Source organism: Cajanus cajan, chromosome 7 (genome assembly GCF_000230855.2).
Source record: "Cajanus cajan strain Asha chromosome 7, NIPB_CcT2T_4, whole genome shotgun sequence".
NCBI lineage: Eukaryota > Viridiplantae > Streptophyta > Magnoliopsida > Fabales > Fabaceae > Cajanus > Cajanus cajan.
The window spans coordinates 4323798-4466133 of record NC_138523.1 but is presented as its reverse complement, the minus strand read 5'-3'; the positions used below and the strand labels follow the sequence as shown (position 1 = coordinate 4466133).

Sequence of the window (142336 nt, the reverse complement as noted above, 5' to 3'; positions counted from 1 at the left end):
CCAATTACTAGCTATACCTACACACCTTACTATTTATCACCCTCTTCTACTACTAAAATTATGAAAATCAATGACCCTTAATACAACATCAAACGGAGACAAAGTCTCCAAGTAACATAACTTAAAATCCTTATAAGAAAAGAAAGAAAGTGTCTCACAAACACAATGGCAAAATACACCTATACAAGTATCTACTATATACAAGGTACAAGAATTCAAACTATACAAGGTATGTACAATAGAGACTATGAGACTAAAAAAAGAAATCATACTCAATGTTCATATTGAGCATAGGTCTAAGAAGCACCTCTTATGTAGAAGTTTCCTCTAACCTCCTAACCATGTGATGGCATCCTTACTAGCTAGCATTGGTGGAGAGATGATGACCAATGTGAAGGAAGCCTTGGCTCCTTTGATCAAGTTCTTAAAGATTGACATCTTTGATAGAGGAAACTGACGAAAATGGAGAATGGAGGTTAAGTGTTTGATAAAAGGTTTGAGAGGACACTGTAGGGTTTGGCTCACTCCATGGATGATGAAGGCCACTTCTAGGGTTTTCTCTCAAGGTGAAGATAGGTAGGGTTTGGTTGAATATTAGCCAAGAGTGACTAAGGAAAATATGCTCAAAGGCTCTCTCTATATTAATTTTCAAAGTATTTACAAGGAAGCTAGCCTAGGGTATTTATAGAAGGGAGGATGCATTTATGGTTACATTTGAGAGTGCATGGCCAAGTAATGCAAGCCAAATGCACTTCAGATGAAACCTAAATTAACCCTAGATGCTACTTGGTGACTAAGAATGGAATCTTTGGATTTGATTAAGCTACATCTAGGTGCATGATAAGACCATGCAACCTAGGTGCCCTCCACTTGGGCCTAAGTTTTGCCAAGTCCAAAAATAAATCTAATGCCACCAAAAAACATGTAAGGCCTAGTTTCCAACCTTAATAAAACACCTAGCTATAAAATAAAATCCTATAATCTAAGACACCCCATAATACAAGGGTAAAATGGGAAATACAAATAAAAATAAATCCCATGATTAAGACACCCCAAAATACAAGGGTAAAATAGGAATTACAAGTAAAATAAATCTTAAGTCTAAGGTACCCAAAATATAATGGTAAAAGAGGAAATTAAAGACAAGGGTAAAATAGGAATAATAAATTTAATGCTAACAAGGCTTATGAGAATGATTAATATCCATAAGAAGCATGTCTCTAAGGTGTTAGCTCCCCTATCCTCTTTCAATCTCCTAACCATGGACCTAGTAATGGGTCCCACATAAAGCTCCAAGGATGGTCCTCTATCACTACGGACCTAGTTAAAGGTCAAATGGTCTTCAAGTGTGAGCTCTCCTATGGATCATCCTTCACCCTTCTTGGTCTTACCTCTTCCAAAGGGATCCTTGGAGATTAGATTTCCATCAGTAGGGGTGTAACAAGCAATGATGTAGATGTGGAGTCTCAAACTCTCAATGTTAGGGACTTAAGTTTAGGGAGCGTGATTGAAGACTCAACAAGATGCGCAACATCTAAAAAAAATTTCTTCTAATTTTGATTTTTTTAAAACTCAAAACGACTTTGTTTTGAATTATTATTCTTTTAAAAAAAAAGTGATGACCTGACCTAGGTCATGAAACCCGACGAGTTGATGGTTCAACTAGCAATTTGACCGGGTCTCACCAAGTCACACCAAGTCAGGTGCATATCTAATTTGATTAAAGGTTTAGATCGGCCAAATCATCGATTCATGGTTCAATTGGTCTAATTGATCAGTTCCAGCTAATTTTTAAAACTATGGGAAAAAGTGCCCCACATTCTCACACCTGGCATGGCAACATCCACGTCTGACCTCGATCAAGTAGAGAGATCACTGCCTGACTCATGTTTGACGCCACACACTTCAGCGCCTACCGTGAACTCAAGCAAAGACGAGTCTTTCTCCTCACACCCAACGTCATTCAACCCACGCTCAACGAGGTTCCAACTTGAGATGAGTCTCTCTCCTCACACCTGGCACCACCAATCATGTGCCCAACATGAAAGAGATAAATACCTCTCCTCTAGAACTACATTCGACGGCTTGAAGGCACGCCTCACACAATATCAGATTCTGCAGCTGTGTAGAACCCGATTTCACCTAATTTCTTCAAAACCAAAAAATTCCAACAACATGGAACACAATAATTTGCATATATACAACATATACAACATGATTTTCAATAAAAAACAACATCCAATTGAATACTTGAAGCACATCTTCCAACAACTAGTACAACTTACAACATGTATATAAATCTCTATATAACAACTTCAATCATAATGTAAAAACTTCAAACATCCTCATAACATCATCATCCATATCAACAATTCATCCCATAATAACTTAGGATATCATATATTACCATATGCTATAATAGAATTAACACATCATTCTCAACATGTGATCATCAATTAGCATACAATATCAACTTCCACATAACACAACACAATTAGAGTTACACTATTGTGATCAAACTCATCTTTATCTCATATGAAATATAAGAAGATTTTTTACAACTTTCATGAAGAACTCATGTTCTAATTCCATCATCTACCATATTAAAAATTGAAAAAATCATAATAGTTTGTCTAATTGATGATAGTTTGACCTTTGTTCACTAAAAAGGTCATAACTGGAGTTTTAGATCTCAATTTTAGGCTATTTAAAAGTCATTAGAAAGATAATATCCAAGGCTACAACTTTTATGAAGACCTCAAGACCAAATTCGGTCATTTACCGCCACTGCTATAGTGCTCAATTCATCGCTTCAATGCTGAATTTTTGCCAACCTAGTTTTTTTCTCATAGCTACTGCATTGGATCTCTACCATCCTAGTTTTTCCCATGGCTGCAGCACTCAACTACAACTACAACACTCAACTGAAATTCTAGTGCTAGATCTCAACCATCCAATTTTCCCCTATGGCTGCAATGCTCAACTGTGGCTACAACATTAGGTGCAATATATTTTTGCATATTAATGGTTTTCCCTTTTATATCTTACTTACACTTCATAGTTTTTCTTCCTAAACATCACCTACAACACCATTTTCATTGATTTACCCACACCAAATTGAAATACACTCAAATTTACACATCTAGTTCATGACTTTTGCATCCAAACCCCAACTTCAACATGCAACAAATTCAAAAGCAGCCACTATAATGAAAACCATCACCTCTTTTTGTGCCCATACTGAAACCCTTAGAGTTAAGGATAAATAAAGGAGGTCATAGGGGAAAACATGGATTAATGGCAGAAGCTATCAGAGGAGCATTATTTCTCGAGAATCATCATTCCAAGTAGGGGAAAAGGAATTATCAAGTCCTAAGCATGTATGAGAGATAAGGGTAGAGAGGTGAACCTTAAACCTCTTAGGTTATCTATTTGAGGGGGTATCTAGAGTATGAAATTGATTGAAATTATATTAGTATAGTATGCTATGATTTGTATTGGTTTGGATAGATTAATCTGATATTGAGTTGTGCATTCTAAGGGTTAGGGTTGTTATGTATGAGTTTTGGGGGTTTTGGGGGTTTTGAGTGTATAATTTAAAGATTTTGTGTGATTTGTTTGATTCTAAAAATTTTGGTACAGACACATCTCGATATTTTGATGAATGCTCTTTGTGAGATTACTAAATGAGGTTTTGTTTGTTAGGTTGAAAAGTAGACATTTGGAACTACAATTTAGACATAATAATTATAACAACTCGCCTGCCAGGCCATCACAGTAGTGAAACAATAAACATTCATGCATATCACAAAAATCACATACAACCAACTTCATTAAAATCATATACATCAACTCCTGGATATTTAGGTAACATTGTGTATATAATAAGTACAGGAAAACTTAAAACCAAAAACCTATTCATAAGTGTAAAATATTTATATAATCAAAAAGGCCTTTAAGGTAATGGTTATCCTAAAGATGTATATACAATAATTACTAAATAACTATCCAAAAACTAAAAGCATAAATCCTAGGTGTTGGTCAAGCTCTATACACTAGTTGTATCAAAATAATTACACCACAAAAAATCCTCCACTAGAGGCACATCATCCACCTAATCTTAATCTGTTGTCAAGCAAAGTATGATCATCACAGTCCACATCATGAAAAGTAAATGGTAAGCTCATGTAAAAAGAAAATCAATAACAAAATAACATAAAAAACAAAAGCTAACTATATTAATATCATTCAAATTAAACACAAGTACCACTACGCGCGCGCGCACGCACACACACACACACATATATATATATATAACTGTATGCATATGTTTACATAATGGTTTATACATCTCTTTACACTATTGTGTATATATAATATGTATATCATGTGTGTATATAACTATGTATATCTCTTTATATATGGGTGTACACAAACTTAAAATATGTTGTCACGTATTTTAGTGATATTGGTCACTTCAAGCAACAATATGACTCAATTTGTCCCCATACTGTATAAACTAAACTAAGAATCTAGAGGAGTCATCTTACAAAACTCTTCACTTCAGGGACCACTTGTCTACCCGAAGGGTTTTTCATCCATGATCTCTTAAAGAACCATATCTTAGATCCTTAAGAATAATGTTATCACATGTCTTAGGTTATTTTTAATTTTGATTGTATAATTTTCATATAAGAAAATGGACTCTTGTTCGTGATAGATCATGAAGATAGACAACAATTATTGCATAACACCCGAATTTTTGAATTACATGTTCCAATCATTCAAATTTTGATTTAATCGGTAAAGATGTTCAAAAAGGCATATTAAGCATTAAGAAGGCACTAATATCACATTTTGATTACATACTCATACTAACTATTCACAAAATAACCATTAAAGTCCCTTAGGATTCCCACGGGAACTTATAGGCAATTTAAAAGTCATAATTACAAGCTCAATCATGAAATTGAGGCATAAACAAATATACAATATCAAATAGAACAATGAAAAACCATAGAGAAGAATGAAAACAATTTTAATACAATTAATTGGGAAAATCTCATTCATACAATACAAGTAACAGAGAAGGAGTTAAGGATCAATCTCACTATCTAACATATATTTCACGCCTTGAACGAGATTACTTATTTCTCCTTAACAAAGGACGTATATCTCTAAGGTGATCTCCTACAAACTCATATTCTCTTTCTAATTCTTTAGAGTGTACGAGTAAAAGGTAAAAGTGAGAAGTGTGAAAATAAAAAACTGAGATAGTCCCTCTTATAAAATTTAACCTTTATTTAACCTTTTAATAAAAAGTTTAACCGTAATTCTCTAATAATTACTATACAAAATTATTTCACAAATATATATTATTTAATTAAAAACATTTATAATTATTTAAATTCTCCAAAATATTATAAAATTCATTTAATTAATAAAACATTATTTTAATAATTTTAAAACATTTGGTATGTTATTCTTCTTGCTGGGTTTCGCAAAATTGTCCATCTCCGATATAATTAATTCTAGCATCAATAGGGAACACCCCAGGGTCTAAGATTCAAAGGTCCAAAAGCGTATAATTTTTATTTTTATTTTTTTTAATTGAGAATTAGGTTTAAGAGGCTTTTTAAGTTTTGGAATTTTTATGGAACAATAGATTCCCAATCAAGCCGCAAATGAATATAACACCAAAAATACATTCAAAGGCACACACGAGCCCATTTTCTAGCAACCAAAACGTCTAGAAGCAGCTAAATAATGAAAAGCATTATGTGACATCATAGGTATAAAATAATGAAAAATAATTATGAAAAAAAGAAAAAAAAATGAAAATTGATTGTGAAAATAATACTAAGAGTATAAAGAAATAATATATTTATAAATATATATATAATAAAAAAGATGGCAAAGAATAATAATAAAAAATGGCAAGTTTTCTTTATGTGTTGCACTAAAAAATACAACTAGAAATTGGTCCGTTGTTAAATCTGTCACAAAAAAAAGATGTGTTTTTGGTTCGTCCCTGGAGTATCCACCGCTGATAGTAGTGATTAATCTCCTCGCTACGTTGGAGACACCTTAAAGGATGGGATAACTGGCCTCAAAATTTAACGTGGCTGCATACACAAAAAAGATGTGTTTATTAAATAAATAATAAAAATAATTTTTTAAAACGGGGCTGATGCGTATCCAGCATTCTGGGCACAAGTTACAACATTGTATTAATATATAGGCTTAAATATGTTTTTAGTCCCTCAAATTTAAGATAAATTTGTTTTTGGTCCCTCAAATTTAAAACTGTTGTTTTTAGTCCTGTAATTCTCAAAAATCTTGTTTTAGTCCCTTAGGTCACCAATAACATATTTGAAAGTGACTAATTAAGACAGTTATGCAATATCAACCGGATTTAATGTGATACTTTCACTAATAGAAACACCAATAGGTAGATTTTATGCAATAATGTTTGATAAATTTCTTAACATAACTTGAATATAAGGACTAAATTAAGATTTTTTAAAATTACAGAGACTAAAAACAACAATTTTAAATTTGAGGGATTAAAAATAGATTTATCCTAAATTTGAGGGACTAAAAACATATTTAAGCCTAATATATATACTAGTATATTTAAGTCAAAAAATTGGAGCTGTGTTATGAAAAAAAATGTCTTTCTAGGCATGTGGAAAAAGCTCAATCTCTGTACACGATTCATTGGCAGCATCTTACATTTATTACCTCATTTTTTCTTATATTAATATATAATTTTAATATTCGCTTATGTATTATCTGTTTGATGCTATTGCTCCTGATTTATTACTTTTAATGCTTTAAACATTTTATTATTATTATTATTAGGGAGGTACTTAGTATCTTTATTATATTTTATTTTTTATTTTTTATGTTCAGCATTCAGTTTCCGGGAACCAAATTTTGAATAGTGTTTAATTTAATTTTTTTTTCTGTTTTGGACTCAGAAATGTGTTAATTTTGCAACTAGAACGGGTTATTTTCCAAGGAGAACAACTCGTTTTGCTTGCATTCCTTGGAGAACGTTCTGTTCTAATTCATTCGTCATGTGTATATTTTTTATCTAGAACGGGCCGTTCTGATTGCAGAACGGCCCGTTCTGAATCCAGTTTTCCTCTTCCTTAGAAACTAAAACGCAAAAATAAAAATAAAAATAACACTGCTCAGAATTCGATTCCTCGGAATGTGAACAGTAAAAATGTCTATTTAGGTAAATAATGTATAATAAATGTTTTTTTGGTATTTTTTTTTAAATATTATTTCAGAAAAAAAATTTCCATTTATCACCTCTAATTTAGAGTAATTTTCAATTGTCAATTTTAAAAATTATAATAACTTTTTAGTTTTCACTTTAATTTTTTTCAATAGTTTCAACAATAAATATTTTTCAAAAGTTTCAAAATAAATTATAATCACTTATAGTTTTCAAAATTTCTTTGATTTTCTAAATTTGCAATAATTATTTATTTATGCTTATTATTTATTTATTTATTTTATTCATTTTATTCTTATCCTATATGGATTTTTAGTAATATAAAATATTAAATGAAAATCATGCTTCAAATATTTAAAAATTAAAGAAAAAAAATTAAATGATTACTATAAAAATTAAATTAATAAATGATTTTGTAACGGAAGAAACTAAAAATTTAATGTAAAAATATATATCTTGTATTATATTTTATCTTTAAAAATTTTGTCGGCTTCACAATTTCTCTAGAGAGCATGAGAACATGCCATCATGAAACCAAACTCAAATATTAATGAAAACAGAACACAACAAATTAAAGAGGGAAAACAAAATTGAAACATGAAATTATCATAGGTTGTTGGTATGGGAAATCCTAGCTTCAAATTTCTATCAGCAAGGAACTTATTCTTTTGGGTAAACTGTAACAATAACTGCATTTATAATCCAGCAAAGAAATTTCTTTTTTTTTATAAGCAAAATAGAAATAATAAGAGTACAAAGGGTACTCTAACCTATATACATATAGTATTTTATAGAAATAAATTAAGAAAGTTAATCCAATCCACGTCAACCCAAAAGCTCACAAAAAGAACGACTTAATTACTAATATCCAACAAACTTCTCGTATCTCAGAGAGCTAACAACCAATGTGCAATATTAAGAAAGGCAGGCACTAGGAGAATTGGACCAAGAAAAGAACTTATACTTGAAAGAAGGGAATCTAGCCCTTAACCATTTCCATGAGCGTAATTGTACCAGATTTAGCATTTCAGAAACATGAATTACTTTAGAGCTAAATATGAGATCATTTCTTGCCAGCCAGATGGTCCAAATAACAGATAACCAGATAAGAATCCAACAATTTTGATACTTCACAGAACAATAACGAAGCCCATAAAATTGTTCCAAGTTTTGCACACAACAATTATGCATAACAGAATTTAATCCTAACCAATTGAAGCACGCCATCCAGAGCTGAAAAGAGACCTCACACTCAAAAAACAAGTGAGAAGTAGTTTCTTCCTTATTCCTACACAAACAACATTCCAATTGTGTTGCTTGCAGAACACCTCTTCTAAACAAATTAACTTTAGTTAGGATTCTATTCAAAATCACCCTCCAAGCGAAAGCTGAACCTTTTGTTGGACCAATGCTAGTCCATATCCACCGAAATATGACATTAGATGCAAATATTATGTCATTCCTCGAGACCTTATAAGCCGAGCTAACTGTATACACCCTTTCTGGTGCAGCTATCCAGGACCATTTATCTTCATCAGAAACAATGAATTTCGTACCAATGATAAAATTAACAAGAGTATTCAGGAGTTGCTGCTCCCAGACCAATAATCTTCTTCTCCAACTCCACTTCCATTTAGCCACACCCCCCTCCCATTCAGACATTTCAGCAATAGAAGCATTTTTATTAATTGTTATTTGATATAATCGATTAAACCTATGAGCTAGAATTCCATGACCCACCCATTTATCCAACCAAAATTTAGTGTCTACCCCGTTTCCAATGACTTTACAACAATTACTGGACATCCACTCATTACTCACCAAATCCCCTTCTTCAATTCTATTTAAATCTACGCACCACCTTGAACCCTTTGCACCACTCCCATTTGGCAAATGTGAAGCGATGCCGTATAATGATCTAATAACTCTCACCCAAAGACTATTTTTCTCCACTAACATTCTCCAATGCCATTTTCCCAAAAGTGCTAAATTAAAGGCCAACAAATCTTTAATCCCCAACCCACCATGGATTTTGTCTCTACACACAACATCCCAAGCTACCCAATTTATTTTTCTGTTATCTTGATCCGCACCCCATAAAAAAGATTTAAACAAAGACTCAATGGAAGAGATGATACCTTTGGGATCCTTGAAGAAGGAAAGAAAATATATCGGGATGGAGTGTAAGACGGGCTTTAGGAGAGCAATTCTACCACCAAAGGATAGAGTTGTACACTTCCATCGAGAGTGACTTTTTTTAACCTTTTCAATGACTGGATGCCAAGTAGAAATCATCCTATGATTTTCCCCCAATAGGTAACCCAAGGTAGGAGAAAGGAGTGGAACCTACCCGACAATGTAAAATAGAAGCCATTATTTGCAACCATTGTGACTCTACGTTATACCCCATGAGCGTGATTTTGGAAAAGTTAACCTTCAGCCCTGATGCAAGTTCAAATAACCTTAAAATTGATTTGATGGTCCATATATTTGAATAAGAAGCATGCCCCATAATGAAAGTATCATCAGCATATTGCAAAATATCAACCACTACTTTGTCCTTACCCACTAAACACCCTTTGAACCTTTCTAATTGGCTGGCTTTATTGAACAACATGAATAGGCCTTCTGCTACAATAAAAAAACAAGAAAGGAGCCAATGGATCTCCTTGACGCAACCCCTTCGATACACCGAATTCTTCTATTGGGCTACCATTTACTAATACAAACATTCTAGATGTTTTTAGGCATTCCGCAATCCAGGTACACCATATAGTAGGAAATCCCATCTTACATATCACAAATTGTAGACAGAACCAACTCACAAAGTCGTAGGCCTTTTCGAAATTGTGACACCCTTACTTCCCCAACACATATACTGTAACTTTACAAATAAATGTTTAAAAAAAGGTAAAGGGGTTCACATGAGAAACTTCAAAAATCGTTCTTCAATAACCACAATAATAAAGATTTAGAAAATGAAACACAAGAGTTTACAAATTGTTTTCAAAATGATATTTACAATTCCAAATCCATATAAAAATTCTGTTCTAAAAGTCCTCTGCCCCGATGTCACAATATCAGAGCATACCCCTAATTTAACTATTGGCATTCTAGATGCTACTCGCAGCCGGATCTTCCTCACCTAAAACATCCACAAAATTGTACGGTGAGAAAAGAAAACATCTATATGTAAAGTACATACAAACACAAAACATATCATCTCATTATAACTCGATACTCAACAAAATATTCATAAACATTTCAATGTATCCTAACTTTATCAATCGTGCATCATCATCACGTCACAATTCGCAATCACCACAATCATCACAAATCTTGCAATCAACCCTATGCCAAGGTCACGCCTATAGCATCTCTTGCCCAAGGTCGTGTCAGCCCCGACATAAGTATTAATTACCTCACACATCCCACACCATGCCAGGGGTACGCTCGTCCTTGTAGCATCACTTACCCAAGATTCATATCATCCCTAGTCTTTAGTGCGAGGAACCACAATCACATCACAATCACATCACAATCAATTCATCACAATCAACATAAATCTTACAATTAACATTATGCCAAGGCCATGCCACAACTGACATAAGTGATACGGGTTAATTGCCTCACTCATCCCACACCATGCTAGGGTCACGCCCTCCCTGTAGCATCACTTACCCAGCGGCCGTGCCATCCCTAGTCATTGATGTGAGGAACCACAATCACATCACAATCCACAAAATCTCTTGCAATTAACCCTATGCCGGGGCTTCCATATTTGACATAAGTGATACGTGTTAATCGTCTTACTCATCCCACATCATGCCAAGGTCACATCCATACAACATCTCATTTCATAGCTCAATTTCATATCACATACACAATTCCATATACACAACAGATAAGTCTAACAAAATAAGGGTTTACACACCCCTCAAGCAATTCACATCTAGATTATCAATTTTTAACAAGTAATATAACAATAACATTCATAAATTAATATAATAATCAACAGAATTACCAATTTAATATAATTTCAACATAACGGTAAAACCCCCAATTGTTCCAAAACCTAGCTCACAGGCACTTTTCTACAGTTTCGTTCTCCCTCTCAGATCATCATTCTTACAAATTAAATATATATTTCTAATCCTCAACACATACAGAATCTAATGGGATCATCAATTCCTCAAACAGAAATAATCCAATTTTTCCAAAACCTAACCTACAGGCACTTTTCTATAATTTCGTTCACTCTCCCAGAGCATCATTTTTACAAATTAATCATATATTCATAGTCCTAAATACATACAGAATCACATAAGACTAATAATTCTCCAAACATAAATAATTATAAAATTATTCATAATCCTCTTCTATCCAATTCCCTCATGTAACTTTGCATACAAATAATCTCTTTTTCCCCGTACCTGGATAAACAGCAGTTGAACTAAAACAGGGATCTCTTGGTCTCCTCCTCTAAGTGCCCCTTGGTCTTCAGAGAGAAGAAGAGGAAAAGAAGAGAGAACAGAAGATAATAGGAAGAGAGAATGAGAGATGTGTGAAAATGACAGGTGGGGGGCGCTATTTATAGGATTTCAGGCTCACCTACCAGAACGGCCCGTTCCAAAAGTGGAACGGACGTTCTGGACCCCTCCCCTCGAAACTACGCAAAATTCTCAACTGGAACGGCCCGTTCCAAAACGAGAACGACCCGTTCTCAATCTCAGTAGAATGGCCCGTTCTCCCACCAGAACGGCCCGTTCTGCTTCTCCAATTTTGGGCATTTTTCTCCTTCCGAAACGGCCCGTTTCACTTTTGAAACGGCCCATTTCGGGAAATCAATTGGGCCTCTGGCCCAGCGATTTTGGGCTGTTACAGAAATCAACCTTGAACATGATACATTTACTCTTCTTCTTCTTGACTTCCTCCACCACCTCTTTAGCCACCAGAACGCTATCCAAAATCTGTCTTCCTTTAATAAATGTGGATTGACAATCAGATATAAAACTGGAAATTACCATCCGCAATCTATTAGCAAGAATTTTGGACAAAACTTTATAAAGGCAACCAATAAGAGAGATTGGTCTAAACTCCTCAATACGTTCAGGACACTTTTTCTTCAGAACCAGGATAATGAATGAACTGTTTAATCCTCTTACTAACCTGCCATTGGAATGGAAATCATTAATAAACAACATAAAATCATCCTGTAGCATATCCAGCATTGAAATTTCTCTTCAACCTTATTTTATTATTTTTTTTTTATTTAGTTAATAGTGTGTCCCTCTACATACTCATCGTGTCTCACTATTTTTTTTACTTGATACATACTCATCGTGTCTCACTACTTTTTTTTTACTTGATAGATACACTACTAGAATTTTTTTTATTACATGTAACTTTTCATACGAATTTTGTATAAAAATTTGCGAGAACATGATTCCTATTAAGTTTTTTGCAAAATTTTGTTTCTAGGTAATACTTTCATAAATAATATATTTTTGTCAATTTTAAAATTCACAAAAAATTTTCTTACGAAATTTCTTGAAAAAAAAATTCTGTGAAATTTTGTATAAAAAAAATTCTGTTAAATTATTATTGCAAGACCTTGGGAGGTCTCTGCCTTCCCCGCGCTGGGCGCGGGTTTGGGAACCCCGGGCGCGTGAGACTCCTTAGAGTCTCTGCCTGGGTGCGCTGGGCACAATTGGAATTGCGCTAGGCGCGTGTGAGCTTTGGGCTCTCTGGCTGGGTCATGCCAGGCGCGGGCACGCTTGCGCTGGGTGCACTGTCCCCCTGGTGCTCTCTGGTTGTACCGCGCTGGGCGCAACCATGAGTGCGCCGGGCGCGGAGATGAAATTTCACTATATGCTGTTCGATGTTGTTGTATGGTGAGTATGAGCTGAAATTGATGAATATGTCGTGCTGTTAGATGTTATTGCTGAATAAGGATGTTTAAGCTGTGTTGTGAGCTATGTTTAGATATTAAGCTGAGCCATGCTGTATGTTGATTTAAGCTGTATTTGATGATATTGTTGTGTTGTGCTGAACTATATGCTGTTATAGCCACTATTGTGGTGCTGTTATAGCCGCTATGTCGGTGCTGTTATAGACACTATTGTGGTGCTGTTATAGCCGCTATGTCGGTGCTGTTATAGCCACTACTGTGGTGCTGTTATAGCCGCTATGTCGGTGCTGTTATAGCCACTATTGTGGTGCTGTTATAGCCGCTATGTCGGTGCTGTTATTAGCCACTAATGTGGTGCTGTTATAGCCGCTATGTCAGGTGCTGTTATTGCTGAATGCTGTGATATTTTAAGCTGATGTTGTTTAGCTGACAGATGTGCTGATAGCTGTAGTTGCTTACCATTCATGTTTTTCATATGTATGCTGATTCTTTTCACTAGCTTACCCTTTGTTGTTTCCATGTGGTTTGGACTGCAATGATCATACTATGTATGGGAGCAGGGCAGGGTTAGGTTGGTGTTTCGCTGAGGAGGGTCTGCAGCTGGCAGATGAAGTTTTATTCTTTTGATGTAGTTAGATACTTAGTTAGCATTTGCTGGATGTATTTTTGCTTTGTACACTCTAACTCTAGTCGGATTGGGACCTTGTATATATATATATATATATATATATATATATATATATTCTAGATCCTATATTTATATAATTGTTCTTTTCTGTCTGGTGTTTCCGGTGTGCTGTGCCATGTGTAGTGACTAGCCGGGTCGTTACAAGTTGTGTGTCCCTCTACATACTCATCGTGTCTCACTATTTATTTTTACTTGATGGATACGTATTTGAATTTTTTTTATTGCATGTAACTTTTTATACGAATTTTGTATAAATATTTGCAAGAAATACGATTTCTACTAATTTTTTTGCAAAATTTTGTCTCTAGGTAATAATTTTATAGATAATATATTTTTATCAATTTTAAAATTCGCAAGAAATTTTCTTACGAAATTTCTTAAAAAAAAATATTTATGTGAAATTATTATTACAAGAAAATTCAAAAAACAAATTCTACGAATATTTTTTAAAAAAAATTTCATAAAAAAATAACACTTTTTAATAATAATATAATTTATATAATATTTTAAAATTGATAATTAAAAATTACTCTATTTTCATAAAATGTGATTTCAGCATAATGAATAAATTTTAAAGAGGAAAAATATGTAAAACAAATAAAAAAATAATTTTTCTCTTAAATAATAACGTCAACGAAAGTTTGTACCAACGATATATATTTTCCTTCTCTAAACAGTAACAAGACTCATTTTCTTGGTCCATTTTACTTCCTATCAATGATAAGTCTTTTGACTCAACAACCTAATTCATATCATCATTCATAAATAAATAAATAAAATATATCGTGGGTATTTAGGAAAATATTTGTTTTTGTTTTTCTCACATGCAGAAGATGAAATATATAAATAATATTGGGCAGAAATGACTATCTTTATCACCAAATGCACCTCGTGCAGCAACTTCAACGAATTTCCTCTCATTTCAGCCGTCAGAGTGGAAAATCGAGCATTATTTTTAAATTAACTGATCAATGTTTTTTTTAAGCATCATTCACTTAATTAATAAATTAAGAGACATGATAAAATAGTGTCAAAAAGAGACCACTTAAGTGGCACGCCATAGATATTGTGCCTAAGAGAGGTGTCATGGCAAGCTTCTCGCACGTGTACGTTATGGCACATAGCACCGAATGGCTTGCTGCATGTTTATCAATATAGGCCGTGTAGACCCTTCTTCCACATGCACGTTCCATAGAAAACCATTTACTTAATAAATAAATTAAGACACATGATAAATTAGTGTCAAAAAGAGACCAACAAAAGCAACCTGGTTTAAGAGTATAAATATGTAGCTACATGTTTGGGTGTTTCATCAGTAAGCTACGCACTCTTTTCCATAGAAATTAAAGACCACTTTGTTTAAAGCAAAGATGTCCATTGCAGCTTCAGCACTTGTTTCAACCCAAAATGCAGTATCTGATGTCAACCGACCTTGTGTTAATTTTGCTCCTAGCATTTGGGGAAATACCTTCCTTCAATATGCTTCTCAATCTATGGTACATTATTATATATATTCATATTTATACATCCAGTCTACTAGTATTTTTATTTTCACAGTACTTTCATGCTGTAAAAATTGCAGCATTTCCTTGTTATTAGTCTAATTCCAAGCAAGAAACTCATCGTGTATATTATATATATAGAGAGAGAAAAAAAAAACTTTTTTCAAGTTTAGATTTAGTCTATTAAAAAAAATTGTCCTATTTTAGTTTTTTTTTTTAATTTAAAGATATATATCACTTTTGTTTCTTAAAATTGTTTAAATACATGTTTAATAAGTAATAGAATAGAAGAAAATTGAATTGAATGTATTTCATTGTTTTGAGATTTATTAATATAATGCTTTTCTTTTAATTTAATAAAGCATATCTTTATTAATGTTATGCTTTTCTTTTAATTCAATAAAGCATGTTCTTTTTAATTGAACAATGTATCTATTTTTATGTTATAAATGTTTATATATTTGCAGGATCAAGAAGTGAGTCACTATATGAAGCATGAAGCGCAAATCTTAAAAGAGGAGGTTAAAATGATGTTTGAATCATCAAATCAAAATATCATGCAAAAATTAAACTTCATTGACTCCGTCCAACGTTTTGGTATATCCTATCATTTTCAAGAAGAAATTAATCAAGCATTGGAACATATTCACAGTATTTTTACAAAAAATAACAATATCATAAGTGAAGATGACAATCATCACTTTCTTGCTCTACTCTTTCGATTGCTTAGACAACAAGGATATCAAATTTCATCAAGTAAGTATAGAACTTTGTCAATGCTATTTATACAAGAAAAGTACTACACACCAATAAAGTTATTTATCAAAACAAAATCTATTACATACTTATTATTTTGTATATATGTTTAATTAATTGAGCAGGTGTGTTTAACAAATTCAAAAATGAGCAAGGAAACTTCAATGAAACACTTGCCAATGATATTCAAGGGTTGTGTAGTTTGTATGAAGCTGCACATCTAAGAACTCATGAAGATGATGTATTGGAAGAAGCATATGACTTCTCAAATACTCAACTTATGTCATTGGCCAACCAATTGAGTCCATCTCTTGCTGCACAAATCAATCACTACTTAAGGCAACCTCTTAACAAGAGTGTACTCAGGTTTGAGGCAAGATATCACATGACTATCTATGAAAAAGATTCTTCCCATAACGAAACTCTACTGTCCTTTGCAAAAATAGACTTCAATATTCTTCAAAAAATGCATCAAAAAGAAATTGGCATTATCACCAAGTAAGTCCCTTACCTTTAAATATTTTTCTTTAGTGACAACATATTCATATTTAATATACTATCTTACCAAAATAAGAGATAATAAAGATTAAAGTATATTTAAATTGTTATGTTGTATTTTTTATAGGTGGTGGAAACAATCAAATGTTATGAAAAAGGTCCCTCATGCTAGAGATAGGTTGGTTGAGTGCTATCTTTGGATCTTGGCCATGTCCTACAAGCCTGAATATAGAAATGGAAGAATGTTTGCAGGAAAATTGAACACTGTTATCACTCTTTTAGATGATGCTTATGATGCTTATGGCACTGTTGAAGAACTTGAACTCTTGACTGAAGCATTTAAGAGGTTGATGTCCTTTATAAATTATGACTTATATAACTTGTTGAAAGGGGAATTTAAGAACTTAAAAATAATCATGATTGATTATTAGCTTAGGATTTCTCACTTAAATGTTTTTTATCAATAATTCTTTATTTATTTTTTAAAATTTCAGATGGGATATTAGTCTCGTTGAATCTCTTCCACTAAGCATGAAAGTAATATTTGATACAATTGTAGAACTCTCTAAAGAAATAGAGGTTCTAACTGCTCAGAGTGGAAAATCAAGCCTCGCAGTGTCACATTTTAAACGAGCTGTATAATATCTCTATTTCTATAACTTTTACCTTAATACTTATTTACTGAATTCAGTTTATATTATTCATATGTTGGTTATTATACTTGTAGATTTGTAACTTAGCAAAAGCTTATATGGTTGAAGCAAAATGGTGCCATGAGGGTTACATTCCAACATATGATGAATATAAAGTTAATGGAATCTTAACTTCTTGTTGTCCTCTATTGTTTACATCAATGATATGTCTTGGAGAATTTGCAACAGAGGATGTGTTGGATTGGATTTTCAGTGATCCAAAAATCATTCAAGCTGCATCAATTATTGGTAGAGTCATGGATGATATGGCCTCACATAAGGTATACGAATTTACTTACAATTCACATGTATAATTATTTATTCATCAAAATAGCATAATTATATTAACGTTATGATGTTCCTAACTCGACTTTTGATCGATTTGCTTTGATTGATAAATAGTTTGAACAACAAAGAGTACATGTTGCATCATCTGTTGAATGTTGCATGAAGCAATATGGAATCTCAGAAATAGAGGCCTATAAGCTCATTCGCAAGGACATTGAAGATTACTGGAAGGTTATAAATGAAGAGTACCTCAATTCCAATGATATCCCAAAGTCAGTGCTCGATTGTGCAATTAATTTTGCACGTATGTCTGAGTTTTCATATGAAAATCGTCAGGATAAATTCACAAATGGAGAATTACTAAAAAATGATGTCTCTTCCCTACTTTTGGATCCTGTTTGCCTCAATCAACACAAGTAGAAAAGAACTATTTCACATATGAGAGCAATACATCTTGTTATAAGTTTAAGATATACTAGCATATATAGTGCTATATGCACTAACAAGCATAAATAAGAGTGTGTTGTGGGTATGAAAGTAGATTAATTCATCCCACTAAAATACTCAATGTGTTGGAGTTGTGACACAATATTGTTTGCCAGTGTTTGTGTGTTGTCATTTACTTAATTGTGAACGAAATAAAGTTTGTATTTATTTAATTTTTTTTTTGTTCAGTTCTTACTTTTTAATATTTCATTATCCTCAATGCAAGCCACTAAACTACTATATCTAAGTTGTCACTTGTGACACCCTCTACCCCATCATCAATTCACAATTAAATAATAAGAAAGATTTCTTTTTTTTTTCTTTTTTTTTTTGGGTAAATAAAATCTTTCATAGTTTAATAACATCTTTCATGTATAAAACAATTGTTTCAAATATTATAAGGTAGAAGATTCACATTCGTAACTCATCAATCATAAAAAGTCAACATATAAGTATTAAAATTCAAGAAATCATATAAAGGAAAATATAGATTAATTCCAGCAAAGGTGGCAGAGCCTCCTAGTTAGGAATTAATTTATAACTTTGAAATCATATAATAAAATAGTATAATAAAGATGTACATTTTGGTCTTTTCTCAGGAACGTTCAAAATTACATAGGAAGAGAAAATTAAAGCTTTTTAATATAATAACATCCAAAATAAACCTAGCTATGCCCGACGTCACATCCTATCAGAGCATGCCCCACTGAAGCCTTTAAGCCTCATCACCAACATCCCCATGATGTTGATCATCTGCAACATAATTTAAAACATATACAAAAACGACAAGGGAGTGAGAAACATCTCCCTCAGTTTCAGGTGAAGAATAAAGGTTAGATAGCACCCACACACACACAACAAATATAAGTCACATGTAAACAATACACATACATCATCAATATTACAAATACATTCATTTATCATGCAATGATGTCATGGACTCATCTCATAAATGCATGCATGTGGCGCCATACGGAAGTTTCACATATCATCACTGGTGACCCAAAGGTACACCTGGTTACATCACTGGTGACCCTAAGGTACACCTGGTTACAAGTTACATCACTGGTGACCCTAAGGTACACCTTGTTAGCATGTTTCATCACTGGTGACCCTATGGTACACCTTGTTAGCATGTTACATCACTGGTGACCCCAAGGTACACCTCGTTAGCAAGTTACATCACTGGTATGCGGCCTCAGCGGCACACCTGGAATAATATATGCGTATGATGCATGCCATACCATCATAATCTCATTGACTCAATATTTAACTTGTTACATAATTTCATTTAGTACATCATGTCCTCATTTGTCATAGTCTCATAATCATAGTTTGTCTCAATAGTCAATTCTTAGGTCTCATGTCATTTGTCCATATTTCACAAGGTCATGTCATCAATACTCCTCATAAGGTCCGCATAGGTATTCACAGAGATTCAGAGAGCATTCTTGTTCATATTAAAACTCATGTATTATTAACATTAATTTCATATTCATTTATTACTTCAACAAAGAAAAAGGTAGAATAAATAGAAAATCAGACAGAACAACGGCACTTTCAACAAAAACAAAGTAGAATAAATAGAAAATCGGACAGAACAACGGCACCTTTAACAAAAAGCAAAGTAGAGTAAATAGAAATTAAACAGAATAACGACAAAGGATTGGGGGCCAATCCGACAAACAACTATCCAACAATTATCCCCACACCCCTGAGCGAGGTTCTCACTCCCCCCCTTACCTGGATAAGCGGAGCTGAAACTTAGGCAGAGCCTCCTCCTCTGGATTCCCTCTTCCTTTCTCTCTCTCTTTCTTTCTCTTTCTTTCTCTCTCTCTCTCTCTCTCTCTCTCTCTCTCTCTCTCTCTCTCTTCTCTTTCTCTCTCTAAAATTTCACTTTCTTCCTCTGTATAAAAATTTTCACCCCCCTGCCCCTATTTATAGGCCTCCTGGCGCAACCGGAACGGCCGTACTGATTTCGGAACGGCCCGTTCCGGATCCTTCAAACGTGGGCAAATTTCTCAACTGGAACGGCCCGTTCCAAAATCGGAACGGCCCGTTCTCAAAAAGCAGAACGTCCCGTTCTGAAACCAGAACGGCCCATTCTCAAACTCAGCAGAACGGCCCGTTCTCCCTCTGGAACGGCCCGTTCTCCTTGTTGGAACGGCCCGTTCTGAGCCCGTTCCCAACCTAAAATTTTAGCTTATTTTAAATGCTCAGAACGGCCCGTTCCACTTTCGGAACAGCCCGTTCTGAGTTACTCAAATGCCCCTAATACCTTTATAAAATTACGAAAATGCCATCAATAATTACGAAAATGCCATTATTAATAAAAATATCCTTTTAAGGAAATTGGGGTGTTACATCACTCACTTCTAGGTAGTCTTTACTTTACTGATTATATGGTTACTTTGGATGTTGCCACATGGTATACTAGAGAATAGAAATAGCATAAGGATAAGAAATATCTAAGAAATTATAGAAAACATATAGTAAAATTAAAATATATATAATAAAGTAAAGGAAATAATAAAAGAAAAATCATTGATTTTTCATGTGATGGTGTCTTTTTTTTTCATGTATCTTAATTATTTTTCATGTCTTTTCATTCACATCACTTTTTAGTTAATTATATGTCATAAATGCATGCGTGTATCTGCATAAATGGAATATTACTTATTAAAAATGGTAAACCCTTTAAATCGAATAAATATTATTTATTAAAAAAGGTCAATCTTTTAAATCGATATAAAACTAATAATTAAAAAAGAAATAGTCATTGACCATCAACAGGAGAATATCATCAATTAAATTTTTTTTTTAAATGATTACAAAACCAAACTTTTTCTTATTGTTCCAAGTCTCTTTTATATTAAACAAATAATTTTATTATTTTCATCACTCGTATTCTTTATCATCACCTTTCTTGTATTTATTAGTGGTAGAATGAGGTTATTGGTTCGTTTGATCAATATATTTGACCCATTTTTTTACGCGAGTCTGGACAACATTATCAACTTGTCAACCCGTTTAAGTCGACCCTATTTCAGCTTGATAAATACAGGTTTTTAGTTGGCCCCAACATGCCATCTTGTTATGTTTTATTTTGGTTAAAACAAGGTTCTAAAATAATTTTATTTAATCATCCAATTACAAATAATAATTTATGGTGAATTTGTTGACTTGTAAAAATTATACAAATAGTATTTTTTATTAGTTGATAATGTAAAAACTTTTATACTGATAATGCATAACTATTAAAAAAATAGCATAAAATGTTAAATATTTGTTTCATTTTGGTATGAAAGTGATGCTATGTATAGAAATGAGTATTTCATTTTAAGAAAATAATTCTTCAATTATTTTTTTAATTTTACTTATTTTAAAATTTATAATATTCTTATAACAGTTTTTAACCGCTAACTAATCTTTAATTCCTTAAATGATGTAGGCTTCATTTTTTAGCTCACATTTTAAAAAATGGTTCAATTCATCTCAATCCATTTTTGACAAGTTAATGAAAAGGTGGGATAAAATAACATGAACCAATCATTATCATTTCTCCAAACATTCACTAAGAAGATTCAAAATAGTTTGTATTAAGTTGGGTCGAATTTATATAATTTTTTTTATCAAATTCGAACTAAATTAGCCCAATTAATATCATGTTGGTTTGGGTTGGGTCATTGTATACAAAAAATTAAAAAATATTTTAGTAAAAAATTAATACTAAAAATTATATATCACTAATTATAAATAAGTGTGTAAATAAAAAAGAAGAACCAGTGAATCAATAATCTTTTAATCATCTTGTCTATGTTGAAAAATTAAAATAAAATATCAACAATAATATTAAAATAAGATTCTTTGGTTGAAACTCCTCATCATATGAAATAAACCTACTAACTATTAAGTGCATGATTTTATTATACTTATGTTTCACAAAGGTCAATTGAACAACTTCTACCAAAATAAATATGCTAACATTATTTATACATTAAAGACAAATATAAAACTCACATGAGATAGTGAGGTAATGAAATTGTTTACTAAAGTGTTGAAATTCAAATAACAAACATGGAAAGAACATGTAAGTATGTGCATGATAATATCTCACTTGTCATTTTTTATTTTTGAAATTATCTAAATTTTTATAATATACACATATTTATATCCTTTTTGTGGGCTTCTATTAGCTCTCAGTTTGACAAGTAAAATTTTAAGTCAAATTAGATATTGTTGAACCTATTAAGTATGTAGTTGTGATTGGTCTGAAAATTTTCAATATGTTATTGACTCTCTGTTTAGTAGTCATAGAAATATCATCTTCTATCTATCATTTTCAAAAATAATATATATATATATATATATATATATATATATATATATTAAAATTTAAAATTTGTTTAATGAATTGGATTGAGTTGAATTTCAATAAAAAAACTTAATACCTAACTAAAAAAATGAGTTTGATTGCATTTAGTCTAAAAATTCGAACCAAATTGTTTGAAGTGTATTAATAAGTTTGAGTTAATTTTGGCTTATACAAAAAACTAATTTTACCCCGTAACTCATTTTATTTTATTTATTTTGTTATAAACAATTATTATTTTGTGGTATGAAAGTCATTTTGAGGATTCTGTTCCTTTCTCGATTATGTATCACTACATCATTTTGTTCACCATTTTCATTTTATATATAATAATCAAACCGAAATTAAAACCTATGACCTCCTGATAGCACTGCCTTCAACTCTCTAGCACTACACTTCTCTATCAACACTTGCATCATATGTTTAATAAATGTATCCATGTTAAGCCATCACTTCAGGTGTTTGGATGGTGTCAATCCAATTGACAATCAATCAATTTCTGATAAAATATAAAATATGAACATATTCATGCACTATCTTAAAAGTAATAATTAAAAATTAATCTTAATAAATATCTTCTTTTGATATATTCTTATAATTACAAAAATCTATTTTAATTGGACAAACAAAATAACTGCATACACCTAAATCCAATTCACAAATAATCAATTTCCTGTAAAATATGGACATAGTCCACGAAATATATAAAACTGACAATCAATGACTAATTTGGACAGATATCTCTCTTTAATATATTCTCATAATTACAAAAATCCATTTAAAGTGGACACAAACAAAATAACTGAAGAGATAAAAAGGCCCAGCTAAATCCCCATGCAAACACTTTGCACTATGTATAAAATCTTGAACCTTTAAAGAGAAGAGGAGGGATGAGTGGATATAAGGAACACCAAAAACAAAAAAATCTCAATGCTGAGAACGAACACTACAATTTTAATGCCTCCCTGAACTTAATGCTGAAGCTATTTTCTAGGCCCTTCTTGCCAATCGCTGGAAGATTTCCTTTCTGCATCATTGCCACAAACTCATTGTAATCTATGCGTCCATCCTGCATACGATTAAACAGCTGACATTAATCATAACTGCATTGATTCTATAGAAGCATCATATTCTTGCTAAAGGGTCTTCAATTTTTGAGCAAAACATTGACCATAGATAGCAGAATGCACAATACTATATTATTGTGATGGGTTTCAAAGTACACACTATCATAAACTTGTGTATCATGATGCCACATTAATGATGTCCAAAATAAGTGGAAACAATTATGGGTTCATTGAATTGAGGCGTAAATAACTTTTTAGTTCCTGTAATTTCTTTTTTGGTTCTTTTAATTTTTCTCCCTATTTGCGTTGTTAATTCTTTTTAATTTTAGTTACTGATCTATTAAGTGATGACATTGTTAAAAGAAATTAGAAAACAATCCTAACGTTCCCTAAATAACAAGAACTAATATAAAAGGGTCATATATATAAAAATCTTACAACTTTATAGGGATTGAAACAATGTGCTAAGGGGACTAAAAGAATTTTTTTTTTAATTGAGACCATATTTACAAAAAGAGAAAAAGAAAAAAACACAAAAACGAAAAAGATGCATTTCAAAGGGATTAAAAAGCTAAGCCTTAAATTAATGTCCCCCTTGATTTTTATCTCTCTTTCAAACTCAAACAAATTCTGAAAAGGAAAATAATAATCATCCAATGAATCTACTATACATGTAGGCCTTTGGTTTGGTGTGTGGAGGAAAAGTTTGTACAAAGATATGTCAACTGGATTCCAACAAAAGTTATCGGTGATTCTTTTAATCAATGGAAGTCTTTAGCTGAAGATATTTAGGAAGGATTAGGGCCTATATGGATAAAATTTCCAGAAGCACTAATATGAGAAGAAAATAGGGGAAAAAATGAAATTAACTTCTCTATAAGTTAAAATTAGCTTATATATAAGTTAAAAACAGCTTTTAGAGAAGCTAATATGAGAAAGATTATACATAAATTAATTTGAACTCATGAAAAAACTATTATTTTCCTTAGTGTTTCTGAAAAAATTTATCCAAACTGCTCTTAACTAGAAAAGATAAGACAGCTAAGGGTATGTTTGTTTGAGGGCCATCCTGATTTCCAAAGCTATCTCATAGAGCTTTCTTGTTCAACGGAGGAAAACGTAGTTCACTTGTAAACCACATAGAATTGTAATTTGTAAACCACTTACATTATCTTCATCAATTTCCTTGATTATCTCTTCCAACCGGACATCTTTTATGCCAAACTCATCACAAGCCTGTTGAAGCTCTTCCTGAGTAATATAGCCACTTCCATCTTTATCGAAGTAAGAAAAGGCTGCAAATAGATTATCTTCTCTTTCAATTTTGTTACGATGCAATGTTGCAGCAAGGAACTCGCCATAATCAATTGTCCCATTGTTATCAACATCAGCCTACAATTTCAAGGTATGATAATATGTTAGAGATTTGAGTTAGCCTATTCAACAAATACATTATCACTACGAATCTGTGATTAAGTATAAGCTCAAAGAGACATCATAACCCTTCATCCAATTTTGATTTAATTTTTTTCGTTGTTTTTATATTAGCTACCTGGTATATTTTATTGAATATGGTAAATTTATTTTCTAATATCAAAGTTCATGACTTTGGTGACATCAAATATATGAGAAATGATAGCAACACATTTTGACACAATTTTTGAGCACACTCTCTTGGTCTCTTATTGGTTGAAATTTTGTTGGAAATGACAAAATTGAGTCCCACATCTTATTAAATGATTTTCTCTATTGATGGTCCCGCAATTTTTTAACCAATTGGGGAGTGTCTTGCTAGTACTACTCTCTGACACACATGAACAAAAAACAAATGATAAAACAAGTTAGACAAATAGGCACCATCTATAATTATATTTAATAATAGCATCTAATACTAAAATTGAAAACCAACTAGCACTTGTTGTCAAACTCCCCTGTTGCTTGTCAACAAAATGACTACTAAATGCAGCCTCATTTAATATAATCAATTAGAACTTGAAAAGAATTATTAATGAAGAATCACTGATTAGTATATTATGAATTATGATTAACCCTTTCCTCTAACAGTAAATTCATGACAGAAACAGAAGTGTACTGTAACAATTCATGTGCAATTTAATTACAGAAAGCTTAACTATGGCAAAAGATATACATTTCTCATTTATTTTGTGGACCATTATCCAACTAATACCACTTGTTTCTATTTGTTTTATAACACATGCTTAAAAAAACACTTACTGCTTGCATTAAATCATAAATTTCAGACTCCTTAAGATTAGCACCCACTCTTTTCAAACCAGCTTTAAGTTCCTCAAAAGTGATTTGACCACTCTTGTCTGCATCTATCATATTGAACATTTCTTTTAAGCCAGCTATTTCTTCTTCAGATAAGCTCTCTGCGATAATCTAAAAATATAAAAGAATGATTAAATGAATAGGTGCAAATAATAACATCCCATTTTCACCTTGCAGTCACAAATTCATAATGAAAGACTTCCAATCTATTAACACATCATGTAAGTATCTCCATGCTCAAATTTATATATCAATAAAGTCAATTATATAACAAATAAATTTCAAGCTTCCACGTCCAGACTTACTATAAGAGCCATTTTCTTGAGTTTGTTCATAGCAGAAAATTGCTTCAAGCGACTTAATACAGCAGAATCAAGTGGCTTGTCAGGAGCTACACCATCAACTTGAATCCAAGGATGACCTACAGGGAATTAAACATATATAAGCAAGAAAAAAATAAAGGTTCCTGGAATGATATTATTTCAAATTTGGCAATGATAATTGTAAAATTTATGTCCAATGTAACCAGCTCTAGCTTTACTATAAAGCATAGAAATGGTTAATCCATGAAAGCACAGAAGAACAATTTTACTTCCTCAATAATTAAGAAGTCCTGTCAATCTTGTGGTACAAAATGAGCATACAAACCACAGACAAGCATTGCATGTTGCAGAGACACTATTATAGTGCTTAAATAATACTAGTAAATGTTTCTATTGGCATATACATATTAAAATGTTCTAATGTACAAAAATGTGTTAAAATGAGCACTTGATCTAGTTATCTACTTCAAACATGTTATACTTTTTTCACACAAAAAACACTATAAACAAGTAGCATACACTGTTCACACCCTAAACAAAATCTAGTCTTTTTTGTTTCTTCCAACTTTCAGTAAATGATTAAATCATGTTTAATGGTTTAGAAAAGACACAGTGGCAAAATATGTTATAATATTACATACAAGAACATGGTTTGGGAAGTATTCAGGCTCAAAGCACAAATAAATATTTTTCATAGTCAGCACTTCTGGGTTACAAAGACTTTTCAATGTCAAAGAATATAAGATTTATATGCTATGAGCCATATGAGGTAAATGTTTGTTAATATAGCCATTTTTTTCCAGTAAGATGCCTGGTAGCTTTGTGGCTATTTTACATAGCTAGATAATGATCTTTGCCGGGAATATGGAAGTTAGAGACAAACATGGAATATGAAACCTTTTCTTCACATGTTAATGTGACTAACACTAACTGTCACAAGAAGTTCTACCCAACCCACAAAATTTAACATCAGTATTGTATAACTAGCTCCCACATCCTTGAAAAGATCAAGGTAATGCCAAGCTCGTGACTGAATAATCAATTAGTAAAACTATACTTACATAATACTTGATGTGCAGTCAGCCGCCTTCTAGGGTCACGAGCAAGCATTTTCCTAACTAAATCTTTTGCACTTTCAGAAATTGTAGGCCAGGGATCAGAAGAAAAGTCAAGATCACCACGCAGAACCTGTTCAAATATTCCTTGTTCATTTTCTACATAACCAAATGAGCCACACAAAGTGGAGGCAAATTAATAATCAGGAAAAAAAAAAGGTATAAAATTATAAGAACAGCGGTCAAAATTACACTTTGAAAATAAATCCAAAAGAACTCACCAGCCCAAAATGGAGGAACTCCACTCAAAAGAATGTAAAGGATAACACCAGCACTCCAAACATCTGCTTCAGGACCGTAACGCTTGCGCAAAACTTCAGGGGCAACATAATATGGGCTGCCCACCACATCAGTAAATATATCACCTGGAAGTGAAATATCATCGGTTTTTCTCCATGGAATTAAATTACTTCTTCAACTTGTACAAAGCTTAAGTTAAAATAAAAGGCTCATGACTCATGATACTAGAAACTTGATAAATTGTAAATCTATATCTATCTATTCACAGTTTCACACACATGGAGTTACTTAGGTGGGAACACTGAAAAATGAAAACAATGAATATAGACCATTAAATCTTATTTGAATGGTCTTGAATATAAGATAAACGCAAATGACTTTTTTAAGTGTTCATATGCCAACTAACTTTTAATTTTAACCATCCATGTATGGTTATATGATCAACAATTACTCCTCTCATTAGATATGTCTCTTATATTATTTACATATAAGGAGTGTATCAAATGAGAATTGTTCTTACTGTGAAAAATGCTGTCTATAAATACAAATTGTTAGATCATATTTAAATGGTTAACTTAAAAGAAAAATGCACATGATTTTTAAAACTAACTTTTAAGCTTGATCATCCATGTATGATTATATGGTCTAGATTTATAATTTTCATTTCTAACAAGAGTTCTCACCTTATACATCTCCAACGTAGATATATGATTTGCAGTTCAACCGATTATATAATCATGTATTATAAAAACTAAAAACAAATGAAGAAAGAATTGGAAAATTAACAGCCTATCAGATCTAACACTAACTGCAGTACACAAAATTGCAAGATCGACAGTAAATGTCAGAGAAACACACATCCCAAATATAAACTAGATGGTACATACATCGACTATTATGATGTTTTTCTCATAAAAATTCATAGCAAGTAATCCTTACAGAAATTCTCAAAATCTAAGAAGGACAATCCTTTGCTAGGAACCTACCTAAAATAAAGAAGATGAATAAGTCTTCTAAACTTCAAATGTTTCAAAATGTCAATGAAAAATATCAAGCCCCTTGAAAACTAAAATGTCTGTTGGACCAATGCAGTTAACAAGTTCATACGCAAGCAATAGAAACACATTGCATATCCTCAAATGCCAAGCACCTTAAAATATTAATCCAATTCTATGAAAAATATTGCATACAAAAGATTCAGCAAATCACGAAACTCAAGATAATCAAAGTCTGCAGATCAAATACAGCATCCAATGATATTTATCTCCATCCCCACCCATGGTCTAGTCCTGTCTGAGTGTATGTGTTCATATAAAAATTTATGGTATGCTTTTTCTCAACTTGGCCCCTCAACTTTTAATTTTTTCAGTGAATTCCATGAATGTTTCAAATCATTACAACCTAGTAATATCAATGGAGTCATAATGTTTCAATTCATCTCAACCTGGCCATGTTAGTAAAACTGAAATGCTTTTATTGTGAAATAAAACATTTATTACACTCTTGTAGTTCTGATTTAATAAATGTTTTCTTTCCCAGAAAAACCCCTTTACTCTTAGTTGCTTAAAAGTTAAAACCAACCTTAAAGACTAATGTAAACAAAACTATTTATTAAACCACAATAATATATAGTAAGACCATCTGAAAATACCTGGCTTAAAGAAGACAGATAATCCAAAGTCAATGGTTTTGAGAAGTGAATCCTCTTTCTGATTGACAAAGAGAAAATTTTCAGGTTTAAGGTCTCTGTGCATCACACCAAGAGAATGACAAGTTTCTACAACCCCAACAATAGTCCTAGTAAGCTCAGCTGCCTGTCTCTCGGTATAATGTCCACGCTGAATAATCCTATCGAAAAGCTCTCCACCTGCACATAATTCCATCACAACATGAACGGCCACGGCATCCTCATAAGCACCTTTGATGGATATAACATTAGGATGCCCAGACAAGTGGTGCATTATCTGAATTTCTCTTCTCACATCCTCAACATCATCATCAGTGACCAGCTTCCTCTTTGCAATAGATTTACAGGCATACTCGAGTCCCGTTGCCTTTTCCATGCACAAGAACGTTGTCCCAAACTGACCCTGTCCAAGTTTTCTCCCAAGAGTGAAGAACTCCTTGAAGTTCTCAGTCTCTCTTTGCAACACAGAATCAACACGAAGTCCTGCGCTAGAAACTCTCTTCACCGAACCAGGTTTCCTGCGTTTCTTCTTCTCTTGTTCCTGTTCTGGTTCTATTTCTGATTTTGCCTCTTGTTTCGCTTCCGGCTTCGGCATAGTTATCTGCTCAGGAGGTTTGTTTTGGACAGGCAAGGGCGATTCAGGCACGCTAGTTGCTTCCTCTTTTACAGATTCTCTATTAGACACTGATTCATCTGGCAAATGGGACCGCCAAATTGCTGCAGAAACTGATTGAACAAAACCATTTTTTGAAATGCTAGGACCAACACATGTGTTCCCCATATTGCTTCACACTGAATAAATTTGTGTTACTGCTAACAAATACCCAGCATTCATCACTCGGATCTAAGAGCCTACATCATCTGTTAACACAAGATACAAGATCTGAGTAAGAACTTCAAGTCCTTACTAGTGACCATCTAAGTCAAACCCCATATATTGAACCAAAATTTTGCCATAGTAAACAACAAATCCAAAGATTCAAAACCATCCAACAAAAAAAAAAGTGATAAGTTCAAATGGAAAGCAGAAAAAATAAAAATAAAAAAAACCTTCTTTTGGACAAAACTTAATAGCTAATGATTGAATTGACAAAAAAAAAGTAACAAAAAAAGGGGGAGAGTGCTAAAAATTAAAAATTTAGCAGAAAGCAGTGAACACCCACAATAGTTATAAGTACAAAGAATCGAAATTTATAGAAGCTCAAGATCATCCCTTTTGAAGAACGAAAAAAAAAAAATCAAAAGAGTACAAATCAGAAACTAGAAAGAGCAGAAATAAAGGTAAATAAATTAGAGAATGAAGGGTTGCTAGTAGAGAGAGAAGCTAAAGAATGAAGCATAAAGAAAGGGTAAGAGATTGGACCAACCTTGAGTTTACCTAGTCATTTGAGGTTGATGAATGGCATAGATTGATAGATAGGTTTGGTTGTTTTGTGTTTGTATCTGATGGACCAAGTTCAAGTACTTTGGTTTCTTTTATTTCTAAGTTAGCTAGCCATTTTATGCAATTTTTTCTTTAAAGGGAATTAAAATAAAGGAAAGAAATTAAATTGGAAATGAATATCCCTTTTTTCTTTTTCTAAAAATGGAGATGGATATCCTGCAGATTGACCTTTTTATTTATTATTACAAAAAGAGATGCGAAGAAAATGGAGAGGGAAAAAAGTGTTCATTTCTATGTAATAACGAAGAAATAATACACATATTTTCAAAAATAATTTATGTTTATTTTAAATCTACTTTTGACTTTTGTCAAAAAGTTCTCTTTCTATACTAGTAAAAGTTTCTTATCGAGAGTTTTGAAAGAAGATTATAGCAGCAAAATAAATATTAAGATTTAAAAATAAGTATCTGTATTAGGCAGTTTCTTTTTTAATTGTGGAGAATGAGTAGTTTTAAAAATTACAAAGTGTATAATATAAGGATAAGAGTGTATAATAAAAATTGATTTTAGGCATTCAATTTTGTAAAGTGGTTGTTTTAATGATTTTTAAAAATAAATAAAATTTTATCAATTTAATTATTAAGTTTTGAATTTTTTACAAAATAAATCAACGTTATAAAATTTAAATTATTTTTTCAATACTTATTTTAAAGTATAATGTGCTATTCAAAATATAAGTAATTAATTGCTATTGAAATATACATTTATAAATATTAAAATTATAAAACTACAATTATTAATATAATACAGATATATAACAACGAAATAAAATTCATTTTTAATAAAAATTATTTGAAATATTTCCTTCAATCTTTAATAAAAGACATAATTTAGAAGAAATATTTTGTCTTTTTTATAAGGTATCTTATAATTTTAAGAATATATTGAATTATTTTTTTCTTGATTTATCCTTATCAAAGATTTTGAGAATGTATTTTTCCCTCTTTTCAATTGACTTTATCATTTTTATTAGTATTGATACATAAGTCTTAATATTAAGTAATATTTTTATCTCTCATAAAAATTTAATAATAAATAAAAATAGTAAAATTTGATAAATTATAATTTTATTTTATAAAATTAATAAAAATCATTTATATTAGTTTGTGTAATTGGATAAAAAATGCCTTATAATAAAAGTAGAAGGAGTATCATTCTACAAAATTTAAAATTTATCCGTATAAAATATGCGTGAGAAGCTAGTGGCATGTCCATTTGCGATGTAATATGAATATAATATTTAAGACGCAACGTGTTTGTACAATTGAGTGGGAAAGCGAGGCAAACGCGCTTCGGTCCGAACGAGTGCGCTAATTCCGGGTTTAGCATTTTGACTGAATTAGCCCTCTTTTTATTTTAGTTTTTTTTTTTCCCACAAAAGATATCCTTAAATATGGTGTAAAAAAAATTAATTTATTGGGTTAGCAGAAAAAACCTAATTTATTTTCATGACAGAAATCAGTCATGCATGTTTTATCTTTCCTAACAAAGTTAAACTTATGACAACATGTATCAATTATCTTAAACTTTGTTGATGTGTTTTGAATTAGATATCATCATCATGCCTTTTTTTTTTTTTTTGCTTTTATAACGTCAGCAGTGAAATTTAAATTTAAAATTTTTATACAAATTACTTAGATTAAAGTTGAGAAAGTGCTATTACAAAATTATATGTATAATTGTGAATTTCAACTATAAAATAAAGAAAGAAAAATTTACTACTTTAAAATGAATAATATAAGAAAAAGGGTAGGAGGAATGATCTTAGTTGTTTGTTTTGCCTTCTAATGCTCAAGAGAATTTGTAGAGGAGACCACAGAGAAGAAGTTTGGGAAACGACATTCAAAGGAGTGAGACTACATCATTTACATCAAAGATTAACAATTGAGATAAAAGAGAGAGATTGTCTCCATATGTGACATATATGAGAATTATGGATAGTAAGACGATCATTGAGCCTGTTTAGGTTCTCTTATGTATGACTAGTTGAGTTATGAACATCTCAAAGCGAGTATCGATAACATGTGGTGCATGTTTGTGATTGCTTATGAATGAATTGTTGATTCATTGGAATGGATTGTATTATTTACCTTTATATATGAGATACGATTCTTGAATGCTCAAATTGGGGGTTTTCTATGATTTTGCTTTAATATTGTGGAATTTGTGTGGAATTTTGTGTTATAATTTTATTGGAGTGTAAATAAATGAGCATAGTAGCAAGTTGAGGTAAGAGCAAAGAGTTTTGTGTTGAGATCTTGTGCTTGAGATATTTGGGCTTATGAGTTAAGTATAAACAAGTGCTTAGCAATGAGAAAATTCAAGTTATTTTTGGTCAACTGAGAAGTCTAGATATTGATCTAGTAGAGTGAAAGTTTAGGCTTTGCCTAGTAACAAGCTATTTATTTTTATGTGTTGTGTTTTGTGATTAAGTCCATGCGTTCATGTGTACTTTACTTGGAGGTGGATGCAAGTCTATGTAGGAGAATCTCCATGGCCTTCTACCTTAGCCATTGGGTGTTATGGTGAGAAACTTTTCATCTATGATTGGGATGAGGGGCAACCATGACCAACTATAATACCCTAACTGGCTCCTAAAAGATATTTATTCTAATGAGATTGAATTGTGAGTTATTTACCCGTTGTGTGATAATCATTTTTCCATGTACTCCTATACTACCTCACATTCGAGAGCTTTATGCAAATTGAGAATGGTATCGCATGCATATAGAGATAAGAGCATTAGAGTCCATGAAACTAATGTCTTGAGTTGTGCGTGCATTTGTGTTTGAGATGTGACTTGTGATGTGTTGTAGTAATACTTGGCTTTGTTATATATGCCTTAAAAAGTGTGAGATATATTTTCACTCCTCTATTTATGTTATTTGTTTTGTTTTTTGAGTTGATTGCCATACAAGTAAGCATAATCATGTTAAGCAAAATGAGGTTGCAAGAGATGAAGTTTAGCATTATAAGATTTCTTTATAGGTCACTTTGATAGATTGTGACATCAAAATTAAGTTTTAGTCATGTTGGATTTTTTTTATGAACATGTTTTTATTTATAGTTTTATTATGGTTTTTCTTTTCAAAACTTGTAAATGTCGTTTTAGTGCCTAAGTATCTTTTTATTTTAGAACTTGTATTTCTTATGTTGATGAGTTTTATTCGGTGAAAAACAAGTGATGTGAATCATTTTACTTGAGAGTTAAGGGTTATTTATATTTAGTTGTCATATTTTATTATTATTTCAAGTTAAAACAATTTGGGTAGAAGGGTGTCACAATATTGGCACAAGGACACCAACTCCTTCCACCTTCTATTTAGAGAGATGATTATCACTTCAGATGACATGTTTTCTTTTTGTGTTTGGAGAGTTGTGTTTGTGTCCATCATTACATGAAAAATGTTCTTATTTGTTTATAGTGGAGTTGCTTAAGACTAACATAGAGGAGACATTCTTAGAGATGATGGCAACCTAAGGAATGAGCATGGAATTCACTTGATTGTGGGATTTGTATAAGACACACATTTGAGACTTTCTCATTAACTATGCAATAATTGCTTTTCTACTACATTTGGTGGGTCGCATTATCTTAACTAATAAGAATGTCACATATGTTAGTGTATCTTTTAGCAACTATAAGACATGCAAAATGTATGCATTAGATGTTTTTACCTTTAACATGTTCAATCAACTCGATGATAAAACATATGAAGCAATTGATAAAATATATAACCTCCTTTACAAGTACCAAAATTTTTATTTGATTATAATTTAATTTTAATTTATAAATGTCTTTCTCATGCTTAGATCATAATTACTACACTGGTATTCCAAGTAAAATTAGACCTCAAAGTTTCAAAATTCTCCTCCATTTTAATCATAATGTTATTATCCTTGATGTGTGTATATAGATACATACGTGTGTATATACATACATACAAAGAGAGAAAAGGTAGACAAAAATAAGTATGTTATAAGGGTCATGGAAGTAATATTGTGATCATAATAGAGGTATTAAGTCTTACATGTGTTAGCAATTGAGAGAAATGGTGAATCAAGGGATGTGTGTGTAGAGAGAGAAGGAATTACAAAAATAATATTTAAGGGTACAATTGAGGTGGTTGTGAGTTTTCATTTTTGATTTTCAAATGCAATTTTCAAAATAAAACTCACTTGGCTAAAATAAAGTTGAAATAAATTTTAATTTAATTTTAAAACACTTTTACACATGTAACATCTTGATTTTCATAATAAAATAATAATAAATTTGTTTAGTTGATATTTATTTAGAGAAATGAAATAAAAAGTGGGTTGAATGTGTTAGTCTAGTGTGTTAAGTGAAAGATTTGGACTTTAAAAGTCCAACTCATTAGTTTGCCTATTAGAAGTGAAAGTGAGGGGTTAGTCACTTTTACGCTTCTTAATTGGTTTTGTACACCCTAACACTTGAGAGAAAATAACATAAGAGCTCTTGGTAGAAAAGTAAGGAGAACGAAAAATAGATTAGTGAATCACGTTTTAGGAGGCTTTGTGATCATCATTTGAGGTAAGAGGGAGAATGAGTTTATTTTTACATTGCATATGTGAGAATTGTGGGTAATAAGATTATCCTTCAATCGCTTAGGTTTTGAATTATATGTATTTGGAAGGGTTATGAATACCCTGAGATAAGTGTTGATAATATGTTTTGTGTTCGTGGTATGTATTCATGGTTACTTTCTTTGATTTGTGTTATATCATGAGTTTGTTTATTTGGAGGTTAGGGTTCTTAAGCATAGATTGGGAATTTTGTGTGATTTATATGATTTAGGAGTTGATGTACATGAATTTTATGTTTATAATTATAATTTTTTTAATATGCCTTTAGGGTTGAATGAGTGGTACTTGAGAAATTGGGGGCCTTAAAAGCCATGGGAAGCCTTCAATTCATGAAAATTGTGTTTCTACACAAGTGTAGACTTCATAATCACACCAAGTGCAAAATCATGGTGTTAGGCACAAAAATTCTCAAGAGTTTTCTAACTTCTTGGGGTTGAGCATAAGAAATGCCTCATCAGGTATGATAATGACAAAATTAGGCTTTTTGGTACTAATAAGATTTGTAGCCCTATATGTTAGCTAAGTAATGGCTTTAAAATCACTCTAAAAGGATATCATGAACTCAAGATAAGATCAAATTTGTAAGTAAAGGTCAAATTGTCAAATTTAAACAAAAAATGTTACGGATTTGTAATTTTTTAAATATAGTAGATAGTAAAACTAACACTTGAGGTCAACATTACATTTGTAGATAATTTTCTTGGCTTTACAATAATATAGAGACCAACATGATAAAATAGGTATAAATCTAGATATAGTATTTACATTTCACATAGTTCATAGAAATATTATATGAGATTAAAGTATAAATAATGACTAATGAGTAAGAGTTGAAAGTGTGAATATCTAACTGTTGCATGAGAAATGATTGACAGTGTTGAGGACTATATGAACCATTTATGTTGTGCTTGAGTTTCTATGTTATGGTTATTTGTGCAATAGAGCTATATAGGCGTAAGAATTGTATGATTGATGTGTTGTGTGATGCATAATTGTGCTATGAGTTATTATGTGCAATTGAAATATGTGTACCTATGAGCATTGTATGTTTCAAGGTAAGTTTAAGCAATGGCTTTGCTAGGAGAAATATAAGTTATGCTTGGTCAATTGAGAAGTCCATACATAAGTCTAGTAGGGTGAAAGTCTAAGCATGGCCTAGCAGTGTGCTATGCATTTGTGAATTATGATGTTGTGATTGAACCCATGAATATATGCATATAAAATTAAGAGCATAAGAGTCTATGTGCCAATCATCCTGAACTATGTGTATTCAAGTGTGTTGTGTTGTGTTTGTGATGTGTTCTTAGTATGCTACTTCGCATTTTTTATTATGTCTTAACATGTGTGAAATATATTTTCACTCCTCTTTTGTGTTGTTTGCTTTATTGCTTAGGTTGATTGCCTTACAAGCGAGCATGATCATGTTGAGCAAAATAAGATTGTGAGAGACGAAGCTTAGGCTTCTTAGTTTTCTTTATGGGTCACTCTAGTTAGCTAATAACATAAGGGTTGAGTTTTAGTCATGTTAGGATTATTGAGAACATGTTTTATTTTAATTTTTATGTTGGTTTTCTTTTGTTTACAAAGGTTTTTTGTAACACCAAGATTTTCTTAATCATGTATATTTAATATGTATGTAATTAAGATTGTTATTTTATGTTGTTTTAACTTGTTTATGTTGTTTTGCTTGTGTTGGTGTGAGGGTTAGAGTAAAGACGTCTCTAGACTTAAGTTATAGAAGATATAAGTTAAGTGTTTGAGAGTGGACTCGAGAACAAATAAGGTGTATAAGGTGGATTTTGATAAGTGAACTTCATAAGTTCATAACTTAAGATTTCTATAGAGAAGTTAGAGATGGTATTTGGGAACTCTAAGTTATTGTTCAAGCTTTTAATCGTTTCTTAGGTTGTGGATCTTCCTTATGGCTAACGATTGGCGGATCTTCAAGCCAAATAGAGATTATAAGTTAGGATTCTTGAGAACCGAAGTTGAGGAAGCTCTAGTGATAGCTATAAATAGTTTTTTCTACCTCAATTTTATTCTATTTAGGGAGCTCAATTAAGGTTATAGAAACTTGATTATAGTTTATCTATATTGCATAAATGTTGTTGATGTTAATTCATGCGGATTAGATAGTTGAGTTGTTGAGATTGGTTTTAATTGTGACTTGACCAACCTAAACCTCTACCACAGAACAATTAATGTCACTTGACAAACAAAAACTACCTTCAAATAGACCAAAAATATTTTAAATTATTCTAATATAAAAGTGATATAAAAGAGTCAATTTTTAATAACTCTCATTGATCCATGTTGTTGTGTAGTATTTTTATGTATACTTTGGAAAAAGGCACTTAGTACATCTCTATTTTTAAATAAATAAATAAATAAAATAAAAATATAATAAGTGAATACTCAAAGTGTGAGAGGTTTAAAAATTAAATATCGATGAAATAAAATAATAATAATAAAAGAAAAAGTTGTTTATAAGTAATTATATGGGTAAATTAATTCAACATTTATATATATGTTAAAAAATATGTCCTTTATTGATAGATTAATAGATAATAGATTATGTTCCAATGTGCCTAAAAAAGTCTCACATCGTTTAAGAATCAAGACTAAGAGTAGTTTATAAACATTTTTCCTCCTTAACCCACCGACGCACCTTTGTTCCAAAACGGACAATATCTCGGATGCGATGACCCTAACAATGACAACAAACTTATGGTAGGAACATTAGTATGACTAAAAAGTTCACATCGCTTAGGAATTGAGACTAAAGGTAGTTTATAAATACCCTCCCTCTTTAATCCACTGAGACGCCTTTTAAAGGACAAAATCGTGAAGACCCAACGAACGCTAAAACAGACAATATCTCGGATGCACAGATTGGCGCTAGAAAGAGGTTGGATGTGGTGATCCTAACGATGACAACAGACTTCCAGTAATAATAGAGTAATACAATGTAATAGATAATCAATTATTAAAATAATTTAATTTTTGTGGTTATTCCAAATTTATTAGTAAGAAAAATTTTAAAGCTCCGATAGATGAAAATGCTAGTAAATTAAATTTCATTTAATATTTTTTATTTAAATATTTAGAGAACTTAATTATTTTCTTGTTGACAAAAGTTAGTAATTAAAGAGTTATGTTAGTTAAGGAGGATTAGAAACCCTTTTCCCTTTATTACTCAAGTCTTACGTCTCTCCTTTCCCACCATCAATATCACCTTATAATGCTTAGAGGGTGTAATTATTGAAGTGTTACAATAGTTGAGTTTTTTGAAAATATTTTTTTTATTAATAAAAATTACAATTATTACAATATAATTTAAAGTTTTAGGGTCTATACTGAATATATTATTTCAACTTTCAATATTACATCGATTTTAATGATTAATTTTTTTGAGTTTTGTAGTTTTTCTTATCCTTTTTTAAGCATTTTATATACAAATTAAAATAGTTATAATGAAAAAGGTGATACATAGGTTTATGTTAATGGAAAAAGTGGCAGTTTCGGTAATACATGAGTTTGGGCTGCTGGAAGGTTCGTTTAATTGAATAAAGCCGCTGCCGGCCGGTCTATTTAATTTTTATTTCTTTTCAAATATTAATTATTATTTTTAATTAAGTATTTGAATAATAATTATTTTCTACTTGATTTTTTTTTATATATAATGATAATATTGAGAACTTAAAACGATATGTAAATTATCTAAATTTTTTACTAATGGGTTTAGGGCTTGATTATATATTATATCCTCTTTGTTAATTATTATTTGAATATTATAATTTCTTGACTTAAAATTTAAAAGGCTAGAAATATTAAGTTTTTTTTTTATTGTTTATTCCATGCTTCATTTTTTAGTGATATAGATGAGGTTTTCTTTTAGGTGTTATTATTTTATTAATTCATGCAAGTTTTCATTTTTTAATTTTTGTTTGACAGTTTTCACTTTTTATCCTATAATTTTTAAATAATTATTCATGTTTTCAATTATTTTAAAAAAAAAATTTATAGAAATTTTCAGTTTTATTATTCACCTCATGGACTGATCCATTAGGCCATGGGCCAATTGAAGTAGATGCCAACCAAACAAAACTGAAGTTCATTTAATTAGCATGTCACTCTAGTTTGTTCTATTTAATTGTGGGAGGATATTATTAACAAACCAAATTAGATCGGGTAATTACGTCTAGCTAGCAATGGTAGTAGTAATGGTTATGAAATGGTAACAATGATAATAATTACGGTAATAATCGTAATAATAATAATTATTATTTTAGTATTACGATTTATAACAATTAATTGTGATATTTTTAAAAATAGTTATGATGAAGGTGATATTAGTTATATATTTGCAAGTGATGATTACGATTTTAAATGATAATTTATCAATGATAGTAATATTATTATTATTATTATTTATTTTAGTTTTTTGAGGTATGAGAAAGTTTAATAAATTGTTTGTGTAACCAAAAACAAAAATAAAACTTTTTAATTTTAAAAATTGATGTAAAAATGTTTTTATACCAAGTTAAAAACATATTTACTCTCATTTTACTCAAATATGTTTTATTTTGGAATTTACATTTGAAACGAAAAAAACAAAAATCTACAACAATCTCAAATAAGCTTCGAGCTTATTTTTTAAAATTGAGCTAATTTAAAAATATTTTTGAAATAGTTCTATTTGAATATGATAAATTTGTCATTTGAGCATCAAATTAAGACTAAAAACTCAACAAATCTCTAAAATTGTAAGCATCAGTTACTCTAAGTTTTATAATTCTTATTTTCTAGTTTTTAACTTTGTTAAAGATTTTTTTTTTAGTTGTTTCCCATCATTTTTAGTAGTCATTTTATACCAAAATAAAAATATTTTTAAGTCAAAAAATAAAGTAAAACTTTGGTAATTTTGAAACACTAAAATGACGAAATAATTAATAAAGATTTATTCTAAAAAGAATAAAATGTCATAGTGATTCTAAATCATAAAAAATAAAGCATTGGCATTCATGACTAATTTGGACTAGGGGAAGATTAGCTAGTTAGGATATTTATTAAGTGAGATTATACTGTTATGTGGCTTATGTACCTATCTGAAGGGCACACTAGTAATCTTCTTGTATCTTGAGGGCCGAACGAGTGCTTCGATTGAATATTCTGATGAGGGGGAGGTACCTACAAAAGGCACTCCGACGCTCAAGTCAGGACAAAGCACATATATCGATAGTAATTAATGAACAGTGACGTTACCTCGTGACATAAGCCATTTATATTGACATTTATGGGCCCTGAACCCCATGGGCCCTGCAACATGCTTACCGTATTAGGTGATACGCCCTAATCGATTTATCGGTGTAATTAACCCCTGATTATTGATTAAGGGTAATAATTGAGTGTAGGCCGATCCTGGTGGTCGATTGGGTGTCGGCCACCAGATTCCGCCATTCGGTGGCCGACAGGATTTCGGTTATGTGGTGGCCGAACGCCCTTACCTGTACACTTGCCCCCCAGCCTTGGAGAAGGACGAGTCCTTCTTCAAGGGTAGAATGGAGGTTGTTGTTAAGGGTAAGGCGAGCGATTTCAGAATTCCTACCGTTGGATCTTAAAGATCAAACGGTTACATTTTTCAAAATTTGAATTTTCCCGCCCTTTTCTGGGGCTATATATAGTTGGGTGGTAGGGCCATTCACGCGTATTGCTCTCAGCTGAAGCTCTGCGAAATCGACTCAAGTGTGCCGAACGATTGTGGTTGTACTTTGAAGAATTTGGTAAGTTTTCATTGTCATGGCTAACGCTTCTGCAAGTTCTTCGGCCAGCAGCTCTCGGTCATCATCGTCCGAGGGTCGTCGTCCAGTGATTCAAGTCGTCCTAGTCTGGTTCGGTCCCCAGTTCATGCCGAAAGGCCGGATGGAAGTGCCTCATCTTCGGGGGAGACTTCTACTAGCGGGAGTCTCAAGGTCCAGGAGGAAACGAAGCGTGTGTCGAATCGGCAACGGTATGGTTCGTCCGAGGTACCTGGCTACGAGTGGGTGAATCGGGAGGTGACCTCCTACTACTCGCGCTACCGAGACACGACCCTGATCACAAACCTCCTGGAATATACAAGTTGCTTAACTTTTGATGCCAAGGAGGATCCATATTCGATCGGGGTTCGGTCGTGCCGAAACGATGCCTTTCCGAACCTCGATATAGTTTGTCTTGATCAACATGGCGCGAAGATGGAGTCATTCTACATATATGACTGCCTCGTTCGGGATCTCAAAGTGAAGCTGCCCTTTGATGAGTTTACGATAGGAGTGTTAAGGGTTCTAAATGTTGCCCCGACCCAATTACACCCGAACAGCTGGGCTCAATTGCAGGGTTTCAAACATTTGTGCCGATGTATTCATATTAAGCCATCACCACTCCTCTTTCTCTATTTTTACTTGTCCAGGCCTTCCGTATTGGCCAAGTGGTTGTCATTGAGCCGAGTGGGGGATCGGCAATTATTGGATAGCTTTACTTCTTCATACAAGAATTTTAAGGTTGGATTTTTCCGAGTGACCATCCGTCCGAACGGGAGACATTTCTTCTTTGGCGAGAATGATAGAAGATTGTTTCCTCTGTACTGGACACGTGCCCCTCGGCCTTACGATGTAGTACCGAAGAAAATGCTTTCGGCTGAAGAGCGGAAGGATTTGAAGTTATTACTCCGCCTTCCTCGGCGTTTGCCGACCAGATCTTTAATTAACTTAGTTGAGTCTCCCCAATGGGAGAACGACCTGATAGGTATGTTATCTATCCTGTTTCGGCCCTTGGCTAAATTCCTATTGATGTTTACTTAATCTTTTTCGTAGGAATTATGGTTTCCAGTGGTGCTGACGAGCTTAACATCTGCAACTTGCTAGCCGAGAGGGTAAAGCAAGTCAAACGGTCTGGGGGTGTTGGCACTTCAACTATTGCACGCACCCCCCGACTCGATCAAGATACCCGAGTGCCTTCGTCCCTGGAACGCAAGAAGCGAAAGGAAAAGAAGGCGAAGGAGGCCGACAAGGAGAGTCAAAAAAGGAAGGGTCACGAAGAGCGTCAGGAGAAACCAAAGAAGGCAAAGCATGCTGCCGAGCCATCGCCCAATCGGACAGTGATTGTGGTGCCTCCTCCCTTGATGTCTTGGGCCTTTCTGGGTGATGATGTATCGGCCGATACACTGATTCGTCCCGATGCGGGTGTCAGCCTTTGGGCAGGAATTCTTGGCCAGTCACGATACCATCACCAAATGGAAGTACTTCTGCGAGGTGCAGGCACGTTCGTTGGCTTTTGCTCACCATCTGGCAATGGAGCCTATCAGCGAATTGATGCACTTAAGGCATAAAGTTGAAGAGGCCGATATGGCTACGGCCGAAGCTCGTTCGGTGGCGCAAGAGGCTACAGCTAAGAATCATAACCTTGCTGTCGAGCTAGACACGTTGAGGCGAGAAAACGATACACTCCGTCTGGACCTTCAGAAGGCAACCAATGAAGAGCGTCAACGATTGGAAGAAGCTCAGGCCGAGTACAATCGCCTAAAAGAGCAGGCAAAGGATAAGATCGTTGCTCAGCACGAGGCTGGGTTCAAGCACGTCGTTCAGCAGGCCAAGCATTTCGGCCAATTTGAAGAAGGCTTCGAGTTTGACATGACCCAGGATTTTTACCAAGGGTAGTTTATGTCATTTGCTGAGATGCCCGAGGGGGCGAACCCCAATGACAAGGAGCCGAATGCTGCCCCCCAGCCGGAAGAGGATGCTGATGCTTCGTCCGATGAAGAAGTCGAAAATGACCAAGAGAACCCAATTCCCGAGCCAGAGGGGAACCTCGAAGCTAACATTCAAGATGACCCAATCGGCAATCCGAAGGAGTAGTTTAGTTTTTGGGAGGCATATGGGAATGCCTTAGTTTTTTGTTCTCGCAAATGTAGAAGGGGGGCCAATAGAGCCTCCAATTCTGTAATAAAATGGTATTTTCTTTTTTGAATCGTGTTGTCTTGGTAATGAGTCTTGATTCGAATTATCTATCAAACCTTCATTTAAGAATTAATTAAAAGCCGAAAGAATGAACGTGTTTACTTTTTGAAATGGAAACCGAGTGGATTTCACTGGGAACAAACTTGCTTTCTTGAGCATGACCGAGTGGATTCACTCGGAAATGTTTGCTTTTTGAGCATGACCGAGTGGATTTACTTTGGAAATGCTATCCTTCTTGAGCAATACCAAGTGGATTTCACTCGGAGATGCTTTTTTCTTGAGCATGACCAAGTGGATTTACTCGGAAATGTTTGTTTTTTGAGCATGACCGAGTGGATTTCACTCGGAGATGCTTGTTTTCTTGAGCATGACCGAGTGGATTTCACTCGGAGATGCTTGTTTTCTTGAGCATGACCGAGTGAATTTACTTCGGAAATGCTTGCTTTTTGATCAAGACCGAGTGGACTTCACTCGGAGATGCTTGTTGTCTTGAGCATGACCAAGAGGATTTACTTCGGAAATGCTTGCCTTCTTGAGCAAGACCGAGTGGATTCACTTCGGAAATGCTTGCTTTTTGATCAAGATCGAGTGGATTTCACTCGAGATGCTTGTTTTCTTGAGCATGACCGAGTGGATTTCACTCGGAGATGCTTGGTTTCTTGAGCATGATCGAGTGGATTCACTTCGGAAATGTTTGCTTTTTGATCAAGACCGAGTGGATTTCACTCTGGAACCTTGAACGAATCTTTGCCGAGATGAATAACTCGAGAGGGAAGCCTGTTTGTACGACTTTCCGAAGGCACATCCTTGGCCGAGTTGATTAACTCGGGAGGGAAGCCTGTTTGTATGATTTTCCGAAGGCACATCCTTGGCTGAGTTGATTAACTCAGGAGGGAAGCCTGTTTGTATGATTTTCCGAAGGCACATCCTTGGCCGAGTTGATTAACTCGGGAGGGAAGCCTGTTTGCACGATAATATAAAGTAGAAACGAGCGAAAGGATTTGAACTGCTTTTCATTAATGGGTGCCTCGTTAAAAACCTTGTCGGCCAAAACCCCTTTTCACTTTTTTATAAGGGGAAAAAAGACCGATCAAGGAAAAGAGTGTACCATGCATGTACATTGATTGTTTTGGATTTAAAAATTTGTTAACTAAAATACATCTTCAAGTGCGTTGAGTTCCAAGTCCGAGGAATAATCTTTCCTGACAGTTCTTCCAGCTTGTAGGCACAATTTTGAAGGTTGTTCCGAATCTAAAATGGACCATCCCAGTTAGCTGTTAGCTTCCCTTCGCGGGGGTTGCGTCTCGCTGATCCTTGTGCTCTCCATACCAAGTCTACTTCCTTGAAGTCCTGTCTTATGATGTTGGAATTATACCTCCGAGTCATTCTTTGTTTGCACGCCTCGGCTATTAGATGAGCCCGATCACGCGTCTCATCTATCATATCAACTTCCGCCCGAAGCGATGTGTCATTGGACGCTTCATCAAAATGTATTCGGCGAAATGACGGTTCTCCAACCTCAACCGGAATCATTGCTTCGGTGCCATACGTCAACCTGAACGTTGTTTCTTGTGTTGTGGACTGGGGGGTGCAACGATAAGCCCATAGCACTTCCAAAAGTTCTTTGGCCCAGACCCCTTTAGCATCTCCTAAGCGCTTTTTTAATTCCGAAAGAATCACTTTATTTGCAGCCTCGGCTTGACCATTTGCTTGCGAGTGCTCGACAGATGTGAATCGGTGTTTGATTCCCAAGTCTTGCAGAAATTTATTGAGTTTTTGATCAGTGAACTGAAGTCCATTGTCAGTCACTATAGCATAGGGGATCCCGAAGCGTGTGATGACGCTTTTCCATAGGAACTTTTGGACATTATTGGCTGTGATAGTGGCAAGTGGCTCAGCTTCGATCCACTTGGTAAAATAATCAATTGCGACCAGCAAGAATTTGCATTGTCCCTTAGCGATAGCAAAAAGCCCCAGTATATCCATTCCCCATAGGGCGAACGGCCAAGGCGAACTGATGCTATGCAGTTGCTCGGCCGATGCGTGTATTGAGTTGCCATGTTTTTGACATTGAATGCACCTTTTGACATATTCCATACAATCGGTCTTGAGGGTTGGCCAATAATAACCGGCCCGAAGTACCTTTGCTGCTAACATTCTGCCTCCCGAGTGAGACCCACAGATCCCCTCATGAATTTCCCTCAGTACGTAATTGGCTTGTTCGGAGTCGAGACATTTGAGTAGTGGAGATGAAAAGCCTCTTTGAAAGAGTTCTCCACCCACCACTGAAAATCTTGCAGCTTGAGTTCTAAGCTTTTTGGCTGCCAAAGGACATGTTGGTAAAGTGCCTTCGGTGATAAAGCGTATGATGTCGGTCATCCATGTTGTTGAGGGTTCAGAAATTGCCAAACAATCAATGGTATCCACACTTGGTGAGGAGAGCTCCAGATGAAGGGTGGTTCAGAGTTGTCCCTGTTTACAGTGGCTAGTTGCCAACCGAGCTAATTGATCGGCTCTTTCATTGTTTTCAGGGGGGTGTGCTTCACGAGTACCTCGTCAAAATACTGGCACATATTTCGGAAAGTATGATAATATTTTAACAAGTGGGGGTCTTTAACCTGAAAGTTCTCATTTACTTGCTCCGAGACGACTTTCGAATTGGTCCAACAGATAAGCTTCCGAACTCCCACTTCTCGGGCTAGTCTTAACCTTGCCAACAGTGCTTCGTACTCGACCTGGTTATTGGAGGCTTTGAATGCAAAACGGAGTGACTACTCAAGTGCCAAGCCTGTCGGCCCTTCAAGAATTATTCTCGCTCCACTGCCTTGATTGTTAGACGAACCATCAACACGGATCGTCCACTGGTCATTCTCGAAATGTCCGGTCGGCTGTAATTCATTGACGAAATCAACCAAACATTGTGACTTGATCGGGCCTCGTGGTTCGAACGATATGTCAAATTCTGACAATTCGATAGACCATGCCGTCATACGCCCTGCCAATTCAGGTTTCCTGAGAACCTTAGCAATTGGGCAATTAGTGCGTACAACAATCTTATGCCCCTGGAAGTATTGCCGAAGCCTGCAAGCCGTGTGAACGAGTCCGAGTGCCACCTTCTCGAGTAGCTGATACCTTCCTTCCGATTCTTGCAACATTCGGCTGATAAAGTAGATAGGCATCTGAGTTTCCTTCTCTTGTATCAGTACCGCACTGATAGCCTCATGTGAAACGCACAAATAGACAATGAGGTCTACATGCGGATCGGGTTTTGACAGGATTAGAGGTGTTCCGAGACACTGTTTTAGCACTTGGAAGGCCGCTTCACATTCTTATGGCCATGTGAATTGGTTTACTTTTCTCAAGAGTCTGATGATGGGCTTTGCGGTCTCGGCTAGACAAGGGAGGAACCGAGAGAGTGACGTTAGCCGACCGGATAATTGTTGAACTTCTTTGATGTTACGCAGACTCCTCATTCCGATTACCACCTGACATTTATCTGGATTTGCCTCAATGCCTCTGGTTGACAACATGAAGCCGAGCAATTTACCCCCAGCGATGCCAAAAATGCACTTTTCCAGATTTAACCTCATGTCATGTTTCCAAAGTTGTTGAAAAACTTCTGTCAGGTCGTCTTTATGAGTGTCAAGATCATTTGACTTAACCACCATGTCATCAACATATACCTCAAGATTTTTGCCAATCTAATATTTGAACACCTTGTCCATTAACCTTTGATAGGTTGCCCCTGCATTTTTCAAGCCGAACGGCATCACCCGATAATAGTAGTTGGTCGATTCAGTGATGAAGTCAATAGCTTATGTCCTGATGCCCCATCGACGAGCCGATCGATATTAGGCAATGGGTAGGCATCTTTGGGGCAAGCCTTATTAAGGTTGGTGTAATTCGTGCACATGCGCCATTTTCCATTAGGTTTCTTGACCATCACTATGTTTGCTAACCAAGTAGTATACTGCACCTCCCGAATGAATCAAGCTTGTAATAACAGCGACTTCCGATTCAATAACAATTTTCCTTTCTGTTCCCATCTTCCTTTTTAGTTGAGCAACCGGTTTGGCTGCTGGGAAAATCGACAATCTATGACACATGAATTCTGGGTTTATGCCTGGCGAGGGTGTCCAGGCGAACAAGTCTTTGTTTGAGACGATTACCTTGCTCAATGCGAGTCTCTCGGTCTCCGACAAGCCAATCCCAATGTAAGTAACTTGGGATGGTTGTAACCCGATCTGCAGGGGAACTTTTTCTTCTATCAGTTCTGCTCGTTCGTCATTTAATCTTGGGTCAAGATCCCATGTTGGAGTGGATTCCGAGGACTGAGGGGTTATCGCATGCACACGTCTTGACTTTACTTGCTTCTCCTCCACTGGGGGTAGCCGCAGACTGGCAAAGTAACATTCTCGAGCTGCTTTTTGGTCGGCATGTATGGTGAGGATGTTCCCTCTGTCCGAGGGGAATTTCATGGCAAGGTGAGGTGTGGAGACGATATCCCCCAAGACATTCAACGAAGGTCGACCGAGCAGAATGTTATACAATGTGTTGGCTTAAACAACAATGTATTTCACCTGGATGTCTCGATACTCCTTCTCATCAAAGCAAAACCGAGTGGAAAGTTTGATGGATCCTCTGGTGTTGACCCTTTCACCTGCAAAACCTACAAGCGGTTCGTTATAGGGAGTCAGCTCTTCCTCGGGGATGCCGAGTTGTTTGAAGGTATTCCAGTATAGAATATCGGGCGAGCTGCCTTGATCTATCAGTGTTTTCTTCACGATGCAATTACGGATCTCCACACTGATGACCAGAGGGTCATCTTGAACGAGGTCAATACCTTGAAAGTCCTTGTCAGCAAATGTGATGGTGGGCATCCGCCGGTTTGGACGTTGTTCGACAGCATTGACCGATCTAACTACTCGCAGATGTCTCTTTTGAGCCGATGAAGTTGACCCTCCCCTGGCAAAGCCCCCCGCAATGGTATTGATAACACGCCTGTGCGACGTTTGAGGCTCATCTTTCCTATCTCTCGATCTGCTGCGCTCGCGCCAATGTCTGTCTAAGCGCTCACGTCGATCTCGTTGTTGAGACTGGAACGAGGGGCGATGCCGAGATGCATTTGGCCGATCAATGAAATTTTGGAGTTGTCCTTGTTTGATAAGGTCTTCAATCCGATCTTTCAAGGCGGCACATTCTTCAGTGGAATGTCCGCAATTTCAATGATACTTACAAGCTTTGTTGGTATCAGCTCGGGGGGGAGTTGAAGCTCTCTTCGGAACTGCCAACACTTCCAATGTCAGAGCTTGTTCGAGTACCGCTGCTCGACTTGCATTGAGGGGAGTATAATTAGAGTATTTCGGACCCCACGTGGGTCGGTCCCGAATAGTTAACTCCATGCCTCGCCCCCTGTATGATTATTTTGTTGGCTTTTCGGGTTTGCCTACTGGTTCGGCTCAAGCTTGATTGCGATACTCAGTCAGTTCTTCCATTTGCATATACTTATCAGCTCTCCTTCGTAGGTCGTTCATGTCCGAAGGCGGCTTCTTGCAAATGCTATTGACAAACGGTCCAGGCTTTAAGGCCGTTGTGAGATGATGGAGTGCTACGGCTGGATTGAGGTCTCGAATTTCTAAGGTTGCCTTGTTGAACCGATCCATGAAAGCCCGAAATGTCTCCTTTTTGTCTTGCCGAAGGCTGACCAGTGAAAGAGACGTCAAGCTGTGGGGACGACTCGTTGCGAACTGGACGGTGAACTGAGACGATAAAGTGTTGAACGAGTCGATAGAGTTGGGAGGGAGCCGAGTGAACCAACTCAAGGCCCTGCCTTTGAGAGATGTTGGAAAAATTCGGCACAAGGCAGCATCATCTGTGGTGCTCAATGTTACCTGTGTCAGAAAAACATCAAGATGTTCATCAGGATACGTTGTACCATCGTATTTATCAATAGGCAAAGATTTCCAGTTGTCCATCAGTGGGAGTTGCATAATGGAAGGGGTAAAGGGGTGTCGGTGTGATCCGACGGTTGCCAAGTCTGTAGGACGACCAACTGTGGGTAGGGCCGAGGGGAACTTTTCGGGTGCTACCGTCGAGGCATGAGGGGCCGAGGTGTGGATCCCATGGGATTGGTAGGATCCTTGGGTTTGGGTGCCGTTCGGCTGAGTGGGTTTCCATGAAGGATCTTCATTTTTCAGCGCAGCGTTTTCGGCTCTTAAAGCCGATAGTTCTTTCGGTCTTTCTCCCGTTGTTGCTTCATAGCCTCCATTTCTTGTTTTAACAGCCGAACGGCTTCAGAAAGATCCGTTTCGTCAACGACCTCAACATGTTCTTCCTCTTCGGTTCAGTGGTCCTCTATGTTTGTTCTCCTGGTTATCGCCATTGCTCTGTTCAGTTAATCTTCACAACTATCTTCGTTTGGCCCCACGGTGGGCGCCAAAATGTACCTGTCTGAAGGGCACACTAGTAATCTTCTTGTATCCTGAGGGCCGAACGAGTGTTCCGATCGAATATTCTGATGAGGGGGAGGTACCTGCAAAAGGCACTCCGACGCTCAAGTCAGGACAAAGCACAGATATCGATAGTAATTAATGAACAGTGACGTTACCTCGTGACATGAGCCATTTATACTGACATTTATGGGCCCTGAACCCCATGGGCCCTGCAACATGCTTACCGTATTAGGTAATACGCCCTAATCGATTTATCGGTGTAATTAACCCCTGATTATTGATTAAGGGTAATAATTGAGTGTAGGCCGATCCTAGTGGTCGATTGGGTGTCGGTCACCAGATTCCGCCATTCGATGGTCGACAGGGTTTCGATTATGTGGTGGCCGAACGCCCTTACCTGTACAGCTTATAAGGTCATTTTCTAAGGTTTTATAATAATTTTGTTTAAGATGAAGAATGGTATTTTATTTATTTATTTATATTCATGAACACGTTTTAACTACAGGACATAATTATATCTCAAAATACAATGATTTTAATTTACTTAATATACAAGTAATATGAGCAGATTACACTTGGCAGGTCGTGGTCACCAATATAATGCTGTAAGTAAATTTAGGCAACTGAAAAGGTCTGATTAATTCACTGATATTGATTCATTTGAATGCAATAAGAAAACATTATAATTTCTTTTAAACTTAACTATTCGTGGCGATTCACATTTTTCCCTTTTTGTTTGTTTTTTCACTAAATTCACAGGTGTGAAAAATTCACAAAACTAGTCTAGCAGCCAATTAGAGCATATAGAACAGATTCCTAAAATTATATAATTGGATCCACAATCTGTGATCTATTGTTTGTTCAAGTTTAGTTATGAAGTTGTTCTTATAAATGAGATGTGACGCATTAAACAGAAGCAACATTTCATGGTTCCATTATGATGTGAATATTAATATTAATTAGTTAAGGAATCATGAGCAGAATTTTTATGAAATAATATCATTGATGTAGTTCTATTATAATTTTTAATACACACTTAGTTTCATTTTAATAAAAAAAAATCAATTTGATAATTCTTTAATCACTGCACCAGTGAACAAGGCCCGTAAGTATATAGTTTAAATAAATTTATTCGCGTGATTTGGTGCTTCCTTCAACTAATTGATTGAGAGAGAGAATTTGGAAGTAGGTTATGTATCTAATTGTGTTAAAGTTGGATAAATTTGGTTTAGATAAAAACTGATTTCAAGCTGTCAAATGAAATTGGGATATGTGCCTAAACTAATTGAACCATATATTAAAACGCGTTATGGCAGAAAAATTAAAGAAAGAAAGACAAACAAGAAATTGGAACCAAGTAAGTAGAGTTAATAAAAGCATCAACATCCAAATTGGATACTACATGAGTAGTTGTAGAGAAATTTACAGCAAATAGATTTGAATAAAACAATGTGTTTTGTTCAGTTCTGTAGAGAGATATTTATGGAAGCCACGTGCAAGCATTCTCTAGCATTAATATTGGTTGAGCCTAAACCATTGCTGATTCATTTGGCTTCTCTTATGCATAGTTAGTTTTCATGGCAACTTTCCTTTGGGTCCAAGTACTTGTAGCAGGCGTTCTTTTCAAAGCTTTTACCCCAAATGGGTTGTCTCGGCTCTGTTGCATGGAGGAAAATTAGCAGCAAAAAGTTAAACACACATAGGAAATGAACTTCAAACCTAAACACCAAAAGTCACAAGTCTAGAAGAAAACCTACTAACATGCTTGTTCTAACTCACATTTTCTCACCTATTGGGTAACCCATCAAATAAGGACAAAACTTGTGTTATTCTTTAGAGTTTTTTAGTTCTCTTTAATCAATACCGATTGAAAAACAACACTAGAAATATTTAATATGTGAGAATATTTTTTAGACAAGTGGTGTTTTACCATGTATTTGAGTAAAAGATATCGAAGCATCTGAGTTTTGTTCACCAAAATCTTCCCTTTTAATTTAATGAATCTCATTTATTCTTTAGTGAAATTGACAACAAATAGTAGTATGTTGAGATAGAGAAAATATTAAATGATCTTAAATCACATAATTTCTAATCCGTCTTTATATAAGAAGGGAATTCTTGTACAACAATATGTTTCCAACCCAACTAATAACTAACCACTAATCACTATATGACATTTAGAAGAAAAGATTGATAGCAAAAGCAATGAAAGATTTAGAAGAAAAGATTGATAGCAAAAGCAATGAAAGAGGGTAAATGAATTACCAATAGGCAAGATCCAGAAGTAGAATCACAGACAGGGAATTCAGGAGGGCAACAAGTGGACTTGTCATCACAGCATGTTGCAGACTCAATGGGGCAGCATCCCCAACCAAAGCAGAACCCTCCATAGTCAAAGAGGCAGCAGCATGTGGTTCCAGGGGAGCAAGAGTAGTACTCATCACAAACAGTTGAAGGGGTTGGAGGAGATGGGGGAGTTGGACCAGGGTTTGGTGGGTTAGCACCATTCTTTATGGGGTATGATGCCTCCATTGCAATTCCACACTTCCCTGTCTCACTTTTCAACAGATTCCTCTCTAGCTTTATGTAACCACTCTCTCCCCATGATGAACCCCAAGAATTCCTCACTAGCCAGTAATCAGTACCATTCTCTGTTCCATACCCAACCACTACAACACCATGGTCTAGCTCTGTCCCACATCGCCCAGTGAAAACACCCTGCATCAACAAATATCATAATCACAAAATTACAAAAACAAACAATACTAGGATGTTCTTATCATTAATTTAACCATTTGAATATTTATACAAGAGATAAAAGTCTCATCTAAGTAACTTTGTTGACAAATAATAATGTTAAGAATCACCTTAAAATTATTTTTTAATTAAAATCTTTTAAACTAAAACTGTTATGAAAAAAAGGCTAAAACTGGTAAACAAGACAGATATATTACCGATTCATAGAGTTGAAATTCCCTGCCACCAGCTTCAATGGCAACACTAATTGGTTGGTTTGCAACAGCCTTCATCATAGATTTCTCATCATTTTGTGGGACATCTTCATATCCATCAATGGTGACAACCCGAGCATTTTTCTGATATAACAAAGACAGGTAAATAAACTAAGAATTACACATTTAAGGTATCATTTGAATTGAATTGAATAACATAATTAAAATATACCCTCGTATTCAATTCCAAATTATCATATCATTAAAATTCTCTTTAAACATTACTCATAGAATGCTTTCTAATTAGCTAATGGTACAAAAGTCTTTAGACTAAACTCTACTAACTGTTGCATATCTCAAAGAAGAGAAATGCTAGTTCATAACCCACTAATTTTAATTTGTTAAAATTTAAGTTAATGAATCTCACACCTTATTTAATTTAATGACTCACTCTTTATTTTTTTATTTTTAATAAATTCTAATTAATAAAAAAGTGTACTAAGAAGAGTGAGATAGAGGGTATATTGCTGATGCTTTTCATTTGAAAAATGTTGAAAGGACAGGAGAAGGGAGACATACTCTGTTTGGATCACATGTATTATCTCGTGCAAGATAAGGGTAATCCTCTTCGGTATCAATGCCTCCATTTTGTATTATGAACTCAAAAGCATAGTCCATGAGACCTCCGTTGCACCCCATGTTATAGCCTCTGTCACAATCCACCAATTCTTGCTCTGACAGAGTGGTGAGGTTGCCAGTTACAATCTGGTTTATTCCTTCCACTGCAGCAACCGTGGAGAATGCCCAACAACTCCCTTCATGGAAACCAGAGTCAATTTATTTCAAAGCAATCATCATCACACACACTTCATGTCATAAATTACATTTTGTGCATATGATGAATGTCACAAATAAAATGATAGCTACCAACATGAACAAAACAAACCCTGTTCTTGATTCATAACAATTTTTGGCAACAACATGATCCATTCACATAAGTTGCCCTAAAATCTATTGTTTTTTTAAAATACTTATTGAAATATGGTAACATATTTCAAAAGTAATACTGAGAAAAAATTATTTCAAAAAATATGTAAGTATAAATTAACAATCACTAGATTAACTCAAAGGAAAAATCAAAATAAAATCGCTTAATTCTTTTGGACATACTTCAAAAACATCATCCTCAACTTTTTTCTACCGCAATTCTTTTAAAATTGATTTTTTAACAACAAATCATTAAAAACCAATTCTATCAAAATGTGAAAGAAAAAAAACAAAAACCCTATTCAAACGACAACGAATTTTCAGCAACTCACCAAATCGACAAAATAAAAAATGTTCCATCCCCTCTACACCTCTACCAAGATTCTAAAAACAATGCAATTGTAGCGATACATTAAAAATAATTGTTTTATTGACAAATCTTTCGAAACATGGAACAAATTTTAAAAAACGTGAAAATTTTGTAATTAAAAATGAAGATACAAAATAAAAAGGCAAATAAATGTTAGTTTATTATTATAATGAAAAATTTTAAATGAGTGGAGTTCGAAGGTTCATTAGGATTAGAACAAACCTCTAAAATCTTATGAACACTTATAGATGTACTTAATTTATGGATTATCCATCAATAAGGTTCTCACATTGGGAGGAATCAAACTTACATCTTTTTACCTTATTTTCAAATATTTATGCATGAAACACCAAAAGTAAGTCTTTTTATTTTCTTTGTTTCCTCCACGAATCTTTCAAAACATGGAACAAATTTAAAAAAATAAAAATTTTGTAATTAAAAATGGAAATACAAAATAAAAACACAAATAAATCCTGACATTTTTTTATAATGAAAAGTTTATATGAGTTAAGTTCGAAGACTTGATGAGGTGAAGACAAATCTTAAAGCTCAACATACACTTATAAAAGGTAATTAATTTTAAATTATCCCCCAACAAGATTCTTATGGAATCAAATTCATGTCGATATGAGTTTATTTTTTTATCGAGCATAGCAACCTTTATATTGAGATAAACCCTAGTTTTCATAACCGATAGATTAATTTAACCTATACATGCACATGCACAACAAAGGAAAAACAAAGAAGGCTCACCACATTGGCCTTGATCTTTAACGGGTGCAACCGCACCTTTCTCCCTCCAATCCACCGTAGCCGGCAACTCCTCCCCACCACGAAAAGCATAGCGTCCACTCCTCTTGGCCCCAACCCTCTTCTTCTTCTCTCCCCTCCTTCCCAAAACCATGGCCCTATACTCTTCATTGGTGAGATCCGCGAAGCTGTTCAGCCCCAGCTTGAAACTCTTATCTCCTGCCCCATTACTCTCCTCCACGAACCTCATGTTGTCCTTGAAGATCTCGAACCTCTTCTCCCTCTCCCCGAGGGCGTTGTACACCTTCCCGTGCTTCACCAGCCACGCCTCGTACGCGTGCCTCTCGTCGTAGTCCATGATGGACATGTCCAGCGCCGAGGCCCCCAGGGCCAGGAGGGAGAAAAGGAGTGCATGGGAAAGCGTCATGGTGGTGGTGGCGTGGTGGTGGAGGAAGAAAAGATGATGAGGTGAGAGATGAGGTTGTGAAGGGGTTGTTTATATAGGCGTTGGAATCGGATTGCATGTGTGTGCGTGTATGTATCTCAATCCATGAATATAAATAAATATATGAACTGGATAACAACAACGTTGTTGTTGTTTTTGTTGTTGATGATGTTGGTTGTTCGCTCTATGTTTAGCATTTGAATCAATTCAATTTCAACGTCACTTCACAACACCTAAATACATCTCTTTTTTAATGGAGTCTTGCTGATTTCGTTTTTAGTTTCCAAGATAAAACGTGTTGGATAACATAATTTCTAATGTATTTCCTAGATTATTTTAAACCACGTTAAATTATAAAAATCAATTTTTTTTTTTATATTAAACACGAATGCAGTTTTAGAAGTTTAAGAGAATCTTTAATCTTATTTATCCTAACTGTTTAGAAATTAAATTTTAATATTTTTAAAATAAATTATCAATAAATAAAAGTAATATTGTCATACAATATAAATTTTTTTTATCATAAATCTTATAATTTGTATGATTAAAAATATCTATTTATACAAATTTTAAATATAATTTATATATTTAAATATATTATTTATTTGTATATATAATTTATTGTAAATTTTAACTATACATAATAAATATTTTTTTTATATTATACATGTTAAAATGCTAGTTGACTTCTTGTTTTGATATATAAAAAAAAAACAAATTTTTATTAATGAATTCTTTTTTATTTATACTAATAACACTATCTATATCGATAACAAAATAGTATTAAGCTAATTTGTTATTTGTATAGATAATTTATCTTTTTTTTATATGCTAAATTTGATATTTATAATTATTTTTTACCTCATTTATTGATGAAGTGTATACTGTAGTGTAATATTTTAAAGAAAAATAAATTTTTATCATAATTTTGTAATTTTTAATATATTTTAACTGAGAATAAAATGAATATAGCCAAAATTATGTTAAAGAGTGTGCTTCTACAAAATCAATGTGTATGGAAAAAATATTTATTGTGAGAGGTGAACCCCCTAAATGTTTATCAGTACCTCGAGAAACTAGTCCTTAATTCTCAATTAGGAGATAAAAAAAAATGCATTGTTTTATAGTTACTAATGTGTAGACAATAAAGTAAATGTTTTACAAATAGTAAGATTAATTTTGGTCCTATCACAGGTATCTTTAATCCACTATATTAGAAATTAATCCCACTTGGTGTTTTATAACTATAGATGTTTGAAGGATTTTCACATCCATTAGGTTAAATAGTAAAAGATTCAAAATAACAAATTCTTTACTAAATTTCTAAGAAAATTATAAAATCCTTTTCATAATTAATTTTGATTCCCCCGATAGTTAGTGCATTTCTACAAACATCATAGACTCCAAAAACAATATTCGAAGTGTCCCATGGATGGATAGATAACAATGAGCACAAGATAAAGAAGTGTACTAGAGAGTGAATGTTGATTAGTTTGCATTTGGAGACCTGAATGAACAAACAAGACATGAGACATAAGGACATGTATTTGTGTATGAGGATGTTGATTTGAAAAAGAATAAATGATATATGATTGGAAATGAGACCTTGGTAATTGGTGCCAACATACGCTACGTAAATAATGACCTTTTTCTTATGGGAAGGTTGCCACAAATGGAAAACGAAGAACAACAACAATGGAATTAAAACCGTGACCTCCTCATTTTCCCAAAGTGGGTGTGAATGCAAAGACAAATTTTTCTGAGCATAGAAAATAATAGTACTCGTAAACACAAACTAGCCATTTTCGTGCTTTAAATCTTTGACTAGATTATAAATAACAATACAAACTATATTATTTTATTTCAACCGACCGAATTAAATTGGGTAGGATCAATTTCTCCGATTGGAATCTTCAATCAATCCAACTATATTTACGTTGAATTAGAATTTAAAGTTCAAGATTTAGGTAATTAATAAGTTTAATATTAAAATAATACAAAGTTGAAAAATAAAAGTTTGAAGAAAAATAATGATATTGATATTATTTTTGTCTTAACATTGACAAGTGTTGTGTACATTTTCAATACAAGAAACACATTAAATTACTAATCATCATCAAAAGTATTATATATGATATTGTTGTGATTATATATAAGTCTATTCCATAAAATAATATAGGAGGATAATTATTGCTAAAACTTCAACAAGAGTGTGCCATATCCAATATCCAAATACATCAGACTCTAAGAGCACGTAAACAAAGCATTTTTTTTCTCCTTTTATTGCTTTCTAATCTCAAACTTTATAATGTATAGCGAAATAGTCTTTCAAATGAAACATGCATAAAGCTTGATAATAACAAAACATATGTTATTCAGGATATAAGGATAACAATCAATTGTTGTTTCTCCAAACCAATGACTTCATTGAAAACAAAAAGAAATGGTTGTCAAATAAATTGAAGAAAAAAAATAAAGAAAAAGAATACAAATGGTTATCTAATAAATTATTAACAAATACAAATGGTTATCTAATAAACTAATATCGATTATTATGCCTAAAAAAGAAATATGAATGAAAAGGGATTAAAAATTTAGAATTACATGCATGAAAACTTGCATGTTATTCTAATATTATACTTTTGGGGAATACAAAATAACTACCTCAGTGACGCATTAGTCACATTTTTTTTTTATTCGTCCCTAAAGTATTTACCGTCAACTGATTTTTTCGCTATATTGAAGACACTTTAAAGAGTGGGATAACTGGCCCCAAGATAAAAAATTAAAACTATTTTATCTTTTTTTTTGTCACTCTGCTCATGTTGTAACGCATTAGTCACATACATATATAAAAAGTAACCAAATTATTATTATTATTATTTTGTTGGAATCATGATAAGAAAAAATGCTGATAAAGTCTCTGAGATAATTTAATTTGATCATAATAAACAAGTTTTGTGCCAATCATTATAAACAAGATTATAATAACACAGGCCCAAATAGGAATGTTAGGTTCGTATGGCTGGGCTTATTGCCGAAAACGGACAGAAATCGTGACAAGGTTGATTTTCTAACAACCTTAGATGACACTTTGGGCCCAATCATATATATATATAAATAAAGGAGATCGAAGTATATAACTACTTTTGATCTCAACTTTTTAGTGGACCATTATATCTTTTAAATTAATTTTTTTTATTTTTTATATCCTATCTAAATAAGTATCTATAATTTTCTAATAACTTGTCTATGTATAACTATTAGTGATATGAAATGTCTTGACCTCTCTAAAATATATAAAGATAATCAAACATTATGATACCACATATGATATAATAAAGTTAAAATATTAAATTAATTTTCTAAGGTTCAACATTGCAATTTCAAAAAAAAAAATCTGGAATCTCCAAATTAAATTTAAAATCCCCAATAAACCTATATTTTAATGACAAAGTTCAATTATTATATATTTAAATTTTTCTCTCCCGCGCACGTGCACACACACATACACACATATATATATATATATATATATATATATATATATATATATATATATATATAAACAATATAACAAAACCCCAAATCTCATAAAATTCTTGATCCTCAGCATGATTTTGTTTTTGTTAGATACTACATCAACAAATTTAATCATTTTATAAAAACTTAAATATAAATGTTGGTAATGTTTTTTTTTATTTATTATTATTAAAATTATATTTTTTTTAGTAACATAATATTGGCAGGAGTTTTCTTCTGCTTTGCTGAGACTAAAATTAGATTTTTATCTTAACATTTCATGTTAATATTTAATTAAATTCTTTATTAAATTTTATTGAGATGAAGCTTCAATTTTATTATAAAATAACACTAATCACATTTATAATTATGCGTATAAGTTTTATCCTTATTTAACTATGTTAAAATAAATTGAAGTTAAATAGGATCATAAATCATGATGACTTAAAAGACAATGAAAAATCCTATTAAAGTAAAATGGTGTTTTTTTAGTATATCACTTAATTATATTTGATTACAAGTAGAACCAACAACTTCTATTCAAATTCAATAAATTTATATACACGTATAAATCGAATAACACAACCATAGTTTAGTAGGTTTAATATATACCTGCTAAATTAAGAAGTATTCCACCTTTCAAGTTCAAACATGAATGTATATATCATCTTCATTTTGAATTCATATGTATGATAACCTAGGTCTAAAACAATAGCTCGACCTTAATTTTCCAGCAGTCTTGGCACAAACATCTATGTATTTTAATATAAAAGATAGTGAAATAAGAGTTGGTACATGATATAATTATATTGGAATATTGTTCAAAACAATTTTTAATTAATATTATCATCAATTATGGAGATAAAGGTATTCTAGTTTTTCTCCCCCTTTTCCAACGAAATTAAAAAAAAATGAAAATGAATTCTTTTCTCCTGAAAGAAACGAAAATGAGTTAGAAGAACACACATCACCATCTTAAAGCAAGTTAATTTGTCATGTTGCTATTTGAATCGAATGCATAAGCAAATAATAATGTGTATTAAGTTTTCAAAATCTGAAAGGAACTTGTATAACGAAGTGATAGCAATATAGTTATTCTATTTTACAAAGTACCATAAATGTAATTCTCACAAATAAAATAAAATATTAATTAAAAATAATTGCTTATATAATATAGTTATTCAACATCTTGTTTTTTCATAAATAAAATAAAATAAAAAATAAAATAATCCACCTCTATTATTATTTGCATTCTGTATAATTCTCAATTTCAATGTCTGCAATTTTAAAATATTGATTTTCTATTTTTCTCTCTCCAAGACAATAATGTAAAGAAATATAATATCTTTTTGCTATATAATAAAAATATATTGTCTATACCAATAGACAAATTAGTTCAATAGAAATGTTACTTTTTATTTATACCTATTTATATAGAAAATGATATATTTAAGTGTACTTATTATTGTTGAAAATTCTAATCTTTAAAAAGTTTATAATAATAATTAATAGAAGTTAAAAAAGTTTCTTTTGATATATTTGTTTAATATTTTAATAATCACTAACAACTTCCACTAACGTATGTGTATTTTAAAAAAACAGAAAACGTCTTTAATTCAGTAACTTAAATAATTTAAATAAAAATATAAAATATAAAATATATATAGAGATATAAAGTATTTCAATTTTACTATCATATAATAATAAATATTTAACTTTGTGCATTATGCAAATTAAATCACTAGTTATTAATAATAAAAAATAATTTTATGTCAAAATATAAATTATTTTTTTAAAATTAAAAATATAATTTATATGTTTAAAATATTTATTTATATAAATTTTAAATATAATTTATATCTTTAAATATAATATTTATATATATACATAATTTATTATAAAATTTAATTATATAAAAAACATTTAGCCCATAAAATATATACATTAAAATAGTAGTATATAATAAACATTTAACCTCTGTATTACACAAACTAAATTATTAGTACTAAATATAAACTAATTTAAAATCATAAGAAAAAATTACAGATCTTTTAAATAAATTTTTCTTGCACCTATTATTAATTTTTTTTATTGATAATCTACAAATTTAAATATTCAAATAATTTTTTTATAACTTATATTAGTCATTTTATTTTTTCATAATGAAAACATAAATTTTAAAGAAAAATAATAACTATAAAATATAATATAAGATAACTCAGTTAATATTTATTAAAATTGTGCAAACAAAAATACACGCATGCATATTGGTATAATCTACAACTTAGATAACAAGTTAAAAAAATTCTTATAAACTCATTTCTTAAAAAAAAACTTTCCTATAATTATAATTTATATATTTAAACATAATATTTATTTATATATAATTATTATAAATTTTATTATATATAATAAACATGTTTGTACATTGTACAAGTTAAAATATTAGTAAAAATAAATTTTTACTAAAAAAATGACAAATCAATCCTATATATTAAATACAAATCTCTATCTCATATGAGAGTTCATAATTTATATATTTAAATATAATATATATTTATATATAATTTATTATAAAATTTAATTACATATAATAAACATGTTAAAATATTAGTAGAAACAAAATTTAACTAAAAAAAATGATAAATCAACTCTTATATATTAAATACAACCTATATTTCACGTGAGAATGCTTTAGGAATTTTTCTTTAACTAGAGAGTTTGCAAAAAAAATTTAACTTCTTATTTAATTTAATTTTTATTTATCATAATTATTTATGAGTTAAATATTAATATTTTAAAATAAATTATCAATAACTAAAAATCTTTTTTTTACAATACAAATTATTTATCATAAATGTAAAATATAATTTGTATTTAAAAATATTTATGTATACTATTTTTAAATATAATATATATATATATAAAATATTTATTATAAATTTTAATTACACTGATATTTCGTGTCTCTAATAGTTATATATAGATAGAATATTAGAAGGTTGTATGTAATTTAGAGATGATATCATTTTTTTTTATATTTGAGGAGTATAATGATCCACTAAAAAATAGAGACCAAAAGTAGTTACATATTTATCCCATTTATAATAGATATAAATTATTTATAATCTAGAATATATATAAATTGATAGCTTTTTTTGGTTTTACATCAATACTCTAATATTTTGTTAAAGCCTTAGACTAATCTAATTTGATTAGGAGGTAAATAAAGTCTGTTTAAGAATTATTTTCATGATCAAACTTGGATATTGCCCGTAAGATTTGATCTTGATTTCAACACATTAACTTACTTATGTTCAACTAGTTAAAAAGTTATAGTTTAATTTAGTGGACACATTTTTTTTTATAGATAATTTTACCCTTACATTTTTATAATAAAAAATAATATTGAAAGTTAAGTATTTTTACAAATCTAAGATTCAAATCAACAATCTTGAGTTTTAAACATCAAGTATAACATCAGTTGATTCAATAAATATTGATAATTTTTAAATATTTTTATTAAATATAATATAGAGTTATTTCGATCCCATCAATAATATATATATATATATATATATATATATATAATAGTAGGCATTTTATAAATAAAAAAAAGTATCCTATTTGTAAAAACAACTTATAAATGATAGGAGGAAGTGATTTCTAACTTTTGATTAAAAAAATAGAGTATTTGGCTCTTTAAACTCCATACAAGGTTAAAGGAGTTTTAATTTTACGAAATTCCGGAAACGTCCTCTGGAGTGCTCTTTATATTGGAAAGTCACGCTTTGCTTCTTCACAGCGCTCACTTCACTCACCCTTTCCTCTCTCTATATACTACAATTCTGCCTTCTCTTATGAATTTCTGTGTCTCTTCGTTTCAAATTCAATTCAATGACTCTCATGACTCCTCCGCCATTGAATGTAATCGGTTCTTCCATTCGCTTCTGCTTCAATTCAATTCGACTACAATCATCATATAACCTTTCTTGCATTTCATAATTTTTCTCAGCGATTTTTCTGTTGGATGGTTGCTAGGGTTTTTGATGTTTGATATTGTTGTGTGCAGCAGCAACAGGAACAGGAAGAGATGTTGGTTCCTCACTCTGACTTGCCCCAAGGTCCTCAACCTATGGAAGGTAATTGTAGAATTTCAGTAATGTTTGCTTTAGAAGACTCAGTGAATGAGAGCGTGAATTTAGTTTTTTTATTTTTATTTTTATTTTTTTATTATAATTTAGCACTTGTCGGTTGAATTTATTTGTTTAATTATTCGTGAATTTAGTTTATTTTTATATTTTAGCAACGAAAAATATTTACATTTTTTGGAGCCAAATAGGTCCTTAGAGAGTGGTGTTGCTATTGAAGTACAAGCTTGATGTATATTTGTTTATGTCTATCTCACCTAAGGTGAGTGCCAGTGTACAAGGTTGGTTGAATGAATGAATGCAATATAAATGATCGGAAACAGGAATTGGAGTGAAAATAAACTGGTATTTCTGTAATTATCAGTGAAAATGAAAAATATTGATTTGAACAAAGTAGGCCATTCTAGAGAGTAACACTGGTGCAAACAGGAGTTGGCAGGTGCAATCCTTTACTGATGTTTAGAAACAGGAATTTGAGTTTAAAATGAACAATGGTGGATGGTGATATTCTTGTCTTTTGTTTATTTCATTGGTATTAATGTTATGTGTTGTCAAGAAGCACTGAAGTTGCTATGGTTATTGGGGCTTGGGTTGAAGTCTTGTTTTAAGTGGTGCTTCAATTTGATTAGGATAAATGAGTAATTTGGATTCTTTCTTCCATATGGTGGTGTGAAAGTGACAATCATTTAACTATGTGTGAATTGTTTTTTCTAATATTTGGCATAACTGAGTGAAGATTTGGTTTGTTTTTGTTGTTTTGCTTCTTTTTTACCTTTCAATTTCAGCAGCAGCCCAAGCAGAAAACACAACTACTGCAGATGCTCCAACAGTGGATGATACACCATCTGCGAGATTCACTTGGACCATTGACAATTTTTCGAGGATGCCCAAAAAAGTCTATTCTGACATATTCTGTGTAGGGGGCTACAAGTGGTATGTCCGTTTCTACCCCTATACATCTTTGTCTAATGATGATTATGTGTACAGTTGCAAAGTTATCATTTTGTTATAAATGTTGGTTCTGACTGACATTAATTGAAATGAGCAGGCGGATATTAATATTTCCAAGGGGGAACAGTGTTGACCATCTGTCGATGTATGTCGATGTTGCTGATTCAGCTACACTACCTTATGGTTGGAGTAGATATGCCCAGTTCAACTTGACTGTTGTTAATCAAATTCATAGTAAATATTCATACAGAAAAGGTAATTTCTTTGTGGCTGGTATACATTGTAAGATTTCTCTTAACAGAGGATATATATTTCCCTCTCTTATACGGGGTGTTATATGTTTGAGAGAACCTATACCAAGGTTCTGTTTGTGCACAATAAATAATTTAAGCTAGGGAGTTTTGTTGTAGACCTAAAAGTTAAAGGGGATTAGATCATGTCAATTTGATGCCATATAAGAATTATTCATTTAATTATTATTAATTAGTTGATGTGAATAAGTTCCTGATTTACAATTTTATTGTAGAAGCAAATTGATGGACCACATTGAAGTCGAGAGAAAAAGAGAAGGAAATCTAAATTTTATTGACTAATAATGAGATGTTTTACAATCATAAATATAGATAGGTATTTATACTGAAGAGTTCTAATTCACTCTATGGCTTACATGATAAGTTACCAACTGTCTAGGTTACACAAGAAGCTACATCCAACTTTCATTAGAAGCTACAACCAGCTTATATGAAAAGTTACTTAATTGATTAGCTTCCAAATGAAGCTAGTTAGTTACACTAATATACTCATACACCTCCCACAAGCTCAAGGGGGTCGAGTGTCAAAAGAGGGACCAAGCAGATTGAGCTTGGTTCTCAGATGTAGAAATTGAGTGGGAGATAAAGGCTTGGTAAGAGAATCTGCCCACTGATCTTGAGCAGGAATATGTAGTACAACAAGTTTCTTTGCTAGAACCTTCTCTCGGACAAAAAATAGATCAATCTCTGTATGTTTTTCTGTGGCCATGAACAACTGGATTGTGTGCCAAAAACAAAACTTTGATTGTCACGAAACACTGTTGGTGAGATATGACTAGGCGTGAGAATATGTCAAGTCAGGTCAGATTTTGAATATATAGACCAGGCTTGTTCTATAAAATTAAAGTTAAACTTGACTTATTATCTATTGTAGACTTTTTTTTTTAAGTCTTGTCTGACTTTTTTAAAGTTTGATATGACTTATTAGTCTATTTAAAAAATTATTTTTTAATTAGTCTATTTAAAAGCCTATTTTACATTAATAACGTTAAATAGGCCAATAAATTTAATTTTAAATAAATCAATAATTATATTTTTAAATACATGTGCAAGTCTTTGTTTAATTTACACAATAAATCTTTTTTAATTTACATTTATTAAAATTTAGTTTAAAATTAAAAAAAATTAAAAACTAATTGAGGGACAACTCATGTATACTCATGTACACTCATGCACAGGCTATAATAAAGAAGATAATCTTATTATAGAAAACTTTCTAAATATTTCTTATATCACATTTGAAGTATTCTAAATAATCAACCATGGAGATGAAGAAAAAAAATAGGCAAAGATGTAGCTACTAAAGTTTTTATTTTCCATATCTTGATTTCATACAAATAAGGAATATAAAATGTTTAAGTGTAGTAGAAATGTAAAAAATATTGATAATTTGAATTTTTGTATTACAAATTTATTTATTTAATCATATTGTTAATAATGTTATATATTTATATATATATATATATTATTTTTTATTATATCATAGATAAATATATTGACTTATCAGACCTAACAGGTTTTTCATAAGCCTTAAGTCCAGTCTTTTTAAATAAATAGGTTTTTTTAAAAGTTTAAGTCCGACCTTTTTATTAAATCGATCAAGTCATGTCAGTCTGACTAGGCCAGACTTTAAAGAGGTCAAGGCATAAGCTTCTGTTTAAGGCATGACCTATTTCGATTCCTAACTATGATTGATACTCAATTCTTTTAGTTTAGTTTGTATCTAAAATAAGTCATGAGTAACTTGAGCAAGACTTCAATATTCAGCTTCAGTGCTGGATCGAGCAGGTTTCTGGATCACCAAGATATGATATTAGGTTCAAGATAATTGGAAGCTCTTCAGGCAGACTGTTGATCATCTGGATTTTCTGCCCATCCCAGTCAGCAGCACAAAAGGCTTTGAGAGACAGTGGTCACTTTGGAGAGGCTGAATAAATCTGCAAACCACAGTGAAAAGTGTTTCAAATATCTAAGAGTACATTTAACTGCAGTTCAATGTGATTCCAAGGGCCGTGCCATGATTTTCCAAACTTTATTTACAACAAAACTAAATTCTGGGTGAATAATAGTAAGATATTGCAGAGCCCCAATAACTGATCTGTACACGGAAGGATTACTGAGTAGATCAGAACCTGTTTTTGATAGTTTAGACCCAGAGAACATAGGTGATTATGTGTTTTGCATTCAACATATTTGTTTATTTAATAGATCATGAATGTACTTTGTTTGTGTACAAAGAATAGAGCCATTTGGAAGATGCTTCAAGTGTCTGAAATTTTGTCAATATTTCATGCTATTTTCCCGAATAAGAATAGTCATTTTCCTTTTCAAAATTTGAGATACTGGAAAATATTCACAAAATTGTCACGCTTTAAATTTGTTTGTTTTTTTTTTTCTTTCAAAGATTTGTATAGGAAGTCGTGAAAACATGTGAATGTATGCATATAGAAAATAAATAGAAAAAAGTTTTCCCAGAGCAAATAACCCCTTAAACTGTGTTGGCATCTTTGTAATTTTAATAAAAACTACATAAAATAAATGTGTTTTCTGAAGTTTGAAAATCTGAAAATGAAAATCATTTTCAGGAAATATTAATAGAAAACGAAAGCAACAAGTGTTTCCTAATTCCTCTACTGAAACAGCTTTAGTTTTTCGGATATGTTTCTTTTGGTACATGGACTTTTGGGATATTCTTTTATCAGCCTTTGGGAGGATATTCTGTTTGGGATATTCTTTCTTACAGGATTTTCCATGCTGCTATTGTCTAATCTTCTTTATACAGCATGAACAACAAAGCCTTATTCCTAAAAATAACGTATCTTCTTTATATTTGATCTATATCAATTGGTTTTGGAGCTTTCACTTTTAGTGATCTTATTACTACTCAAGAAACCAATGAATTAAAATCTTTTCGTTTCACCTTTCCCCTGTATTTATGTTCTGTCTTTGGTTCTCATGTTAGAGCATAGTTGGATGGATTTATTTTTCAAAATTATATTCTGATTGATTTGAAAAAGCTGTTAGTGTTAATTTAGATTATTATCCAAATCTTAAAAAAAAAGATTTTTTTGTGATAAACCAAATTTGAGATTATGATTAAAAGCTAACAAATTACTTTTCAGTTTATTGTTGTTTTTCATTTTTGTCTCCAACAATTGATTAATTTAAATACATAACCAACTACTACAATTAATCCCATATATTTTTTTGTGTGATAATTTTCCAGTAAAAGAATAATTTTTTTAAAACAATTCAAGTGAAATAAATAGATTATCTTATAACATCCTTTTACATTACATATGAAACATAAAACTTCACATATTCAGTTGTGAAATTAACTGATTATATGTATGATCGATGGTAGTGTACATATTGTTTATGGTTTTCTGTTCTCTGTATAATACTTTGGCATTGTATTAGCTGTTAGTTAAAAGCCAGCTCAGCAGAATTAGTTTTACTAGCTGTTGCTTTCTGTTTGTCAGCTGGTAACTGCATTACCTCTTGTACACTATAAATACTGATCTGTGTTGTAGAGAATTAGAAATTAATAACAAAATTTTCAAATCTTGTTTTGGTTCTCAAATCTTCTGAATCTAATAGTTCTTTAATCGATTATTAAAATGATCTGTGAAAAAATCTTGTATGAAAATATGTTGTTTCTTTACTAGATATCTCTCTATTATATTCAGGGAGGTAGATATTTATGTTGGATTTTGTCTCTGTCTCTATTTTTCACTCAAGTTTTGGATAATATCTTGTTATCTTCTTTGGGTGCATTTCCCTTGCTCCCTCTGCCTCTCTTTTCTCATTCAGAAAAATTCTCTTTTCTCATTCAGAAAAATAAATTTGATTGCATTTTTATATTTCAGAATCACAACACCAGTTCAATGCACGGGAGAGTGATTGGGGTTTCGTTAATTTCATGCCACTTGCTGAATTGTACGATCCTGCTAGAGGTTATCTTGTAAATGATACATGCATAGTTGAGGCCGACATTGCTGTGCGTAAAGATATTAATTACTGGTCACATGACTCAAAAAAGGAAACTGGTTATGTTGGACTGAAAAACCAAGGAGCTACTTGTTACATGAATTCTCTGCTTCAAACATTGTACCACATTTCTTATTTCAGAAAGGTTAGGCAGTAGCATATAACTTTGTTAGGTCTATATTTTTTAAAGGGAAACAACTAATGTATAAATTTTTTTGTTTAGGCTGTGTACCATATGCCCACAACTGAAAATGATATGCCATCAGGGAGCATCCCTCTGGCATTACAAAGTTTGTTTTACAAATTGCAGTATAGTGACACTAGTGTAGCTACGAAAGAGTTAACCAAGTCTTTTGGATGGGATACATATGATTCATTCATGCAGCATGATGTCCAAGAACTTAATAGGGTTCTTTGTGAAAAGCTAGAAGACAAAATGAAGGTACTGAATTTTTCATGGTAGCTACTTTGTTTTTGTCTTGTTAATTAGATTTTACTCTATATACTTCTGTATATTTTATGATGCCTTGAAGATTATTTATTGAGGTTTCTTCTTGGCTAGGGAACTGTTGTTGAAGGCGCTATACAAAAATTGTTTGAAGGCCACCATATGAACTATATTGAATGCATCAATGTGGACTATAAATCAACAAGAAAAGAATCATTTTATGGTATTCATTTTTGCCTTTAGGATGCTGTTGTTTGCTACTTCACATATATTCTTGAGTCCTATGGAATTTTGAATATTTGATATTAGATCTTCAGCTGGATGTCAAAGGCTGTAAGGATGTGTATGCTTCTTTTGATAAGTATGTAGAAGTGGAACGACTTGAGGGTGATAACAAGTATCATGCTGAGCACTATGGTTTACAGGTATAACCGTGCTTTTTTGTTGTCAGACTGGACTTCATTATGTGGATTATTTATCTACATATACCTTTTTACTTTGATCTCCCTCTATTTTGTTAACTGTTTTTTTATGGTTACTTTTTTGCTCGAATGGTTACTGACTACTCTTTGATTAGTTGCTTACATTTTCCTTTTGTTGGTAGGATTTTCATATTTTAGGATGGTTATTTTCCTATAAAATGATTATGATTACACTTTCAGGATGCTAGGAAGGGTGTGTTGTTCATTGATTTCCCACCTGTTCTTCAGCTTCAATTAAAACGGTTTGAGTATGATTTTGCACGAGACACTATGGTAAAGGTTAGTATCAGGAACCAATAAAATATCCTTTGCCTTTTGACTTTCTCATAAATTTCAGTTTTTTTTTCCATAATATTGGCATTATACTTTTTATTCGGATCACAAAGGAAGCCTTTATTTCTTACCATTTATGCTTTGCTAGTTGCTGTTATCCCTTTTTCTTGTAAATTATGCAGCTAAAGACATTTGGCTTATTATTAAACGTACGATGCACTGCATTTAATGCCCTCTTTAAATTTCTGAGAGTATTGTTCTTTTTGGTGTTGTGTTTGACCCTCTTTAAATTTCTAAAGATTATTGTCCTTTTTGGGATTGTGTTTGACCTTTATCCAGTGATGTTTGTTTCTTATAATATTTCTATTCTTATCTTGGGGTTTGTCTCTTGCTTTGACCAGAATTTTTGTCCAGTATCATGTTGTATATTTGTTTTTAGAACTTAAAGCAAAGTGATTTTAACTTGCAATTAATTGAAAGTTGAAACATACAATATAGTTGTTTTCTGTCTTAGATGCAAATTTATTTTCTGTGTTTTGTTTTGATTTTATTTTTCCATTGGGCATAAATATATGGATGATAATCTTTTTCTTTGTTTATTATTCCATTTGTAAATTTTTCTTTTACTTTTTGCCACCTCTATCTGTCATGACCATTAACTTGATTGGCAACAGATCAATGACCGATATGAGTTCCCCTTGCAACTAGATCTTGATAGGGATAATGGCAAGTATCTATCTCCTGAAGCAGACAGAAGTATTCGCAATCTTTACACACTTCACAGGTATCTTAAATAATGTATCTACTGTGTTAGCAACCTTTTACTATGCAATGCCTCCTTTTGCAACTGCATGCTATGCTGCATCATGAAACCACAGTTATGCTTCTGTTTGAATTGGTGAAAATGGGATGGTAGAAGATTTGGAAAGAAGAACCACTTCATACTCAGTACCATAAAAATTAGATGGTAAAAGGTGGAGTACAGCTCACTTGCACTCTACCCACAAGTCTTACCAATCCTTAACAGGAATGTGTAACAAAGACTGAAAGTTAAAACCTTTTTATCCTATTTTTTGTCACTCTGCTCATGTTCTATCAATTTAAACAAGTTAGCCTAAATCAAATAATTCACTAGTGACAGTTCTGTTTTAGGCTTAAAAAGACAACAATTAGACTTCAACATTCTGCATGTACTTGCCTTCTCCAAGTCTTTGTTTTTCTGTTAAGAAAATTGGTGGAGAGATGTTAAGTTCTCACAATTGCTAGGAATATGGCTGAAGTAGTTCTTATAAGACTTGGCATTCCTTCCCTCTTGAGCTAGCTTTTTGAATTGAATTAAGCTTAATTTTTTTTCTAATAAAAGAAGTATTAAGGGAAACTAAATTTCAACCTTTTGGTCGAGGAGAAGAAAAGGAAGAGGAAATAAACACTGATGTGGGATACCCCATCTGTCCTATGGGAAATAGGAGAGAGAAAGGCAAAGTATTAAAAGTTGGGGTAGCCATGAGCAGTGCAGCAGTTTGCTGTTACTAATAGTTTTGCCTCAAATTGCTAATATCCATGTGGACCTTGTCTTCACTATTTGTTTGCAGTGTTTTGGTTCACAGTAGTGGGGTGCATGGTGGACACTACTATGCTTATATCAGGCCAACACTATCAAATCAGTGGTATGCTCTTTTGAATCATTCAGTATTTATAAATGTATTATGTATTAAGAGGTTCATCTCACTGTATTCATTGTTTTTTATTTGTCCTTAAACCAGTAAAGAAACAAAATTGGTTATTGATTATTTAGGTCGATATTGGCTTCTATGAAACATGAAAAAATAAGAGACATATTTATTGATGTGCTACAGTGCTAATGATTCTAGAACTTTAAACATGACTAATTAATCACTTCGACTCACTCATTCTATTTCATTGCTATCAAATTTATTCTATTGTAATTTTATCATGTTTGGAGGTATGGAGGATAATGCTTGGAAATTGATGAAACTTTCTTAATGTTTTGTAAAATTAATTTAATGATTTGGAGGGCATTATTTTTTATTTTCCCTTGTACTTAGTTCATTGTTTGTTTCTGTTTTAATTAATCTCTAGCTAATAATGGAATTGTCAGTCACAGTTGTAGATTCAGTCACATTTAAATATTCTCTTTTAAAACTTTCTTTGTACCTTGATTAGTTGGTAAAAGTTTAACCATGTTTGATTGTCTGCTGCTGATTTAATATTTGAAAGTTTCATCATCTGTTTGGTGCTGATTTAACTGGCTGCAGGTTTAAATTTGAGGATGAACGAGTAACAAAAGAAGATACAAAGAGGGCTTTAGAAGAACAGTACGGTGGTGAAGAAGAGGTAATATTCTATAAGCATTTGTTGGGGAGTCATGCTATTTGTTATTTGTTACAAAAAAAAACACATGAATTGTACAATAATTAAATCAACTGTGGTAATTTTTTTAAAATAAATGTTGATTAAAAAAATTAAAAACATTTAACATATAATTTGATTGAAATCAACCTATATGTGTTTTTGACAAAAATGGCATCTGTAATTGTAATTTTAGAGAAGAAAAAGCTTGAAACGAAGGGGATAAGTTTTGATATGGAACAAAATTTGAGTTAGAATGCTTTGTACATGATCTAAGACCCTTTCTAATAGCAATAGGAAAGTTAGAATCATCAAGGACAGATTCAACAGTTTGAACAGGTTGGAAAAAATTAGAAAAATTGTTACTAGATGGTTCCTTGGATTCATGGGAGTCTTGGGGATCATTTTTGGCTCTATTCTTTGAGGTCTTTTATTTCTGAATAGACAAGATCAAAGGGTTCTACACCTTTATTACCCATTGCAGCTGTCTCATGTTATTTAGTTTCAATCATTTTAGGACTTGGCATAGTTTGTAAATCTGAAATTTCAGTTTCTGAAACAGTTTCTAAAATGTTTATTATGGTGACTTGGTTCACCCTTGTTTTGAGCCTCTAAACTTCCTTCTTTATGTATGGAATCAAAAGTTAATAAATTTGAATTTTGTAAAGTTTGTAAGATAGGCAAATCAGAAGTTTGAAAATATTGGACAACATTTGCATCTTTTCTCCCCTTGAAGATGATTTTGGGAAAAAAAGTCCTTTTGAAAAAAAAAAAAAAGTAACATCCATAGAAACAAGGGTTTTCTTGGAAACAAGATCAAAGGTATCCTTTTTGGTTGGTAGCATAGCCAATAAACACACTTTTTGCTCTAGGTTCAAGTTTACTTTGATTTGAGCAACTTTAAGTATGTGCTTATTTTTCCTTTCAGCCACTCCTTTTTGTTGAGGAGTGTCAATAGACTCAATACATGAACTTTGTTGCATAATGCCATTTTCAAGAAAAAAAATCATGTAGGAATTTAGTAAAAGATCAACCACTAGTTATGTACCGGAGGTTTCCACACACACTTGTCTCCACATTGGTTTGTTAACCTCATGGTTTTGCTTTCGACCATCACCTAGAATGTCTCTTTCTAATGGAGACTTTGTGTGTGCTTATAAACCCATGTCCATCTTCATGTTTTAACAATGTAAGTCTTTGATTGTATCTCAACAATCCTTCCTTCAAGCAAAGGACCATGGTTTAAAACCCCTTGCAGTAGAAGTTAGTCCACGAGTATAACCAAATATTGGCCCATAGATATTAGTCATGCTCTAGGTACTTGCATTGCCACTCCATTGTTAACTTGCGATAGAGAGACATGTCTCCTAACCTTTTATTTTACCAGGAAGACTCTGCTTCATATGTGGATCCACCATCAAGAAAACTTTCAATACAGGGATCATATGTTCGAATCCACCTTCAATTTCCATCATACCAGTTTGAGTCAGTCACCTAGTCGACCATTGGCTGTGATACCATGAAATTTTAGAGAAGAAAAAAATCATTATTTTGTACATTGACCAAACTTACATAAGGGGATTATAGAGATGATTAGAAGAAATCATAATCACCCTAATTGCAAAATAAATGTAAAGATAAGATAAGGAGAAAATAAAGGAGGATCAAATCAAATTTGAATAATATGATGTTGATTCCATTTTGCTTCTGCACTGGATTGAGCCACAACATTTTGTTTCTTGCTCTTCCAAGATATGAGATTCCCACCAATAAACACACAATATCTTGTAGTAGAGTGTTTGTGTATAGGAAAACATGCCCAATCAACATCATAGTAACCAAAAACTTGGTTGTTTCCCTTGTCTTCATATAACAATTCTTGTCTAAGAGTCTTTTTGATATATCTAAGCATGCGTAAAATAGCATTCTAGTGATCAATATGAGGGGCCTGCATGAATTGGTTGAGAACCCCAATAACAAAAGAAAGATGAGGTCTTGTGATTGTAAGATAGATGAGCTTCCCCACTAGTCTTCTTTATCTCGTTGGATTGGTGAATGGTTCACCTTGATCAACCATTAACTTTTCATTAGGATCCATAGGACTATCAAAGGCATGCAATTAGTTAGTCATGCCTATTTCTTTCAACATATATAGAGCGTACTTTCTTTGTGAGATCACAATACCTTCCTTTGATTGGGCCCATCTCAATACCAAGAAAATATTTTAGGTAGCCAAGGTCCTTGGCTTGAAAGTGACTAAATAAATGCCTTTTCAATTTGGGAGATTTTGGCAACATCATTTCCTGTAATCACTATATCATCGATATTGACAACTAAATAAACATTTCCTAGGAGAAGGATGGCAATAGAAAATTGAATGATCAACTTCATTTTATTGGAGTATATCTTTACTCCTTCGCATTGTATTAGTTGGTTATCTATCTGTTAGTTATTTTTTCTGTTTTCTGGTTAGGTTACCTGCTCAATAGGTCATTGTATCATTAGCTTCCTTTTGAAGCTATAGATACATATAAATAGACAAGTTGTAATGTTAATTAGTTAGTGCAAATATTATCTCTTTCTCTACTAAATAGCTTTCACCAATTCTCTCTCTCTGTTCTCTCAATTCTATTATCATAATTCATTATGTTATTCAATATGGTATCATAGAGCTCATCGATCCTCCTTTGTCTTCTCCTTTTCATCCCTCCTCCCCTCTTTCTCTGTCCCCTTCCTCTCGCTGCCGCTCTTTCCTCATGGCCGACGAAACAGAACCACCACACTTTCAAACTGCCCCAGTAAAACCATCTCCGTCTCCCTCCCTCACCTTTGCCCATACAATTTCTGAGAAACTTGACACCAAGAATTATCTTCTTTGGTGTCAACAAGTTGAACCCGTCATCAAAGGTCATCGTCTTCATCATTTTCTGGTCAATCCTCAAATCCCCCCAAAATTTCTCACTATTTCCGACAGAGATGCAGATCGCGTCTCCGAAGAGTACCTGGCTTGGGAACAGCAAGACCAGTTACTTCTCTCCTGGTTGCAATCCTCCATGTCCAAGGATATGCTTACCCGCATCATCGGTTGCAAGTCATCATTCCAGATTTGGGACAAGATCCATGCGTACTTCCATGCCCACACAAACGCCAAAGCCCGCCAACTCCGCAGTGACCTTCGCAGCATCACCCTTGAGAACCGCACCATCTTCGATTATCTTCTCTGCATTCAAACCCTAGTTGACTCTCTCTCAGCCATTGGTGACTCTGTCTCCTCCAAAGAACATTTGGACATTGTTCTTGAAGGACTACCAGAAGAATATGAGTCCACGGTCTCCCTAATCAGCAGCCGCTTTGATGCTTTGTCCATCGAAGAGGTTGAAACCCTCCTTCTTGCCCATGAATCCCGCCTTGAGAAATTCAAGAAGAAGAATCTTATCTCCGTCAATCTTCTTGAATCCTCTTCTAGCTCTAACACCCCTGCCTCGCAACCCCAAGCCAATCTTGCCCATCAAGATTCTCAATTCCCCTCCTTCCGTGGTGGTCGACCTGGTGCACGCGGTGGGCGCGGTGGCCGATCCAACCACCGCTATGGCCGTGGCCGTGGCAGGTTTTCTGGTACTCAATGTCAGGTTTGCAATCGCTATGGTCACATTGCCTCTATTTGTTATTATCGATTTGATAGTAACTTTGTTCCCACCCTACCCCTTGACAACTTCTTCCCTGCCAACACCTCCATCACTCACCCTGTTTTTGGCTACACTACCTCCCCGTCTCAACCTCAATCTGCACCTCACCCTGCTAGCTTCTCCCATGGAATTTTGGGGCCTCGACCACCCAACCCTAACACATCCCAAGCCTATCTTGTCTCTCCCGGGAATCTTCACGCCCCACCTTATGCTTTGGCAATGCCTTCTCCATCATCTGGTGCAAATATATGGTGTCCAATGGTGAAAGAGATTTGGAGACAAAACAACAAGAATCGCAAATGATTGTGTTTCCAAATAATAGAGACCCTCGGATTCATGTCATCCTCCAATCGTTCATCACTTACCATGTTCCTAAATGACAAAAGAATCAGTAGTAAATGTAATGTTATTGAGCAATTTAAGGACTTGGTTAATTGACAAAAAGAGACTAGATTATAAGGACAGTCAGGAGTAAATAAAAATAGAATTAATGTTCAACAAGGGAGAAATAGATACTTGACCACTTCCTTTGGGAGTAATTTTGGACCCATTTGCTAGGTTAATATAGTGAGGAAATTTAAGAGGGACATGTGAGAAAATAAAAAATCATTACCAACTATTTGGTAAGAAGCACTTGAATCAATAATCCAAAGACTTTGATTAGCTGATGATTGGGAAACACAAGCAGTTGAAACACTCATGTAGAGGATGGTTGGGATTGATAAGTGGCTTTCCATTGTAGATATTCCTAATAATCATCTTCTGGAACCTTCACCTCAGATTTGGACAGATTTACTGTCTTCTCCAAAAATCCATGAAGAGAGTAACAATTTTCTTGGGTATAACCCATCATCTTGCAATAAGAGCATTGAGGACGACATCTATACCTTCTTTTCCTCCACGGTTTCCACAACCACCACTTCCTCAAGTAGAAATCATTGCAGAAGCTTCAATAACTTCGGCTGAGTTGTGTCCCTTCACTGAAGTGGGAACCTGGAGAAGTCTAGTGACAAGGCTGTCCATTGAGGGAATTTAATGGCCAGTTAGAATTTGATCTCAAACATGATTAAGTTTGAGAGAAAAGCCCTTAAAATCAACACCATATACAATTTATCAAGTTTCTTCCTTATTCCCTCCAATGAAATCATCATCCAAAAACACCCTCAACTCTTCAATTGAAGCTTGAGCTGCAGAAACATGAGAAACCATATAATGATTGGTCTGTTTGAGGGAAGCAATTTTTTGGGCAACATCATACAGACGTTGGATGTCATTTGCATAGATGCTCTAAGCCTTTTTCCAAAAAAGAGCAGCAGGTTTTGAAGGTTGTTAAAGTTCCCAAAATATTTGGTTCAACTGATTGCCACAACATTGCACACAACTGAAAGTCAAGCTTCTTCCATTGAGCTTGACTTTCAATTTATCCTTCAATAACTTCCTTTTCAAGGTGATCATCATATCCTTGACCAAGGAACCAAAGTCCAACAGAGGCGGTCCAAGATAAATAAACCATTGAGCTTCTCTGTAGTAATAGTGGGTGTACCAAAAATAGATAGGACAAGGCTCGGAGCTGCCATATTCCAAGGGAATAGAAGAAGAAACCAAGGAAAAAGGGAGAAAATAGTCCACCAACTCAGGGAAGAATCTTTTGAGAGACCCACTTCTTGGAAAGTGACTTGGAAGTTCTGATGAGGCAAACAGTGATTGTGCGATTTGAGTTCCAGCGATTAGTGGTGCGAGTATGCGCCTAATAGAGCTTTGAGACCTCTAATGGCTATGAAACCACCTGATATGGGTTGCATTCAACAAGGCACACTGAACCCTAGATTCATAGGAGAAAATGCTTTTTTTGGCACGTCGGACAACTGTCGAAGGTTGCGGAATGGATGGACCAGCAATATGAAAGATAATTTCCACTGACAAAAACAACTTTATAAAAGATGAACATAAAGGTAATAGAAACTACTAACTTACAATCGTAACCACCCTAATTTACAATTAAATAAAAGTATATTCAACAGCGAACTGTAACAAGTAGCATTCTTTGTTAGGCTTGTCGCATATATTTTTTCTTGGTATTTGTTGACTTGGTGAATTTCCTTTTTTGACATCATGCCATTTTTTGTTGCGCTTCATTTTATTTTTCTTTTTTCTACAGTTACCTCATTCAAATCCTGGGTTCAACAACTCTCCTTTTAAATTTACAAAATACTCAAATGCATATATGCTTGTTTATATACGTGAAAGTGACAAGGATAACATAATTTGTAATGTGGACGAGAAGGACATTGCTGAACACCTTAGAGTAAGATTTTAGATTAATTGATGTATTATTTTTTGTTTATGGCTTAATTGCATTTTTGTTTCTTTACTATTTTCATTTCACAAATTTTGTTGTCCCATATTTTGTTTTCACAAATTTGATCCCCACTATTTTAGTTGTGCAATTTTGGTCTATCTTTTAACTTGATATCCAATATTTAACAGAAATTTTGATGTGGCATTGCAGTAGAGTTCCACAAAATTGCACCATTTGTTACAGGATTAAATTTGTGAAAAAGAAAACTAGGGGCCAAATTTGCAAAATGAAGATAATAATAGTGGGACCTCAAGTGTAATTAAGCCTTTTTTTAATTATAATATTTTCTTTGTCAAAATGCTTCCCTTTCAAGTTTCAACTTTACATGTTAGATAAGATTAAGGAAAGAACATGAAGAAAAGGAGATGAAGAGGAAGGAGAAGGCTGAGGCTCACTTGTACACTATCATAAAGGTTACAACTTCATTGTTTACTTAGTTATTTTTTGCTCCCTCTAATTGCTTTGTATGATATTGGTATGCATAGTTAATAAGGTGAGATTAAATAGTAGGTTATTCTGTTGGTCCCAGGTTGCTCGTGATGAAGATCTGCTTGACCAGATCGGAAAAGACATATTCTTCGATCTTGTGGATCATGATAAAGTGCAAAGTTTTCGTATTCAAAAACAAATGCCTTTGACTGTTTTCAAGGTATGGGCTTTGGTTATATCATGATATAACTAACTATCATGTAGTAACTAATTATCCACTTGTGAACTAATTTGCTTTAAATAGTTCTTTCTCAAAGAACTAAGGTTTGGGGAAGTTTGCATTGATGACAATGATTTGTGACAGATCAGGCAGCCCTCGGTATTCCCTCAAATCAAACATTACCCAAGAGGACCAAACACATTTAGGTAGAAGGTCACTTCATTAGGGAAAAAATCTTAATTAGAGACAATAGCGCTGAATTCCACTATTCAAATGTTCAAGTGGTGGATATTACCATAAGTTTTTTTGAGAGATCCTCAAATTTGTTATATATGTTATAAGCTTAAAGCATGTGATTTATATGCCCCAGCTTAAGGAGTGTCTTGAAATTAGATAAATATTGTAATTAGAGATATTATGAGATTTAATTAATTGTATACAAATTGTAGTTATGTAATTCAAGGTAACTTTTAGTTATTGTATTTATGGCTCATTATAAATAGAGCCTCCATTGGGTAAATTAGACACATGAAATTCATGTCTCATTTTTTCTCTAACCTTTGTTTTTCTTCATCAGCTAACCATGTGATTATCACCCATTTGGTAGGTTTATGTTATATAGCATTTAACAAAAGTTTAAGAGTGACATTTTATGATCATTGAATGAGTTCTCTCTACACTTGATTTTCACTAGATTTTTAAGTATATCTCTTCTACTGGAGTAACTGTAGTAGGGAACAACTTTATTTAGATTTTTCATTGTGGGACATATGGTACCTATAATTTTTTGCTAGGTTTCTTACTAAAGTTTATCTATATTAGGGACTGGTCAGTTTGTTTGAACAGCTTTATTAACTACATGCTTTTATTGTTTACTTAACTGTTGTTGCATACATGTTATGGTTGTTAATTCTGTTATTCTAAACTTCTAATGGCATACCCCTCCTTGCTTAATAAATACTATGCAGGGTTGCATCTTGTTCATTGTGTACTTTCTCATCTAGTGATATTGTTCAGTGACCTATTTAGCTTCTGATATACAATAAAAATAATAATGATTTTGAATTTACTTTTTATCTTTCTGACCAAAAAAAACTTTTATCAGGAAGAAATTGCCAAAGAGTTTGGTATACCCATCCAGTATCAACGTTTTTGGTTGTGGGCAAAGCGCCAAAACCACACATACAGGCCAAATAAAGCACTGACACCTCAGGAAGAAGAACAATCAGTAAGTACATGAATCATGAATGAACATCCAATGCTTTGTGTTTCATAAATAGAAGGGTGGCTGGCATCATAAGCTTGATAACAAGTATAATAACTTTATTCATAACCTTAGTAATTTGTAATTTTGAAGACTTATGTTTCTGTTTTCTTCAATATTATGGTTGCTTGTTTAGCATATTATAATAATATAATTAGTGTTTGCAAACATGAAATGTGGACATATTTCTGATATCTGATAATATAGGATGGAATAGAGCCATAGTTTTCAATAGTGTCGTATAGTTGTGGGCTGACCTTAAACTGCCACAGGTAAGGTTGTTAAAATCGATTTTTATCTAGGATAAGGAGAGGGGTAAGTGATCCTAACTTGGGGATCATAAATCGGATTGTAAGATATTAAGATCCTACATCCCTATCTAGAATTAAATATAATACATATACATAAAAAAACTACTTAGATAAAGAAAATAACCAATAAATCACAACATTAAACTATCTTTTTATTTTCCAATTCTATCTCTTTCATCTTTCCCTTTAAAAGGCCAATGGGATCCAACCTGATTTTTTCTCGCCCACAAAAAATATCTAACGTGTTCTATTTTTTATCTATTAATTCCATTTTTTTCAATTTCATTCCTGTGTTTTTATTCTGTTAATTATGGAAATATTGTTTGTTTCTGAGCATTTATACATGCATAGTATAAATTGTTTATCTTGTATCTAAAATCTTCAGTGTAGTTGCCATCATGTTATCTGCTATCCCACAGTAGTGCCATTCTAATCGGCCACACGATACTGCCATGTGGGATTGAATAATTGTTTAGTATTGTCTTATTTAGACCCATTCTGCTGTTTATTACTTTTTATTTTTATTTTTTATATATGGAACTTTTAACTATGATTCTTGGGATGTACTAATGAATGTAAACTATTTATCAGACATATGGGTTTCCACCTTTTGGAAGTTCCAACATAAAGTATTGTTTCTTTCAAAATTTCATTTGAACATGACATGATAATAATAGAAATACAGCAGAGAGAGTAATTGATTACATTAGGAAGTAGATGGAAAACAATTTCACAAAACTGAATGACTGGCAACCTATTTATAAGCTACTGAATGCTGAGTTAGCAGTCTGTTACATTTAAATTAAATAGTTACTGAATGTAACTAACACTTAAATAACAGATGCAACAGAATATATTATAAAATCTAATAGATAATTTTGTACACTCAGTAGATAATAAAGTTGTTACGCCTACTAATAAAAAATTAAAGTTAAGTGGATGACAGTGAGAGTGGAAGTTTCATTTTTTTAAAGTGATATCTCCTTTAAACAATAAATTTTATGATTATTTTTCTAATAATCATTTGTTATTGTTTGTGCTATGGTACTTTGACTATTTTAGGTTGGATTGCTAAGAGAAGTGTCCAATAAAGCAAATAATGTGGAGCTGAAGTTATTTTTGGAAATAGAAATGGGGCAGGTAATGTTTATCTCAATAATTTAATCTTCCTGTATAGTATGGTCGTTACCATTAAATAATATATATTGTTCTCTCCAATTGTAACTTAGTCACAACTGACATGGATTTGTTATTTATACCTTGCACAATGAGTCAGGATATGCAGCCAATTCCTCCTCCTGAGAAATCAAAAGAGAATCTCTTGCTTTTCTTTAAAATTTATGAACCTTCAAATGAGAAGCTTCGGTACTTGCTCTGCCAATTACTAATAAAATATTCCGAGGCAAATCTACATTGTATTTATAAAATGTATTTTTCTCTGTTTTCTCAGGTATGCTGGGCGGCTTTTTGTGATGAGTAGCGGGAAGCCAGTAGATATATTGGTAAAACTAAATGAAATGGCTGGATATGCTTCTGATGAAGAATTAGAATTGTTTGAGGTCAGTCAATCTGCATCTCATGTATAATTATGTTTCATGATGGCAATATCAATGGAATGCAATAATGCTTGCATTCTTTATTACACCCTCAGGAGATAAAATTTGAACCTCATGTCATGTGTGAACGAGTTGACAAGTTATCCACTTTCCGTGACAGTCAGGTATACATTGAGTGGCCACCATTATATTGGATTTCCAGTGCTTTCAAATATGCGCTTATTATAATATTTTAAGTTTAGAATATTAATAAATAATAAATTTGTAGTTGTAACTTTTGCTTGAACTGTTGTAATTTGAGCAGCTTGAGGACGGTGATATTATTTGCTTCCAGAAGTCTCCCCAATCTGGAAGTGGAGAGCAATATCGTTATCCAGATGTTCCTTCTTTCTTGGAATATGTGCATAACCGTCTGGTATGAACTATTTAAAGTGGCTTCTAACTTGTTGACTGCTATATAAATTTTAAATTGTTGTGTCCTCAATTTGAATATTGCCTGCAATAAGAAGCAAGTTTACTGCATCAATTGTGAAATATGAGTTCTTATCCTTGGGTTCTCCTGATTATTTAGTTTGCCTTAAAAAGTTAGTTTCTCATCCAAGAGGACATAAAGTTATTAATTTTTCCCGCTATATATAATTTAATAATTTAATCATCTATGACTGTACTCACTCCCTTTTTTTCAAAGAATTTATCAGTTGTAGTTTTTCATTGTTTTCAGTCATTTTGTGATTATTAAAACTAAAGCATGATATTTTTTATACTCATAAAACCTACAATAGTACCTTCGTTTATTTCAATTATAATCCTAACTAATAAAGGAAATAAATTATGATAAGATAAGGAAATATTGTAACTAGTTCTTAGAGATAACTAGGAAATAAGGAAACAAATCATAAAAGATACTACCTCTGTTCCTATGTATAAAAAACAAATACCTTATTCATCAAGTCCAATGAAAGTAGTAAATTAGTTACTTGTAATTGATAATGTCATAATTTGAAATTTTATTCAAAAAATACCCATAGAATTAAATGGAGTAAGTGGTATTTATATCTAATGACACGACTCAAAAGACGGAATAATTTTTTTCAACCAATGAGCATGACTAAGTGTTAATTGCTCAATAGAGTTATGGTCTCAGTGGCAACAAAAGATTCCTGCTTTGTGGAGATTATTTCTTACAATGAAGTATTTTGACCTATTCAAAAAGTTACTTTGCTTTGATATGCAGGTTGTTCGCTTTAGGATTTTGGAGAAACCAAAGGAGGATGAATTCAGTCTTGAACTGTTAGTTTTTATTTATTTTGAATCTACTACTCTCTCTCTCTATCTCTCCATTATAAATTTATAGGTGAAGTATATCTGGCAATTCAATTTTTTTATTTGATCATCTAGGTCAAAGCTTGACACCTATGATGATGTTGTCGAAAAAGTTGCTCAACATATTGGTCTGAATGATCCTTCTAAAATCAGACTCACATCTCATAACTGCTACTCCCAGCAACCTAAACCACAGTCTATCAAGTTCCGTGGAGTGGAACATTTGTCAGACATGCTGTTTCACTATAATCAGGTCCTCCGTTCAAACCGAAAAAGTTTCGCAATAGATTCTGTTGCATTTAAATTACTTGCATAATGTTGCATGGACTTCAAAAACAGTTGTTGGGTTTTGCTTAAATCTTCCAATATGCTAAATTATCTTTTTTTGTGTTATTTCTAGATTTCTGACATTCTATACTATGAAGTATTGGATATCCCTCTGCCTGAATTGCAATGCCTAAAAACTCTTAAAATTGCTTTCCATCATGCTACCAAGGATGAAGTGAGTTCTATTAGTTGTCACTTTCATTTTTTAAACAATTCTCCTCAAGTGCTATAAATTCTAACCATGTTATCCTTGTTCAGGTGGTGAATCATACTATTAGATTACCGAAGCATAGTACTGTGTCAGATGTAATTAATGATCTTAAATCAAAGGTATGGTGGTGAACTCTCATAATCAAAGTTGATACATTTATTGTGTAAGGAGGATGGATTATAGACACATACAACACAGAAATGTAGACACATTCAAACATGCTTTTTGGGCTCAAGTTACTATTTATTTTCTATTTTAATGTACTAAAGAGTTTTTAAAACAGATTGTTTCCATTAATTTCTGTGAGAAAGCAATTCAATTTTAGAATTTTTTATATGCTTATAGTGTATGACTTGGGTGCTTGGAAGCCTAATGCTTTAAATCTTTCACTATGTGAAGGATTATGGGAAGGGTTCAATCCATCAAGTTTGATAGGCTGCCTTACCTTGCATTTGCAATAGGCTGCTTTCTTTACTTGATTCTGTGATCTCTGGGTCACACTGCCCAAGACTCCTTATCTGCAACACACATAACAAGTTACACAGATTTTTTATTCAAAAACTCAGTAAGTTGATAGAATTCTCTCTTTCTCTATCTCATAAAGAAATGGAATGGTGGAAGACCTGGTAAGGAGCCTGTTAGGAATGTAAATGCAGATCCACAATTAGATAGACCCAAGGTTTGGTGGGTTTATTATTGGAAGAAAGGAAAACTAACAAATAAAGGTGGTTAAAATTCTGTTATGAACAGAGGACATAAATAGGCAGTTTGGGGTGATTAGGGGGATATAGAGAATTCATTGTAAAAAGCAGGGATTTCTTCCCGTGTGACAGAAAAGGAGAGTACTCCATTTGTACTCAGTGTAAATCAGTTACTAAGGAATAACAGATTGATTCTTTTGTTTCCATTGTTCTCTCTCTCCCTAAAAAGGATTTCTAACAGGCCCATTGAAAAATTTGAAATTATCGGGTTATAGTTATTGGGGGGAGAGAGGAGAGACTCTATAATATTCAACTACCTCTAGTCCTTTACAAGAAACAGGTTATAATGTATTTTGCACTATAAATTGTTTCTTATAAAAGTACCAGATGTAGTATTATGTATGAATTACCATATGTTGATGTGCATATAAAACCTAGAGCACAAACCAACATTTATTCCAATTGTTATCTTAACATGATTTGTTCTCCAAAATAATTAGGATTGTGATTAGTATAAATAAGGCTTTGTGTTTTGAAGGACTATAAGGAGTAAATGACCGTGATGACTAAACATTGGAGAAGAAACACAATAAGAGAGATAGTTGATTAGAAGGATAGATCATGAAAATAAAGTTCTTGATTTAAGGGGACTAGGCTGTGGAATAGCGATGGGATGAGTCAAGGTGGATTGTACTGCTCTAAGACCTTGTTCAATTATGATGTTCTTTTTATTGAAGGAGAAAATAAAGACTTTGTATTATATTCTTAGGAATGAAATTTATTACAAATTTACAATATTTGATGTTTGTATGTATGAAACCTAGAGCACTAACTTATTTTTATTGATTGCAATCCTAATGGACCAAAATCTCACCCATTCCAAAGTATTAGGATCAAAAGTATAATTAAACCAATTGTAAATATTCTAACAGTTATAATCATACAACTGGAAACACTCAAATACTTTGTAATCAAATTTGGATAATGAAGATGAAATCCTAAGAATCTTGATGTGCCTTGTGTGGCTAATTCTCGCAGGCAACAGCCTGAATTCTTTTATAACATATAATCTAAAATGAGGAATACCTAAAACAGGATGAGAAATAAAATCTTAATCCAACCTAAGGATAAAACCCAAGAAGCCACTAGGGTCTGTGTAGTGTTGAGAGATTTGGGTAGTTTGCATGAGGTAGTAGAATCTGTCCCCATTGCTGCTATTGTGCATGAAAAATAAAAAATAAAAACCCGATTTCTTGAAAGATCGGTTTGTCTTTGTTGTTTGATCGGTTTCTTCATATTCGTTTTCAAGGATTTGGTGATGGGGAAAAAAAAAAAAAGACCTTTTGCATTTTGCAGTTAATGGGATTCTGTGGTTGGAAGGAATGCTTGTGGTTTGTTTCAGGCTCTGAAGCACGGATACGTGAAAATAGATCCCGTATCCGTATCGGATACGTATCCGATACGGATACGTTTTGATACGTGAAGGATACTGATTTTATTAAAAAAAAAAAAAATTTCAGATTTGTTCCCAAAACGAAAATATTCGGAAATCAACTATAAAATAGGAGGAAAATACAAATTTGAGATGGAGATACTTTGCATTCCATAGGATTTGCTGCGTTTAGACACCGAGTCCGACTCAGAAGACAACCGCACACCAGACCCAGTTCCGGTCATGCATAGCGAGATGGAAACCTAAGGCTCTGGTCTCGACTTTTTTTTTTTTCTGGTCTCAACTTTGTTCCTCTGTTGGGTGGGGGGGCTCTGGTCTCGACTTTGTTCTTGTGTGGGGGGAGGGGGGGGACTCTCTGGTCTCGACTTTGTTCCTGTGTGGGGGGAGGGGGGGAGGCTTTACGCTTTTGGGGGAGAAAATTTGTGTGGGGGGAGGGGGGGAGGCTTTACGCTTTTGGGGGAGAAAATTTATCTGATGCGTATATTTTACGGTCATGCTTCATGCTTTTTGATAAAATAATATTAAAATATAATATTAAAATAAGTTAAATATTTAAATATTAATTAAAAGGTGTATATAATATTAAAAAAATTAAAATCAAAGCAAATATTTTTGAGTCTATTGCCATTTCATTTTTTCTTTTTTTTATATTTTACTGTGTTATTTGTACCTTTATTTAATTTTATAATTTATTTAAAAATATAAAAAATAGTAGCATATTAATTTTATAATTTATTTGTACTTTTATTTAATTTTTGAATAATATTTATTTACAATTATTATTTTATATATATTAATTTATTTATTTTTTATTACGTATCCTAAACGTATCGTATCCTATATTTTTAAAATTTGACGTATCGCCGTATCGGATACGTATCGTATCCGATACGCGTATCGTATCCGTGCATCATAGGTTTCAGGTGATAAATATTTTAGATATGCAAAGAGATTGGAGAGATATTTTAAGAATTTATAGCATTGCTGTTTCTATTGTATTTGTTGTGGTTTTCTTTTCTGGTCTGTGGATTCCGTAATCCTTATCCTCCATCTTTTCTTTGGAATGCTAATATAACTTTTACCTGTAAAAAATGACATGGTTTTGGGATGCATATTGGTGGTAAACTGGTAGTGTCTGCAATACAGTTGTCATGTTTTCCTTATGGGAAATATGTAGACTCATGTTTTTGTTTTTGTGATACAGGGAGATTTATCACATCCTGATGCAGAACTTAGATTGCTTGAAGTTTTCTATCACAAGATCTATAAGGTGCAGAGAATGTAACATGATCTCTAACCTTTAAGTTTTTTAAATTCTCTTTCAGACATTCATAGTAGCATATTAGTTGTAAACATAATTTCTCTTACTGGTGGGTTCATATAATATTATTGAAGATGTGAGCAGATGATCGGGTGATGCAATCTCATTATTGAAGTGATACAGCTAGTTTGTAGAAGAAACTTACAAAGATAATTCAAATAACATAATCATAGTTGTTTAAAGTAGTTCCAATATTTAAAATATTGTAGAAAGAGAACATACTGAGTTGAAGAAACCAGAGAAACTAAGAACTGCGAGATAAAGTGTATTTGATATTTTATTATCTAAATTTCTAATTAGGCAGATCAGATATTTGTGGTACAGTACAGGAATGAGAGGCAGTTCATTAACTGCAGAGAAAAAGCCTTGGGATAATCACAACCATATTTTTGATGAAAAAAGCCCTTTGATACAAGGCAAGCCTTATATTTATTGACAGTCCCATTTGGGTTTTCCTTGGTTAAAAATAAATACCCATTCACACCCAATACCAGACCTTCTAGGTGGGAAAGGCACGAAAGACCAATTTTGATTGGCCAAAAGTGCATCGTATTTATAGGAATTGCAGGAATTGTGTTCTTCCTCACGCCAAACTGATTTATTTATAGTCAAGAGGAATACAATAATTAGGGAACTAGGGAAATAACAGAGAAAAATCTGTAAAAATCAGCCCTAAAGATAAGCTATACATAGTTACTCTATTTAAAGATATCTAATCATATCTTTTACGGTATTCAAGCTGCATGGTTAGCTACCAAGGAGGGGAGGACAAGGTCTTATTGACCAGATTGGGTTCAGCAGTAGTGATCAATAAGGTGGGCTGTTATCTAGGTTTAAGGACACCTGTTCTGGACCTAGTTTGCATAGCATGAGTATTTCTAGGAGGTGGAGACTGTAATGAAAACGGGAAGACAGAATTAAAGTCAGAATTAACGGTGTTGGAGGCAGAGGAAGGAAGAGACGTAGATAAGGAGGAAGACAGTGGTGCAGCTTACTGTACAGTTGAAGGTGGAGAAAGTAATGCAGTAGAAGACGGAAGGGAGGTGAGGAAGAAGAGGCAGTGGTTGGAGTTGATTTGAGTGAGGGGAATTTGCGTTCATTGAATAATACATCCTTAGAGATGAAAGTTGTATCCCTTGTGAGAGGGAGAGTAACCCAAGAAGATGCATTCAGAATAGTGAAACTGCAACTTATAAGAGTTATAAGGTATTAGTAACAGAAATCAGGCACTCCCAATCACTTTGAAGAAGGAAATAATCAGGGAATCATGAAACAGTCTAAAAGGTAATAGCATAATTATTGTGAGCTGCGGGTAGTCAATTAATTGTAGGAGGCAGTCTGAAAATTATGATCCCAATAAGAGAAATAGGTAAGGATGTTTGTGACGCCAGTGTTAACCCCATTTCAACAATATCCTGGTGATTTTGCTCTACTGCACCATTTTGATGGTGTGTGGGGACATATATGAAGACAAGTGATTCTCAAAAGACTATAAATACTGTTTGAATGACTTAAATTCTCCACCACAGTCAGATTGTACAGAATTGGCTTTCTTATTAAGTCATGGTTCAACCATGGAGTGATTTATTTTTAATGAAATAAATCCATGTAAAGTGACTAAAGGCATCGAAAAAGGAAACATAGTACAGGTCTACATGAATCCCATAGAGAAAGTTGTTGAAGCTGGATGTAAAGGCATCCTTGTAGACCAAATGCTAGGTATGTGAAAGTCTGAATGACCTACATCAAATATAAACCTAGCTTGATCTAACTGTCTCATTTAATATTGAATTTTTAAGGTCTATCTTTCTTATTTCAACACAGACAAAATATACATTCCTAATGGTAGCCTTTTAATTTAGGCATTTCAACCTGCTTAACTTCATATCTATTTCAATAATATTTATGTTATATGCTGCTGTTTTCTTCCTTTCTTAACAATGAGAAAATGTTCCAAATTTTGGGTAATTCATTCATAATCTTGTGATATGTTTTTTGCAGATTTTCCGCATAACTGAAAAGATTGAGAGTATTAATGATCAATATTGGACGCTAAGAGCTGAAGAGGTAAGGATTTTGTTAAAAAGAGACAATATTTTCTGAATATGCTTGAGTGATGATTACACCCAACAGAATGGATTTATTTATATTCAAGTAAATTTCAAAGATAAATAATGCCAAAACAATTTACAAGAGAACAATTAAGATAGCACTACTTCCTATGATGCTTAAATCCAGCTATACCAAGTATCTAGGTAACTTGGGAAAAATAAGCATCAAAGGAGTTCTTATCTCCTAAATTGTTCCTATTTCCAACAGATTTATATGTATGCTGTTTTATAATAATACAAATGTTTAATAGTTTGGATAAGTTGTTATCAATTAGTATTTTGTTACATGTATAGGATGTGTTTGATAAACATTAAGGTACAAAACAAGGAGAGCAACACACAAGACAAATGTTCAAGTTATTGGACCATTTTTTGTTCTGTTCATTGAATGGTGAATAATGAACAACACAAATAAAATAATATGAAATTTATTATAATATATTTTAATATTAATTATCATAACTAATTATTATTATTACCATCATCATCTTAATGGGGGTGATTGTGGCAAAAATTGTGATAACTAATAACAATGGTGGTAGTGGTAGACTGGTGGCAACAAAGACGGCGATAGCAAGGTAGTTAGAATTGCGAGATGCCTTGAGATTCTACACTTCTGACATGTTTGGGTGAGTTCAAACATGATCAGAAACGTTCCAGGGTGGAATCGATAAAATCACCATGCTGAAGCATAAAAACGGTAGACTAGATGTGTTTTGGGATTTCAGTGCCAGTTATTTTTCACATTTTTAACTTGGGTTTTTTTTATTACTATTATTGTTGTTTTGGGCTTTTAAAAACTTAAGCTTGTCGAATTTTAGACCTAAATCCAACGCCATCCCAGCCTCCTGAAAACTGTCTTGGACTTCTTTGACTTCAACCTTTTGCCCCAGCCTTCTTCAACTTCAACTGTTCTCCAAACTACTACTCCTCTGCATAGATCTGTGTCCTCCACCACATTTGGAGATTGTATTTCTTTTTATAATTTAATAAATCTTACATTTTTAGTATTAATAAAGTAAAAAAGCCAGTGACAACAAAATAATTGAAAAAGGAATGATTTGCTACATAATATATCTTATTAGATTTTAATAATCTATATTAGTATAATGGAAATTTTTCTACCTTGTTACTCAATTTCAGTTTTATGTTGACAAATATTTTTTGCCATTCGGAGCTTCAGAGATGAATAGATGATCTATTTTAATATACTTTAGGAGCGACAAATATTTTAATATTTTTTTATTACTATTATTTTAATATACTTTTGCCTGCCAAGCTGGCTTTAATATACATTTCTAAAAGTCTTTGGTTGCTCTTGTTTTCCCTTATTAAGACCTTACAATCAACACAAGCTTCAACCTAGGTCTGAAGAATGTGTATTCTTGGGATATTCTCCTCTTCATAAAGGCTACAAATGTTTAAGCAAATCTGGCCGTATATACATCAGCAAGGATGTGATCTTCAATGAAGGGAGATTTCCTTATCATGATCTCTTTGTTACCGCAACTTCTGATTCTATCCCTGCCACCTCTGTTTCCACACTTCCCTCCCTTGTCTGCTCCCACAATCCATCTTCCTCTACCCTTGTATCACCTACTGTTCCCACCAATTCTGGATCCTCTGAATCCAATTTCTCTCTCCCCTCCATGCCTGACAACAGTTCTACAAATTCTCCTCCGGCTTTATCCTCATCACCTTCACTCTCTGCTCCTCCTCTTAATATTCATCCCATGATCACTCGCTCAAAAAATGGCATTCTACAACCTCGACTTAACCCCACCCTCTTGCTGTCTAATGTTGAACCCAAAACTGTCAAGTCTGCTCTCACGGATCCTCATTGGCTCTCTGCCATGCAAGCTGAACTCACGGCCTTACATGACAATCACACCTGGACTTTAGTTGATTTACCTCCTGGTAGAAAATCCATTGGTTGTAAGTGGGTTTTTCGTCTTAAAGAAAATCCTGATGGCTCTATCAACAAGTACAAAGCCCGACTTGTTGCCAAGGGTTTCCATCAGCAACCGGGTGTTGATTTCTCTGAAACTTTTTCTCCTGTTGTCAAGCCTGTCACCATCCGGATTGTGCTCTCTCTTGCTGTAACCTTTCAATGGCCACTTCGCCAACTTGACATTAATAATGCATTCCTAAATGGAATGCTTGAGGAAGACATTTACATGTCTCAGCCGCCTGGCTTTATTGAACCCAATAGCAAACATCTTGTCTGTAAACTCCACAAGTCCCTTTATGGTCTCAAACAGGCCCCTCGTGCCTGGTTTGACAGGTTGACTTCGGTTTTGCTCAAGCTTGGGTTTCACAAAAGCAAGTGTGATCCTAGTTTGTTTATTTTCTCTACTCCCTCTGCCATTGTCTACATGCTCATTTATGTGGATGATATCATCCTCACTGGCAATTCCTCCTCCTTAATGCAACAATTTATTAATCACCTTCATGCCACCTTCTCTCTCAAAGATCTTGGCACACTTGACTACTTCTTGGGTATTGAAGTCAAGTCTCTTTCTAATGGCCGGTTACTGTTGTCTCAGCATAAATATATTTCTGATCTTCTCACCAAGGTTAAAATGGAAGACTCTAAGGGCATCTCCACTCCTATGATTGGAGGTCAACAACTTGCCAAAACCGGAACTCTGTTTAATGATCCTACCTTGTATAGGTCTGTAGTTGGTGCACTGCAATATGCAACCATTACACGGCCTGAAATTGCCTTTAGTGTCAATAAGGTAAGTCAGTTCATGTGTTCCCCTATGGAAGAACACTGGAAGGTAGTTAAAAGGATTCTAAGATATCTCAAAGGCACTCTCAAACATGGTCTTGTGTTCACGCATGCTCGGTCCTCCTCTTCCTTCAACCTTACTGCCTTTACTGATGCTGATTGGGCTGCTGATCCCAATGATCGACGTTCTACCTCGGCAGCCTGTATTTATCTTGGGCCTAATCTTGTGTCGTGGTGGTCCAAGAAACAGTTGCTTGTTGCCAGATCGAGTACTGAGGCTGAATATCGTGCCTTAGCTCAAGCTGTCACTGAAGTCTTGTGGATTCAGTCCCTTCTTCAAGAACTCAAAATTCGTTTCAACACTCCTATGGTACTCTGTGATAATCAAAGCACAGTTGCACTATCTCACAACCCGGTTCTTCACTCCAGATCTAAGCATATGGAACTTGACATCTTCTTTGTTCGGGAAAAAGTCATCAGCAAAGCTCTTGTTGTCTCGCATATTCCTTCTCAGCACCAATATGCAGATCTATTAACCAAGGCACTGTCTCCCAAGCGTTTTCTGTCTCTGCGCTCCAAGCTCAATGTTGCTGATCCGTCTGACATGCTTCATCCCCCTTGAGCTTGTGGGGGGTGTATTAGAGAAGAGACTAGAATAATAAATACTTTTATTATTCTTGTACTAATATTGTATATTTTCTGTTTTCTGTTAGTACTGCCAACTCATCAAGTTGGTTAGGTTTGTTAGCTCTATATATGTAACTGATATCCTTCAGATATCATCACTGTTATTTCTCTAATAATACACAAATTCTTCTCTGCCTACTCTCTCTCTTAATTCTCTGTTTCTTATTGATTTTCTATCTCTTATATATTTGAGTGTTAGATGGAGACTTAGAGGTCTAAACTAGGTGTTTCAAGTTGTTTTGCTACTGCAGTGCAATATTTTATTATGTCATGTTCCTCATTTCAGTTCTATATGGAGTTTAGCTATTGACTTTATTATGCTTATGAATATATGATTATGATTTTAAACTTAATTAAGTATATTACATGTGCTATGATAGTTTTTTTCCTCTTGTTTATATTATGTTAGATGCATATATTTGGATTTTATAAACCTTGTGGAATCTTATGTTTCATGTTACGATTCCACAATATACAATTATGTGACTCTTTTCTGGGTCTAACTAGAATCTAGATTTTTGACTACCTTGGGCGATAGAGAAAGGGTGGTGGTGGGTGACGAGAGGTCTACGACTGGTGGTAGGCGATAGTGGTGGTAGACAGCAATGGGTAAGGGTTGGGGTAGTAATGGCACAATAACATGATAGTAAGTGTTTTTGTACTTAGAACAAAAAGTTGTCCATTGGTTTCTTGAGTAACAAAAAGTAGGACTTTTATTCTGTCCCTCATCCTCTTTTTTATCCTATCTCATGACCTTTTTGTAAATCAACAGTGGAAAATTTATTTTTGTCATGTACTGTACTATGAATTTTAGTGAATCAAATGGATCCATAATTAACCACCTGTATACCACAAAGAAGAATTACATGTTCAAGTTTGAATGTTACTCAATTTCCTCCAAGAAATGTACAATATCCAGTAGTACAGTATTCATTCATTTGGACTTGCATAATCAACATGAAAATAAGCCTCAAGAAATGCACTCCCATTTCTTTTAAACAAAATTTCCTCTACATGGGTTCCTTTAAGGTACTGCAAATTTTCTCCAAGTGGCTTGTAAGGGGACTTCTTTTGGACTGTGCATAAATTGACTAACTAAATTACATATGTGCATTATTTGGCCTCATGTGAGACAAATAGATTAATTTTCCAACAAAGCGTTGATAAATCTCCTTATCCACCACTACACTATCATTTGCATTACCCAATTTAAGGTTGTAATTAGTGCGAGTACCTATAGGTTTAAAAGTTGCATTACTTGTCTCCTTGAGCAAATTTATGACATTTTTGTTGACATATGAAAATGCCTTTCTTTGATTGACTTCAATTCTCAAAGAATATGTCAGCCTTGCAATAGTTTTTATCTCAAACTCCTAGTTAGATGCTGAATTAATACTTGTTGCTCCTTCCAATGATGACTAGTAACAATAATATCATCAACATACACTAACAATATAGTCATATCCCATGAGATTGTGTTTGATAAATAATGGTCTTCTTAACTTTGTCTGAATCCTAAGGCTAGCATGACCTTGGTAAATCTCCCAAACCATGCCTGAGGGGGATTGTTTCAACCCCTACAAAGCCTTTTTTTTAACATGCAAACAGAATTGGTGGCAACTTCATATCTTGGGAGACCTCCATATATTTCCTCCTCAAGCTCCCCATGTAAAAAAACATTTTTCACATCAAATTGTTGTAATTCCTAGCCAAAATTTGCAATGAGACAATATTAGTTGAACTATATTTATCTTTGCAATTGGAGCAAAGGTCTCTGTAATCTCATAGGTTTGAGTGAAACTCTTGTCTACCGACCTCACCTGGTATCTCTCAATCGACCTGTCTACCTTGTATTGTATATAATCATATAAACCAACTGACTTCTTTCCTTTTGGCAAAGAAACTAACTCCCTCTTTGTTCTTCTTCAATGCCCTAAATCCTATTTCTATGGCCTGCTTCCAATTTTTATCATATAACGCCTCAAACATTATTGGGAATTGAAACTGAGTTTAGGTTAGCAAGAAAGGATTTATGGGTTGGAGAAACTGTGAAATAAGAGTTAATTTGAGAGAGGATAAAGTAACTCTTGGGTACATTTTTCGGTTCCTTTTCTAAAGGAAATTAGAAGAAAAGGGTCACCATCAAGGTTTGGGATTTTTGTTTCACTTGGTGAAGGTAAAAGATTATCCTGTAAAATTTTTAAATCATGACTTGTTACAGGATCCAAAGAAGTGGGTTAGTCTCTTTTGGGCATGTGCTGATTCAGGAATGATCTCTGATCTTTTTGTGTAAATCAAATTCTTTTAGGTCTGGTTGGAACATCTTTATTAAACTCAATTGGAGTTGATGCATCTTTTTTAGGATGATGAGAATTTACCTCAAGAGCAGGAAAGATGTGTTTCAAAATAAATCTTTTTATCTTCCCAAGACTCTCCCCAAAAGATAATGTTGAGAGATATAATTTTGTTCCTCATGAAACGTGACATCCTGAGACAGAATTTCTTAGATGGAGGATGGTAATACTTATTCCCTTTTAGGGTATAGGAGTACGCAACAAAGACACTTCAAAGCCCTAGGATCCAGTTTTCCCTTGTCTTGACCATGCATGTGGACAAGAGACACATTTGATGGAAATGAACAAGATAGGATAGAAAGAGGAAACTATATCCATTGGACTCTTAAATTCAAAATTTTCTATAGGGTATTGACTAATAAGATTTGTTGTGAAAACAACTTCCCCCCAAAAAACCTTTTGGAACATTTTTTTGAAACAATAGTGCTCGGATTTAGTCTAAGTGGTGCCTATTTTTTCTTTTTGCAATTGTATTTTGTTGAGGTGTTCGGATATAAGTAGACTCATGAATTATTCCCTCTTTCTGACAAGGAGTAATGACTTGATTGAAATACTAAAGCAGCCCCAAAAGAGACCGCAACTAGGACAAGCTAGGGGCAAATTCAATTAAAATGGCTTTCCAGCATAAGGCTTTTACTAATCTAGATACCACTAGATTCGAATGAGGGAGGAAGACATTGAGAAACAATTTTGGATACTTGAGGGACATTATGGATTCCTGGTCACACCCTTGACAAATGCCCCATCAAACTTTCAAGCTTTGTTGACTGCATGAAGTACTTAAACCCTGTTTTGGAGAAGTTTACCTTTGTCTTCTTTGATTATATTTTGATCAACAGTAGGAATTGGGTTACTGATATGCAGCAAATTTAGCAAGTATTGCAATAAAATCACCCAAGGGTGACTAGGAAAAAAAATGCAGTTTTGCTCAAACATCCTATTTGGGGCATGTCTTATCATAGGAAGGATTAGCGCAGCTTACCCAGTGAAAGTGGAGGCTGTGTTCTAAAGATCTCAGGAGCTTGGCTGGATTCCTATATTTGGCTTCACTCATTACTACAGAATATTTGTTTGGGAAAATGGCAAAATTGTCAATCCCCTGACAAATTTGTCAAAAAAGGACTTTTTCATAGGGGAAACAAGATCTGTTAGCATTTGAAGATATGAATTCTGCCATCGTAGCCCTTCCCATTTTGGCAGTTCCGAATTTTCCTCACCATTTATCATCAATGTCATTTTCTGTCTTGATATGGTGGTATTCCTTTTTTCCTAGCACATTATTCTTCATTTTACAACTTTTATTCTCAATTTTTTTTTGCTGCAGATTCCTGAAGAAGAGAAAAACCTTGGCCCTCATGATCGATTGATCCATGTTTATCATTTCTTGAAAGACAATACTGAAAATCAGGTGCTTTGCCCCCAACTTTGTTAAATATAATTTTTTTTTTTTGGTTAAACATCTTTTTTATTCCCATAAATATGCAAAAGGTTGTTTTAGCCCCTCATTTAAAACATCAACTTTTGGTCCTCCCTTTTTAAAAAATATGTTAAAGTTTATCTTTGTCATTATTTTTGTTAATCTAGTATTTGACATCTATAGGTTTTGTAAAACTAAGACTTACGGGACTAACAGTGTTTGATGACATGTTTGCTATTGACTAGGCATCATTGTTAAATTGGATTAGTAGAGTTAGTGGCGGAAATGAATTTTGACACATTTTAAAAAGAGAGGACCAAAAGTTAACGTTTTAAAAATGGGATCCTAAACAAACTTTTACATATTTACGAGGACAAAAAAGATGTTTAACCCATCTTTTTATAAAATTTTCTAACATTTGCATTTTTTTTTTTTGTGTTGGTGTGCTTCGAAAATAACAGCAAGTTCAGAACTTTGGACATCCTTTTTTATTGGCTATCCACGAGGGTGAGACATTAGCTGAAGTCAAATTGCGAATACAGAAAAAGCTGCAGGTCCCAGATGATGAGTTTTCAAAGGTAAATATTGCTAATCTGATTGAATTGTGTTCTGCTTTTAGGCATTTTGTTGCAGTTATGGGCATGTAGTTAGTCACATTAAATGGACTATTAATTTCTTCTAGTTTTGTTTGGTTGAACTTGAAAGACTTCTGTCTTTACAATGTTTGAGCTTAAATTCTAAGGGTGGGTAGTCATTTTGCTTTGTGATACTGAAGCATGTTACTTATTCTGAAACCTTATTGTGGTTTTGTCAAATAGGTATAAATATAATTTAAATTATTATTTGCTAACACAATAAATTATGATGCATAGCGATCTGTGTGTATTAAATACTTTATATTTCATCTAATATAATAAGACAGGTTCATATGAATACATATATTGTCAAGTAATTGAATTTTAGAAGTCTTCATAAAATTGTTTCGATATTGCATTTCAGTCATTTGACCAAAATCTTTTGGGTGGGAACATTTTAGCATCTCTATGATGGTTATAATGTATTTTAGCTTCACTATGGTGATTAATGATTTTCGTCCCTCTTGCTTGGTTCTTTCAGTGGAACTTTGCATTTGTGTCATTTGGTCGTCCTGAGTACCTTCAAGATATAGATATTGTTTCCACTCGGTTTCAGGTCTGTCAATCTTCTCTCTCCCCTGTTATTTTTACCTTTAGGTTGTGATTGACTGGTTTTTTTGAGTTTGAATCTGTCCATGGAATTCAGAATCAAAATGTTCCTTTTATACAAAATTAAGTTAAAATACTGTTTTATTGTTTAGAGAAGGGATGTCTACGGTGCATGGGAGCAATACCTTGGACTGGAACACACTGACAATACTCCAAGAAGGTCGTTTGCAGCCAATCAGGTATAATATTATCATGAAACTAGCTTCTCATTCCTTTGAGGAATGGGATGTAGGTGGGTTTATGTGCCTTATCTTGAAATAGGTATATCACGTGGTGGATGATGAGTCACTGGAGGAAATTTCTTACAATTGCATAAATTTTAAAATTTAAACAATATGGTACCATAAAATCTCCCAAACAATATTCCAGAGGTGGATTTACTACTGGATCAGTCTTATGAGTCATTCACGCCGTGTGAACAAGAACTTTCAAGAACTGAGTTTATACAGCTAAAAAGGAAGAAAGTGGATTTATTGCAGAACCCACATAAAGTTAATTAAGAACCTAACTTAAGTTCTTTCATTGGAGCAAAATATAAAAAGGTTCTTGAATCTCCATAAAATGTACATTAAGAATGCAAAATGGGTTCTACCATTGGATATATGTTCTTCACCTCTGTAAAATAATTGAGTGGGGGGATGTACTTGGGGCACTGCAATTTAAAACAAAAATGATACTGGCAAAAGTAAATATAGATTGTTGTAATCTCACTGGAATTTATATAATTGCGGGTTTCAGAAACCTACAATGATTATTTCTTGATTTTTCAGAATCGTCATGCGTATGAGAAGCCAGTAAAAATCAATGACTAGTATGTTTCATCTCAATGAGTCAATTTTACAGTACCGTATGCCAGCTGCACTTGAAGCGTTCTGAAGGTAACAAGGAAAGCAGAGAAGCTGTCTCTGTTGAAATCCATAACTTTTTAGCTGAGTGGATGGGGGTGGGCATAGCCTTGAATAGTGATTTAAACTCGTCTTGAGAGGTCATTTGGTACATAACATGTTGGGGTTGGGTTTTGTATACAAGGTATAGTTAACTCTTTTTTGTGACCCACTTTACCATTGTGGGATTTTATCAGAGGATGGGGGAAATATTTAATATTTCTGCAGGGGCTAACATGTAAATTTTCCTCATTCCTTTTTTCTCCTAAATTTTTGTTACCCTACTGATTATTAAACATTTACTTTTCCTTCTATGTCTCATCGTCGAATAGCTGCTCTCGTCTTTAAATACCTTTGAACATGCTGGTTTTTACTTGGTTTTGCTCTTCACCTTGTGTTATGTGTGTTACGGTGTTTTGCAATCAAGGTATATTAAGTTTGTTACTTCCGGAAAATCTCCATGGAAGAGCTGCTGCATAGTAGTATTCACGTAGCAAAGAATTGCATTCATTTAGTGATTGTTTTCAGATTTATAAAGTTATTAGTCAGAAAGTTCACTTAATATGACACTTTCGTGTTTGGCACGAATTTTCAAAATAATTTTTTTAGCATTATTGATTCTCAAGAATGTGATGTTGATTCTCACGAGTGGCGAAGGGCGAGTAGATTTGTTGATTCAAAGTTCATTGTGTTTAACTTCCAGTAGATTTGTTGCTAGACGATGTTTAGATGACTTAATTGAAATAAATGGATCAAAGTCATCTTTCTTCCCAAAAAAAGAAAAACTATGTTTAAAGTTATAAAAATATTTTCTATATATAATTTAGAATAACTATTTAGGTGTTTTCACTTTACAAGAGTTTTTTTAATTTATTTCTTAAACGGGAGTGTTTTTAAAGATTTTTTTTTCAACAGAATGTGGTGCTAAACTTATTTAGGATCACTTATGCTAGCATTTCTATTTTTTATTACAAAAATATTTTTTAACCTGTTTTAACTTTTAAATGAGATTTAAATATTTTTCAAAAAAATATCAATAGTTAAAAATATTTTTGTACTACAATATAATTTATCGTAAACCTGAAATATAATTAATGTTAAAAAATATATACATATTATAACTTAAATTGTTTATTTTTATAAATTATAGCTATATAAAATAAACATTCCATGCATTGTAAAGATTTAGATACTGGTTTACATTAAATAAGAAATAATTGAGTTCAAGATGGAATATTCTTTTAAAGATAGTGTCCAAGTTTATTGCTCTGGGCCACAAAACATTAGCTTTGCTATATTTAGGTTTTGTTGAGCTAATATATTTTTTTATTATTATAATTTTTTTATACATCAATATATATTAACAATAACAAGTTTATATTTAGAATAATAAATAAAATAACAAATACTTATTGTTGATATTATGTTTTTAAGAAAAAAATGAAAATAATGTTTTTTAAAAAAATCTTTCTATTGCGAACTGATTTTTAACTGGTTTTTACCCTTTTTTTTCTTCATTTTTTACAATTTCTTAACTGATATTTTAGTTCTTTCATTAGATTTTTGTCATGTCGATTTTGTGGTTTAATTAAACCAATCAGATGATCGATTTTTGGGTTTTCAAAGCAAAGTTGAGAATAATGATATTGTCAGTGGTCCTATTTTGGACAAAATACTTTGTTCGTATCCAGTCGTGAAACTATTGAGAAACTTTCCCTCTCGAAACTAATCCCAGTGATATAGTTTCTCAAATTTCAAAAGCAGGAGAAAATGATGAGTTAATTTTGCTGGCTTGCATAATTGCATTACTTTTAAAAATTAAAAAAATATCCATGCATTACCTTTGAAATCAGGACTGTATTAGAAATTGGATCCATTAAAAGAAATTTAAACCAATTATAAAGTAAAACTTAGATGAATCATCATCATAACCTTCATCATCCAAGACAGAAAGTGCATGCCCCAAGAGTAAGAGGGCCATCAACTGCACTTGCCACTAGACACAATTGTTTAATAAGAACACCACCAGACACAATTGTAGAAAATATTTTGGGTCAAATGAAATCAAAGGTTCATATATTTTTATATCAATAAATTTGTCCTCAAACTTAAAAAATGCTTGGATTTAGTCTTTTCTCTTAACAAATTCATCATGTTTTTTTAAAAGTTATAAGGAAATAAGTTCACATACATTTCAGAGTTTGAGAACCAGATTCCTCAATACAAAAGGTACATAATCTTAATCTCATTTGACTGAAAATATAGGAAGTAAAAACATATTTTCTCAATATATCTATACTCTCTTTATATATCTATAAAGTTAGCAATTGTTTGGCATTGGGGAGCCACAAGTGTCACTAACCATCTTGGCATTGGGAGTGTTGATGAAACCTTTGAGGGTTGGGTCATTCATATACAGGCAAATGCATGGTGGTGGTTGCTCCTTAAGTCTTTGGCAACACTCTGGTGAAGGTGGAGTTATGGAGGTGAAGGCATCAGCACATGGAACCAACTCCATTACGTTACAACTCTCTGCCACCGGCGCTTCTGCCACCGGCGCTTCTGCCACCTCTACTGCTTCTACCGGAAATAGACTAACCATAATGATGCACAACATCACATATGAAATCTTCATTTTCAGACTGAAGCAAATATGCATCAGAATCTCTTTATTATTTATAAGGGGAACAAGATAGAGGATTTTACCTCACTTACCCAAAATTTGCTTACATGAAATGAAATGAGTAAATTTTAATCTCTCCAAGATCTGAATATGAAATAACTTGTCTAGGGTTTTTTAATGTTTATTCCACTTGATTTTTAATATTTATTTCAAGATATATAAATAATATTTATTTTAAAATTTAGAAATTTTATTTTTGAAGTATCAAAATATTGATGTAGAACTACAAAGACTAATAAATATTATTTGAATTGAGATAATTATTTGACTATATATATATATATTAAATCATACGTATTTAACAAAATTACATAATAATATAAATAAAAGTTGATGATCTTAAAATTTTAAGAGATGATTATATCTTTTTACAACAGTCAAAATCCAAATTTCCTAATTTTATCGAGACAAAAATGTAGTGCAAATATCATTATAATGTGGTACAGTTGGTCAATGTGCCTTATGAAGGATTTGAGGAGCCTTTTTTTTTACTACCATCTTTGCTTTATAATGTGGTCTTTTTCTTGATCTTAAAATAAAGCATGTGGTGGACAAAATATCACCCCTATGAGCCACTAATGACCATGTCTAGTGCATAAAGAATTTTGCCAGAAGTTGGGGTGCCTTCTGAAGGATTTTAGGAGCTGTTGACTTTTATTTTCTTTCCCCCATCCTGCTACATTTTGTTGTCAGTTCATGCTTGATCCCACAGTACCTCATTTGGATTATTTACCACATTTTATACTTTTCTACGCTTAAAGAATAATTCATGTTTATGTTGGTATTAATTTATTAGGATCAACATCATGTCCTCTTGCTAGCATGCTTCAATAGTCAACATGAACCTGGAAAAAAACGCAGAGGTACATATGGCCTGTAGCAAAACCCTAAACACACTCTTATTAGATAAAATTTTATTAGATAAAACTTATTCAAAATCGCTAATTATTTTTATGGATTTCATTTTTTTATCCAACGAGCTTTTTTAATTTTGTAATTTCTAATAATTTTCAATTAGTATTAAAGAGTATTGGAATGAGTGTTTTAGAGTATATATTGTTAACATAACTTCAACTTTTAAAGGAAACCAGCATACTAACTAAAGCTAATAATAATAATAATAATAATAATAATAATAATAATAATAATAATAATAATAATAATAATAATAAATCATAAATTTTAATTAATAAAAAGTGTTAATTTGAACCAATGTGTTGAAGGGAACACAACCTTAGCTAAAAGGAAACCAAAAATATACCAACATAATAATATATTGGGTTCAAAGCAATATATATCATATTTCAAATTAATCAATTCAACAATAAGTTGAATCAAAGAAGCATATTGTAATTTTTAATTTCTTAATATTTTATCATTATATTTTTTGTTTTCAATAAATGATATGTTTTAACAGATAGTCTAAAATTAACTTCTTTCAAGACTTTGACATATATATATATTACTGAAGTCAATTTTGTTTCCCTCAACAAAATTTTCTTCACACACAAAAAAAAATAATCAAATCTTTACCAATATGTTTAATGAATCAAAATATGTTAGTACATATACAAGTTATATAATTCGCACACATGTTTGTATCATTCTTCTACCTAACCAAAATTATAAGGACATATTAGTAAGCAGATCAAAACATAAATATTACATTAGGCGATCCTAGAGATAACATCAGTGATCTATGAAAATGTTAATGGAAAAAAAAATATTTATAGAGAAAACAAATTTAACAAGAATTTTTTTTTAAAAAGCCAATATTACAAATTAATGTCAAATATTTATTTCATACGCTACAAAAAAAAATTCATTAATTTGTAATAAAAATTGGTACCTATATTACCGTATACATGCATTTAGAAAGAAATAAAAAATCCTATTCAGTCAAATAAAAAAAAATCCTATTAATTATATTTTAAAAATTTACTAAATCACTAAAAGTTGTTAACATTAGATGTTTAATACTCGTGTTCTTTAATGAAAACGAGAATTCAATTTTTGATTTGGGTAATATTAGGAAGAAAAAAAAAACAAAGACAATATGAAGAAGTGATAAGGAAGAGAAAAATTTGTTAGGGTGTCTCACATCATTTATAATTAAATTAGTACTAAGGAAAGATTAATAAAGTCATTGGTTGTAAATGTAATTGTTTATTACTTTTAAAATAACAATAAAAACCGATAAAAAAAAAAACTATTACGAAGGAAAATAAATTATATTGTGATAAAAAGAGAAAATGATACAACTATTTCAAAATTACTGTGTTATTTTTTGTGGCTGAAATTTAAGAAAGAAAATATCATTTTTCCAATTCTGAAACAGTACCAATACAATTTTTTTTATCCGTAAAAATCAAACTCAAAATTAATATTAAAAAAATTACAATAATTCATACATTTTGTTCAACCAATTGATTTTGCTCAACCAATTGAAGGAGACCTCCTTAATGAAACCAATAGATTTAGACATTGAATCTATATTGTGTTATTATCTTCATAATGAAATCTATAAAAGTATTTCAGAAAAAAAAAATATAAATTAAAAATAAAATATTTCATTCTCTTAAGTAAATTTCATTAAATATAAACTATTATATATATATTTATAAAATTAAAAAAAAAATACGAGCCAAGACCCCCAAGATAAAACCTAATAATTCATTTTTTTATAACTTAAAGTTTATAATAGAACAAGTTTGCATGATCCCATGCAAGATTAAAACTAAAAGAAAGTTGCACACTAATCTCTCCTTAGATCTTTTTAAATGAGACATATCTCTCCTTTAGTTTTTAAATGAATACTAATCTTTCTAATTTATTTATCTAAGTGACACATACAATCTTAAGATAACATCATTTATATACTATATATTAAGAGAGAACAAATTATTAATATAAGTGTCAACAATTAAATGAGGCTTGATTTTTACTCAATTTTAACTTCCAAATCATATCCTAAATATCATACATGTTATGATTTAATAAATATATCAACTTCAAGGAATAATTTAAAAGAATAGGCTAACAAATTATTACTTTCAGAATTGAAGAACGATGGAAATTTTCGTAAAGAAGTAAGAACATTGCATGTAATTGAAAAATGAAGAATAGACATGTATATAACTGATAAAATATGAGTTGAATTTTATTCTTTTTCTTTATCTCACTTTAACTAATGATGTGTGTCATTTAAACATACATTAGGAAAGGTGAGTGCAATAACCCCATAAACACCTCTTTAATTAAAGATTTTTAATGAAATTACGGGTCGTCTATCTCGTTTTCAATACAAGTCTAAAAACAAACTTAATTTGATTCCAAATAACTGGTACAAGAAATGTTACATATAGTGACATACAAAAAGTATCATTATAAGTATAATATATGTAGGTATATGTCTATTTGACATATAGTTACACACAATTTTAGTGTTGATTTTGAATGAGATTTAATAATATATTTTGTGTGTCACTATAGTCTATACCTACACTTTTTAATAATATACTAACATATTGTAGTTATTGTGTCGGTAAAAGTAATTTTTAATAACATTTATAGTATCATTATAGGGTATGTGTCACTATATGACAATTTTATTGTAGTGAATAAACTTGTCTATGTAAACACTTATGTTTTTAATAGATAATTGTATATCAATAATATAAAATGAACTTGTTTCTAATATTTAAAAATCGCCTCTTTGTATCAACATCAGAATAAGCACCATAAGATGTTAATATCTTTGAAAAGCTACTCCTAAAACATGTTCTAACTCCAATAAATTAATAACAACCAGAATCCTGATGAGAAATGCCCCCTCTTAATCTATACATATAAAAACTGAAAAAAGAAAAAATAAACTAAAAATAAACAGGGTTTAAAGTTGTAGTCATAGCTGAAGCAAGTTTAACTATAAATATGCTGCCAAAACTTCATAGGAGTATTTATTTTTGGTCATGTGTTTCAACCTTGCAGACAAAAACCACAAGATATTCTCACAAATTCAATGTCTAGATGTATATTGGATCTGTTTCTGAATCAGAAAAAAAGATATTTTCTCCATTACACTTTATCGACAGAAAGCACCATCTTTATATTGTAAACAAACAATTAACTAAATCAAATTCACCAAGTTGCAGAATCCTTGCATAGATTTCCTTGGTGTCCGTAAAAAATTAGAGACAAATATATATAGGAGATGCTTCCACAAGAAAAACGACAGGTTCATGAAGTCTATCAAGAAAAAAGTAAGGAGCTCATCTATTAAGGGTTAAAAATGAACACATTATGTTGAAAATTTTTATTAAATTTAAAACTTAAATAAATGTTTTATTTATTTAGTTCCCTGTTTGTAACGTTTTAAAATTACTTACTATATATATATTCATATATTTTTTATTAGTTATGTTACATTTCCCCGTTGCAAACTATTATAAGGAATTGCATTTTGCTACTATTTATGATTCAATATTCATTTTATATTATTATTATTATTTATTTCCTTTTAACCTACTACCAATATGGTTTTGTACATGTTGAAGTTGTTCCTCTTGTGTAGCATTATACTAGTTGCATTAGCTCTAGAGCTACACACAAGACACGATATTATAGTGTGTAAATTATTTTTCTATTTTTATTAAATATCCTTTGATATTATTATTAAAGTGTTTTATATTTTGAAGTAGTGTTTTTTAGTTCAAAAATTCTTTACTACACACGATTAATATTGATGGATTGTCATAATTTAGGAGAGAAACACGTTACAAATTAATCTAGTGCAATAGATCATGTATTTTTTCTCTAAAGATAGTGTTTAGTGTATTTCAATCTAATCTTTCCTGATTTCTTATTTATTTTTGTCTTTGTTATTTTAACTTATTATTTATTGATATTCATCTTAATATAATTTCATCAATAAATAATCTTTTTTACACATTAATGTTAGATGACCTATGCTTATAAAAAGATGGTCTAGTAAGAAGAAAACTAATTAAGAAGAGTGATGATCACCTGAAAAGATTTGAACAATGGTAATAACAACACTTCAGACAATAAGAAAGTTAACATTTGTCTCAAGAGGGACGCATACAAAACCTTATACCTTCTTTTTGGTTGGGGATCGGAGTATGGTATTCTAAACAGATACAAATTCTTCTATTTAATCATGTCTTGTGTTGCCAACCGAGTGACTTCAACAGAAGTTAGCAGTGGAGAATTTCGACACATGGGACATGAAAGGTTCACTTGCAACCACTTATCAATGCAATCTCTATGAAACAAGTGACCACAATGAGGTAGAAGCTTCAACCATTCCTTGTCCTTGTAATCTGCCAAACATATTGAGCAACATGTTATTGATTCTGGATTAGATTCATGATTCTTGGCTTCGGAGTACAGTATCACTGGATAATTGTTCACAATGTCATTTCTCTTATGAACATGGATAGTTATTGTAGTAGAATCATGTTGCATGTTTTGCATGCTTCTGTAGCGGCAGTAATGGCAAATGAAAGTTGTGATTGTGAACACTATGAGAATCCCAATAGGGAAATAGAAAAGTACATATTCAGCCTTCCTCATCTCTGAGTTGATATCAATGGAAGTGTCGTTCATGATCCTTAACTTGAGCACGGATAATCGATGGAATGAGCTAGGGCTAAGAAACTTAATAACCAATCCTTGCAAAAGTTTCAATTGTTTGTATTTTGAGTGACAAACCTGAATCAAGTTTCTTATATTTTTGTTTTCAAGTTCTTAAATTAGATAATAACGTGTGGATGTTTTCTCTAACGTTAAATTGCCTGCCTTTTTTTTTGGTATTGCTTTGAAATATATGCTGAAATTTGGAAAAATAAAATCTCGTATATCATTATTTAAATTGCATTTAATTATATTTCACAACTTGGTGGAAAGAGACATTTATTGACAAAAGAATACACGTTTTGGTTCAAGGATATAACTCTTCATTTTTACGTCTGTTCATGAATAGACTTATCTTTTCATGAAATAATGTTTCCTTTTGTGAGAGAATAATACAGCTTTTCATACAAGCGTATTATCATGAAAGGATGCAACCTTTCATTCATTTTGAAACTCTCACTATTTTTAAAATACATTCAAATCTCATTAATTGTTCCAAAAATAACATGGTTTCAAATAAAGATATCCAGTGAGTTCAACCTTTACTCAGTAAATCATGTATTTCAATCAATTTGAATAATGCTGTATGTGCAAGATTTGAATTTATATAAAAAAATTATTTTTTATTCAATCATAATTCACACATATATTATAGTAACACAATATTTTTATTAAAAATTACTTTTACTTATATTATATAAATATATTTTATATTTGTTAAAAAATATAAATATAAATTATAATGACATAATATATGTTATTGAATTTCATTATTAAAATTGTGTAAATATATATTAAATAGATTTATGCTAAACACATTTTTTAATGTAACACTCCCAGTAATTTTTTTAAAATAGTGAAAGCATATAATATTGCATGGAATAATAATAATAATAATAATAATAATAAATAAAAATAAAAAGACAATAGATAAATATTATAACTTGAAGGGATCTATGCATTGAAAACGTAAAAATCTCAAATTCTCACTTTTATCATTGACAAAAAGGATGGATGACCATCATTTTCAATGTTTTTTTCAGACAATTAATCATCAATTATTACGTTCTATTATTATTAACTATTACAAATTGCATGCAACAACTAGGCACACACTCTTTTGTCATCTAAAGTATTTTATTTTATTTTATTTTTTCAATTGTATATACTAATAAATAAATAAATAAATTTCATTATATTATATATAATTTTGTAAATAAATATTCAATGTAAAATATTTATGATTAAAAAAATATTTGTATATTTATTGAATTATCTAATTAAGCTTGACGCAATGGGTCAAACCCTTAATAGGATTAGGTTGGACTTTAATAAAGATTATCTAAATAAAATCAAATAATTTTAGCCTAAATAGCAATGTTATCGGACTCAATCTGGTAGGTGACTCGATCGAGGTATCCAATCGATGGGTTAGAGATCAAATCATTGAGTTACCAATTTATGTACATGACTTTATCTATATTAAAAAAATTATAAATAATTCCACCATATAAAATTTTATGTTTCAAAAAATATTATAAACAGGTAAAAACATATTATAAAATTCCTATGAACAGAGACATTAAAATTTTGAAGATTATAGACATTTTCATCAAATCAAAATCAGAGCAATTAAGTAACATAATAAATAAAATTAAAAAAAATTAAAAACTCATGCACAAGTACCAATAGAGCAATCACCACTCCGTCTAACCAATAAGTAATAGAATTTTTTTTAAAAAAATTAGCTAAATTACACTTTTGGTTTTTTTATTTTTACCACTCCGCAATTTTGATTCTTTTATTTAAAATTAGAGACATATAATCCTTCTAATATAAAAAATAAAAATAAAATAGAATTTTGGCCCTACCATCATATTGATATGTACTAATGATTAAGTTTTAGTGTTTACTCATACTTAAGTTATATAAAATTTAGTAACATGATATTTTAAAATAAAAAATTGAAAAAATATACAAATAAAATTTTTATTATTAAAATAAATATCAATCATTCGTAAAGCTAGATATAAACAAAAACCTTTTGTATGTTATTTTTAGTTTTTATTCTTATACATCCACTGCAAGAAAATTGTTATATAGTGACACACACCCTATAGTGATATTATTCATGTCACTAAAAATTATTTTTACTCACACAATAACTATAATATATGCTGGTATATTATTAAAAAGTGTGGGTATAGGCTATAGTGACACACAAAATATGTTGCTAAATCTCATTTAAAATCAACACTAAAATTATGTGTAACTATATGTCAAATAAACATATATTGTACTTATAGTAACACTTTTTGTATGTCACTATATGTAATATTTCTTGTAGTGATCATGTCACTAAATATCATATCACTTAAGTGGTAACAAATCATCAAATAACGCTAAAATTTAACAATCAATAAATATCAAATTAATGGAAGGACCAAGATTTCGTATTTAAAAAAATATGGAGATCAAATGTATCTATTTTAAAATAAATGAACCAAAACTTCGAATTGACCAAAATATAGGTACCAAAAATGCCATTTACTCAACAAAATTAAAATATAGTTAATGACTCACACATTAGAGCAACATCACACTGTCATATAATAAGTAGAACTCGCCATTATATGTGAGGATAGATGACAAATGATCACAAACATTGAAAGTTATGTCATTGTATAATAAGGAGATGATAAATGCATTGCACCAAAAAGGTCACACGAAAAATTCAATTTATTTTATGAAATTTGATTGGATTCAAATTTGGTTTTGAAATTGAACCAATTCACTTCAAACTAAATTTATATATACTAGTGAAAATGAAATACTTCACGCCTCATCATAAAAATAAATAAATAAATAAAATTGAAATGATAAAATTAAAAAAAATGTATAGTTATCTTCATAATATAATTAAGAGACATAAATGTAGTTAAATAAAATAATTAGGAGTAAAAAAGTAAAAAAAAAAAATTGAACACCAAAATAAGATATTGTTTTTATTAATGTTATATATTCATATAATTTTATTTATAAATTTAATATATTACTCGTATTCATATTTTTATCTCGTATATTTAAAATTATCTCATAACTTATACATTTTTGTATGAAAATTATATTTAATAAAAAATTACTTATTGGTTACTATTTAAGTAAAGGTAGATATATTATTACGAGGTTGTATAAATTTATCTTTAATAGTAAATTTTTAAAAAGTTAAACTACTATTAGCTATATAATGTCTTATAAATACTTTAAATTTAAAATTATTTTTATTGTATTTTTATATATTTGATCATATATTTAATATTCTTTACAAAGAATAACAAACGAATAAAACTTAAAACCAAATTAAATTCAATAGAATATAATCACAATAAATAACCATCAACAGACACTTGTTTTTTTTTTTTTTTTTTGTTAATCAGAACAGCCAACGGTCATTGTAAAAGGAAAGAATAAACTAAGATCGAAAGAATTGAATCAAACCGACCTTAGCTCAGTTGGTAGAGCGGAGGACTGTAGTTGTTGAACAGACATCCTTAGGTCGCTGGTTCGAATCCGGCAGGTCGGATTTTTATTTTGCTTTAATCTTTCTAATTATATCTTAATCCATTGCTCATATTCACCATTTTAGAAAGAAAAATACCTATATTTAAAATAAATCTTTTGAGTTATGTTATGGTTGCCATTGTTTCTAAAACATTTTTATTTTAACTTTCTTTTCATCAATATATGTATTTTAGGGGTCGATATACTTCTATCTCTATTAAAAATAAAATAAAAATAAAAATTAAGTAATAAAAATATATTTGATTTAATTAGTATTATAATTAGTTTATTAGTTTCAAGTTCTTGAATTTGATTAGAAATATTATTTTTTTTCTTCTAATTTTTAAAACCAGAAAGGTATAGTGATCAACAAAATATGGAGATCAAGATGATTGTTAAAAAGAGTATTTTTTTTATATATTAGTATAGATTAATATAGATAGAAATAACTCATTAATTTATCTTTTTTTTTCTTTAAAAAAAAAACTAAATTAACTCATTTCATTAATATGTAAAATAATGCAAAGAGAGATATAATGGGAATCGTGATGTCGAAAATGTAATTGGATTACTTGGCTAAATTATGAGCAACCAAAATATGAATCTAATCCTATAATTTTTAAAACTATTAACAAGATGTTTAAAACTCCTAATTAAAGTCTTGAACTCAATAACATCCAACACATAATCATTAACATTATTAACAACTCTTTTTACATGCAAATTCAAAATTTATGTCCTAAATCCGTTTAAAAACTATTACTTCATATTCATTGGGTGTAAGAAGATAAGACTCATTAATTTGTCTATTAATATATATATATATATATATATATATATATATATATATATATAATATTTTTATTAAGTTAAAATTAATATTTATAATTATTAATTGTAGTGTAACATTATAAAATTATAAATTTTTATCATTAAATCATTTTTTTAGGTTCTTTTGGTTTCAATAATGCGAATTTTTAGTTTTTTTTTATAACTACAATACTTAAAATATATTATAAATATTACGAAGCACATAATTATAAACAAAAGTGTATAAGGAGTTATTCTTGAATTTATATTGGTTTTGCTACGATGAAGGAATGCTCTCAATTACTATAATAAGTTTAATATGTTGGATACTCAAGATTCACACACACGTTTTTATATTGGTATGGTATTGTCCACTTTGAACTTTGTTTTTTGTCATCTTTTAAAAGGCTACCAATGGAGACTATGTGTACTTTATAAATTTTTTTTGTCATGATCCAATAATGTGAGACTTTGTTTGTAACTTAATACAATACTCTTCTCAAAAGCAAGAAAAAATCTTGATCTTTTCTTAAATAAACAATTGATATAAACTAATGAAAAAGAATGTCTCTAAAAAATAATTACAAGAAAGAGTTAGAAAGAAGTACCAAACAAGTGTAATAAAATAAAATAAATCAAATATATTAAGTTAATGTTTCATCTAAATTCTATGTGTTTTAAAAGTTGCTTAAAATTAAAATTTAAAATGAGAGTTGTAAACTTATAATTTTTATCATGGTTTAATGATCATAATAGTGTAAAAATAGTTACATTGTTAACTAATTAAATATCTAAGTTGTTATCACTTTTTACTTATTTATCACAAAATTTAATAATTTATCAATAAAATGATTCTTTTTGTTTTTTTTTTATTATTATTGCATATTTGGTTCTCAAGAGGTGAATCTAAGTATCATTGTGTTGAGAAAATAATTCAAATTTTAAATAAATTTAGTGAGAGAAAATTGAAGGAGTTATTTTAGGAATTTGTAATCTTTAGGATATTATTTAGATTTACAAATTGTTATTTGTTTTAATATCTATTAGAGATTTATTTCCTTTTTTTTCTATTAGGAGAATTGTATGATTCAAATTTTGTATTACAATTTTGCTCTATATATAGAGAGCTAAGAAATAAAATATGTGTATGTTTTGTTTAATCTTATTATGTGAGGAGAAGTTTTTCATCAGTAACATTATAGCTTTGGAAGGGAAAACACAAAAGTTTGAGATATCGTTATTTGATGGTAAGACAAATTTTATGATTTGATAATGTATCATTCAAGATATTTTAGTGCAACAATGTCTTGATCAAGCTTTGGAAAATGAAACGAAATGCCATCAATGAAAGAGAATGGAGTCAGATCCAAAAGAAGGTTGTGAGCACGATTCAATTAGCTCTTACTCCTAAGATCAAGTGCAATGTATTAAAGGAGACAACACTGAAAGTCTTGTAGGAGAAGCTTTAGAGTGTTTATGCCTCTAAGTCGTTGACCAATTGCCTATGTTTGAAGATGAATTTGTATCAACTCAAAATGGAGATAGGAGAAAATCCTCATGATCATATTAATTATTTCAATCAGCTAGTATGTCAATTGCTAAATGTAAATGAAAAAATTCCTAATGAAAAGCAAGCAATGTTGTTGTTGGCTTCACTACCAAAGTCTTATAAATTTTTCGTTCAGATATTACTTATAGGAAAAACATCGTTGAAGTTAGATGAAGTGACATCAGCTCTAAGAAAAAAAAATGAAAGAATGATAAAAAATGAGAATATTGATATTGAAGGTCATACATTAACCGTGCAACATTCTAAGAAAGGGAGAAGTGGTTCATGGAGACAAGATGGGTCAAGAGGAAGATCAAATTTTCAAACACATCTAGAATGAGATATGAGTAACATGCAATGTTACTATTCTGGAAAGAAAAGTCACGTGTAATCAATGTATAAAGAAATGAGAGAGGATCCTAAAAAATTGAGAATTAAGGGGAGAGATGAGGACAACTTTCAAGCTAATGTAACCCAAAACCTTTATGACTATGAAGATGTCTATTTGAAAACTATTGAGGAAGTTGCTAAATCAAAATGGATAATGAATTATGTTGCCTCAAAACATATTTGTAGATATCAAATGATGTTTCACATTTTCAAACTAATGGTGAGTTTGGTCAATTCAAGTTAGGAAATGGTGAAAAATAGAGGTTAAAGGCATTGGGACTGTGACAATGAAACTTCCCAATGGTGTCATCCAAACTTTTGAAGATGTGAGATATGTACCTTTTGTTGCATATTATACAATTTATTGGGAGAATTGACATCACATGACTACAGGTATGTTAGTTCAAAATGGGGATACAAAGTGTCTAAAGGGAAGCGTTTAATATTGCAAGGACAAAAGAATGAAAAATAATCTTTTTTACTTAGAAGGACATGTTTTGAGAAGATAAATATTTTAATCAACTATTATTTGGAAATTTTAATTAAGGGAGAATTTGTTGGAAAAATAATTCAAATTTTAAATAAATTGAGTGAGTGGAATTTTAATGAGTTATTTTAGGATTTTGTAATCTTTAGGAAATTATTTAGATTTATATATTTTTATTTGTTTTAATATATTTTAGAAGTTTGTTTCCTATTTTTTAATTAGGAGGAATATATGATTCAAATTTTGTATTCTAGTATTGCTTTGTATATAAAGAATCAAGATAAAATCTATGTATATTCTGTTTAAGATTCCTGAAGATGTGAGTAATCTTATTATGTGAGAATTAAATTTTCCAATCACATTGAGTATCACACTAGTAAAAAGGACCAACAAAAAAAATTAGAGAAAGATAGGTTAGTTTTACAATGTATTAAGAAAAAATATATCAAGTATCATATTACTCAACTCAAATACACTCATATAATTTGCATATGTTCCTTTATTCAAATAAATAGTTTTTCTTTGACTTATGATTATTGTGAGCCTAAATTTTAAGTTTTTTTTTTCTTTTTACGCTGAACTTTAAAAGTTAAAACACACATTCTAGATTAATTACATTATTTTATCTCTATATTTAACTTTTTATTTTTTGTAAAGTTTGAAATCCTTTCAAGCCATTATCAAAGCTCAAAAACACAAATTCATAGTTGATAATATATTTTTATTCTTTACTCATCTTTAAAATATTAATTCATTTTTTTTTCATATGTAATAGTATTTGAAACTCTTTCAAATTGCCAAGAACAAAACACATCAATATACATATTTGTTAATAATATATTTTTATATATTTAGTAATCCTTTTAGCCACATAGAAAAAACTCAATATCATATTGGTATACATACTTACATGCACTACTATGTATAAAACTTTTTATGTTGAATATTTTGGATATTTATGTGACCTTAATCCCGTTATAAGTCTCGATGACATAAAATGCTTATACATTTTATGACAAATTAACATCCAATATAAAAAGTCTACTTTCTATAGTGATGGTCAACGTTCGTCATAATATAAGTATCGAATGTGGTACTTTAATCACACTGACACATTTTTTATGTCAAGTGTGACCACAATTTCCATAAAAAGGAGGATGTTGCCACACCCAACTTAGAAAATGTCATATTCTATGGCAGATTTGACTTTACTTTACCCGTTATAGTAAGTATCACATTTGATAGTAGGTGAGACTACACCCAACATAGAATGTGCACGTTTTATGATAAGTAAGGTCATAGTCGCCATAAAATGTGAAGTTTTTTTTTATATAAATATTTTGCTCATTTATAAAATTTTCCCACTTATATACATAAAATATATAATTTTCAAGTAATTCAATATATTATAGAACTATCTAGTTCAATACAATCCAATATAATGTACAATATCTCTCAAATTAACACTCAAACAACAATAATATATAAAGTAGCATTTAAACACAAATATTATGATAACTTTGTTAATAATGTACAACCAAACAATTTAAACTTCATGATACTCTTTGCCTCATAGCCTAAATCAATTTATCAAATACTCATTATATCAATGTCATTATTCCTAACACATTGGATGGCAACAGGGTCAATGAATTCATAATAACATGTAATTTGCATCTCGACACATATGCGATAAAGATATCTTAAATTGTGAAAATAAACCTAATGTTATAAAATTGTATTTAAATACATTAGAATACGAATCATTACAATTAATACTTATAACATTCATATTTACATCTCTGATATGGAAAAAAGGTCGTGAGCAAAAAAGATGTCCATAACATCACGTTGGTATAAGAAGAAAGGGAAAGGCTCCTTCCTGCCAATTACATCAAGAGGCATGTTTATCTATATTTCACACCTTTTAAGATTCAGTATTGTCACAATCAAATGTTGGAGAGAAGAAAGCTCAAGAGATGCTTCATTTAGCAACAATTTCTTTCCCCTTTCTAGAACCAACTTAAACATCATAAAAAACAAATCAATAAGTAAATAAAACACAAGTAAATAGTTGATTTCAAAGTAAGTTAATTATGGTGTATGTCCACTAGAAGGCAATGTAATCAAACATTGTCTTTCCCTAGGGAAGCTACTTAAGACCCAACGGGACACATAGTGATAGGATCTATGATCTCCACTATTGCATATCATTTTGGATGTCCTGAATTGTTATCTACCCAAGAATTGCTCATGTAAGCCATTGGAGATTCAACATTGCTGCAAACGAGGATGATTTGCATGGATGAGATAGGACATCTCACAATGATTGTCAATGATCCGATTGATTACCAAGAGGAAGAAAGAGATGATCACGCTGAAGCACATATTAGGTGTCCAAGAGGACCAATTTTAGGATATTCATCCTCATCCATCATCAACACTACACTAAGCACACTATGTTGATTATGAGGTTGTGATGACTCACTTGAATGTCGTGAAATTAGGCATGGTTGCTCGTTATGATGCTTGGGAGGCATTGTTCAATCAATGCTTTGATGCCTTCGCTTAACAATCGATTGAGCAATCTGCGACCATGATGGAAATGCTATAGCATCTTCACCTGCAATTTTTTGATGCTCTACCTTCTCAATAATAAATTGATTTTCTTTATTTTGCTTTATTTTGTTGTTTATATCTTCATGTCTTTTACATTTTCTATTTATGTGGACTATTTTTTGCCTAGGGACATGCTAGTGCTTAAGTGTGGAAAAGGGTTGTACTTCATGTATCAATTTTTATACTCCTTAAAACACAAGTTTGATTATGATTATGAGATGATTGTCCTTGTACAAGACTATTTTACAAACTTGCTTGCTTTTCCTAATTTTGACAATTTTTTTTTGGAACAAAATTACTCATAATGTTAACTATATATAATAAGATTATTTTGAACTAATAAAAATTTTATTAATAATTCTAAATTTTCACAAAACTTTTTGGGAGAAAATTATTTGTAGTGTTAACAATTATATATAATAAGATAAGGTACATAATAAGATTAATTATTAATTTTTAACTCTTATTTTGAGCTAACAAAAATTTTCTTTAAAATATCCTAATTTAACCAAATTTTTTGAGAGAAAACTACTCCTAATGTTAACAACTTTATATTATAGTATTTTAGGGAGAAAACTACTCCTAATACTAATAACCTATGTTGCACGAACATGACATGAAACTGTCGTGTCCCCAAGTCTAACACTCTTTAAGAGCGGACACACCCTAGACGCACCTCAGACACTTTGAGAGATCGTGTCCACACAAATTGGGCACGTCTCAATTACGGACACCTTCAAAATTGACGTGTCTCCATCGTAGACACCTACAAAACTAATGTCTGTCCATAGTGGATACTTGCAAATGAACATGTCTCCATCTCGATGCGTTATTCGATACGTGGATTTTAATTTTTTTAAATAAAGAATAAATCTCAATAAAAATATAAACAAAGAAGGGATGATTTGAGTTTTTTTTAAAGAAAAATAAATCTCAATAAAAACATAAACAAAAATGGAAGAATTTGAGAATTTTTTATAAAAAAATATCGATAAAACTAGAAACAAAAAAGATAAGATTTGATATTTTTTAAAATAAAAAAGAAAAAATTTGATAAAAATAGAAATAATGAAGAAAATTATTTTATCTCTCCTTACTTAACTTTCATGTAATAGAAAATAAATTTTTTTAATAAAAATAAAAATAATGAAGGAATTATTCGAGATTTAAAAAGAAAATTATGAATACGATATCTCTTAATAATTTTTTTTTGAGACCTAGTAAGTTATTGTTATATTAATATATTATATTTTTGTCATGTTATTTACATTAATATATATATACATACATACATACATACATATATATATATATATATATATATATATATATATATATATATATATATTTGGGAGGTGTATTGGAATAGGATTTTAAAGGACTTTTTTAGTTGAAAAAAGTCCTATGAATTTTAAAAAGACTTTGCAGAATTTTCATGACTTTTAAGATTTTGTAGGATTTCGCAAGACTTTTAATCAGAATTTTAATGGATTCTGCAAGACTTTTAAGTTAGGATTTTAATGGATTCTACGAGACTTTGTGAACTTTGTAGAACTTCATAGATTTTTGACATACAATAAAAGTTCAAGATTTTTTTTCATACATTTAAATTTAAAAAGAGTCAAAGAAAAAATAATAATAAAAAAATAACAATGTCTGGATAAATAATAATAATAGTTCTTTGTACTATCATGTACTTCTAAATAGCATTCACCCACATATCCATAGTTATACCAGTTCTCCAAACATTAGAATCTTTTCGCTCTTACTCTTGGGTTATAATAATAGGCTCAAAATTATGATTTTCATGAACGAGTAATGTTGAAGATGAAGGTTCGTCCACTACTCCAATTGAAAATTCATCAGAATGACATTCTTTACGAAAAAAGTTACGTAATGTTGCACATACTAAAAATTATTCTAAACAACATTTCAATTTTTTTATAATTTGTGATTTAAAATATTTTATTTATAAATTTACAAATGATTGAAAAAAATAGTGAAACAATTGCCCTGCTCTTTTATAACTAAATATGTTCCTTCACTTTATATTGATACTGAAGTAAAAATTTACAAACATCAACTAGGAGAAAAAAAATCTAAAATTTGTTACAGGTACAAAATATTTTTTTAATTTTTAATCACTTTCAAATATTCACACGTGAAGAAATATTTTTAGTATTGAACTCTAAGATACTGTAATGTCTTATGTTATTTTTTTTAAATGTAAAAAATCTTAATTTCATAATATAAAAACTAAAAAATAAAATTTATAGTAAAAATAAGAAATAAAATAATTGTTGAGTCAGAAAAGCGGAAGGATAACAGTAACAAATTCAAGAGATGGAAAGAGATCGCAATTTTTGTGCTGAAAGAGTTTTTCCCCAAACTAAGATTCATTCTGATCTCATTCTACTAACAGAAACTCTAACACAAATTCATCTTTTATATACATTGTTCTAATAAATCTATACCAGATAAGGGTATGAGTACCAAGTCAAATATAAGAAAGGACCGAGGAGTTGTCGATATGACTACACCGAGGAGTCCTCGACTCATTACAATAACCTACTTATTTATTACGGATAAACACTAATGGATTCTCTTATGGGCCTACATATGGGCCTAAGCCCATTAAAGTTAGTATAAATAAGTGTGATTAGTGACAAACAAAGGTACGTTTTCATAATTACCAGTTGATTAGCATTGATATCTCTAAGACCGAGGACTGACTTAAGCATTGGAGTGTCTTTTGCAGGTACCCCCCTCTTTCCTTAAGATACATCATGGAAGACGAAGACCCAGCAGGAATAGAAAAATTACCAGAGTACCCTCGTGCAGGTACAAAATCTAAATTCGTTAAAAGGTCTTGAAGATCTATAGTTGATTATAAAGATCATGATATAAATTTTAGTTTTTACCTTTCCTTTTTCTTGACGCGTGTTATAAAAAAAATTACTACAATTGAAATTTTAAGCATTTTTTTTGTGTTATATAACTGAGGAACAATCTCAATTAAATAGGGCAAAATAGAACAAATCAATTAAAGAGAACGAAGAGAAAAATAGAGCAAGTCAATGACACTATCATTTACGTATAGAAGTTTTACCAAATAAGGGAATGAAATGGGAATAGTAGTACAATATTATATATGAGTAGTAGTACAATATTATTAGCAAGAGAAAAAAAATGGAGAAGACATGAGCATAGAAAAAAAAATGAAAAACTCGCTTGGAAATTCTTGAAGCACTTGAAAAATCACTTCAAACAATCCTCCAAAATTTGATGAGTTTGGATGAGATTGTTTTATGAATTTGGTATTTATAGATACTACTAAAAATCCTTCAAAATCCCTCTAATATAAGAATCCTTTAAAATCTCTATATTTTTGAATATCAATGGATTATTTTTAAGTTGTAAAAAATCTTAAATGAATACCAATGGATTTTTTAAAAAAAATCTTGAAAATCCATATTGAATACCATTGGATTACTTTTAAGTGACATAAAATCTTGATCGAATACCAACGAATTTTTTTACTTAAAAAAAGTTTTTTAAAATCCTATAAAATCCTAAACCAATACACTTCCTAATTTTATATTACTCACAAATAATAAATCATTAGAGGAAAATTGCTCACAAATAATAATAATTTTATAAAATAAAATTAATTATTCCTAATTTGAACAAAATATTTTGAAAGGAGAATTACTCCCAAAAATCAATAATTTTATATATTAAGATAAGATATAATAAGATTTTGAGCTAACATTTTTTTTAATTATCATAAACTTGAACTAAATTTTTTGGAGAGAAAATTATTCATATTATTTGTGACACCCTCTACCCCGCATATCATAACACATAATAATAAAATTTGAATAATAAAACATTTTATAATTAAAAAAAAAAATCCAACGTGTTCAGATAGAGAGTATCACATGCATAACTTAACAAAATTAGCAAAATTTTAAAAAAAATAAAATAAAAGTAAAGTCTCCAAAAATAATTTAATAAGTGAACATTCTAATTTAATCCTATCTATGCCCCAATGTCACATGTCCTATCAGAGCAAAGCCAAACTTTGAAGCCTAAGCTTCATCACCTACATTTTCAGCCTCATGCTGATAATCACCTGTACAACAGTCAAAGGAGAACAACAAAAAGAAAAGGGAGTGAGAAACATCTCACTCTAGCTCACAGTGTAGAAATACACACCGAATAGCCAAACACAAACAAGACAGATATAACATAGATTTATTAATAACAATATTACATCTCACTCATCCAAGACATAAAAATATCAATTAATTATATAACATTGAAAATGCACGTGTATGGACACGGACTACATGTTATCATGCATGTGGCGCCAGTAAAACATCACATGGCATATTGCCGGTAGCAATACACGAAGAGTAGTTATGGGACCATTAAGAAATTGTCTTTCAGTAAAACAATTGGACATCACAAAAATTGTCTTTCAGAAATAACAATTGGACATTTAAGACAAATACTAGAAGTAGTTATGGGACCATCTGTGGGGGTTTCTACAACTAGATCATAGCTCAAATAAGACACTGGCAATTTCAATTTTTAGACACAGGCAAAAGAAATGAAAGAATGAGTTGCACCAGAGTCGAACAGTACAACAAAAGGATTCTCAGCTATGAAACAAATACCTTGTATTAAATTGTCAGACTGAGCAGCTTCAGCACCACTAAGAGCAAATACTCTTCTAGTAGTTTTTGGACGCTTAGGTTGAGAACTAGCTCTTGTTCCCATCATGCGTTGCCTTGGCGGTTGTGGACACTGAGTACTAATATGACCCTTGCCATTACAGTTGAAACATGTTATTTCCTTGTCAGGACAGTTATAGTGCTCATGCCCACGTAGCCCACATTTCTTGCATCGACTAGTAGGTGTAGAAACAGAGCCTCCTACATTAGCAGCACCACCTACGAAAGAATTTCCAGCCACAGATCTACTCTTAGCATGATTTCCTTGAATCTTGGCAGGAGCGGAGTAAGGCTTACTCTTACCTAGAGCACTAGAACTTGCAGCACGCATAGGACCTCCAGCTCCCTTGTAAAAAACAGCACGTGCACGGTTGTCACGGCCGTAGATTCTACTCTTGTTTGATAAGCGTCGGGTAGTGATAAATCTCTTGATAATTGATCGTTGTCTTTATCTCAGGACGAAGGCCATTCACGAACTTAATGCACTTAGCCCTTTCACCACCCTCACCATGATAATGAGTACAATAGCGAACCAGAGCATCAAATTTCGCAGCATACTCTGCCTAGGGGTGGGTATATGGACTCGAGTCCGCGGACCGGTCCGTAAGTCCGCGGACTTCACGGATAACGGACTCAATTTTTTTAATCCGTATAATCATATGGACTTTTTAGGTCCGACCCGTTAAGTCCGCGGATTTTGCGGATTTAATCCGCGAGCCCGCGGATTACCCGTTTAAATGTGGAACTTTAAATTTGTTTGGTTGTGTATTAAGACTTTTAAAGTTTTAAGGTAGTAAGGCTTTAATATTTGGTTAATAGTTGGTATGCTTGGACTTTAAATTTTAAAGGCATTGAGACTTAAATATTTCTATTAGAAATTTAGAATGTATAAACTTTGTTATTTAAGACTTTGGTTTATTATTTATATAATGTTTGATGTTACTATTAGAAGTATATTTATATCATTTTATATGTATTTTTTTCCTCATGTTTTCATAGGTTAAATAAAGAAAAAGAAATTCAAAATCTCATTAAATGTGTCAATATTCATTAAAAAAATTTAGATTTAATTGGGCCCGCGGACTTATCCGTTTATCCGCGGGTTTCACGGGCCGGATACGGACTTGAAAATTTAAGTCCATTTATTTCGCGGACCGGATTTATCCGGCCCGTTAAAAATGCGGATTTCGCGGACCGGGCCTTAAACGGGTCGGACCGGTCCGCATACCCACCCCTAACTCTGCCACTGTATCATTCCCTTGCTTCAGCTCGAGAAATTCAACTTCCTTCTGACTCCTCACATCATCCGGGAAATACTTCTCAAGGAAGACCTTTTTGAAGTTGTCCCAATTCAATTTCACTCCTCCATCAATCATCCTTTGAAGTGCTCCTTCCCACCAAAAATGGGCATCAGCAGTCAACATGAAGGTAGCCAACCTCACCTTCTGAGCGAGAGGACACTCCATGGCATTGAAAATTTTCTCGATCTCCATTAGCCAATTCATCGCAACATCTGGGTCATATCCTCCTTTGAAAGTAGGTGGATTATTTCGTTGAAATTGCTCCAACCAGTTAGGAGCGACTTCAGCCCTATTATTGTTACTCACAGCTTGTGCCAACGCTTGAAGGGCATCAGCAATCGCACAATCATTTCTACCAGCCATAGTCTAAGAAAATAGTACACAAAATCAAATAAACAAAAGACATAATCAATCATCACGCTAGCATAAATTTCACAATTAATTCATTTTATCATTCAACTATCAAACAAGCACAGTAGACTCATAACTAACGGCTGATTGGATCGACCTGCTTTGATACCACTAAATGTGACACCCTCTACCCCGCATATCATAACACATAATAATAAAATTTGAATAATAAAACATTTTATAATTAGAAAAAATCCAACGTGTTCAGATAGAGAGTATCACATGCATAACTTAACAAAATCAACAAAATTTTAAAAAAATAAAATAAAAGTAAAGTCTCCAAAATTAATTTAATAAGTGAACATTCTAATTTAATCCTATCTACGCCCCGATGTCACATGTCCTATCAGAGCAAAGCCAAACTCTGAAGCCTAAGCTTCATCACCTACATTTTCAGCCTCATGCTGATAATCACCTGTACAACAGTCAAAGGAGAACAACAAAAAGAAAAGGGAGTGAGAAACATCTCACTCTAGCTCACAGTATAAAAATACACACCGAATAGCCAAACACAAACAAGACAGATATAACAGATTTATTAATAACAATATTACATCTCACTCATCCAAGACATAAAAATATCAATTAATTATATAACATTGAAAATGCACGTGTATGGACACGGACTACATGTTATCATGCATGTGGCGCCAGTAAAACATCACATGGCATATTGCCGCTAGCAATACACGAAGAGTAGTCTAGGAGTACATGCCGGGTCAAACCCTCTGCGCACTTTCACTAGAAGGATATACTACCAGAGTCTCGTCGGGATAGCTAAGCCGCGCAAGATACATCCCATGCACACAATGGGCGAGACTGAGACTTCCAAACCGAGCTATCCCCAAGGACTAATCCCCAAAGCTTTTACACTAGGGGGCCTTCTCTGGCGGTGTATTCCATATCATACCCTTAAAACACTTATGCAAATGATGCATGTCAATCAAGACTCTATGCATTCTCATATCACATTATCATTTCCCATGGTCATATCACATCATCACATTATCTCATCATATTTCATTATCACATTTCATATCTCATGTCTCAATCACATTTCAAATTATCACATTATCTCATCATATTCACCAAGTCTTCACAGAGCACTTTAATTTATATCAAAACTCGTTTATTTATAAAATTAAATACATATTTTTACATCTCATCAAACAAGAAATATAACAGAGCAATCAGAAATCAAAACAGAAAATATTTATATTTTACCTATTTCTCATAGGGTTTCCCGCAGGAACCCATAGAGCACTCTAAATCATATCAAAACATATTTATTCTCAAAATTAATCACATAGTTACACATTACATTTAACAAGGAATACAACAGAGCAATCAGAAATCAAAACAGAAAATATTTATATTTTGCCTATTTCTCATAGGGTTTTCCCATAGGAACCCATAGAGCACTCTAAATCATATAATTAATTGCATATAAGAAAAATAATAAGTAAAACAGATACGTTTGGGAGAAACCTCTCATACATGAGCATACAAAAAAATACAGCAAACACAGGATTGGGGGCCAATCCCACTACCCAACATATATTCCCACACCCATAGCAAGATTTCTCACTCCCCCCTTACCTCGATAAGCATGAGTCGAATCTTGATGGTCGCCCCCTCTAGGTTCCCCTTCGTCTTCAGAGAGAAAGGAGGAAAAAGATTAGAAAATGAAGAAATAAATTTTAAAGAGTGCAAAACGCTCTATTTATAGGCACCAGGCCGCGGCCAGAACGGCCTGTTCCAAATCCGGAATGGCCGGTTCTGGATTCCTTCGTCACCTCAAAAATATGCCACCGGAACGGCCCGTCTGGACTTATTAATGCTATGTAAAAAAATGTAACCGGAACGGCCCGTTCTTCAATCAGAATGGCCCGTTCTTCAATCAGAACGGCCCGTTCTTCAATCAGAACGGCCCGTTCTGGGTTCCAACTTTGCTTATAAAATCATGTCCCGGAATGACCCGTTCTTAAATCGGAACGGCCCGTTCTGGTTTCTAATTTTTTTCATAAAAACATGTCTTGGAACGACCTGTTTCGATGCAAGATTTATATGCTATTCTAGTAGTTTGGAACGGCCCGTTCCAATTTCGGAACGGCCCGTTCCAATTTCGGAATGGCCCGTTCCAATTTCGGAACGGCCCGTTCTGGACTACTAAAATATAAAATATTTTTTCGTAAATAATTATTATTAAAATATTTATATTCATTAAAAATATCTAAAATACTTTATAAAACCCATTTAATTGGTTAAAATAATCATAAAAATTAATCTCCATATATAAAAATAATAATAACAATTAATTATTACATTAGTAAAAATTGTAAAAATTTTGAGGATGTTACGTTATTAACTGCTTCACATAATAAAATTATTCTTGATGTGAACCAATTTTTTTAAAAAGAAAAATATTTTTAATATTAACAGTTTTATATGATAAGATTTATTTATAATTATAATTTTGTTTTAAAAATAATTTATTTAAAACACTGCATTAGCATTTGTGGAGAATGTTCTAGATCATATATATATATATATATATATTGTTTTTCTTAGTAAAATACATTCACAATCACAGGTCTCGTCGCTGCACCGGCCAGGCCGCGCCACTGTGGCCACGCGGCCGCGCCTTCGGGCCTCGCCGCCGTTAGGCCCTCTCTAAAATACATTAATTAATATAAATGTTGGATTTTCATCATCTTATTTTTACAGCGTTGTGAATAGATTGTTATTTTAAATTCTGAAATTAAATATAAAATAAATTATTATATATAAAAATAAAAAAGTCATTTTTTTTTAATTATTGGTGATTTGTATTGTGAGTAGGTGCGTGGGTTGGATCTGAAGAGCGTTAGTCTAAAAATAGAAAAATATTATAAATTATAAATATAAGAGATGGGATTTTATGTAACTTAAAAAATCTCTCTGCATCGAATTCTCTGGACTACAAAAGCGCACACACTCTCTCTCTCTCTCTCTCTTCGTATCAAAACCCATCCATTACATACAAATCCCAAATTCTCAATCTTCCTCTCCTATAAAACAACCCTTCTTTCGAATCCTTCGCGCCCCTTCCACTCCCCTCACTCTCTTTTCCCTCTCTCGTTCGCAGATCCCAACCCTAATTCCTCTCTCCAAACTCCGATTTCTACCCCGAAATCTCTTACACCAACCCCCAATTCGCCTTTTCTAGGGATTCCTTTGCTTCTCGGAAAATCTTGTTAAACTGTTTTGGGGTTTCAAAGTCCTATAAAACAACCTTCTTTCGAATCCTTCGGGTTCCCTTCACTCTTTTCCCTATCCGATTCGCAGATCCCAACCCTAATTCTTCTCTCCAAGGTTCGATTTTCCAACCTAGGTTCTCCTACACAAACCCCCAATTCGTGTTTTCTAAATCAAGCTTTAAAACTAAATGAGGGATTCGTTTTCTTCTGGGAAAATCTTGTTAAACTGTTTTGGGGTTTCAGAGATTTCGAGATCTGGCTTATTTATTTATTTAAACCTTTTTATTGGTTGATAAATGGTCTTTCTTTTTGAGTTGAGAGAAAAGAAGCGAACTGTTTTTGTTTTTTTTTTCAAAGGGTACTGATTGGTGGGTAGCTCTGTGATTAGGGTTTGATGGCTGACCAAGGATTGGAAGGGAGCCAGCCTGTGGATGTACAGAAGCACCCTTCTGGGATCGTGCCTACCCTCCAGTGAGTATCCGCTTTTTGTTAAACAGATCACGAGATCCTTCTCGATGGGTATCAATTGCAAGCGTTGGATAACTGAATGTTGAGTTTTAAGTTGTGGCTTTACCCCCTTTCTGTGTAATAAGAAGTGAGCTGATATTGTTAGTGTCCAACTAAGTTAATTAACTCCGTGGTGTTGTATCTTCTTAACGCTATCATGATGGTAGTGAGAATTCTGCTTGTAAATGGAAATGAAAGTATTTTTGTTTGTGTTATGGATAGTGGTGATCTTTGTGGTATAACTAGGGCTTGTATTGTTGAGGGTCACTTTTTGGTAACACAAGAAGCAAGTGAGGTGATGGGCTGGACAACCTATTCTTTATATTCTGTTAATGGCATTTAACTAGAAATAGCTAGAGATCCCAAGGTTTTAAATTGTAGTTGTGGTTGCGGTTGCGATTTCATCGGGATTCTAGATATTGTGGGAAATTATGTGGACAAATGCTACTGCAATTATGGTGGCAGAGACCCCCAAAACCCTCATGATGCTGTTGCCAAAATTGCAATTGCAGATCTTTTCTTAAACTTTGAGAGACTCTGCGGTATCCTAATCCTCGTATAAGTAGTAATAAGCTTATTGATAGCCAGCTTCATGATAAATTTTTCAGAGTTCATTATAAATATGACAAACAACCAATAAATTTTTGAGACTTTGCACCCTTTCTTAAGTTTTATCTATTTGGCACTCTGGAAAGACTTATTGAGTATTATTATTAATGAATACCATATATTTCTTTAAATTTTTAATGAATATTTTCAAGTTTCAATAATGACTGTTAATTATGTGTGCATTACAAATTTGTGAAAATTTGAGATTGCATCCACTATTTATGATTAGTGAATAGTGATCACTCTATGTGGTGCTATGTCGCTAATATTGGGTTATTAAGGGGTGGCAGTTTATGTTGTGATCTACCTTCTGCCATTAGTTACTTTTGATCAATAACATTTTCTTTATTTATAATGGAATTATAGTAATTTTTCTTCTATTCACATTGGAATGTTAAGGATTTTGCTTCAAAGTACATTGAAGTATCTAATAATTTTGCTTTTGTTTACAATCTTACTTTGGATTATGTACAAAATATGCTTTTATTTACATTAGCATATGTAATAATTTTTCCTCTATTTATATGGAGTATTCTAATATCAATCTGTTTATACTGCCAGAAATATTGTGTCCACTGTCAATTTGGACTGTAAGTTGGACCTCAAAACAATTGCACTTCAAGCTCGTAATGCGGAGTACAATCCCAAGGTAAGTTTCATTTGCTGTTAGTGAATTTCATTCAAGTGTCTGCACAAGCACAATTGTGCAGGTGCATTGCACATTTTTCTTTTTCTGTTTTTGCATCTGAATTGCAAAAAAGTTTGGCTTGTGGTTGTGCTTGTCATGTATCTGGGTATTTGAAATTTCTTGTGTTCCTGTTTGCACCAGAGAACTTTGGTTGATTTTAGAATACTATTTTTTAATTTATATTAATATCCAATGTGAAATAAGCTACTTGTTACTGCACTTCTGTTATTCAGAATCAATAATTAGCAGATGTATTAGATATACCAGTTATAATTGGTTGTTTGTATTTGTACTGATGTTTGTGATGTGTTTGCTTGCAGCGTTTTGCTGCTGTTATTATGAGGATAAGAGAGCCCAAAACAACTGCACTTATTTTTGCTTCTGGCAAGATGGTATGCTCCTTTGCAGTTCTGCTGTGTCTTCATAGATGATACTAGAGCATTTTTTTCTTATTTTTAACGTTGTCCTCATTATTTGATTCAGAATTTGCCAACCCAGATGGCTAAAATAAATTTCTCTTTTTCCTTTCTGCTTAAGGCTCTAATGTTTCTTGTTACAATATCAAATTAATTTGGTAGCCTTCTTGTAAATCTCTTTCTTTTGACATTCAAATTTTATTTGTATGACTATTGACTGACTAGGTTTGTACTGGAGCTAAGAGTGAGCAGCAGTCTAAATTGGCAGCAAGGAAGGTATGTTACTGTTCCTTTTTATTTTATTTTCATTCTGTCTATGTTTTTTTATTTTTTTCAAATGGAGGCCATGGTAAACTAAGCCATTTGGGGGAGCTTGTTTTTGAAACTATTCATCCTGCTTTTGGAGTTGATTGAGCTCTTTAAATCATTGAGGAAGGCTGGATGGGTTTAGCTCTTTATATTATTTTCTAAAATTTTGGTTTTCCCCCCATTCAGTATGCTCGTATTATCCAAAAGCTTGGCTTCCCAGCAAAATTTAAGGTACTACTTCTTGCTTCGGCCCTTTCTCATGATCTTTGCTGTAATTGTTTTATTCATGATTGTTGTTGTTCTTTCACTGTAATTATGTAGTGCTTGATTACCAATTCATTCCTTTGGTATTATGCTTTAGGATTTCAAAATTCAGAACATTGTTGGCTCTTGTGATGTCAAGTTCCCTATACGGCTGGAGGGTCTTGCGTATTCCCATGGTGCTTTCTCAAGTGTAAGTTTTTTTTTTTGGGCAAAAATAATTCGTAAGGTTAGATCTTGTGACTTTTACATTATTATATTTTGTTTTTTTGCAATTGATGTTTGGTAGTATCTAAGATGATCTGAGGTTGTTTTTATATTTACATACCTGATATGAAATAACCTGCTTAAATACAGTATTTTGTTTAAAGTGCTATGTTGCAAAATATGGAAAACATTGCTTTGACTGGAGTTCATATGCAAAACCAAAACTAGTTTATATGACAGCCAAACATTGACTAAGCTGTTTTTATTTATTTATTTTTATTGTGAAGACACTGCTTTGACCCAAAATGCATTGCCAATTGCCGCAAGTACTTATAGGATGGAATGTTTTTTGTAGTTGTAAAAATTTAAGTGGAGTGAAATGGTTTAAGCTTAAGGAATAGTATTGTAAATTGGGATGGTTGTGTGTGTGAAAGGAAGTATACGTTATAGAAAGGGCAATTTATTATGTCTATACATGTGCTTCGTCTAAAGTCTAGAAGTTAAGAGAAAGTGGAGATATCTGCTGATACTTGCTTGTTTGTGATGGCAGTATGAACCGGAGCTGTTTCCAGGCCTAATCTACCGTATGAAGCAACCTAAAATAGTCTTGCTTATATTTGTTTCTGGAAAAATTGTTCTAACGGGAGCTAAGGTAATATTTTCTTATTATAACCTCTCTTAAAATTTCTCCCCATTTTTTGGTTCAGTGGATTTTTTATGTTTGTTTTCATTTCCATTTTTAGGTGAGAGATGAGACTTATACTGCCTTTGAGAACATATACCCTGTGCTTACTGAGTTCAGGAAAAACCAACAATGGTATGGACTTGGCTTTATCAATTTAACTTTTTCAGTGATATGTGTTTACAGATGTAACATCAACAATTTCCATCATAGTGTATACCTTTTCTTATGCCACTAGATGTAGACTCCGGACTTCACAATTCTAATGCTTTTCTAGGTTGTATTTTTGTACAAATGATGTATTCAATAAATAAATTGATTTTTTGCTGCTTGAGGTTATTCATGTGTTTAGCACTATCTGGATATCAAACTATAATTCAATGTTTGATGGTTATGGCAGATTGTTATGAAGAGCAGGAGCAGTGTTCTGGAAAAGAAGTTCGTGGAACTGTAAATATTAAGACCAAGGAGATATCTAGATTGATATAAATTAAAGACAGCCGTTTGTGTTGCCTTGGTTTTGTTTTTGATTGGTCTTGATGTAGTAAAGTGGACGACATTGTTCTATTGATTTGACATATTAAAAAGGGATTTTGAAGAATCAGAAATGGGAAAAAAAAAAGTGGGGAGCTTAGTGGAAAAATAACACATTAAGTTCTGAGTCTGACAGTTGGGAATATTTAGTTTTATACTGTTTTCATGTGCTAGTTACATAAACATTTTGCTGATTCTATCAATTAACCGCAGTGTGGACAGACTAATTGAATTTTGATCGTCAAATCAAAGCTTTGAGCTGCTAAATTTATCACCGTTTTTAGAATTTTGTTTACCATCGATAGATTTCAACTATTTGATCAAGTATTTATGACCTGAATTCACTTCTCTAAAAGAATGAAGTGAATTCATAATTATTGAAAGTTACAGTAACTGGTAAGAATCTGAATGAAATTAAACAAACATATATATTTATCAAAATTGAAAGTTATTACTTTTGTTACTTATATATATATATATATATATATATATATATATTTATTTATTTATTTATTTATTTATGTTTAAAAATTGTTTAAAAATTTTGAAAACTAAATAAGCCACCAATTGAACAAACCATTTTTTATTTTATTTTAGGAAATCTGATTGGATATCAAATTTGATTTTAAAGATTCAACCAATTTAATCCAAACCAAACTTATATATTCGTATATTTTTATTTATATGTTTATTATACCACTCATTTATATTTTTATATCATATATTTTTCAAAATTAACTCATAACTTTATAATATAATTACGAGGTACACAAATATAATTACGAGGTTGTATAAATTTATTTTTGACAGAATATATTTAGAGAGTTATAGTACTGTAAGCTGTATAATATCTTATAAGGCACTAGCCAGGCAACTTGTTCACCCCAAATCACGTTGAACTTAATCTATCTATACTCATGCTTTTTTGTTTGAGTGTATGCTTTTTTATTTGAGTGTATTGGAATATGTGTAAATGATAGTTCGTTTATATAAATTTAGATTAGTTCAAATATCTTGTTTTGTAAAAGATACATCAAACCGACCTTAGCTCAGTTGGTAGAGCGGAGGACTGTAGTTGTTGAACAGATATCCTTAGGTCGCTGGTTCGAATCCGGCAGGTCGGATTTTTATTCTGCTTTAATCTTTCTAATTATTTCTCTATCAAAATGTCACGTATAATTTGCTTTTTACAACACAAATATTATCTTTAAAATAATTATTCTTAGTTATAGTCGCCATTCTCAATATATTCACTCAGAATAAAGGTTTCTAAAACTTTTTTCTCTAAACATATCCAATAATAACATGATTAATATTTCTTTATAAATTGTGCATGTCTTAAATTTTACTATTAAAATAATAATTATATATTTTTGATAAATTTCATGATATTTAAAATATAATTTTACATTATTTCATAAGTTTTATGTAGTATTTAAATAATATAAATTTATATATAAATATTTTTCACACAACTTAATAATATTAAATATATTTTTCTTATATGATATTATCACAGTTATATCATTAATAATATTTTTCATAAGGACAAAGAATATTTTGTGAACTTACTAGATTACATATCGTTCTAAAAATATTTACAATAATGTATTATTTTATACATTATTCATTTCTTTCACTCCTATTATAATATTTACATTGATAGTGGAAATAAATTTACAATTAAAATATTATGATTGACATATAAAAATTATTATAATAGATCCATCAAACAGCCTCCACGTTCCAATTTCTTCCAAAGAAGACAACAATAATAACAATTGTAAAATGACCTGAAATCGCAGGTAGATCCATCTATTTTGTAATAGATTTAATTTAAAAAAATAAAGAAAAGTGAGGAGTGAGAACAAATATCCAATAAGTACAAATAATTCAATAAAATGTACATAATTATTTATAATCAATAAACATATATATATATATATATATATATATATATATATTAGATTTTTATGTTGTCGTAACCGGGATCACGACGGGATGATCCAAACATTTCTTTTTAATGGAGCTGCCACCAATATTTTATTTTAAGGGAAAAACATTGGAAAACCCTTTAAAAGATAGTCTTTAAAATTAAAGTTGGGTTCGGGAGTCAATTACGTGTAAAGAAGGTATTAACACCCTACAATGCCTGTAAAAACAGTACCTTTAATCAATTGTACAAAATTATATAAATTTATAAATATTTAATTTACTCCTCAGAAATGTATATGTGTATATATATATATATATAACGTGAGATGCTTTTTTTTTTTTTATTAGAAAATTATAGGGATTTGGGTTAGCAAATTACTAATCAATAAACCCTTCCAATAACATGAAAGATAGAATTGTTATTCAATCAATGTTATTGATTTTTATTTTTTGATACTAAATTATGCTTGAAGCTTAGGAGAATGAATACTTATTCTATTAACTTTTATGATTTACATGATATTAAAGGGTAGAAGTGCTACTCAATTAATATCATTAACCATAAAAATAAGTATACATGAGTATTTTTATCTAAAGAAATAGATTTTGCATAAGGATTCAAGTTAGCAAATGGCTAATCAATAAGTCCTTCCAATAACGTTAAAAATAGAAGTGCTACTTAATTAACGTTATTGGTTGCAACATATCTTTATTCATTAATTTATTGGCCATTATGTGTTAATTTTATAACTGGAACGGTCCGTTTTTAAACTAGAACGGCCGGTTCCAGAGATGAGTTTAACACATAACTAGCTACCCTGGAACGCCCGTTCCAAACAAAAGTTTTTAGGTCCTTTTAATAACTTAGAATGGCCCGTTCCAGCTTAGGAACGACCCGTTCTAGTTTAGGAAGACCCATTCCAAGCTTAGGTTTTAGCCCTCTTTTAGGAGCTTGAAATGGTCCGTTCCAATTTAGGAATGACCCGTTCCGAACTAGGAATTTAGGCCCTTTTTAGGAACTTGGAACAGCCCGTTCCAGATTTGAAACGTCCCGTTCCGATTTTGCAACAGTCTGTTCCTGGCTCCTAAAACTAGCTTGTTTGGGCTTCAAGCTTCCTTGTTGTCATATGGTATTGACTCCATACTTTGGGAGCTCTTCTTCTTCATAGTAAATGTCTATTTCATTGTTATTGTCGATCCGGATAAAATTGGTTATTCACATATGTCATAATAAAATTTGAATTATACTTGTAGTGACTAGTCAGGATAAATGAACATTATCATAATATCAACCAACAAAAAGATATTTCACCTTAAGTCCTTACTCATTTAAGTCCCCAAGGTCCAACCTCCAACCACAAATTAATTCAAACTTTATTTTCTATGGCTATAGAATAATATTTATCTTCATAAATACATAAAGAGATAATAACAAGACGAGTCAAATATATTTTAACAAAACTATATCATTGTTAATTATAAAATATATTTACACTAAATAAATTTGAATATTTATTATTAAAATAATATTTACCTAAAAAGAATATATCAAGAGTACCAATCATGTAAATACAAAACGATAATCATTATAAAATAATTAAACAACATAAACTATGAATACCTTATTAATTATTATGGGTAAAAATGATCATAGGTTAAGTAAATAAATGAGGTTAGGGATACCTCACTAAGCAGATATAAATAAAAAATAACATAAATAAATAAACAAAATAGCATTAAAAATTTAAAAAGATAACGTTCTCCTCCCCCTTACCTTAGAACATCGACTTATCAAGGGTTAATTGCGTAAAAAAAACTTCATGATCTTCTTCCTACTCACTTTTTCTCTATTTCCCTCTTTCTTTCTTTCTTTCTCTCTCTCTCTCTCTCTCTTTCTCTCTCTACGTTTTTACCTCCGTTTGTTTTTGTTTTTCACAGCCCCTCCCTCTCTTATTTATAAAATTCAGGAGTGTCTGTTCTGGATCCGGAACGGCCCGTTCTGGACTCATTCGTTATGTGTAAAGTTTACATCTAGAATGACTCATTCTTAAACCAGAACAGCCCGTTCTCAACACCAGAATGACCCGTTCTCATCACCAGAACGACCCGTTCTAGGGTGGAGTTTAACTCACAATGACCCTGAACAACCCGTTCCCAAGTAAAATTTTTAAGCCTTTTTAGTGGTTTGGAACGGCCCGTTTTGGGCCTTTAAAACACCAAAATAATATTTATTATTTAATTAACAAACTCATAATTATTAAAAACCTCTAAAATGTTTTATAAAACTTCTTTAATTAATTAAAATAACAATAAGAAAATAATCTCCATAAATATAAAAATAAATAATAATTAACTATTGTATTAGTAGAAAATTCAAGATGTTACAATTTATAGTATAAAGGAATTTTTTCTTTTTTATCAAGAGTAAATCACCTTTAATCTTTTTTGTTATCATTAAATTTTTTTTAATAAATCAAATAGTTACATTGATTATAAAAGCAACTGAAGCACAAGATGTGTCTCGGTTATTAAATAAGACAAATGAATCTTTACAAGTAAGTCACCATTATGATTCCAATCCCAACATCCTATTTCTATCAATCAACCAAAACTTTATTTACCTCATTTGACATGCACATTGAGTGACATGCAATCTCTTTGGGCAAGAATGCAAAGTTCCACCATGGAACTTGTCTTCTGTCAACAAATACAATCAACATAAGTCATCTCTATCACATGAAAACCATAAAATCTATTTGAAACAACGTAAATTCAACATGCAACAAGGATCCAACACAAATTCAACATGTTTACATTTTAAGTTTCCTTCCCTCAAAACTCTAACTTCACAACATAAACAACAACATCAAATATGTAAGCCACCAATGGGTTAAACAACAACTAATCACAACTTTAAACAACTTAAAGAATCAAATAACAAACTTTTCTTACCTCAGTCACTTTTAAAAACAAAGAAATCAAGGAATAAGGGGAAGAACCACAAGACCCTCTGGGATTGACTTTTCTCTAAGAATCCAAGCTCTAGCTTGAGTTCTAACATCTACAACTTGATCTTAGTTTCAAGGGAAGATCTAAGTGCTTCTAGTGAAGTCAAAAGACGAAACAATCTTCCTTACCTCTAAAGCTTATCTCTCTAAAACTTCTTTCTAGAATTCACTCATTCATAAAAATGAATTTATGAAGTTTATGTTCTTTGAAAATCTTAAATACTTCCAATGTTTCTTGATCAACTTTAACTTCAACTTAACCAACTTTAAACAACCTAGCTCTCAAAGATTCCATAACTCTTAGAGCTCAAACAACAATACACAAACTCAACATAACAATATATATGTGTGTGTGTGTGTGTGTATCATCATGCAATAAAAACATAAAACACATAGTGTTACAAAGGATTTTATAAGAATTTGGATAGGGTCAAATTGACATTGCCTTAGTAAAATAAAAAGGAAAATGGTCTAAAAGTCATTTTTGTTAGAGTTAGCCCTAGTGGCCAACAATTTATTTATGTATCACAACTTTTCTTATGTATTGGTTATATATATATATATATATATATATATATATATATATATATATATATATATATATATAAAGAGAGAGAGAGAGAGAGAAAATGTTAGTTGTTGTTTGTATTTGATTAACCATAATAAAGTCAAGTACTAAATAGGACGACAATAATACATTAAGATTACTGAGTAAGTTGATTGATGACCATATTTCACAAGTCATGAGTATAAGATATCAAGTTAGGCACACATTTATAACATTGGGAGTGTTTATTTATATTGGATGGACCCACTACGAGAAAGCTTCATAATAAGTTATGCATGTGACGCAAATGCTTCTTATGACGACCACAATAGAATATTCCTTTGACTTGAAGTCATTGCGATTTTTACATGTAGGAGTTGTATGCCAGCTATTATCAAACTTTATCCATAATAAGGTAGTTATATGTGTAGTCGATTTAGCCTATAATGAATTGTTTGGATAGATGTGAGTGATGTAGAAATGATTTGCCCCTCCTATATAACAAGAATTATGCCTTGGACCCCCTCAATAAAGTGTGACATGAAATATGCATGGACATATGAGAATGAGTCAATATGAAATATTAGGCCTATTCATATATGAATGACTTCTTGGGGATCAAGAAACACATTATTGGACTTAATGAGATAAAACTTTTATGTCTCATATTTTATCAAAGACATATGGATGAAGGAACATATTACCCTATAGTAATTATGGTTACGGAAAGTTACAATTGAATAATTGATTTATTCTCATTAATTGGGTGACAATGATGCATTTTTAGATGTCAATCTTTATTGGTTATAATATTTAATATAATGATATTCAAATATTATTGTCAATTAAGTGATAACCTATGTGGTCACACACATAATGTAAATATTTAGAGTAAAGTCATGAAATTAAATATGATTTAATTTAAGAGTCAATAAATTAAATGTGATTTAATTAATTGATAATAGTTTTAATTAAATGGACATGATGTTTGACTTATATTATACAAACCCAAGAAGGGAGAAATTAAGTGAACAACAATATATTAAACAAGCTAACCAAATCATATTTATGCATCCATCAAACAGAAACAAAGAGAGTCTATTAGGGTTGTGTTGTCTCACAAAACAAAATCTAATTATGTCTAACCCATGTGTAGCACAAAAACCTTGCTCCTATATTGCTTGTGTGGACTGAATAAAGACATCATATCCTTTGGTGTTTGGTGATCAAAAGAAGATATTTTGTTCATCTTTCAACCAAATAGAGGACTACTTGAGAATGGCATAAAGCATGCTTTAAAGCTAAAATCTTAAACTCTTAGTGTGATTTTAGTAATCAGTAAGGTATGGTTTGTTGAGTATGTGTATTGATTCATAATATGATAAAGAGTTTGTGCATTGATTCGTGATATGATAAAGAGTTCGTGTAACATGCATTATATGCATGCAAATCGATAAATTATTTAATATGTAATGCACATATCTTGTAATTTGTACCACATGTATGCAAATCGAAAGTGTGTTCATTGCATTTCATATTCATATGTGAATGAATTATATTTGGAGGTTAATGATTGATGTGTCGTGAATGAATTATTATTTTTGATAATACTAATTATATGTTTAATATTGATGCTATTGTTATAAATAATGTTCTGAGTATGTTTAACTATTCACCTTTTATTTAATACCATGTGTCAAAATGATTTTATTTAATTCATTTTTTTTAAGATTGAGCTTGATTTTATTTATAGACTAGCCGAATTGACCCATAATCTAATCGATCTCAAATCAAATTGATAACTCTACACTATGCATTTAGAATAAAAATATATTTACCTATAAATACAATTAGGTTTGACTTCGTTTCACATTCCTAAGTGATAAACATAATCAGTTTTCAATTTTTGAAGTAAATTTTTTGTGGTTTATCATTTGGGTGGATTGGGTTCTGTTATCTGTGTATTAGATATTTCAAAAGTAAAACTGACCACTTTTTAATTACTTTCCTTTATACATTCTCTTCTAAGCACCAATCAATTCCATCTGAGTCCCCACCATCCTTCCCCTTTTCTCTCCCTATCACTCACGCGCAAATAAAGCACTTGTTCTTCTCTTTTCTTGTTTCTCACTTCTCTATTCAATCAAAAGAACCTCACACTTTTATAAAGAACTTCCCTTATTTTTCTCCTCTCTCTCTCTCTAATCCCAATACCTCCCTCTCTCCATCCATGTCTCTTCTATTCACACTTTGTTCCTTTGCATTCTAATTGGCTTTCAATATCATTATTTTATTCATGCACCCAACTACATGCTTATCCACTTACGCCACTTTTCATTTATGCATCACAACACTAGTAAAACTATATTATATCTTTCCAAATCCCAACCCCTACCTATAAATTATCCCATGTAGCTGTGTTGAGTAGAGTGAAAGGTTAACTTAATGCTTTAATTTACCATCATTCATTCTTTTAACTTTTACATTATATAATGAAGAAGAAATCAGCTTTCATTTTGATAATATCAATTAATCTATATCTCCCATTTATTTCTTGCCTTGTTTTTGTCCAAATAATAATATTTTTTTAAGGAATAAACACCTTTTTCGTCTTCCAAAATATATTGATGTTTATTTTTCATCTTCTAATTTTAAAACACCTACTTTTGATCCTCTATTTTTTTTTAAAAAAAATTATCAAAATTTATTCTTTAATTAATTCCCTTAACTCAATTTAATAATTATTCTAATAAATAAAAATATACAATACATGCTATCACATTTAATAATTTGGCCTTTATATATATATATATATATATATATATATATATTTATTTATTTATTTAATGTTTTTCAACTTGAACTCCATTATCAATTGTTAGACTCATAGTCCAAAAAAAATCATAAAGCTATGCACATTACATTACATTTGCCATTATAATAAGTAATATGTGCACAACATTAAAGAGATTATCTAACATTAATCTAAGAACATCTGTGATGACATGTATTTTATTAACTAAGATAATTGTTAAATTAAGTTAACAGAATTAAACAAAAGATAAATTTTAACACAATTTAAAAAATGAAAGACCAAAAGTTGATATTTTGAAATTAAAAAATGAAAAACATTTACATATTTTAGATGATGGAGAAAATGTTAAACCTTTTTTTAACTGTGGTATATTGGTGCAAAATACCAATTGTGAAACAGTGTGAGTGATCTCCACCAAAGACCGTAAATATATATAAGTTGAATATTTTTTTTATCAATATAATCTATTTTATATTTAAAACTAGTATAACTTATCCCAACTGTTTTCAATTAATAATTAATCAACCCGCAATATTGTTTGAACAAGCAGAAATCTTTAGATAAAAATAGGGTGGTACACAATTAAAATTTTGATAGGATTGTGGGAAGATTACGAATTTATTAACTTAATTTTTAACATTAGTTCTTAATTCGTATTTTTAAGTAACATCATTACCTATTTTAAGCGGTCTTCTAATGTAGGATAAGAAAAAACCCTCCCACGTTAAATGAGTTGCACTGCAGCGTAAGAGTTGTAATTTTTTTTTTTTACATGTTTTAAAATTAACAATTAAAAATTAATTAATTTTTATTGATTAAATATTATTTTAATATATTAAAATTAAAAATACCTTAACCAGTATTTACTATAACTTATTTATAATTAAAATAAATAATGTAATTAAAAAATGAGTTATAAAGATATAATTACTCATGCACGTGTATCAGTGTACGTGAGGAGTCAAATTAACTACCTAGTACCTAGTATTTACTAAAATAAAAGCGGTCTGATAGTTTTTCATTCCTTTTTTTTTAATAAGAAATACAAATTTATTTGATAATTTTTTATAAGTAAATTTTCAGTTTCTAAACTGAAAAATAAATTACTTAATTTATTTTATTAATTAAATAAGTTTTAACATAATTCTATATATTTCTCTTACCATGTACCCAAAAAAAAAAAAAAAATCCCTTACTGGTTGAGTGAATATTAATTTTTGAAAGGACGCGGACTCCCTGTAGTTAGAAAATAACGGCAGGCTGTGCAGTTCAATCCATCACCATCCTTCCTTCCCTTCCTCCTTATTTCATTTTAGAATAAATATATTCTTAATTTCTTATTTTTTTAATCAATTTTTTGGTTTCATTTATTGAATATATTTTATTTTGTTTTCTGAATTTTTTTACATGATAAAAAAATGACACGAGAGACCATACTGTTAGCAGGAGAAAATATACAGAAACAAAAAGTAAAAATTTTAAAAAAACTAAAATTAGTAAAAAACAAATATTCAAAAAATAAAAATAAAATTGATAAAAGTTTAATGACTACAAATATATTGGCTTAATTATATCTTTTAAGATTTTATCCCTCTAGTATTATAATTGTGTGATTTTAATTTATAAAATTTAATGAACAAAATTTTAACTCATTAAACATTGTATTTGTGTGATTTTAATTATTCAAGTTTAAATTGAACAATTTTAATATATCAAGTATTATAAATTTATAATGTTAATCTCTTTCATTAAAAATAAAATAATTTTAAAATTAATATATATATATATATATATATATATATATATATATCATTTCTACACTCTCTTCTTAATAATGAATTATTTTAAATTAAATTATTATTATTGTATAAAATAATTAAGTTTTTTTAAAATTAAATTATTGTTATCGTAAATTTGTAAGATCAAGATATTTCATATTTTTATATTTTATTTATTAAAAATATTTAAAAATTATTAATATTTGATAGTTGTATTTAATATTTAAACTTAAAAAAATTTAAATTTGAGTCTTTTCAGTTTTCAGTGATTAATTTTTAATATTATTTTTATTATTTTAAAATAAAATTATATTTAAAAAAATACTAAATTAGATAATCTCTTATTATATAAATCCAACCCACTCTTTTCTATCGTGATTATTACAATATTTTATGTAATATACGGAAGCCATTCGCTTTATATAATGTCACATCAATATTCTCATTAAATATCATAAATAAATCAAAATTATATATTAAACCATCGAAAAATTAAAATTGACAAAAAAATGCAGACTTTTCAACTAAAATGGAATTAAAGTAATGATGAAAAAATGGAATTAAAGTTTTTAGGTAATATTTAGTTATGTCAGCTGTTCTTTTCGAGTCGAAAATGATTGGTGCTGAATTTCTTATTTCTATTTCCGTCGCTTGAAATTGGTTATCGTATCTTATCGGCTAAAAACCTATTTTGGTCCCTTATAATAATTGTTTATTTTAATTTAGTCTTATTTTTATTTTTAGTTTCAATTTGGTCTCTCATAAGTTAATTGGTTTCAATTTGAGACTTCTGTCCAAATTATTTAAACGAGGTTAACTGTTGGTCACGAGGATGCCACGTAGATGCATACGTGGATACCACGTGGATGCCAAATTTTGTGAAAACACCTAGAACCAGAACGGCCCGTTCTGGTTTCAGAACGGGCCTTTCTGGATGCACTTTTGGTGTGTTAATTTTGCATCTAAAACGGGTCGTTCTAGATGCAAAATGAACACACCACCAGTACACCAGAATGGTCCGTGCTGCAACTAGAACGGGCCGTTCTGGTTGCAGCACGGACCGTTTTGGATTCAGAACGGCCCGTTCAAAGACTGAGAATAGAATATTCTTTATTAATTTTATTAAAAAATATTATAATTTTGAAAAATATTTTTTTATGATAAAAATTTTAAAATTATTTATTTTTATAAAATACAATTGTCTTATAAATAGAGTAATAACTTTTTCTTTTTCTCTTTCTGTCTGAAGAAATATTTAAGTGTCACTTTATAATTATTTAAAATTAGAGGAATAAAATGATAAAAATTAATAGGATAAATATAATAAAATTATTAATTTATTTTCTTTTAGTGTCCTCTAAATTTTTACATTCATTTAAAACAAAATTTTATATGTTAATTTAAATTAATTTAACGAAGTATCATATAATTTTTAATTTTTTAAAATTTTTTATAAATTTGATCTATACATGAAAAACTTTTTAATTTAACAATTAAATTCTTAAAAATTTGATATAGAACATTAATTATTAAATAGAATAAATCTATCAAGACTTATTCTTGAAGTAAGTAAATTTTTTCTTCATTAAAAATGAAGATAATTTTACCACAAAATAAAAAAAAATTAAACAATAAAATAAAATATATAAAAAATATTAATATATTTATTATATTAGATATAACAACATAATTAAAATATAATTGATAATATATATTTTATAAAATTATTAATATTTTATAAATAAATAAAAAAAAGAATGAAAAAAATTTTAGTGGGGGCAAGTGCTCCCACTATGATTAACTTAGATCTGTCCCTGCATATGGTTGTGATGAAATGTTAGTCTTGTGTATCATCTTCCTTTACTTCATGTTCTACCTCTTCAAGAACAGGTTGTTGTTGTTGGGGTACATCGTTAATAACTTCAAGAAAAAATACTATGTCATTTCATCCTTTACTGTATTGTGTCAATTTGATAGTAAGTGGTTCACTCCAGTTTCAAATGAAATAAAATCTGCTACCATTGTCTTTAGTGATACATTGCATTGTCCTTAATAATACACTGTATAGCCTAACTATTTAACAATTGAAGTTATCAATTTCCATTAACAATATTACCAAATTCAGTGTTTGAAATGTTTTGTACCTTGGGTCTTTTTCCTTCCATGATTCACAACCGTGAACTATAATCATTGATCGTTCATGCGTAGCAGTCTGGAACCAGAACGACCCGTTCTGGTTTCATAACGGGCCGTTCTGGTTCCAGGTGTTTTCAAAAAAATTGGCATCCACCTATGCATCTACATGGCATCCACGTGGCCACACAGTTAACTCCATTTAAATA

General features: G+C 31.8%; 9 protein-coding genes and 2 non-coding genes across 18 annotated transcripts; 5 read left to right on the top strand and 6 right to left on the bottom strand.

Annotated features, from left to right (window-relative positions):
- Positions 1-9545: 9545 nt before the first annotated feature.
- Positions 9546-12480, bottom strand: LOC145949755 (uncharacterized). Its single transcript, XM_083060634.1, has 2 exons — positions 12132-12480; positions 9546-9880 (listed from the first exon to the last, which is right to left on the bottom strand). Exons 1-2 carry the CDS (start codon positions 12478-12480, stop codon positions 9546-9548), a joined length of 684 nt encoding a protein of 227 aa, XP_082916760.1.
- A 2636-nt stretch (positions 12481-15116) lies between these two features.
- LOC114915739 (putative terpene synthase 2) lies at positions 15117-18243 on the top strand. Its single transcript, XM_083060433.1, has 7 exons — positions 15117-15344; positions 15818-16106; positions 16232-16604; positions 16732-16950; positions 17099-17240; positions 17332-17577; positions 17699-18243. Exons 1-7 carry the CDS (start codon positions 15219-15221, stop codon positions 18002-18004), a joined length of 1701 nt encoding a protein of 566 aa, XP_082916559.1. The 5' UTR covers positions 15117-15218; the 3' UTR covers positions 18005-18243.
- A 4868-nt stretch (positions 18244-23111) lies between these two features.
- On the bottom strand, positions 23112-30686 carry CPK1 (calcium dependent protein kinase 1). Of its 3 annotated transcripts, none has more exons than XM_083060432.1 (8): positions 30534-30686; positions 29131-30027; positions 27461-27604; positions 27186-27338; positions 26107-26222; positions 25793-25912; positions 24677-24901; positions 23112-23511 (listed from the first exon to the last, which is right to left on the bottom strand). In XM_083060432.1, the coding sequence occupies exons 2-8, from the start codon at positions 29945-29947 to the stop codon at positions 23389-23391; spliced, it is 1698 nt and encodes a 565-aa protein (XP_082916558.1). In that variant the 5' UTR covers positions 29948-30027; positions 30534-30686; the 3' UTR covers positions 23112-23388. The 3 variants fall into 3 exon arrangements, with proteins under 3 accessions (XP_082916558.1, XP_082916556.1, XP_082916557.1); XM_083060430.1 differs by having other exon boundaries at positions 25745-25912; positions 30534-30685; XM_083060431.1 differs by having other exon boundaries at positions 25745-25912; positions 30545-30568.
- A 17082-nt stretch (positions 30687-47768) lies between these two features.
- Positions 47769-49184, bottom strand: LOC145949754 (uncharacterized). Its single transcript, XM_083060632.1, has 2 exons — positions 48683-49184; positions 47769-48409 (listed from the first exon to the last, which is right to left on the bottom strand). The coding sequence occupies exons 1-2, from the start codon at positions 49182-49184 to the stop codon at positions 47769-47771; spliced, it is 1143 nt and encodes a 380-aa protein (XP_082916758.1).
- Positions 49185-51008: 1824 nt separating this feature from the next.
- LOC145949677 (cysteine proteinase mucunain) lies at positions 51009-55219 on the bottom strand. The gene is made up of 5 exons (XM_083060429.1): positions 54723-55219; positions 53192-53427; positions 52616-52756; positions 51927-52379; positions 51009-51318 (listed from the first exon to the last, which is right to left on the bottom strand). The coding sequence occupies exons 1-5, from the start codon at positions 55144-55146 to the stop codon at positions 51220-51222; spliced, it is 1353 nt and encodes a 450-aa protein (XP_082916555.1). The 5' UTR covers positions 55147-55219; the 3' UTR covers positions 51009-51219.
- A 7234-nt stretch (positions 55220-62453) lies between these two features.
- LOC109807842 (ubiquitin C-terminal hydrolase 13) lies at positions 62454-98568 on the top strand. 4 transcript variants are annotated; one of them, XM_020370518.3, is made up of 32 exons: positions 62454-62613; positions 62759-62828; positions 63626-63770; positions 63886-64043; positions 67969-68234; positions 68313-68531; positions 68652-68760; positions 68847-68962; positions 69200-69298; positions 69967-70076; positions 70885-70959; positions 71569-71647; positions 77507-77653; positions 78040-78120; positions 78237-78356; positions 79462-79584; positions 80994-81071; positions 81208-81296; positions 81382-81490; positions 81583-81651; positions 81792-81902; positions 82722-82777; positions 82886-83063; positions 83211-83312; positions 83396-83467; positions 86707-86772; positions 88825-88890; positions 96034-96117; positions 96588-96704; positions 97243-97317; positions 97463-97549; positions 98141-98568. In XM_020370518.3, the coding sequence occupies exons 1-32, from the start codon at positions 62584-62586 to the stop codon at positions 98180-98182; spliced, it is 3348 nt and encodes a 1115-aa protein (XP_020226107.1). In that variant the 5' UTR covers positions 62454-62583; the 3' UTR covers positions 98183-98568. The 4 variants fall into 4 exon arrangements, with proteins under 4 accessions (XP_020226107.1, XP_020226098.1, XP_020226114.1 ...); XM_020370509.3 differs by having other exon boundaries at positions 63623-63770; XM_020370525.3 differs by having other exon boundaries at positions 62463-62613; positions 62762-62828.
- A 7538-nt stretch (positions 98569-106106) lies between these two features.
- Positions 106107-106565, bottom strand: LOC145949753 (RING-H2 finger protein ATL70-like). The gene has a single exon (XM_083060631.1). It carries the CDS (start codon positions 106563-106565, stop codon positions 106107-106109), a length of 459 nt encoding a protein of 152 aa, XP_082916757.1.
- A 3524-nt stretch (positions 106566-110089) lies between these two features.
- Positions 110090-110175, top strand: TRNAY-GUA (transfer RNA tyrosine (anticodon GUA)). Its single transcript is given in 2 exon segments — positions 110090-110126; positions 110140-110175. It is a non-coding gene; the product is annotated as a tRNA-Tyr (tRNA).
- A 10300-nt stretch (positions 110176-120475) lies between these two features.
- LOC109810937 (uncharacterized) lies at positions 120476-122411 on the bottom strand. Its single transcript, XM_083060630.1, has 4 exons — positions 122190-122411; positions 121980-122078; positions 120691-121174; positions 120476-120588 (listed from the first exon to the last, which is right to left on the bottom strand). Exons 1-4 carry the CDS (start codon positions 122409-122411, stop codon positions 120476-120478), a joined length of 918 nt encoding a protein of 305 aa, XP_082916756.1.
- Positions 122412-125390: 2979 nt separating this feature from the next.
- On the top strand, positions 125391-130178 carry LOC109793149 (TATA-box-binding protein). Of its 3 annotated transcripts, none has more exons than XM_020352619.3 (10): positions 125392-125813; positions 126075-126169; positions 127376-127463; positions 127823-127894; positions 128144-128194; positions 128414-128458; positions 128589-128681; positions 129246-129347; positions 129439-129512; positions 129778-130178. In XM_020352619.3, coding segments are annotated over exons 2-10 (603 nt in total). In that variant the 5' UTR covers positions 125392-125813; positions 126075-126092; the 3' UTR covers positions 129779-130178. The 3 variants fall into 3 exon arrangements, with proteins under 3 accessions (XP_082916553.1, XP_020208208.1, XP_020208202.1); XM_020352613.3 differs by having other exon boundaries at positions 125393-125813; positions 126087-126169; XM_083060427.1 differs by lacking the exon at positions 128414-128458 and having other exon boundaries at positions 125391-125813; positions 126087-126169.
- A 771-nt stretch (positions 130179-130949) lies between these two features.
- TRNAY-GUA (transfer RNA tyrosine (anticodon GUA)) lies at positions 130950-131035 on the top strand. Its single transcript is given in 2 exon segments — positions 130950-130986; positions 131000-131035. It is a non-coding gene; the product is annotated as a tRNA-Tyr (tRNA).
- The last annotated feature ends 11301 nt before the right edge of the window (positions 131036-142336 follow it).

What these genes read in the sequence shown, in the direction of transcription:
- LOC145949755 (XM_083060634.1), bottom strand. Translation starts at nt 12,480, where the DNA reads ATGCTGGATATGCTACAGGATGATTTTATGTTGTTTATTAATGATTTC. An exon ending in CATGTTCAAGGTTGATTTCT is followed by an intron (nt 9,881 to 12,131) that starts GTAACAGCCCAA and finishes TTTTTATTGTAG; the next exon opens with CAGAAGGCCTATTCATGTTG.
- LOC114915739 (XM_083060433.1), top strand. Translation starts at nt 15,219, where the DNA reads ATGTCCATTGCAGCTTCAGCACTTGTTTCAACCCAAAATGCAGTATCT. An exon ending in AGGATATCAAATTTCATCAA is followed by an intron (nt 16,107 to 16,231) that starts GTAAGTATAGAA and finishes TTAATTGAGCAG; the next exon opens with GTGTGTTTAACAAATTCAAA. An exon ending in ATGATATGGCCTCACATAAG is followed by an intron (nt 17,578 to 17,698) that starts GTATACGAATTT and finishes ATTGATAAATAG; the next exon opens with TTTGAACAACAAAGAGTACA.
- CPK1 (XM_083060430.1), bottom strand. Translation starts at nt 29,947, where the DNA reads ATGGGGAACACATGTGTTGGTCCTAGCATTTCAAAAAATGGTTTTGTT. An exon ending in GACTGCACATCAAGTATTAT is followed by an intron (nt 26,223 to 27,185) that starts GTAAGTATAGTT and finishes AATTCCCTGTAG; the next exon opens with GTCATCCTTGGATTCAAGTT. An exon ending in TCAAGAAAATGGCTCTTATA is followed by an intron (nt 25,913 to 26,106) that starts GTAAGTCTGGAC and finishes TTATATTTTTAG; the next exon opens with ATTATCGCAGAGAGCTTATC.
- LOC145949754 (XM_083060632.1), bottom strand. Translation starts at nt 49,184, where the DNA reads ATGGACAACTGGAAATCTTTGCCTATTGATAAATACGATGGTACAACG. An exon ending in GGAAGAACTGACTGAGTATC is followed by an intron (nt 48,410 to 48,682) that starts GCAATCAAGCTT and finishes ATTCCACTGAAG; the next exon opens with AATGTGCCGCCTTGAAAGAT.
- LOC145949677 (XM_083060429.1), bottom strand. Translation starts at nt 55,146, where the DNA reads ATGACGCTTTCCCATGCACTCCTTTTCTCCCTCCTGGCCCTGGGGGCC. An exon ending in TAAAGATCAAGGCCAATGTG is followed by an intron (nt 53,428 to 54,722) that starts GTGAGCCTTCTT and finishes GTTTCCATGAAG; the next exon opens with GGAGTTGTTGGGCATTCTCC. An exon ending in AATTTCAACTCTATGAATCG is followed by an intron (nt 52,380 to 52,615) that starts GTAATATATCTG and finishes TTGTTGATGCAG; the next exon opens with GGTGTTTTCACTGGGCGATG.
- LOC109807842 (XM_020370509.3), top strand. Translation starts at nt 62,584, where the DNA reads ATGACTCTCATGACTCCTCCGCCATTGAAT. An exon ending in CCAACACTATCAAATCAGTG is followed by an intron (nt 70,960 to 71,568) that starts GTATGCTCTTTT and finishes AACTGGCTGCAG; the next exon opens with GTTTAAATTTGAGGATGAAC. An exon ending in CAGATGATGAGTTTTCAAAG is followed by an intron (nt 96,705 to 97,242) that starts GTAAATATTGCT and finishes TGGTTCTTTCAG; the next exon opens with TGGAACTTTGCATTTGTGTC.
- LOC145949753 (XM_083060631.1), bottom strand. Translation starts at nt 106,565, where the DNA reads ATGAACGACACTTCCATTGATATCAACTCAGAGATGAGGAAGGCTGAA.
- LOC109810937 (XM_083060630.1), bottom strand. Translation starts at nt 122,411, where the DNA reads ATGGCTGGTAGAAATGATTGTGCGATTGCTGATGCCCTTCAAGCGTTG. An exon ending in AGTGTCCTCTCGCTCAGAAG is followed by an intron (nt 122,079 to 122,189) that starts GTGAGGTTGGCT and finishes AACTTCAAAAAG; the next exon opens with GTCTTCCTTGAGAAGTATTT. An exon ending in ATACAGTGGCAGAGTTAGGG is followed by an intron (nt 121,175 to 121,979) that starts GTGGGTATGCGG and finishes TCAATTATCAAG; the next exon opens with AGATTTATCACTACCCGACG.
- LOC109793149 (XM_020352619.3), top strand. Translation starts at nt 126,093, where the DNA reads ATGGCTGACCAAGGATTGGAAGGGAGCCAGCCTGTGGATGTACAGAAG. An exon ending in GGGATCGTGCCTACCCTCCA is followed by an intron (nt 126,170 to 127,375) that starts GTGAGTATCCGC and finishes TTATACTGCCAG; the next exon opens with AAATATTGTGTCCACTGTCA. An exon ending in TTTTTGCTTCTGGCAAGATG is followed by an intron (nt 127,895 to 128,143) that starts GTATGCTCCTTT and finishes TTGACTGACTAG; the next exon opens with GTTTGTACTGGAGCTAAGAG.